Source organism: Rattus norvegicus, chromosome 17 (genome assembly GCF_021556685.1).
Source record: "Rattus norvegicus strain SHRSP/BbbUtx chromosome 17, alternate assembly SHRSP_T2T, whole genome shotgun sequence".
In the NCBI taxonomy this organism is placed as follows: domain Eukaryota; kingdom Metazoa; phylum Chordata; class Mammalia; order Rodentia; family Muridae; genus Rattus; species Rattus norvegicus.
Window position 1 is genome coordinate 77663683 of NC_141550.1, and position 144179 is coordinate 77807861.

Here is a 144179-nt window from a genome sequence, read left to right on the forward strand (position 1 = left end):
GCCACAGTGAGTATTTTCTGTCCACACTGTCAATGCTGGAGGAGCCCGGGCTTCGATACCACACTGAGCTTCACCTGGGGAAGGGTTTGCCACTCCAACAGGGCTGAGTCATTGGTCCTGGACATGGCTGTACCTGTCCATGTCAAACAATACACATTCACATTCATGCAGGACTTCACTCCCTCCCTACAGGGAGGGGACCTTATAACATGAATCTCTGATTGCTTCTCAGTAGATGGAAAACCTTTTGCTTCAATTGTGGCCTTAAAATAGGTCAGAGAAGGCCACTTGTGGGAGTATTGACTCAGCACCTGGAAGGCCAAGTCAAAAGAATAACAAGATTCAAATATGGGGGAGCACAGATATGCACATTACCAACATGGAAAGATAGCCATTATACTTTTAAGTAAAGACATTCAATTTGGGTTGATATATTACAGAGATATAATTTCGGGGAAAGTTTAGTCTTTGCTTTTTATACATTTGAACGTTTGCATCGTTTATGGTGTGCTTCCTTCTACACTGCAAAAGAAGATTAAATTGTCAACTGTCCACGGGTCAGGTTTCCATATGAAGGGTACTGCTGAACTCAGAGTGCCACAGCCATATACAAAGACTCCGTTTTCAGCCTCTCCTAAGGACCGGTTATCAGGAGGCCCAGGTTCTGATGTAGCTGTGTTGTTTGTGCCTCCTTCTGAGTGTCTTTAGAGGAGTACAGTGAGTTTCTCTGTTGGCTGTTTTCCTCTCCAGAACACAGATGTGATTGCTGGAGCGTAGATAGCTAAAAGGGAGAAGGAAATGCAAACCACACAATTACACTGACACTGGATTACCAAATAAATAAATAAAAATAAATAATAATAAATAAATAATAAATAAATAAATAATAAATAAATAAAAAATCATGCTCTGCAATGTCCTGGCAATTGAGTACTTCCTGAAACAAAAGGTGAGGGGTTGGGGGAGGTAGTGTGGGGGCTGGGTCATGGAGAGAAAAAGACAACAGGCAGAATGTAAACTGTGCAGTTATTTAAACCACGAGCAGAGCTGCAGGTATCCAGAAGTGCAGCACGTGGCTAAGCGACAGGAGTAGAGTGCAGGACCTGAACAGTAGCTAGGAAGGAAAGACAGGCAGGACACGGGAAACCGTGACTATCAGAGACTTTCCGAACCAGAATGAGCAGGGGTTCTCATGTGAACCCCAGTGAAGAGTTCAGCTTCTGAGACCTCAGCGTCAGAGCTGATTCGCGAAAACAATGGATTTATGATTTATGAGACAGTGACAACGAAAGATCCCAAAGGAGATTGAATTGAAGGTTGGGAGCAGATATGCAAATTATTACAGAGGCTCAAGCAGAGGAAAACACGGAAAGGAAGAACGGGGGGCGGGGGGGGGAGAAAGAAGAAGAGAGACAAAGTAGGAAGGAAAGTGGGAATTTTCCAGTTCTCTGTTTTGTAGAGGACCCTGTTGTAGCTATTTCATCTGTACCCATTCACTGAACTCTGTTGAGATTGGGTGGATGTTGATCTCAAAAGACATACCTATCATGTCCTGAACCCAGAACAAAATATCGTTACATTATTTCAAATATTATTTTAAAAATTTATTTAATAATAATAAATGATTAAACTGAAGTTATTTAAAGACATTTATTTAAAATTTAAAAATAAATCTAAGTATTCCAACTAAGGGTTTTGAGGAGTGATCGTCTGGAATTCTCTCCTTTTAGGGGTCAAACAGAAGCAATGGAAATGGTGCCAGACACTAGAGTGGGACAGCCACAAACTGAAGAGTATCATCAGGCACCAGAAGATGAAGACGTGGATGAGGATTGACCCAGTGGCTGGAGGAGGTACGTGCTTGTTTTCACTTAGACTTAGATGAACAGTGGAGACCGTTTTATTTTGTTGAGAGCTACAATATCAGGGTCACTGGCTTCAACAGGTACTGATATTGATACATCCACAAAGTGTGGAACAGCATCCATATTTTGCAAATAAAGAAATGAAGCCTTTAGGGAAGTTAGGAGACATACTGGCGTTCCCTAGCTGACAGGAGTCAAGAAGGGGATTCTAATCCAAGTAACATGGCTGCAAAAGCTCACAGTCTCTACCTGGCTGGCGTCATCAATGTTAGATCCTTATATGGCAAAGCTGAGGGCCACCCAGGAAACAATGAGCAGGGGCCCAGAAGAATAGGTCAACATGATCTTCAAGGCTCACAACGGTGACCCACTTGGCTAGTCAGGCCACATGTCCCCAAGATTCAACAGTATCCCTGAGCAGTAACACCTGCTGGGGCCCAAGTGCTCAACTCTAGGAACCCGTGAGGATACATTTAACCTGCAATAGCTACCCAAGTAACTTTCCCGTTTCTTGAGATGTGCACAGAAGAAGAACATTTACGGGTAAATACTCAACAACCTGGATCCCTACAGTAAAGACAACAGTAACAAAAATCATGTTTGTAGTGTATGCTGACATTCATAATATAAATACATTTATCACGAATGTCACGCTAATGAAAATGCCATTACTTGATCGAAAATAGGAACAGTGTACAAAAATAACACCAGCACACTATACTTCCAATACTCAAAGTGCATTAGGCAAAAACAACATCTAAAACATAAGGGTTAGTGAAGTGCAGTAACCAGGAGCAATTTCTGTATCTTTTCTGTTGTATTTAATGTAGTTTAATTAATTGTGCTGATGGTTTTTAATTTTTTAATAATGGTTAGCAAAAAATCCTGAAACTTAATAATGGACTCTTGAGGCCCTGTGAAGCCTCAATGCCCCAGATAGAAGAACATTTACGGGTAAATACTCAACAACCCTGAATACCAGGGTGGGGAGATGTATCATTATATAAAATAAGATACTTTTATAATTACATTTGTATTGATATTGTGTGGTTTGGGTTTTTTTCTTTGTTTTTATTTTTTGTTTGCTTGTTTGGTTTGGTTTGATTGTTTTGTTGACTTTTTTAGACATGGTTTCATGTAATACCATAGCTACATGGACTCAAACTCTCATATATAGCTGATGCTCTGCCTGAATTCCTAATCCTCCCATGTAACAGGAGACTGTGGTGTGAACCACCATGCACTCTTTGGAAACGTATGCTTATTATGATCAATCCATTAATAAAGTGGATCCCTTATAGATATATTAGATATTCAATCATCAAGACTCTGGAATATTTAGGAGTATTAACAAACAAGTGTTCTCCTCAGTAGGACTAGAATTAAATTTGTTTCTTTTTCAAAACAATAGCTCGTTATTGTTAACAAATCATATAAACATACCATTCTCAAATATGTGCTGTCTTTCAACATCTTAAGAAATAGAATTTTGAAGTAGGTGAAAAACAAAAAATAAAAATGGACTCCTGAGAATTGCTTGTGCTTTTCTATCACAGGACAGGGGAATAGGCCTGGGTTCTTCATCAGCCATCTCTGAATTCATATTTCCATTCAATGATTGTGAGATCTGGATGAACTCATCCTTCTGTGGCTGCTGCAGCCTGTATCCTATTATGATCACCACCATGAGATTTTGTACTCTAAACTGTGGCTGCCTCGGTGCTATGGAATAGATACTTGTAGGTGTTTGCGGATGGTGGGGCATTTTGTATTCAAATACCTTACACGACTAAAACCTAAAAATTAAACTACCTGTGATCTTTGAAAGCGAGCTGGCCATCCAGTGCCACCTGACCACTGGCGATGTCCACAGTCCTCCTCTCTGTTTCAAGGACCTATTCTTCCCTTTTTATAATCATCACTTATTTTCAAAGAAAAGCATTGATTTATAACAAAATATATTTGGTCACATCTGAATCATGACTCATAGCCCTCTATTTGACTGTTCTGGAATGCCATCACCGTTTTGCTTTGGTTTGTTTGTTAGTTTCAAGCACTAATAATTCTGGGTGGAAGAAGACCTTTGAGCCTAGTTGACAAATCAATATTATTGGTGATTGGCTCATCCCCAAATAAGGATAATGTCCCAGAGGAGAGTCCTCCAGTTACTGCCATAGGATCCATCTTAGACCTGATTTAAACTGTTTGAAACCCAGTCATATCTGGACATCTTGGGCCTGCTAAATTTTCCCTCCCATGTGGTGTTTCCCAGAGAATCCACTTGTTTCTCCTTTCCCTGAAACAAAGTACAACAATGTCCCACAGCTGCTGGCAATAAGAAACTTAACAGCAAACACCGAAAAGTGTGAACAAGTCTTCAACACAGGTACTTACTTTAAACCAGCCAATCAAGCGTCGTGGGAAAATGTAAGCAAGAGAGCCTGGATAGCTTCGTAAGGCCATGACCTTACCCTTCCTGTCTCTCTGGTGTCCTTACAGTCCTCTCAGCTACAGCTGCTTTGGAACAAAATCCAGGTGACTCCCCTACCCTCCTGGAGATCTGTAAGCAATGCTTCTGTCTCCTGACTTTTGGTTCTCCCAACTCTTTGCATCTAACCCAAGAAGTGTAAGACCTTAACCAGGATGCTCACAGAACAGAACCATGTTGGCCCATGTCTATTTTAGCAGAGTCCTCCAGGCCAAATTTGATATAAATCTTGATGATAATAGCCAAAAGATAAGAGAAGTCTCCTTATTATCTGACATGATAACAAGGTACTCCTTTAGAGCAGCAGTTTTCCTCCTGCGGGTCATGACCCCTTTGGGCATTGAATAACCCTTTCATGGGGGTCGCAAATCAGATATCCTGTGTATCAGATATTTATATTATGATTCATTTCAGTAGCAAAATTATTGTTATGAAGTAGCAATGAAGTAATTTTATGGTTGGAGTTCACCATAACATGAAGAACTGTAATAAAGGGTCGTAGCATTAGGGTAAGTGAGAACCATCGCTTAGGGACTCTGATAATCTCAAAAGAGTTAATCTTTGGTTAAAGAAATCAGAAATTGGATACAAGTTTGTGGTCATAGTGGGGTTTGCAGGGGGTCACTGAGAATTCTTATAAACATGAGGACCCACAAGTTCATGAGATGACCACAAAAAAATAGAGATTTGACTTTCGAGAAATTTTCAGATTTGCTCTGTGTTGCAAAAGAAACTTTCACCAAGCAAAGGAAGAACAAACCCTGGTAAATTAAGCAAGGAACTAAATGTGTAATCTCTGAGAACAGAAAGGGATATTGTCTTATCTGTTTGTTTAGCGTGTCTAGAACCCTGGTCTATGCTATTATTTTCAGATACCTAGTCCTGATTATGGCAGACTACTTTTGAAGTACTCCAAACTTTCATTCATAGAAACTGGTCAAATAACCTGTGGTGCCAAAATGTCCAACTGTGGGGTTACCCTTCAGAGTCAATGATGAGAGAACAGGCTACCCTTCATCCTGGGTTAGCATGTGCTATTTCAGCTCCTGCCTGCATCCCCCAGTCAATCACTGTGTCTATAGCACGAGGGACAGTCCTGGTTCTGTTCTCCAGGAGTAGACCTAGGCAACTCTGTACTGTATTAAAACAGCTCACCACTTCTATGTGAACTCGTGTTCTCGTTTTCCATATTGTAATTTCAGCTGTGTTCAGCTCCTGGCATTGAGATTGCACCATTTTTTATATATAAAAAATAAATTAGTCCTTAAAACACGTGCATGTACATTCATGTAATCTCAGAGAGTATTACAGAACATAAGCATATTACTTCACTCTCATGAAAAATAATCCTGTCTTATTGTATTACATGTTAGAAAAAAAACAGGCTAGATGAGACTTGGTATAATAAGCCATTAGCTTAAAATCCGTTTCAGGTAAAAATCCCATTGAACCAAGGTTGGTTGGAAACCAAATTGCTATAGTGTAATCAAACAACAAAATAAAAATCAATTTCTAAGGTATACACGGTAGGGGACTATTGTTTACCATGCCTTTTCTTATTTGTTTACGTAAGGCAGATGTTTAATGCATTCTCTTTGTACAAATATCATCTCTGACTCTTTGGAATTGTTATGCCAAGAGGGGCACATTATTGACTTTGAAACTAAGTCTAACAGTTAAACTTTAGCCACGCCTGTAGGAGTCTGATTTTTCCTCTGCAAGTGCTTAAATTTGTGATGACTGTTCTTTGTGCAATTTAATGTGATCTGAAATATACTCTTGGTAATAAATGCTTTTTAAAGATGCATCCATTACCTGAGTGCCTCCTTCAAAAGCACGTTCTTCTACACTTGTCTCGAGTTGGAAACTTTGCGATGGCAGGAATACATCTTATTTTAGTATATGTGCTGCCGAAGCGAGCACAGGAATACATCTTATTAATCTTCATGCCCTAGTGCCTCTAGACACTTAATAGACATTCATTAATATTTATGGATGGTTAGCTTTGGCAGGATGTTTGCACTGAGACCAAATGGCAGAGATATTTAGGAGCAAACCAAAACTAATTTGGGAGAGCTTCAAAGTCAATATACGTGGCAGAGTTTAAGGATTTGGGCAGAAGGGGAAAGAATGAATGGGGACAGGACTGGGCTTTGTTTAGAAGGACTTGAGAAAGGTGGGCTCCAAAAGGGAGATATAGTGGAACTATGCTAATGTACTGGATATGGTTTTGTGAGTAGAGAGAACAGTTAGGAATAAGCAATTGTTATCTTCTCTGTAGTTTCTCTAACACTTGACCCAACTAGCCCTAGTTAATTAATTGATTGATTAATTAATGTTGTATGAACTATGTATGCACGTACATGTAAGTGGGCAAACAGACCTACATCCAAGTGCAGGTGCCAAAGGAGAATGTCCAGCAAGTTCTCCTGTCTCTGCCCACTGCCCTAATTACTAGGGTTCTAAGTGTGCATTTGAAGATGGGCAGCCTCTTCTGTGCACTCTGGGCATTCGAACTGAAGTCCTGCAGCTTGGAAAGCAAGTGCTTTGCGCCAATAGAGCTGTCTTTCTTCACACTCCCAACTCCCTACCATAATTTTCTTTCTCCTACCCGGCCAATTACATTCTTCCACCCTCCAAGGATTTTGTTCTGAATCTGATAGGCATCGAGTCTCAGCTTCTCTCTTTACTTCCTCTTACACCTTTCTACCTCATGTTCTCCTCAGACCACAGCAATGTTGTATAGACTATTATTTAAGTGAAAAATAGAAGTATCTATGCAGATAACTGCCTGCGAAACTGATCTTTTTCAATAACAAGATCACTTTAAAATAGCAACCATTTTCTTTTTACTGGAAGACAGAATCTCAGGGAAAGCCTAAATTTAAGGATGTTATATCTTATGGAGGACAATATAAGCATAGATTTGTGTAAAGATATCTCACATGAATAAAGAGCTATAAAGCGGTTGTGTATGTAATGACCAGAAGCCTGTAAACACATTTCTTAAATAGCATTTTCATTCCATTTTATGGCGATCGTCATCATTAGGAACATTGGAACATCGGGTGCTGGTGCTTTTCCTCTTAGGTATGATGCGCAAGGTATAGATCACCAAAAATGAAATTGAATGAAGTGAAGGTTATACAACCAAGTATAAATGAATTATCAAATATTCTCAAATGTCTTGATGACTAAGGATAGGATTTTCAAATTCCTAAATGTATTGATGACCTTAACTATAAGCAAAGATGTTTGTATCTTTGCTTAGTTAGTGCTGCATTTTTTTTTTAGTTAATGCTGTAGTTATTGGCTATGGGGATTGTAGGGTAATTTCTTTTTAATTCCAAAGTTTAGACCATAGAATAGGTTAATCCCTGTGATTAATTTTCAGTGAGGTTCCTCACTCACCGGTATTATCTAATGTGGTCACGGTGCATACATGAAGCACTTAGCTGAGTGATGTACTCGGTGTAGTCTTAGAGACGAGGATACAGTTTCAGCATATCTGTAGCACAAAGATAGCATCGTGGGCAACAGGCAGACAAAAACATAGAGACTCCACCCAAAGCAGTTAGGGGCCATGTCATGGGGCAGGAGTTTTGGCAAACATGGGCAAAACGAGCATAAATGCAATCCAGAAGGACCTGCCTTGTTCACTTGTCATGGTACCATCATGTGACCTATTTTAAGAGAGAATTCCCTAGATCTTTTCCACTTACTCCTTCATAATGATGACTGTGATGTCATTATGGAGGGTATTTGTCTCCATTGTTTTCTTGGACCAAGATCTCATGTAGTTCACAGGCTAGCTCAGGCTAACCTTTGAACTCACGGGGGAGCTGCAAGTAGTCTTAAACCTCTGCTCTTCCAGCCTCTACCTCCTGCCTGGCAGGATTATAGGCAGGCGCTACCATTCCCAAATTTAGAGTATGGATCTGGTAGATTAACTTAGTACAGTTTGAAGGATCAGTTATGATAATGGTACAGTTATCTGAATTTATGGAGAGAACTTAGGGTTCGTAGAGCTGAGCAAAAGCCTTGAGGATGGCTCAATTCCTTAGCAGCAAGGACAGAAGGAAAGAAGATACATTGACAGCTATTGAAGTACTTATGTTGTGCTCAATTCAAGAAATAACTTGACATGCAACTCAAATATGAGATTATACTTATTCTATTCAAATATGAGATTATATTTATTCTATTCAAATAGCTCCAAGCCACTGACTAACCACAACAGTAACATGAAGATTTGGCCAACTCAGGACTCTCATGTGCCTGATCCTGAATCCTGAGTTCCTCTTGGGTTTTCCTCGACTTCCCTAGGTCTTCCTGCCCAATCCTCCATCCTCCCACAAATGTCAGATCTATAACACGATGTGAAAGGTCTTCCTAAGACTGTTTCCGGCCTGCTTTATCTGTCCCCTGTGTCACCTCTGGATAAATTGCTCACGTTCATGTCTCTATTTTCAGCTTTCACCTCCTTAGAAAGGGGTTTGCCTTAGGGTATTTGGGAAGCAATTAGAAAGCAGAAAGGCTGGCATGTTTATTGAAGGAGTATTTAATATTCACAAGGATAACTCGAAGACAATTCTAGATTCCTGAATGAATGGCAAGTCACTGAAATCCAGTCATGGGAAAAATAGATAGATCTGCATGTGCTGGCTTTGTAATGGGGAGGCATGTGGTAGATCAGTCCCATGCATAATTATGTACATAGGTTTAGGGTTCAAAAGAGAGCTTATAAGGCCACCTGTACATGATCAGGATCCATATCTTATATGCACAGAAATTTTCCTCTCTGCACTTGATTGAGAATAGTACAGTTGTCAAAGGCATCATTTGTACAATTCTACTAATGTAAGTAGCTTTGATAAATATGTTCACATACATAGACATGCAGAGAGAGAGAGAGAGAGAGAGAGAGAGAGAGAGAAGGAGGGAGGAAGGGAGGGAGGGACAGAGAGAGAGAGAGAGAGAGAGAGAGAGAGAGAGAGAGAGAGAGAGAATGATTAGCAAATAGATTCGAGGCTCCAATGAGAGGTCTTTTACTCATTGGTTGTGCAAACTGGGAGAACATATTTTTAACAGCCATGCAACTAGGTGGCAGTATTTTAATATCTCATTACTTCTTTGGTTGTATGGTAATTTTAAAATATTACTAACATCAAGAAGTTCTTATAATTTTTAATGTAAGCTGATGGGCCTTTCATGTAGTTCTATAACTGGTGGATTTCTGCAAACAATCATGCCTTTCTGTTCTCTAGGGTGTACCTATATAGCTCATGGTTTGATTTTTTGTTGTGTGTTGGTTTTTTGTTCTTGTTTTGTTGTTCTTGTTCTTGTTGATGATGATGATGTTTTGGCTGAGACAGTTAATGGGATATAATGTAAGTGAAAACAAAATTAAGATTTTGCCACACCTTTATCGTATTATATCCCAAGGAACAAACCTTATTTAAGAAGATCAAAGTCTTTATTTTAATTGATCATTTTATTTATTTACATTACAAATGTTGTCCCCTTTCCTTGTCTCCCCTCCACAAACCCCTATCCCATCCTCCCTCCTCTATGCCCCTAAGAGCATGCCATGCTCCCCCACCCACCCACTCCTGCCTCTCCCCTCTAGCATCCCCTACATGGAGCATCAAGCCTCCACAGGACAAAGGTCTTCCCCTCCCGTTGATGCCATACAAGGCAATCCTTTGCTATGTTCCTAGCAGCCTTATTTACAACAACCAAAAGCTGGAAACAGCCCAGATGCCCCTCAATAGAAGAATGGCATTAAAACAGCTATTAAAAACAATGACTTCATGAAATTTACAGGCAGATGGATGGAGCTAGAAAATATCATCTTGAGTGAAGTAACCCTGATCCAAAAGGATTAAAGTCATAAGCTTTAATTCTGGCGTTCTCTTCAGTCTCCATTGCTAATATCTAGAATTCATGGCAAGGACAGAGGTACCATATTAAACCCTCCCTGCGTCTGTCTGAGGATGTTTCTGTCACCATCAACCTGGTTAATTTTTCACCCTCCAGAAATTTTACAGGTGTCCACCTCAATATTCTCCGTGATCTCAGGTTGCAGGGAAAATAAAAAGTTGTACTTTGTCCCTTCATAGACCAGTGGCGACATTTGTTCATGAACAGTGAGTGAGTCACTGCCAGGTCAGCACAAAGGCATTTTCTGTTTTTTATTTCTATCACAATTAGCCACGTGAGCTGTACCTGACTCGGAGGCCTTAATTTTCTCTCTAGGGTCCTTTCTTGGGGATGTAATTTAAATGTGTGTGCCTCTTCCTTTCTTACCAAACCAATGCAATCACTAACGTGAGGATTCGATTTCTACCTGGATACTGCAGCACAGGCCTGCATTCCCAGTACCCAAGAGGCAAGAGCTGCAGGATCCTACGTTCCACACTGGTCTCAGCTACGTAATGAGTTCCTAGCAACCGCAAAAGATGCTACACCCTAAATCTTTTCTTAGAGTATACAACCTGATAATATTCGTTCCATTTAAACGTGCCTAGAAAAAATATCTGGAAAATACAGTATGTATATAGTATGTACTGATGCTTTCCAATAAAAGAAATAAAACCAGATATCTCAGAAACCCTGGAGGAAGCCATCTTCTTAAATACAGGATTTATCCCATAATGATGATCCTGCAACATGTGATCCACATTATGTGAATTAACAAAAAGCCAGAGGAGTGACTCAGAGATAATATTCACGTTCTCATAACCCGTGGACGGTATACAAAAGCACTGGTGGAAAATGAATGCCTTAATATTATCAGGATGGCATCGTCCCTTGAGGCCCACATTCGTATGCCAACCCCTATGCTCCTTACTTTTAGTTTCTGTATAATTTGCACACAACTTAATATTAACCTCTCCGTTGCTTTATTCCAGACATCAGGCATGTTAACCAGTTCAAATGCAAAATTATTAGATGCTCTGAGTGAAATATTGGGTCTGTGTAGAAATTCAATTTGCACGATATTACTATAGTTATATTTTATGTTAGCGTTTGCTTCCCTCTGGCATCCAATGGCGGCCAGTTCATTCCATATGTAATTTTGGGGTCAATGTGGGTTGTTTAATTAGCAGCTAGTTGAACTGCAGAACAATTTCACTGAGAGTTTTCTCAGCTGTAAATGCTTCCTAAAAGTTGTTGTGTAGAAAGAGCTGGTAGGATCAGGCTCAGCTTCGCTGCTACCCAAGGTCCATTCTCCTTCACCTTCTATAAAGAACCTCCCTGCTGGACCAGGGCTCACATTTTACAACTTCACAAGTCCAGATTGTAGACACCTTTTCCCTTCACTCAAATTTCAGTACATTTTGGGGAACTCATGGCAGAGGGAACGTGATGGATAGATATTTAAGTATTGTTTAGATTATATTCATATAAGTCTTTCTGCTTGTAGAAATTTTATATCAGGGAGAGGATAGGCTATGTCAATACAGGTTAGTTATGACCTCTTGTCACCTCCCAAGGATAAGACCATACTTTGCCTCTATATTAAAACCAATAGGCAAGCCCTCACTGCCTATTTCAAACACATAGGCTTCCATTTCAACATTTGCCTTCTAATTTTCTGCTTTTCTCTAAACATCCACCTGTGGGTTATATACTAGTTTATTGAGGAAAGCACGTGTGCACCCACACACACACGAAGAACAAAACACCTACATGACCTCATCCCAAGTCCTTGTCTGCAGTTTGGTGACATAACCTACTAATTTTACCATTAAAATTGACAATTCTTCACACTGCCAGCTCTCCTGATTTTGATCAGTCTAACTCTTGATTCTAGCGAGAGTCTCGAGGCCTTTCCAGGCAGCTCATACAAATGAGGTACTATCCATAGAAACAGACATATGGTGGCTTAACAGAAATATTCAGCAGGTTTGGGAGCAACAAAAGAGGACAGAAAAGAGAAGTCGGCTAACAAGCTTCCAGAGCCCTGGCTAAAGATAAATGACAGAAGGAAATGAGATCTTGTCCTTTATGTTCACTTAAATTTGTCCCCCTTGCTCTTAAATGAGCACACTTTGGGGTGGGATTATGTAGAAGAAAGAAGTGGCGTCTTTGGAAAGCGTGCACGTGGCGATTGCTAATTAAATGCCCTCGGTATTTCATAACCTGAAGTTCGGTTTCAGAAATAAAGATCAAGAACCAGCCGCAATCCAACACGTCCAGGTGAAGAATGGGTGGCCTTGGAGCGGGTGGGAGTCTTCAGACATCATTATCTAGCTGGAAGTACTTTGGGAAGGATTTCTGTGGCGAGATCTAAGGACCTCATAAAATTCAAAGCAAAGTGTTTGGAGCTCTATTCAGAAAAAAATTTTGACAAATGCTGCAGGGTCCAAAGGCAAAAATCACAAAGGTCCCTGTGTCTCTGCTCCAGCCGCTCGCCTGTAAAGCTCCTGTTGGGTTCAAAGACTGCCAGACTCTGTTCATCTTCTGGGGCTTGGAGTAGGGCAAGGAAAGGACCAAAGACAGGAAGAGAGAAGGGCTGAACAAGGGGAAAAGAAAAGTTCCATGGAGGAATTTTCTAACAAAAGAATTCCTTTTTTCTAACCATTCCATTGCTAAAGAGGCTGACAGAAGTCTCTTTATGGTCCATCATATACCTACCAATGCACAGGTTGTAAACTGCTTCATTTAGGATATAGATGCATGTGATCGTATCACATATATAATATCTAAAACACGATATGTTCTTTTTAATCGGATTTTTTCAAAGCGAGTAAGGTATACAGAAGAGGGAAGAGTCAGATACTAACATCACCCATGCTATTTCTGTATCTATTTAGGGCATGAGGCAGACCTACAGACCCAGAGCACTGAAGCTGAAAAACTTCCGGCTTCAGAAGACTCATGAGGAGACTTGGGAAAAAAATAAGCAAATCTCAATTTGTTTTTGGACTGACCAAAGTATTATGTTTAAGTGTAGGTCTTTGATATGTGTACAATTTAATCCTATGACTCACGTTTAGTATAGATACCACTTACCGTCTCAAATAACTTACTAAATAATCTTTTCTTTCCCAGAACTTCACAACAGCGATTCTCTCATGCTTGGTCCCTTTGCTCACTTTTGTCTGTTTCAGGATCTGTTATTTTTCTATCTTACTAATTATAAGGTAATATTAAATTACCGTGTCTGCTCCAGGTATAAAACAAATGCTAGTATATGGTAGACCATACTCTAATACACACAGACACACAGACACACAGACAAATACATACACACACACACACACACCACACACACACACACATGACATTTTACTCCAACGTTGGCCTTGTTTGTTTTGCTTGGCAAATTCAGTATCCAGATGGTCAAATTTAACCAAAACCATGTAGGGAGTTCACTTTCAATTATGTTTAAATTACAGAATAATTTGGGATATTTTTAATCTTGGTATTATTTAGTTTTCTCATCCATTACCATATAACCAGAAGAGAATTCCCGATGATTATCAATCTGCAAATGTCACTGTAGCCTGTCCATTCTGATGGCCTCAAGGCTGCTGTGTGTGTAACTGTTACACACCTAGCCGAAGCCACTCTGACATTGGTCCACACTCTTTTCCATCTCTTTCGCCTTGCTAAGCATGTCTCCTTAGCAGTCCTCAACTGCCCTTCAGTCTCCAGGTTCTTGTCTGCGTGAGAAGGGTACCCATCAGTCTTCAAATATGACACCTCAGCTCCCGGCCATTTATCCCTCCACTTCCCTGGGCCCTAGAATTTGTTCTCAGCATTGGTTTTTTTCTCAGTTCTTCCCGATCGCCTCTCTGGGTCCCAGCACCTGCCTTCCGACCACTCTTGTCAATACAGCAAGGCCTTTCACACTGAAACCCAACCATTTATTTTGGGAAGAAACAGGTACCAGTCTCTCTGATTTTCACATGTACTGGTACGTAATTATGCTTTTTCTTTTTTCCTGCTGCAATGCTTTCCATATTCGTATCTGTAGTTCCAGGCCTGTGTTCTTTATTCCAGGTTGTCCTTGTACACTAGAGGATTATATTTTTTGAACATCTCTTTTTATAATTGGTTATTTTATTTATTTACATTTCAAATGTTATCCCCCTTCCCAGCTTCCCCTCTGCAAACCCCCTATCCCCTCCCCCCCTACTTCCATGAAGGTGCTCCCCCACCCACCCACTCCTGCCTCAGCATTCTAGCATTCCCCTACACTGGGGCATCCAGCCTCCACAGGATCAGGGGTCTCCCCTCCCATTGATGCCCAACAAGGCCATCCTCTGCTACATATGCAGCTGGAGCCATGGGTTCCTCCATGTGTACTCTTTGCTTGGTCTTTTATTCCCTAGGAGATTTGGATGGGTGGTCTGCTTGGTTTATATGGTTGTTAGAGGAAGGACTGAAGGAGCTGAAGGGGTTTGCAACCCCATAGGAAGGACTAGAGGATTATTGATATGGGTTTTTCTCTTTTGTTGTTATTTTGTTTTCCCTCTTTTCTTCCTCCCACCCCCAGCGGTTACCGTCTTTCTGTGATCGTTCATCAGTTTCTACTTTTCCTGGTGATCTTTTTAATTTTGTTCCCTTGGTTTATTTTGCCATACCTTCTCTGTACTCATGAATTTGAGACTTACAAGAAACATTGTTAACCTACACCCTCAATTTTAAAGTATTGTCTTTAAAGTGTTAAAAGTTTTCCTATGCGTTCATCCATTACTATTACTTTCAAAATATCTTTGGATTTCCTGTAGGCTTAGTTTCTGGGAGTCATGACTTATTCTAACATAACACACACACACACACACACACACACACACACACACACACACACACACACAAAATTTTTCTCTACTTCCAGCACGAGGAGGTTTTTCTATTATCCTTTAGATCTCTACTTAACTGCAATAGAGGTCAGAAATATGTTCTTCCTTATTTAATTTCCTCGAAATTTGGTGAACTTGCTTCATAACCCAAGGCACAATCAAATTTAATGTGTCTTTTATATGTACTTGAAAGAAATGTGTATTCTGCAGCTCTGGGGGCACAAAACCCTGTATAATACAGCAGATCAATCTACTAGTAATATCCAAATCTTTTTCTCAGTTTTTCTATTAATTGTTGACAGACAGTCATACTGAAATGTCCGGTTATGACCATGAATTTCTGATTTTTCTTCTTGTAGTCTCTTCCAATTTTGTCTTATATACTTTGAGTCTACAGATTAGAATAAATACCTACATTTTGAAATTGCATTTATCTGATAAGTTGGATATTTTGTAGTTCAAACCAATCATTTCTTATCTAAGAAGGCTTTTGTCTACAGAGATTTCTTATGGAAATAGTTCATCTCCACCTCCTAATTCAGCTTTCCCATGTGTTCTTGGAGGTCTCTGACAAGAAGTCTGAAGGGAGACGTTAAGTTTTGTTCTTATTTCCAACCCGGCGTGAGTTCTAATAGCACTGAACCTCTTCAGGCTTAATGACATCTCTGTGCCTATTATCTTTTGCACCTGCTTAATTTTCTATCCTTTATTGCTTTTATTGATATAGATATTTCCTTCATTTTTCTTCATTTTTAGCCTCTTATATGGGAACGTTTATACATCATTTTAAAAGTATCTACTTTTTTCAATTGATTTCCTGTTGTAGACAGAGTTATAAGCATGCCAACCTCCATGACCTTTGCCCTCTACTTGTGACTGTGTAGACTCTGAAATATTAAAGGATTTCTGTCCTATGATTATCTCTTATATAGCAAAGAGAACTAATCATTGAACCCTCATGGGAGATAAGAACTAGAAACAAAGAAAAAGATCATGAGTTGAAAGTAAAAGATTAAAAGGCAGAATCCTAGCTGATTTCACAAAAGCATGGGAAATCAGATATTATTGGATACATAGCTTCCGTGTGCTGAAAATGTCCACATAAAACTTTGTGGTAGATGAAAGTTTCTTTCAGTCATAAGAAAATAATAAGGAAAAAAATCTTTCAGGCAAATAATGACTGAGTTTTTACCCACATGAAATCATTAAAAGAAATTGCTAAAGTATACTTACTGGTCAGGAAAGATCAGTTCTAGATGAGAAATATGAGATTAGAGAAGCAATAAAGAGCAAAATACATGGTAGATGTGTGGTTCAATCTAAATGGACACTGACAATATAAACCATGATGTCTATAATTGGTTATATAGCATTAAATACAATGGGAACTTTAGGCAGTGTGGCATGGAGGGAGGTGTTCATGTTTCATTATCTTGGTTAAAAATATGATTAATTTTAAAATATAATAAAACATTTGGTAAACTTTCTAATATAATTGCTAGATGTATTGGCATCTTGCCCCTGTATAAACTCAGTGGCTTAAAATAAATGAGTGTGAGGGCTTATGACTCTAATCCCACCATTCTAAATCTGAGGAACGACAACCTGGAAGGAAACACAGAAAGACCTCATCTCAAATAAATATACATACATGTCTATAAATATATGCATACATATCTTGACATGTATCGCATACTTGTAGGTGTATCCTACACATCTATATGTTCTATGTGTTGTTCATATTCACATAAATATATATATAGACCTACTACTATATGCATATATACATAGGCATGTATATAAACATATATGTGAAAATTTTTTTAGTTCTTTGTGAATTTCATACATGTATAAAATGCATTATGGCTACTATTTCCTAACCCTAGAAATCCCCTCTTCTCTCTGCCTATCTCTTCCCTGAACTCATAATTTTGGTTTTGATTCTTGATCTATTCGTTTAACTAGGGACATTAGTGTCATCATTAATTTGAAACTATCTTTTGGAGTCTTTAGTTGTCTTACTCCCTGGATCTATCAGCAACAAAATAATTCAACACTGAAAGGCCAGGCTCCCTGAGCCCTTCCTTCATTCTTGTAGGCTGCTAATAGGCCCATCATAATGTCTATGGGGAGGAATTTAGAGTAACATTATGAACCATGACTACCACATGCAATTAGAATCAACTGCATGTACTACATATATACACTTAATAAAGGACTTAATTTCAAAATACATGAAAATATACAAAGGCAGTAAGCAAAAATCAACAATTCTAATATAAGCAGAGGCGAAAGGCTTAGTAGGTGCTTCATGAAAATGAGACCCAATGGTTAATGAACATAAGGGATAGTAGACTCCTACATGTCTTAAGTCTACTTACTCTATCAAGCTCACTCATAAAACTGATACTCTACAAATGGGCCCAGAGAAAGTTATCTTTAAGTAATTTTTAGTTTTATATATGTTTTGTTGTACTTTCTTCACAGAAAAGCACAGAGATGATCACTGGTAAGGAAGGTCGTAGCTAGTATGAAGGATAAACATATGACTATAACGATACAAAGATAATCAAATACCTCTCAAAACTACTTTTTATTTACAAAGCCTAAATATGTTAAAGTAATGTTTGCTGAGCTTCATGCAGTAACTATATGGCGTTTTAATAGAGAATCGGTATTTTGGGGGCAAATAGTTGGGATGGAAAAATTAAGTTCATGTAAAAAAGATAGAAAGAAAGAAGAAAAGAAAAGAAAAGAAAAAATGTAAAACCATCCAATTCCACTCAGGTGACTTTTGTCTTGATCTCTTTGGATCTGAGATTTTATCTTTATTGCTAAGTCTTGGCTGAAGCATTTCCCTCTGTATGTGTTTACTACTCAGTTCTGGCCATCGCTCACTGCCCAGATGAAAACACCACTTCTCCATTGAAACACATTCTGGCCTCTCCTGTAGGCATGATATCTTCTGCTTGGAAGTTTACACCATGCTAGACAGACTCTTAGACATTTCCATTCCACTTTAATACATAGATACTTATGTGTGTGTACACTCTAGATTATAAATCCTGTAAGGAGAAAAGACAGTAGACACTACCTCTAGACCGTAAAACATGGGCTGTATGCAGCAAGCATTTAAAGAACACCGGCTATAGAATAAAATTGAATAATTATTTTGAGAGAATGAAAAAATATGAAGATAAAGAACAAGAAGTTCAAAAGCAAAAAAAAAAAGTAGAATTAATGAGTGTGGTAGGGCCTTACCAATACATATGAGGATGCTTATAGCTAAAAATCAGACTAAGCATGGAGACCCCAATAGAGGAGTCAAGGAAAGGACTGAAGGAGCTGTGGGAGTTTGCATTGGAAAGCTGAAGGAGTCTCATAGGAAGAACAACAATATTAACCAACCAGAACTCCCAGAGATCCCAGGGACTAAACCATGAGTACTCACCAACCAATGAGTACACATGGAGAGACCCATGGTTCCAGCCACATGCGTAGCAGAGGATGGCCTTATGGAACATCAGTGGGAAGAGAGGCCCTTGGTCCTGTGCAGGTCCCTTTCCCCAGTGTAGGAGAATGCCAGGGTGTTGAGGTGGGAGTGGGTAGGTGGCAATGGGAACATCTTCATAGAAGCAGGGGAAAGGGAGGTAGGAGAAGGGGAAAGGAATAACAATTGAAATGTAAATACATAAAATATCCAATAAAAATAAATAAATACACTTTTTTAAGAAGAGTGTGATAGAGAAGTCCTTTTAGAATCAACTTTAACCTGCAAATGCTGCTCTCTTCCATCCCCCCTTGAACTTTAGTTTTCCTTACTTGGCTTCTATCTGTCATGCGACCTTTGAATGCTGCCGTAGTTCATTGTAGATTACTGGGTCTGGATGCTATGGACAGCACTGAAGACTGATCCAGGGGACTGGAAACTTTAAAATCCAAGGCTTATTCCTTGGGAGTGGTTTCGGCTATCCCTCAATAAAGCAGAGGGCATCACATGGTGAGAGACAGAGGAGGCTAGCTTAGTTTTTAGCTTAGATTTTTGTTTCCTCTTTTTATATAAAAAGGGGAGCTACCTTTATTAACTCATCTAAACCTAATTGCCTCCCAAGTGTCCTTTCTCCAAATTCTATCAACTCACAGACTTGTAGTACAATTTCCAACACAAGACCATTTAGGGGCCTACCTTTGTTGTTTTTCTATTGTCGTAAGGCATCTTACAAATATAAACTATTTAAATTGGAGCTCACAGTTTTAGAGGGTTAGGGTCCATGTCTGTCACGGGAGAGACCAAGACAGGCACGGCACTTGTTTAGTTGCTGCGAGCTCACATCCTGAGATGCAGCTATGAAGCAAAGAGACACGCTGGGTACGGTGCAAGTCTTTGAAACGTCAGAGCCTCTAAAGATACGCCTGCTCCAACAAGGCCACACCTCTTAACCCTTCCCAAAAAGTTCCACCAAGATTTCAAATATTTGAGTTTGTGCAGGCCGTTACCATTCAAACTACCACATGGCCACATTCAAAGCTTATTAACCTGGGAGGTCTGCTCTCTCTATTTCTCGCCATCTGGTTGAGGACAGCACCAGATTATCTGCCAGACTATCATATTAGTTTATATTATATATAATATATTACTAATGTCAGATCATTCAATGTGACCCTGGCCACGATTGGACCTGCATCTTTCCCAGCTTTTCACCCTTACTATTCATCCATTAAGCTCAGAGCAAAACCAGCTCCCAATGCCCACACCAGTATGTTTAAATGATGAACTTTTCCCAGTTCCCTTTAAAGGGGCAATTTTTTTTACTCCGATGGCCAAATAGATGACAAACCGTCCTAGACATCATGTTACTGCTGAACAAAATATCTATGTAAAGTTCAGTTGTTGCCATCAAACAATCTCCCTCAGAAGCGAGTGAACATTCGGAACAAATAGAGCTGAGCCACGTTTCTTCTACTGTCGCAGACAACTAATACTTTTGTTTTCTGCTGCAAGTTTTACATTTGAACTGTGTAGGTCACTGGGGGAAAAGAGAAGCCTACTATGTTTTCTGGAAAAAAAAAGAAACTGTTTAGAAAACACCTTGGAAATTGTCTGGGGCAATAAGATTATTGACATTAATAATGATGTTCAAAGCTCTGTTTCTCCTCAGTCTGGAAACAGCTGTTTTCATCATGGCAACAGCTGGACTGTGGCACAGCACCCTGTGTGTAGTCTCAGATCACTTCCTGAGCGTCATGGCTACCAGGAAAGGCTAGATCGTATCACCTGCTGTTGCAAACAAAGGCCGCATCAAAGGAAATACCACATCAGAGAGGGTGAATCATTCCATGGGGCCTTCTAAATTATTTTAGACCCAAGGACACCACAATGTCATAGGCTGAGAAAATACATATCTGATAAAAGAGGCATCATGGTGAGCGCCATAATTACCGCTATCATCAAAGCACCATGATAACTGCAGAGGGTGGGGCTAGTGCCAGACTCTGGACAGGGAAGGGAACACACTGCAGTGTCCTCTCTCCCTTGTGTTCGAGATCTGCACTTCCACTTGCTGTGCAGTGGCCCTAGATATCTCATGATATCAAATGAAGAGCTTTCAAGACTAACAACAATGAACTTGTTTTTCTACCTGCTGCGGACAGTCTCTCTCCTCCCATCCTCTCCGTAATAGTCATACCAGTGTCTCAAAAGGTAGACCTAGGGATGATCCTGGGAGCTTTCCTGTGCCACCCTGAGATTTTAATACCATCTTCTTATTCTACACAACTCTACATTCTATCAAAGAAGAAGTGGTTATTTAATCCCTACTGCCTGAGCGTTGATCATTCTTTACCGAACTTATTGCAGTTATAGACGTTAACCCTGGTGTCTAGTCAGTTCCCAAAAAAATCTTCCAAGTATGAATACTGCCTGCAAGTAGCTGTGATAGGGTTCATTGTCACCGTGACCGAATCTGGAATCCCTTGGGCCACTGGGCATGTACATGGGGGTTTGTCTACCTTGTGATAATTGAGACGGGAAGGCTGGGGGTGGGACCGTGCCTTGGGCAGGGATGCTGAACTTTGCAAAACTGAAGGAGGGAGCCAAGCACGAACTTCAGGATCCTCTTATGATTTGAAATGTGGTCTGAACAGCAGCTTCAAGCCTCTGTACATCAGCATTCCCCCCAAGAGGGACTCTACTTTGAACTGTGAGCTAAAATAAAGATTTTCTTCTGTAAGTTGTTCTCATCAGGACATTTTAGCATAGCCCCCAGGAAAAGGAACTAAGGCAGTGACCTCATACAACTCAGGGCACAATTTCCCATTGACCTTATGTCTGATTCCAAGCCTTTTAATAAAATGCACATAACCCTTAATCACATGATTGATCTCCACTCTTTTAACCTTTGCGTTCTATTAGTGGTGCTGTAGGAGCAGATCCAAGTCAGGGATACACACTAAGATGTCTAGGTTCTTATGTCCCAGCTCACAGACTTGTACTAGGAATGGTAAGGTACTAGAAATAGGAACTGGTGGTTCCAGAAAAAAGGAGCGCTCCCAGGAACAAGTAAATAAGCTAAGAAAAAGCAGAGGTTCAAACCCGTCCTCATGCCATGTAGCACCTGCCTGGATCTGATTACCACTCACTTCTCTGTCTATGCTGTTAGCTACTTGTAGATCTCGCTACTCTCTCCTCTTCACCATGGTGCTGAAATGCTAACTTCCGTCCCTACCCTTTAAGAAGCATCCTTTCTGCTTGAGACAAAACTTCCCTTCCCTTTGATAGCTGTAACTCTGCCTAAGGAGACCTATATCCTTCCTCTGCTTGTTACAGCTGTTACCCCTCTAGGGAGTGTAACCTGACACTTGTTCCCAGCCCTCTCCTCCCCTGTCCTGCCATCTGGTACCCCAGAGCTCCTTCTATGGCCACACTGACTCTGTCCCACTTGTGTAATGTGTTTCTCATCTGGTTACAAAGATGTTTAGTAGTAACCAGGGACCTTGTCTTGTCTTCAGTTTATCACCAGCACCTCATACAGTCCCCGCCATGCAATAGCTACTGAATAAATATTTTAAGCTGAATGGAATGGAATTGAGCTGAATTACAATCGGGTTGCTGAGGGAGTGCATGCAAATAAAAAGATTTAAATGCAAAGTGCCAAATGAGAGCTGATCATTGCTCAAAAAAGAGAGCAATTACTCCAGGCTAGGGAGCAGTGCATGAGGCAGAACATTTTATAGAATCAGTGTTATATTTCATGGGCTTTTATGTTCATTTCAATCTTCCCAAAGTTACACTAATTGTAGAAGTGGCTGATTCAAAGTACCAGGGTAGTATCAACAGGCTCCTCTTCCAGTGCATAATGTGTATGTTCAAGCCCTTGGAAAGCCTAGTGGCAAATGTGGCCATGTGGTACTTGCATGCATGGGGAGCAAAGGGAATAATTCTATCTTCACAGTGGCATGAAATAAAAGTTGTCCCAACCACTGGACCAACCTTTACAGGAATTAATACAATAATAACCCAGCCCAACATATTTTCCTTGAGTTGACTTCGCCAGTATCCAAAATACTGTTGAGGAAGGGGAACATGAAGGCATCTTGCTCAGTTTGATCATGTTGGACCTAAGTAACTAATCTCAGACCCAAAAGTCAGTCATGAATCAGGTGGTAACTTCTACCATTAGAAAACTAAACCTTACCTTTCTGGCCCTTGAGGGGAAATATACTCTTCTTCATTTCAGATTTCAAGCTTTCAATAGTGCCAAGTTACAGATCCAGACTATTCTTCTAAAAGTGCTCTAGTAGAAAATATACATATATTTATCATATATACTATGTCTTGACCAATACATATTTTAAAGAGCAGTTGAATTGGGCTAATTACTGATATAAATCAGAGAGGGCAAGTCCACAGGCTGCTGACATGAACGGTCCTTTTAGAGATCTTTATACTGAAAGTATACCAAGGGCCTTGAAGGAAGAGACAGATTCTAGCTGAATGAGAATTTCTATGAGGAAGCTGTACCTACAAAGACTGGTTGACTTATTAGAACTGCAGTGATGCAGAGAGGTTGGAGTATTACAGATCCAGATGTTAATTACCTTACCCTGGGCTAGCTTTAGTCCCCAGAACCATCGTTGCTTGTCTATTTCTGTGTTGTAGCAAATATCCCATGGCTGGTACATAAAAACCTTTTAGAATTTACTAAGTTAACAGACCTTCAATTCCACCAACCAAAGATCCAGGACTGTCATTAGATCGCACCCAAGGCCTTATAGAAAACCTTCCTTGTTCTCCTGCAGACATTTCTCTGATGTACCCAGCAGTATGTGTTAAACTTGTCTTGATGTATGAATTTCTTTGTTCTATAAAATTGCTCCTTCACTTGGACATGAAATTTGGGATAGCCCAAATCTGTGGTCCCATACCGTGGCTCATGCAAATAAACTGTCTTTGATTCCCTTTATGATGAAATCTGTGTTTCATACATTGACACCCTCAGCTCTGAGGAAGAACTTGATTGGGAGAGATAGCCAACATTGATACTATATGTTCCTGATGGGATGGAATATATACAGTATGGTATTAATTATGCTTAGCTGTTACATATTAGATCACTTAAATTTATTTCTTTTAACTGAGGTGTATGTGAGGGAGTGAACTGATAAAATGCCTAAGTTGTTAAACAGGATTCTTATGAGAATACAGAAGACCTCGCTCAGTTGTGACTGGTCAGCACAGAAAGGAATATCTATTGAGATCGCCTGTCTCCCAAGATAGTCTTTCTTGCATTGGGCAAACAATTTTAGGATGGAGATACTGCAGAAACACAGGGCATTCCCTATGACTGCAGCAATCTCCTCATTCCCAAGCCCCTCACCCTGTCTCGATGAAGGCTCTCAGCCAGCTTGTTCCCCTGGCAAACCTCTCAATTCCCCTAAGAGAGAGAAACTGCCCCTCACTGTGGGCACTAATAACCACAGTCCTAGTTTCTTTCTGCCTTCCATCTCTTTTTTAAATTAATTATTTTATTTATTTACATCCCAAATGTTGCCCCCACTGGTGTCCTCCCAATGATGCCTTAGAAATACATCATGATTGAGAATTTCAGGAAAGAAACGAGGTATATAAATCTGATTGATGGATCATAACTTCAGTAATGCATATTGAGAAGGTGGAATATTGCTGGGCTAGGGACTCATTTTTTAAGTTGCCCTTAGCTCCTCAAATAGTCATTCCTTGCCTATCTCTGAGTCAAACCTAACATTTTCAGTTACTAAAGGATGAACACTTTTTGGAATGTATGAGCCTAACAAAAACCTAGCTTTTTATTGAACAAAATGGCTAAGAATGCTATCAGAGAATATCAAAGACACATAAAAATATCTCCCCATCTTGCTATAATCTGTCAACTTAACATAACTACCTATGGGTTTGAAAAGTGTCTTGATTTATGGCTTTGTTCTGTTGCTATAAACAGTTCATTAAATACATACCTCATTGGGACATAGAATGTAGAGAACCTGAAATCTATATTCTAAGCTACTATATCTTATTCTTGGCTCCAGAAATAACTGTCTCTTACCCCTTTTCAAGTGAGACCCATATTTTGCATCTGCAATAACCTTTGACCCACTTCTTCCCCATTTTTGCTCTCCTACTCACTCTGCAAGTGCTGCTCACCACTGGACTGCTTCTATGGGCTCTCCATCTTTAGAGTCCATGAATGAGCTTAAGAAGGACTTTTGAAGGTACATTTTGGACTTTGTATATCTGTTTGCGAGTGGGAACAGAGGCCGTGATCAGAGGGCACTTACAGAAATCAGTTCTCACCCTCCAATATGTGTATTGTTGGAATAGAACTCAGATTGTCGGGGTTGGTGGCAAACATCTTTACCCACTGAGCATCTCGTCAGCCCAGGAAGATTTAATTTTATTTTTTGAGACAAGGTCTTGTTAGGTAAGTATAGCCTGGCCTTAACTTCAAAATCCTTAGCCTGACCAGTGTAGGATTATAGGGCTTGTGCCACTGCATAAAGTGAAAGCTTATCTGGAGTGTTTGGTCCAGACCTGATTCACTTCTCTTAAGTCCTTATTTCAGGTTCACTCATGTTGTCATAAATGGCAAGATTTTTTTTTAAGGTTAAATGTCTCTACATTGTACGACTGCTCCACCTTTCCCTTGTGATGAGTCCTGATCTTAACTATTGTGTATACTATGGCATTAGGAGCACAAATGTATTTCCAATAAGCTCATTTCCTTTCCTTTGTGTATACGCACAGTGGTAGGATTGCTGATAGCTCTATTATTGACGTTCTGGAAAGTCTCCATACTGTTTTCCTTGATGCCTGCACTAATTTACATTGCCACCAGCATCATGTAAGAGTTCTCTTTGCCTTACGTGCTTGCTGGCATGAGTTAACATAATAGACATCCTAAAAAGTAAGGAGCACTTGTTATCCTGACTTTAATTGCATTTCTCCGATGATTAGTAATGGTGTGAATTTTTTTTCATGTATCTGCTCAGAATTTATTTATGTGCCATATTTGGAAAAAATCACTCTTGAAATTTTTGCTTACTTTTAAACCAAGATATTTGGTTTGTTGCTATGGAATACCTTACATATTTCTTCTACTAACCTGTTAGCAATTATGTGGCATATAAATACTCTCTCCTGGTCCTCAGGTCGCTTTCCAACTTGTCACTTGTCTTTGATGTCCAGAAGCTCTTATTTGGTGCAGTTCCTTTTGTCTATTATTGCTTTTATTCTCTGTACTTTTGGAGCCATCAACAGCAACATCATTGTCCAGTCCCATGAATGTTTCCCTTCTGTTTTCTGCTGCCTGTGCGTTTTTACTGTCTACCCACACACAAGGATGATTCACTCAGGGACTAACTTTATCGGATTTTTTTTAATTTACATTTCATATGTTATCCCCTTTCCTGGTTTCCTGTGCATAAACCCCCATCCCTTATCCCTCCCCCTTCTTCTATGAGGGTGTTCCTCCACCCACCCAGCCACCCCTTCCAGCCTCCTGCCCTGACACTCTCTTTAGCCCAGGTAACCATTCACCTAAATGAGAATATGGTTGATGTCAACCATGCCAGAAGGCCGCTCAGGTCCATTGTAAGAAGCTGGAGCTCTAAATACCATCCAATATTCCTCCCTCATCTGGCAGCTTCCCAGCTGTATCATGGTCCCAAGACCCTGTGATAACTGCAATGACTCTGCTTGGAAATCCTTTACTCACTGAGCATAGGCAGTGGTTTTGCTTGCCCCTCGGAGCCAGTACAAATGATAGAGGCAGGACACAACTACTAGTGTTTACCTAAATACATCCTCACTAAGTCTACCTCACTAAGTCATCCTCACTAAGTCTACCTCACTAAGTCATCCTCACTAAGTCATCCTCACTAAGTCATCCTCACTAAGTCATCCTCACTAAGTCGTCCTCATTAAGTCGTCCTCACTAAGTCTACCTCACTAAGTCATCCTCACTAAGTCATCCTCACTAAGTCATCCTCACTAAGTCATCCTCACTAAGTCTACCTCACTAAGTCATCCTCACTAAGTCTACCTCACTAAGCACAAAACAAATCCAGTGGGGGGACATGAAATTTTCAACTAAGTAGTTACCTAGGCTCTCAAGTCAAAAGAAGTTAAGAAAGATATCTAATCTTTCATAAGTAGCACAGACATTATTTTGGAGCATCTAAAAGGTACCACATGGGCTCAGTAGCCTAAGAAAAGACTCCATTCTTAGAATCACAGAATATTCTTACAGTCCCTCCCATTACTTTGCTTGCACCACTAAACTTCCTATTTGTACAGTTCAAATTTTCCTATTTCTTTTTGCCCATCTACTTCAGCTCCAAGTGAATATGGTGTTGATTGCTAGTGAATCCAAGGATCAAGTGTACCTGACCTGATCCAGGTCAGGATGTCTCCTCTGGTAGTCTAATTTCTAGCTTCAAGACAAGCATGACAGTGTTGTCTTAAGAAATGTTAATTCATTCCTGGACTTGCCTTTACTTTGAAAGTACCACTACATAGCTGTGAGTGACTTTTTTTTTCTTGCCATAAAATTGGTAGGTAGTATGTGATCTGTCAGGATAATTTCACTCCAAATATGTCCCACCTGTTTCTGTTCCATTCCCAACTAAAGATGAGAACATAACTTCAGAATCTTAACAAACTGCATTGTTTTTATAAGAAATATTTTCATGAATGAATGTATTTGGGATCACACACATGAGTCATCAAGCAGGGACTATTTTCTTCCATTAAAAGCCAGGTGGTACTGCTGGTTTCAGTGAAGACTCCCACTTTGTGTGGACTAGACGTTCCTTGTGGTCATAAGTATCTGTATACATCAACTTGGGAGAGCTCAGTAAGTCTCTGTAAGGCCAGAAGTATCCAGAGTATAAGTGACAGAGTCACCTTGATCTTAGGAGACCACAACCATTACCACCTTCTCATCAGGGCACTGAAAATACAGGTGACTGACTATGCTGGGGATCCAAGCATCATCTATTAGGAAGGAATATGTTGTGGGTGTTTCACTTGATGAACTAAGTTCTAGCTAGAATGATAAAGCAAACGGTGACTTTGAGAAGTGTCGCTCACTGCAAACACTTTCCAGTATTGAAAGTATCACTAGGATGAACAGAAAGCTTATTTTCTCCACACTTAAAAAATAGATTCCTAAAATGTATAGTTATTACATTTGAATAAAATGCAGGTAACAGGGTTATAAAAGTTGACTTTAGCATCATAAGCAGTAACATAATTTTATCCACAGATTCCAGACATGCACTAGTCTTTTAACCAATCACAATCCTAGCCTGGATAACGTAGTAGTTCCCCAGGCATCAACCCTATTTGAAGAACGATTGGAAGCTGATGATTCCTAAGGGAAGGAAACCACGTATGGCCACTGTGTGACCAAATGTGTGGCTCACAATCTATGTTTAAATCATGGCCAGCCAGCCAGCCTCAATAAGCTAATCAAAGAGCAGAATCGAAAGTAGAAACTGAAAAGGGATATTTATTCAAAATGGCCAATTAGGAAAAGGGAGAAAGATGTCCAGGCAAACCCGAATCCCTCTTTCAGAATCCTGGAGTGAAATTACTGCTTAAATAGAGAGTATATCTATGCACTCCATGTCATGGTATGTTCCTGACCATTGTTGACATGTCATCATCTGGCCTTCAGCCCGGTCCTTTAAGATGGTCCAACAGGTTGTTAGAACTGTGTGAAATCTCTTTCCTGAAATCACATTTTCCTCTGGTTAGAGTATTTTTCTTCTCCCAGCATGAGATTTCTTGGGAAATTCCCATTTATTTGGAGTTCACTGTTTCAAGTCTGTCAGTCAGAATGAGGAACACAAATGTCTCTTTACATCAGCTTCATTTTTGCCAGGCCTATTACAGCTGGTAGATTGCTTATGCCCCGGTGGCTGCTCCATACCCATGTGCATATAGGAAGCACTAACTGGACAAAAAGGGGTTACTGATAATATATATTTTTAAAGAAGACATAAAGATGGGAGCAAGATATAGGTGTCACTAGGGGAAGTTTGAAAGAGAAAGAGAAAGTGTGTGTTAGATGGAAGTAATATACATTTTATAAATACATTGTCAAAGAATGAAAAATACTTTGTAAAAACCTTGAGATACTCTGATGAAGTCCATGAAGTTCTACCCCTGATTTACTGTTACCTGGGTCACCTTTACATTGTATTCTAGTTACTTATTGGCAGGGTATCTTATAAGTTATAGTTAATAGTTATGAAATTGTGTTATCTTTATTAATATACAAGCCAATGATTAGATAACATGTTAAATGTGAGATTTTAAAACTGCTTCCTTCGTTCTTAATTTGTCCCCTGGTTTAATAGACATTTACAGAATATTTTCATATTTAAATCAGTGGGGTGGAGGTCGGAAGGGGAGACCAAGTATGTGAAGTAAGGAAGAAGGCACTTGCCCTTCTTTGGAAGATTTTGCAACATGGGAGAGAGTGTTCATGGGAACACTCAACACATTAACCAATAAGGCGTAAGAGAAAGTTATGCATAAGCTGGGGCATGAGGTTCAAAAAATGAGTCATTCATGTCAGATTGGTGAAAATAGAGAAGACAGCGAAAGATGTCATATTTGAGCTAGATAGCAAATGTCACTTGTCATATCTGAATTAGATGTCAAAATGTCAACACCTAGATTGGTGTGAAAAGGAGGCCAATGCCAGAAAAGGTAGGATGACCCGGTTGCCTGGCAGTGAAATGCATACTACCTGAGCTATTAGATTATGCATCCAATCATTCTGGGGAAAGGCTCCCTAGATGCCTTTAGAGTTTAAAAAGTTTTCCAAATTCTAACAATGACCAGGGATCCCGTGCCGTGAGTCATCTGGGAGTAATAAGGAGTCCCAGTTGTTAGTACAAAATAATCTCAATCCTTTCCCTTTGAAGTAGGAAATGAGAATCTTGGAAGAGATGGGTCTTGGGCTTGTTGTTGGAGGGGACAAGGTGAATTTTCAGAAAGTCTTCCTTGTCAATGAGCGAAGAGACAATTATTGGGTGGTTTAGAACAAGGCCCTTAAGATGCAAGATGCATCTGGCAGAACGGCGCTGGATTTGAAAAACAGAGGCTAGATTCAAGATCACTTAGAATGCACTGCAACAGCTCAAAGCAAAAATAGGTATGGTCAAAATCAAGACAGTGGTAGAGAATATGGAAAGGAAATGGGGGGCTTGAAAAGCTAAGTGAGGCTGCGTGCCGTAGAATTCAGAGTAGAATAGACAAGAGCATCGAAGAGAAAGTAATGTTAACACAGACTTAGAAACTGGGAGAGGGATCTAGAAATACAAAGACCATTCCTTGGATGAAGACGACACTCGGTTGGGATGTAGATAGTTTGATTAACAACATGGGAGCATGCACTCTTTATAAAACTTACAGCTCTAAAGTAAGATTTTAAGGGATCCAAGCCAGTGCCGCGCTCAGAGCTGGCATCTGGCCTAGAATCATACTTCCTGTGCAAACTTACTGTGAGCAAGAAAAGTTCTTTCTTGAGTCAGTCTGATGAAATTCAAAGAATAAAGGCGCATGTAGAAATCAGAAGAGTTTTAAGCTATCCATCAGTTTACAAGTTTTTATTACTATAATACATGAATCCACAGAGCTAGCTTAGAAATCATTTCATCGACTCCTCTTATAGATCCGTAAATGATACAGGTGCATTTGGAGAAGGCGGCAAATCCCTGCAAGGTCTAGTTGAGTGCTTTAAGTAACTGGCAGTTTAGCAGAGACATAACACAGTCCCTCCTTTCTCATTGCCACTGCATTGTTTATTGACACCTAATACACTAGAAACCTTGCAAAGACACACACCTCACTCACCATTCTCTTAAAAAGTAGTTTTACTTTTTTTAAGAATTTGGAGGCAGGCAAGATTCAGGGAAAAAGAAAGCTTAGTTGTAAAGTTTAAAGTGTCTGCCTTGTAAACACAGTAACCTATCTGTGAACCGGCAGTGGTGTTAAGAATAAAAAAAAAAAAAAATCCATGCATGACGTTTTCATCCCAATGTTGTAGCAAGGGAGACAAGCTGATCCCTGGGGCTTCCTGGCCAGCCAGCCTAGCCTAATTGTCTAGTTACATACCACTGACAGACCCTATCTTAAAAAAGGGGGTGGAGTGGATGCCACCTAAGAAACAGGGCAGATTTGTCCTTCAAACCCCAGACATACATATCCGCTACAGCACACAGGCATGTGCACCATAAACACAGGAGCAAAAATGTAAAAGAAATGCATGCAAAATCCTCCCTTTACTTTTTGAAATTGTTTCACATGAAATTAATGGAAACCTTTGGCTGTTAGACCACAAAGTAAATTTTGGCCTAAAGTCTATAAGTTTTAGGTTTGCACATGGATTCAGTGACATCTCTTCCAGAACCGGATTTTTCTTAGGCCTGTATCTAGGCAACCAAGTGAGAGTTAAGGAGCCCTACCACCCTTAAACTCTGTCCTTTTGGACCCATGTTGAAAGGCAAGCCTTATCAATGCTCGTGAATTTCTACTTCATCTTGCATTACTGTTCGCGTGAACTTTTTTACCTTCTGATCCTGTTGGCTATAAAAGTTCTACTTTACTTTCGGTGTTTTTTTAAGGTCAGAGTGAAGATAAGTGACTCAGAGTGAAATGGGTAAAAACACAATGTGTGCCAGGCGCTGTCGACACTCCTTTTCCTGGGTCTTTTGTTGTCCTTCAAGTTGCTGGTTTCTCTGAACAGGTCCCAGGCTTTGTCTGAGACCCTAGAGTGCTGGACCAGCCACCGGCATATATTATAATTACTTTACAGTGGGGGCCGTTCTGAAAGCTTGAAGAAATAATGAGATTTGCCTGAAAAAAATTATTATTAGCACATCTTAAAGATTTAGATCAGGCTTTGCATCTCCTTATTCTAAAGTGTTAAATATGCTAATGAGGTGGCCCAGGAAAAGAATAGAATACTCATACTGAAAGTGTGAATAGCACAGTCAGAGAAGGCTCAGGGGGAAGAAAATCAGAGCCATGAATATGTGGCATGACATTAGCATCACACAGGTGCTGGAAAGCAGGGGAGACCAACCACTCTTGATCACACAAGAGAGAACAGAAGTCAGGAGCCTAACTTGGCTTCCAATGGGTATGGGCATAAGTTTACTATGGGGTGAGAAGGCCCCACCTTATGATTCTTCTGCACTATAGCTCTGTATGGTTAAGGCAACAGAGGAAACGCAGAGAAATAAATGTAAAAGAGAACAGAGCTTGGGGTGAGGTGCTTTACATGCAAATCAACAACAATCCCTCACTCGCTATCATTTAATTCTGGTGTAGACTTCAGCATCACCTAACTCTTAAAACCAAGCTGTGCTCATCTACAGAATGGGAACAGCGCCTCTGGTTTTGAGAGGTCTGTGGTGATTCCAAGTGAAAATTCACTTTTTTTTTTGAGGCACAGGCTCACACTACTCTCAAACTTGCTGTGATGATGCACCTTAAGTTACTTAACAGAATGCTTGGCTCTCACAGAGCCATTGGTGATGTGGTAGACTGCATGAGTGCCCAAACACCTGATAGAGCAATTTAAGGAGAAAAATGTTTGCTTTGACTTCTTACTTTAGCTTTCTTCCATCATGGCGGAGAAAGTATGGTAAAGTTAGTGACAGGGGAAACAAGTTGCTGGAGCTTCTCATATTTTAGGGACCAGGAAGCAGACAGGAAAATTGAAGATAGGTTTAAATTCTCAGCAGCCTGTCCCCAGTAGTCTACATTGGCCAGATAGGCCCTATTCCCCAAAGCTCTCGCAGCCTTCCAAATCAGCATCGCAAGCTGGGAACCAAGTGCTCAAACACATGACTCTGTGAAGGATACTTCCGACTTAAAACACAGCATCGCTAAATTTCTTAAAGGCTTTTCAGCCATCTTTTGCTTGAAGTCCAATCTAATACTTCAGCTCAGCAAACCTTCTACATGATGGGTCTTAGAGTTTGTCTAGCCCATTGCACTTTGCACTTGACTACTCCAATTCTGCGGCCATTACTATAGCAAGGGCTGTGTAGCTCACTGGTTAGTTCATCCTCTACTTCAGAGAGTTGGTTTTATCTACTTCTTCCTCATCTTTGCCATCACTGCCTTCCCTAATATGTGTACATGTCTTCTCTTATGGTTAGGATTGATTCTATTCTGGTTGTGAAACTGAAACCAACTACGGGAAATGTAATTTATATATATATATATATATATATATATATATAATAAAGGAAATATTCAAGAAGGACAATACATTAGATTAGAGCATACTGAATTTTTAAGCATAGTGGCGTCATTTACTTTGTAAAATTACAGAAAGGAGAAAAAAGATTCTTACCTTTATAAAAGTATTTCATAAATGTTATTCATCATGCTCAAAATTGGGTCATAGAAATTACAATGTGTTCAACTGCTTAGATTATGGCTCCCGTCCTAAGGTTTGCTTGAAGGAGAAACCATACATATTTTATACATACATTTAATTCAGGGTAGTGAAGATCAGAGTATGTGATGAGTGTTGAAGCATTTGTATACGCCACTGTGGCTTCAGAAGCATTTGGAGACATGTTAGGAGTGTTATGTACATAAAATCAATGATATTACCCATAGTTCACAATCAAACGTTTATGAATGGGTGTATGCATATATTCATGTATGTGCAGATAAATATTGGGGAATGTGCATGTATGTGTTGTTCATGTGTGTGACAACCAGAGATCAAATTTAGATGTCATTCCTCAGGAGCCACTCACCTTGATTTTTTGAGACAGGTTCTTCACTGGAACTAGGGTATCTTCTGCTAATTTGCATGGATCCACATGCCTCTAGCACCCGTACTGGGAAGCCGTCACACCCAGCATTTTCACAAGGGTTCTGAGGATTAAACTCTTGGTCTGGCAGTCACTTTACTGACTATCCTATTTCTTTCATCATTAATCTCCCTTGTATCATGTGATACAATAATTATTTTATTTTCTAGTTTTACTCTAAGTATGCCTAAAAGAACTGGCTTCATAATGAATCAAAGGTTTTAGTTATTTTCTGTCTTAGTTGGGGATTTATTGCTATGGAGAGATACCATGACCAAAGCAACTCGTCAAAGCAAAGCAAAGACAAACATATACAGGCTTACAGTTTCAGTCCATTATCAACATTGTAGGAAAGATGGCATCATGCAGGCAGACTTGGTGCTGGTGGAGCTGAGAATTCTACATCTTGATCAGGAGGCAGCCAGCAGGAGAAAATCTTCTGCAGACAGCCAGTAGGAGGAAGCTCTCTTCCATACTGGTCAGTGTTTGAGCATTAGGAGACCTTAATGTGTGCCTACATAGTGACATGCTTCCTTCCAACAAGGTCACACCTATTCCAACAAGACCATGCCTCCTAATAATGCCACTTTCCATGAGCATGGGCCAAGCATATTCAAACCATTACACTTTCTTTGGTATATAAAAGAACCAGCAAGAACTTCCTTTGTGCTATTTAGTGTAAAAGTAGCCACAGATAATATGTCTACAGTGCACATTCTTATATTCAAAAGATCTTTATTCATAAAATCAGGCAGCCTGTGGTTGATGATTGTCATTTTGCCAACCAAATCCCTGTATATTCATTTTTTTCTATTGCTGTGATAAGATACCATAACCAAGACTACTTAAAAATGAACACAGTAAATTGTGCTGACAGTTTCAGGGGTTTAGAGTCCATGATGAGATAGAGAAGGCATAGCAGCAGGAACATCCGAGAGCTCACATCTTGAGCCATAATCAGGAGGCAGAGAGCACCCTGGGAATACAAAGCCTCAAAGCTCACCTCCCAGTTATACACCTCCTCCAATAAGGCCACATCTCTTATCTTTTCCAAAGAGTCGTACCAACTGGGGACCAAGTATTCAAATAAATGAACCTGTGGGAGCCATTCTCACTCAAACTAACAGACCTGGTATCATAGTGTGACCTTTTCTCCTCTCTGTATGACACTATCATTGCCTGGCTACCATCTTGGACTAGAGAGTACCTCTGCCAGATAACACAGCAACTAATAGAGCAGAACATTAAAGTGAGTCAGATCTGTGGTAATCATATGGAGCTATTCATACTCCCTGGAAAATGAAAGAAGACATTTTTGGTTCTTCTGAGTCCCCTCTATTATTCTTTGCCACTTCCACTCCCTAGTACAAATAGTCATGGGAGATTTCTGGAGTAGTTAAGAAGCATTAAGTTAAGAAAGGGTACTCTATGATGTACCTTCCATGAGATTGGGCAGATTCACAGTGGGGAAGAACTTTATGGTAATGTAAGAATTTGAGAATCATGCACTCTACTGTAAGTAACCCCCTCATTCATGCCCAATGTATTCATTAGTTTGCCAAGTTGACATTTGGCTCTATTGTCAGTGTCTTGTCTGATATGAATAGATACTTGTTCACATCTCTCCAGGAAAAATGGATTCAATAGCTGGTTTATAGTTTAAACCTAATCAATACAAATAAAGTGTTTTTTCTGTCTGATATTCATATGAATAGTACTCCATCACAGAGAATAAGCCCCGTCACCAGGATAAACATGCAGCATCACAAATAAAGGGTCTTAGATTTTACCCCATTTGCAAGAAAAGAAGTTAGTCTACAATGTTTCATGAATACTGACATAGGACATTAGACACCTCAGTCAGAGACAAAGGACAATCTGCTCCTCAGTAGAAGCAGAGGAAGATGATAAGAATTACTTATGCTAATACCCTATGCTCTGATTCCCACTTGGTTGCACAAAGACTTAGTTAATAACTTCTCACAGATCGCTGAATTACAGGAGGAAAACCCAAAACCTAGAGTCTGAAAGAAACTCTTTTAAAATGAGCCATGAGCCTGCCCAATTTTTGCCCCAGAAAGAACCATTACATTGGTTTCAGTACGCTGGTCCTTTACTCTAAAAGGAGTAACATCACTGGTTTCTAAAGCTGTTCTCCATGCAAACACCCTTGAATGATAGAGAGAGTACCTTCATCCAGAAGATGTGCCAAAATACCAGAGATGCAAAGACTAGCATCCCCACCCCAAGACCTAAAACTACAGGCATGCACCTATAGGTCTTGAAAATGTTGCTAGAAATACGGGGTGACCCAAATGCCAATTTACTAAAAACAGATGCAAAAAAGAGTCATAAATAATGGAAATTCCCTTTACAGTTTTTAGCTTATGATCCTAGGTAATTAATAATGATGGACAACACTCTGTTTGACTTCCAATCCATGCTTCCCATCACAGGGATCATATCCTTTTGCTCTTAGGTACATTAAACTCAAACTATTTCAATTCTGTATATATAAAGTAGTTATTTAAGTGGTATGTGGGTATTTTGACATATTTTCTACATATATATGGAAATTCGTCCTCATGTACTTAGAAGATGCTACAAAGGAAAGACAGGGGATAAAAGTGTTCCTGATCTGAGAAATCAGTTGAGATGTTTTCCCCTTGGAAGTCAGGAAGTCAACTTGGGAAAATCTCAGAAGCCTTTGAAAGATTTCTGTTTGGAACCTTCATTTTTAAATTTAGGGTTTGCAAGGAATCGGTTATTTACAATCAGTTGTAGGGTTTCCTGTCCGCAGCCATTATCCAATAAAGGCAGATATGCCTAAAAGGATTAGCAGGAGACCAATGGACAGAGTAACGACAAAAAAAAATCCTAATTTTTTGTAGTATTTTCTAATCAAGAGTTCTCAGACATATATTACTGAACTAACCTGTGGATGGAGAAGCCTAAAAACAAAGAAAAAGAAAAATGTCATTATCCTCCCAATAAAAGCTATACAGCTGGCCAGATAGCGACCTTTTCGATTTAATATGGTAAGGAACTTCAGTGTAGCATTAACGAGTAAGTCATCCTCCATGCAGTTCTTTACAGAGCCTTCTTCTTGGTCCTTCCCTGTGGCTCTTCTAGAGTTGTGTTCGATTCTCTTCGCAGGTTTTATTGGAGGCCACGGGGGAAGATGAAGTGTTTTTGCTCCTTGTAAAGGAGTCACTTGATCCTAAAAGTCTACTGAGAATACTTGGTGAGGATGAGGGCTAGCTTCACAAATCCCAATGTTAGGGAGAGAGAGATCGTGTCCTTTTTAATTGATAACTACAACTGTAGAGGTGGGATAGCCAAAACATTGAAATGCAAAGGGTCAACCTTCTTTTCTAGTCACATGTTTGACTTTCCTGAATCGCTTAGGACTGTATTCAATTTCTGTGGCATCACGATTGATCTTGTGAAGACGCTGTCCCCACATCATGACACACATACTCACCTATATAAAACGAATGTGCAAATGGGAGAGAAATCTGGCATAGACGCAGAATGATAACGGGTAAGAACAGATATGAAGGTAGTCAGTCCTATTTGGCTGCTAAGGACACTTTTATGCCTGATATCTTTAAGTTCCTAAAAATGATAAATGGGTTCTCACAAGGCAAATACATACCACAGTGTGTGTGGCGGGCAGGGGTTGGGGGTAAACCATAGTGTGTGCATGCATACATGTGTGTGTGTGTGTGGTGTGTGTGTGTGTGTGTGTGTGTGTGTGGTGTGTGTGTGTTTTCTTCCTTTATAAATACACAAACTTATTTATCACAAACCCATAAGAACTACATCACTCTGGCCTTTTCTACCTGGGGCATTTGTGATTAAAGATTGCCAATCCATTTGTCAGAGAGCTGATTTTGTCCATCCCAGAATATGAACATATTTCAGGGGTGACCCAGCTTATGCATGCTGACATGAAGATGTATGGAAGATATGACAGATGTGTCCCTCTCATGCCTCATGGAAATGCTAGTGATGTTGGCAGCGGGAACATAGATGGTGGCAGGCACCAGGTTTTGCATTTTCTTTTCGCCCCCACGCCTGTACTTTGTTCCTCTTTTAGAAGCAGCATGATGTCAGTCACATTTAAATCAGATGAAAACCTGAATTTTTCATATTAATTAAAGTTCAGTGGATTCCTTATAAAGAATACATGAAAAGATCAGCAGTGAGGGGCGTGGGGGACAGTCACATGGGCTGGATCATCTGCAGATTAACTGTGATGGGGTTTAACTGCCTCCTGGGTTTTCTGGACTGATTCCAAATTTAGAAAGCAATTGACAAACAATGTTACTTTATCCTGATGAATTTTTTTTCCTCTCCTTAAAGGAACATAAATGGATGGTGAGAATAACTGTTTCAAGTGCATGGAGATGTGGACAGATTCGTGTGTGTGTGTGTGTGTGTGTGTGTGTGTGTGTGTGTGTGTGTGTGTGTGTGTTTACTATGAAGCCAATGAAATAACACAGTTTTGTCCTGTGTGAATACACATATGCACAAAGAGGTACGAAAGAGACAACTCAATGGTTAAAACCGCTTGCTGCTCTAGAAGAGAACCTGGGTTCCATACTGTGCACCCACATTCTGCAGCTCACATTCTCCTGTACCATCTGATCCATGGTCATCTCCAAGGATCTGAACACACGAGATGTGCCTACATATATGAAAGAACTTACGCATACATATGAAGTAATAAAAAACCATGTCTTTAAAAATTACCTAGCAAAGCTGCTCTACCTCTGGCAGCATAAGACAGGAAACATGTTGAGGCTTGAGGTGAAGAAGCAAGTCAAGATGTGGCAGGTGCCTCTCACTGGCAGCTTCATTGGATCCAATCCTTCCTGCCCCTGTTCTTAGACATCACCAAGTGACCCATCATGGCCAAGTTGTCTCCCTGGGAGCAGGGATGGAATATAAGCAAAGCTGTCATTTTTCTGATAAGGTCAGAATGACAAACCAATGTTTATCCCAACAAAGTTCACCCTGAAGGACCAAGGACTTTATTAGGCTTACCTGCAGTTCTATGGAGGAGGGATACAGTCACAGTGAAACCTTCTCACTCAGCGTAGATAATGGCTTCTCAGCAGCTGCATAGGTGGACTCCCACTCAGTTAGCCTCCTGAGGTTCGTATAATTGAATCCCTATCTAAGACCTCCTAGGCCACATGAAAATAGGGAACAATTGCAAACATGTCTGGGAGGAGTGGTTGGGAACTTACGGGTGCAGTCATGCTCTCCCACCCTCCTGTCAACCAGACATTGCCAACAGTCCAGAGGCCATGTGATGATACTCTTGCAAGAATGTGCAGATGACCTCCTGAAAGTGGAGGAAGTCTGTTTCAGAGAGTAGTGTTGTATAACACCATTCAGTCCTTTCAAGTTCAGTGACTGAACCAAATCCAATTTAAACTTACCAGGAGACATTTTTTCCCCCAAGTATGATTTGGCAAACAAAGAAATGAAGTCAACTGGGGCTGGGGAGATGCTCAAGAGATAAAGGCACTGGCCACCATGTCTGAAGACTTGAGTTACTCCGCAGGACTCACAGGGAGGAAGAAGAGAACTAACTCCTTTGAGTTGAGCTCTGACCCTCCAGACATGTGCTGTGGTGTGTGTGCCCCACGTGCATGCACACATATAGACAGACATACTTCTGCACGATAAACAACTATATACATGTACTACTCTGGTTTCATTGTTGTTCTGATAAAAGACTGTGACCAAAATCAACTTAGGAGAGGGAATAGACTGTTGTGCACTAGAGGTCACAATCACCAATCAAGCACAGACAGGCCAGGGACTGAAGCTACACCATGGAGGGAGGCTGTTTACCGGCTTGCTATCAATCTTTTGTTCAGTTAACTATGAGAAAAAATTAAATTGATTTATTTGTATAAGTGTTTTGCCTCCATGCATGTATGTTCACCATGTGAAAGCCTGGTATTTTTGGAACTTAGAAGGAGGCATTGGATTGTATGGAAAAGATCAAGATAGTTGTGAACCATCGTATGGATACTGGGAACTAAACCCAGGACCTGTGAAAGAGTGAGTACTCTTAACTACTGAGCTATCTCTCTTGCCATGTTAGCTTTCTCTTCAGCCCTAGATCATCTGTCCAGAGTGGAGTAGGTCCTCCCACGTCATTTAGAGATCAAGATTTTCCCCGACAGATCTGCACAGAGGTAAATTCTTGACTGAGATCCCTGCTTCTTCCATGAATATAGGTTGTGTTGGGTTGAGAAAGACAAAACATTTTAAAAATAAATTTCAAGGACATGTCTATAATGTTAATAAAAGGTAAAAAAGGTATTCAAAGGGCAATCACATATGTAAATCTCAGATGACACTCTGGAGATCTGAGTATCTATCTCTTGGGGAAATATTACGTTCTTGATCTGTCTCTGTGAATTTACCTGCCCCATCTAACCAATTCCTTACTTGCCAGAAGGTTTCCTGCAAGATAGAGAATATAGGACACAACCAGAGTCTCTGTCTCTGAATGTGTCAGCTTCTAAGTGCTCAGGGCTTCCTGCTTTTACAGTATATGCTGCCTGCACTTGTCTTTCTGTGTCAATAGGCTTCCTTTATCTCTCTCTGCCTCTTTATGTTTGGATTGCTGGTTAGAAGACAATGATTTCTACTTAGGAGAATTCCCTACATTTTTCTTTAACCTTTCCCCTTTGCTTTTGACCTAGAATATTACTATGGAATGGAACCCACTCTCCATCCTCATATGGAGTGAATGATATATATATATCAATGCTTTATCTGTAGTCTGATCCCATTATGTTATGAGAATACAGTTTACATTTCTCAGTTGTTAAGCCCAATGTATCATGCAACATTAGAATGAATTGTGTCACAGCAGGAATTGCTAAGAGTGTACATATGTGAACCAGTTATGACAGAATATTGATATTAGCACTCTTGAGGCATGCACAGAAACAAAGTAAACAGTAGAGCAGTGTGAAAGCATGCCTCTTGAATAGGACTTAGTCATCATTTCTATGAACTTCCTGAGGCCATGGATATCTGCAAAAATCTTACACAACACTTAACAGCCATAGATACCAGCAAAAGACTTGCACAACACTGTGTATACATATATACACATACACATACACATACACATACACATACACATACACATACACATACACATACACATACACATACACATACACATACACATACATATACATGGTAGTGACGCTTTTCAAGCACCCCAAACTTCCATGAAATGGAGCATAGGGGAAAACAGCTAGAGGAATGATGTTTAAAAAGTTCTAACGGTAACGATGCTGCCTTTTCAGTATTTTCTTACTTCTATGGCTCCACATAGAATTATAATAAAAGCTATCAAGTCTGTGATAAATAAGAATAATTATATAACATAGGTAAGTTCTTCATAACATTGAAAACAAAGGTGTTTTAGGAAGGAAGCTTGAAGAAATACAGTAGGCTATAGAGATCTAGGAAGAAGAAATATGGGGTACTTAAGTCATTGATTATGCATATATATTTGTTGAAGTTATAGAATGTAGTTAATTCTTAAGGTGTATTATCTGTTATATCATAGCTTGTATGCATGTGACCCTTGGTTCAGCCCACAGCACTGCCAAACTAAAAAAAAAAAAATAAAAATAAGAACAAATTTTTAAAATTATTTTGTAAAATGTAAATATTAATGATGCTTTATCTTGGCACACATTAATCTATAAAAACTATGCAAAGTCATTTCTATTTTGCTCTCATAGTTACCCTGAACTTATAAACCAATGTCCTAGTTAGAAATTACTGAAACAGGTGAGTGAATAATTATATTTTTTACTGGTGATCAGTTCTTCAGGGATTGTGATTTCTAAGGTGAAAGGTAAAAATAGGGCTCTATGACATGCAAATAAATATAACCCAAGATCTGTGGACTCTTGACCATGTACCCATCACTATGTCACTTACAACATATACTCTCCATAAGCAAAATGAAGGTTGACTGCCAGGGAAGCAATACAGCTAACACACATACAGACTTAAAGCCATGCTAGCATGCTTGTTCAGATTTATATAAGAAGAAATAGGAAATTTTCATTCAGAATTATTTTTGAATGCTCAGTGATAAATTTGAATAAACCCAGCCATCAAGAATTTGCTAAATTCACTGTGAATTACAACAAGTGGGCCGCCAGGGCTCTCCTTTACTTTTCTAGTGAAAGACATGACTCAAATTGTTTATTTGATAATAATTAAAAACCTTGATATCAGGCAAATTTATTTTCTGTTTGGAGACTTTTTCATAGAACAAATGCAATATATTTTCAAACTCGACATTCCGAGGTGATTTTTCATTCACCAGTGTAGAATGTATTTTTCTCCTTAACATTGCTTCTCTTTTGGTAAGAAACAAAAAAAACAAAACAAAACAAAACAAAACAAATGAAAAGCAAGGACAGAAAAACCTTATTTTAGAACAGAAAGTCGCAATTTTGTATTTTAAGGGTTTTGTGATGACGTGAAAATGTGGTGTTTCCTGTGTCTTGTTCTTGAAGAGGAAAAGCTATTTCTATCTCCATTCCTCATTAAGATGTATGCAGCAACAGAAAGTCACGTGCACGAAAATCAAAGATTCCACCAGTCGGCAAGAAAAGTGGTTCATTAAAAGTGAACCAGATGTTTGGTCAATTTTTCAACTAGGAGAAAAGAGGGGCTCTTTTAGGGAAGTTGCCTGGAAAGTGAGATCTATAAGGCAAGTTCCCTTCCTTTACACCTCTTCTCTTATCACCAAAGGAGCAGTGCTCTGAGACACCAGGAACGCGCTAAGACAACGGATTGATGCAAACTTCTGTGGGAGACCACACTGAATCCTACACAATGCAGTTGTGACTGTTCCTGACCAATACAGTTACCATTCTGGCCTTTGCAACCACCTTGCAAGTCAAATTATATTTACTATACCACGAGAGAGGAGCAGAATAAGACTTATACCACTTAAATAATAAGGCTCAGGATAAACAATTAGGAATTTCTAAAGCACCAAAATTCTAAAGCAGAGCTCCGGACCAGGATGGCATTATTTTCTCACATTACAACCCTACTCAATAAACCTGGGTTAACTGACCAGGACAAGACCATGTTCCAGTAAAGCACTTGGTAGTATAAACTAAGGTCCACTTATTTCAATGAACTAAACAGAGTATGTAATATCAGGAGGTTTCCTAATGTACTACATATGAATTACTGATGGCACCATCGAGGAAGCAGGGGAGGGGGAAGGAGGGGATGGGAGAGGAGGGAAATGGGATAGCATTTGAAATGTAAATACATAAAATATCTAATAAATAAAAAAGTCTGTATGAAGTTTTAATCAGATAATATTAAATAATCTCTTCTGTATCTATTTTGACTGTAACTTTCCCTATACCTTAATATCAAGGTACTTGTGATACACCACAAAAGAAGTTTAACGTATATACATATGTACATATATATGATATGTATGACATATATATAGATGTAGAGGTATGTTATACATGTGATGCATGTGATATATATCTGTACATGTGCATACAAAGAAAGAGAGGGTATGAGTGAGAGAATCAAGAGAGATACTTTTAAAAGGCTCTGTCATGGATACAGTACATTTTGATGACAGAAATCATCAGGCTACCTACCTTTTTGGCTGTCATGCTTTTAGCACATTCTGAACAAAGTGCATAAAGACACTCGAGCTCACTAAGTTTTATTTTAAGCTTGTTTCTGAATGCGCCCTTTGTGCTTAGTGCTAAAGTGTATTGGATTTCCCGTTACATAAAGAGATACAGTAAGCCAGGAGAGAACTTGGAAGGAAGTTCAGTCATCGAGGTCCAGTCACTGTTTTCTCGTCAGTGTTCTCTAGGAGATGACAAAAGTCCAGTTGAGAGATGTAAATATCTTCTTGGATGAACTGTACAGATTGGAGAAATCCTGTCATATCGTGATATCATACCAACTATGAAAACTGCCATCATTTGTACAATTGACCTGACACTGAGGACAATTGGAAACAATTCCAGTTTGATTTTTTTTTCATTAGCTTCTTTTAGTAATCATAGGAGTCAAGCCTCATGTTGCTTAGAAGGATATTATATTTGTTTTTCCCCTGTGTATATAAATTAATATTAATTTGCAGCTGTATAACTTATAGAAAGAAGAAGGGAATGCTTTTAAAATAATTTGGAATCATTTAAAATTTAAGAAATATGTTTGGGCCAAAAACAAATAGAAACAAATACACAAGTGACATTAGAATTTTATCTTCCCTTCAATATTCTGCATGTGTCCCCTCCCTTTCCCTCCCTCCCTCCCTCTTCTTTCTCTCTCAATAATACTTTCTAGTTCCCCCATTTCCTACTCTATATGCCTCAAATCAGGGTAACCTCTAACTCTCACTGTTTCTCTTATAGCTTCAGTGACTTCGGAACTGTTAGCATCTTTAATTCAGTCTTACCCTACAAGATCTGTGCTTCAACCATTCTGAGTTACATGTCTTCTCCTGAACCAATCATCTGTTCGTAGACCTGCACTGAGTCTCATGTAGGTAACGATTATTTAGGCGGAAACTATGGTTTCCCAAAGAGACAAACCTCTTATGGGGAGGATCCCATATACTTCACTATTATGAGTTGAGATAAGCAGTTTCCCTAGGTAGTCTGTTGGGACTCAATGGTAAATTACCTTCGTTTAAACTACCTGACTCTTCCTCTTAACATGAGCAGGCAGTGATGCCTGGAGTACCACCAATCAGCAAGCAGTTTACAGGGATCCGTGTTTGGTTTCGTTGTTTTTCAGAGTGCAGACTTATGAAGCATTCCAACTGTACTTGGCACAGGCTGTTGAGTATACTTAGGGAGGCTGCCAAAATGTTCAGTGTCTTTGGCAAAAGAAAAAAGAAATAAAAAATAAAAAAAAAAACCAGATGGTCCCATCGAACAGATCACATGCATGGGTGTTAAATTAGATTTGAAAAGAAGACTGATGCCTACCTGGTGGGTATGCTGTAACAATTAAATAATTTTACTACCACACACTAGTACTTAAAAACCTTAAGGAACTGATCATGTTCGGACTATATTGGACATATTCGATATATGGAAAGATTGGCAGGAGATATTCTAGCAAGAGATAGATGATCAGAAAATCTATAACAGAGATCCAGAGAGCAAGAAAGTAATAACAAATTAACATATCCACATATATGAGAGTCCACTTGGGCAGAGTTGATGTGGATATAAACATCAATGTATGAACTGGCTACTTTTCTGTTGCTGTGATAAAAATACCTTATCAAATCAACTCGTAAGGGAAAGGCCTATTGTATCACAGAGTTGGAGGGGACAGTCTGTCACTGTGGAGAGGTCACAGTATCAAGAGCTTGAAGCAACTAGTCACAATGCATCAGCTAGAAGCATCGACTAGAAACTAATAAAAGTTGTACTAAGATCATTTTATCCTTTCTATACAATTGAGGTTCCAGCCTAAGGAATGTTGCCACTCATAGTAGACAAGTCTTCCTGATTCAGGTAATCTAGTCACCATATTAAATTAAACTTACCGCTGTGTTTTCACTATCACTGAGAGTGTGATCACAAAACAAAAAAAGTAGAATTCAAGGGTATCAAGTTAAAGAAGCAATAACTTACATTTCTATACAGCTCAGATTTTTACAGGATAAAGTTCGTTCAGTCTAAACTCGTCATTTTGCAGACACAGAAACTGAAGTTCAAAATTCTAAATATCTTGTATCAGAGTTCCAAATGTTCGTCTCCGCACCATTAAACAGGAACTCTGAGTTAATAATCAAAACTAGAAGCAGCCTGCTGGGAAAAGAGACCTTCATATCAATCCATCCAAGACTGCTTAGTTTAATCTTTTTTTTTCAGCATTCCTCTATTTCAGTAATAAATTCAATGATTGCCATTCACAAGCCAAAACTGGAGAAAATTTTATTGTCAGTCTTCACACAGGACTCAGCAAAGAATTGAATTTCTTCTTTAATAAACTTGGTGAAAACCCATGTGTAAGAATCTAATTTACAACAGTGACCTCAACATGAAATAGCATTTCTAGCACATAGTTCCTAACACCTGAAGCATTACATCAACAGTTGTCCAGACAGAAAGGTATGTATGTTTCATGTATGTATGTATGTATGTATGTATGTATGTATGTCAATTGATAGAAGATAGATGATAGATAGATAGATAGATAGATGATAGATACATACATAGATACATAGATACATAGGTAGATGAATAGATAGATGATAGATAGATGACACAGATAGATGATAAATAGCTCATAGATGATAAAGAGGTAGATAGATAGATAGATAGATAGATAGATAGATAGATAGATAGATGGTAGATAGATAGATAAACAGACAGACAGATGATAGATGATAATGCTTTATTGAATTTTGCTTACCAAAGTAATTGAATTATGAGATGTTTGGAATATTAACAAATCTCAATGTGTTTCTCTGACAGAGCTTCCAGAGAAAATTTGGTCATGGGTCTCTGAGATTGTGTCCTTTGATTGGTTATTGGCAATGGGTTATTTGATCACGTTATTGGGAATTGAAAGTAAGAAGTGAAACCCTTAGCTCACAGGGAGAGAGAAAGTAACATCCTTTGGGCTTCATCTTGCCTTGGTCCTTTTTCTGTAATCTCTTTTCCTTTTCTTTCTTTTCTTTTTTCTTACATCTCTGTGAGACACATAGCTCTTCCACCACACACTCTTGCCTCCACTGCATCCTGTCCAAGTCGCATGGGACCACACAATGAAAGACCTAACTCTCTAAAAGGATGAGCCAAAATAAATCTTTCCATCTTTCTAGTAGCTTTCTTGGGCATTCTTTCAGACTGACAAAACTAGTTCATACAGACAACTGCACAGGATAGAGGAAAGATGGCTTTTGGAATCAATGCCTTCCTTTTCCATGATAAAATTCATCTTACGAAGGGCTTGTCTGACAGCCAAAGATTGGATTTCTCACCTAACCCTACACAGTGATCCCAGCAACAGCCCCCTGATGATAACGTTGCCTGCAGCTCAAATGGATTAACAGTGTGCTGTCTCCTGCTTTCTACTGCTTCCCCACCTCTTTCTATTGTCTTAGAAAAGAACAGTCTATGGCCCTGAGGTAAACTCAGATACTGACCCTAGACAAGAGTGTAAGCCCCTGGATCACAGTTTGGAACAAAATTTAATTTTATAATTTTGTTTTAGATTCATTGAGAATTTTCTATATGATTATTATGGTGGTTTCAATATGCTTGGCCCAGGGAGTGGCACTATTGGCGTGGACTTGTTGGAGTAGATTGGCCTTGTTGGAAGAAGTGTATCACTGTCAGGTTTGGCAGTGAGACTCCCCCCTCCTAACATGGGAGTCAATTTTCTCCAAATTGCCTTTGGAACAAGTTGTAGAACTCTCAGCTCCCCCAGTGCCCACCATCTTGATAATAATGGACTGTATCTCTAACCATGTAAGTCAGCCCCAGTTAAATGTTGTCCTTTATAAGAGTTGCAGTGGTCATGGTGTCTTTCCACAGCAATGGAACCCTAACTAAGATGAGTACTATATTTTCATCATTTCTACCCACCCTCTCTTCCTCCGATTCCTCCTGTATCCCAATTCACTCTCAAAGTCATGACTTCTTTAAGTACTATTGTTACATACTTATGCATATATAAATACAACCTACTGAGTACAGTTATAGATGTTTTAATATGTATTCATATGATCAGTATTTGAGCAAGAAATAAACCTTAGTAAGATTAAAGTATAGAATGTTTTGGATTCTTCATTAAAACAGATAATATTAGCCCCAATTTAATGCAGTAGAACATTCTCTTGTATAGATGCCATTTTAGATATGTCTCAAATATATGATAATAGGCCATATTCCTACAGGGATGTATTAGAGTAAAGTAGGTCTATTAGAAATTCATAATGCACAGAAATTAAAGGCTTGTGCATCTTCTTACTCACACCAGTGTGTCTTCAGAGCTTCGGAGTTGATGATCTGCCTTTTTGCATATCAGAAGATACAGTTTTACACTAGAATAATGACTTATTCTTTGATTCAAGCCATGGGATCAAATTATGTTATTAGAGTGAGATCTCCAACGAACTAATGGGAATTACATGAGCTGCTATTTCTAACAGGCTTCTCCAAGGCAGCTCCTTGAGGGCCAGTGGAGTCTAATTTGTTTGTGCCAACAAGAAAATATCAAAGATGACCAAACTTCTGAAATACATCGTCAAGTGGAGCACAGTCTCAAAGGGGTGATAATTTAACAAAAATGGCAGAGAACATGTGCTCAGAGGTGGGCCCCTAATAGTAATGGAATCATGGTCTTTTATTTTGCATGAAGAAAACTGTCTCTCTTTTTTTGTGTTACCTGTGACTTAAAACTTCTAAAACTCTTGCCCCTGAATCCTGGAGTAGTTTTCTCTGACATTCCACACCCATTTTAGTCCCTGATAACCATGCATCCTTTAAAGTGTGTCTGTTTTATAGTTTATTGTATTAGCATGTTAGCATAGTGAAATAGCATTCAGACATAGAAAAAAGAATTGTCACAAAGTTAGGTGTGAGTCTAGAAGACGTTACTCTAGTGAAAGAGAGAGGAATGGTGGTTGTGAGGAAGAGGAAGAATAAAGAACTGGGGAAATTCATCTCATACCAAGAGAGTAAATGTAGACACCTAAGTGGCAGCAAGAGATCTTGGACTAATATTGGATTGTGTACCTTAAAATTATAGAAAATATATATGTATAACCAAAACTATTATTGTGAGAGATGCTGCTTGATTATACTAATCACTACACTGTGGAAATATATATCAAAATATTGTGCAAATGTTAAATATGTACAATAAGATAACTTGAGAATAATGATCTTAAGGTAAGGCACCAAGATAAAAGAACAATTTAAACATGCTAAACATGATATACACAGACCCAGCTTGGGCTATCTGAAACCCTGTATCCTAAAAAATTAAGTCATCAAATGAATGAATAAATGAATACAAATTTAAACCCTATCTTAACATAAATCAAAACTATCCTAACGTCTCAGAGAAATTGATAATTTTATATATTCTGACAATAAAATTTTAGGACATTTTATCTGACATTAAAGGGTTGTTTAAAACAGCATCATTTTCTCTTTTAAATGGAAAATGATACAATAGTAACTTGAAAAATATATCCACATTTTTATTTTTAAGTATTAATAAGAAAACAGTTGTTTTATTATGCTCTATTTAATATTATTTATTATATAACATATTTATGTGCTATTACTCATTATATAATAAATTCTTAATTGTTATAAGTAAAAAATTATTTAGTTAGTATTAAAAATAATAAAAAATAAAAACTACTAGTTATCCCCAACTACTGTGGAAAGAAAATGCAACATGTCTTTGTATTTCTTCGACTTTAGTGGAACAACCCGGAGTGACTAGCATAAATTTTTATTAAAGCTTTCCTGCCTCAGACAAGTTAAAGAGATTTTATATCTCAAGATAATACCAAAAATATAATTTATTTGTATACCTGCATTGAAAAGGGGTCTCAAAATAATGCTGACAGTCTAATCTCCTTGTATGGCTACACTGAGAACAGGCCTAGAACATTCGCAAATGGTGTCAGGACAAACTCTAGCTGTTCATGCAAAAGATGTTGTGTTGGGGAAGGTCACAACTTAATCTCTGAGGATGTAACATGTAGATAGCGCAAATTTCAGGTGCTGGGCCCTTGAAATAAAGTAAGTCGGTTTAAATGGGAAAGTCTTGCAGTGTTCCTGACTAAAGAACCCTGAGTTGTTCGTTTTTGCACAGTGACAATAAACTACACAGCCATCATTCTCCCCATTCTTAACAACTCCTTGATGCCCTATCCCACCCCACCCCACCTCTGATCATCTTACTCTACAGGGCTTCACATTTTACATTATATTGACTTCTGGTGATCCAGGTATCCTGGTAAGGTACTTAACATGCCAGATGGGACACCTGTGCCTATAGAATTCACCTGACACTTTCATAATGTTTCTAAGATTCTGTTAATCCAGATCATACTGTAATATCTCATCAAACCGAAACAAGGCCAGTTGCTAAATGGTACACTCTTTATTACCAAGGGGGAAATACCATTGCAGACTTTATGGACTTCTTTGTATTTTTGAGGCAGCATATGCTGTATCTATGGATAGCGTTCTGATCCCCTCACTGAGGGACTAGGAAGGCTGCCAATTTTTGTATATATAGAACAACAGAGAATTTTCTGACGGGTCCTGATTTTATGACTTGTCAGATCCAATGATGTTGGCAGTGCCTATAATAGGTAAAGTGCTGTGCAAAGCCCCCAGTAATCTCCAGTAGATAAGTCACTACACAGAACACTAGATTAATAAACAAGGCACTGCCTTGTGCTTAGAAGGCTCCTGTTAGCATGCTGCCTCTGCCAGCAGCCAGGGAGTCCCTGGACATGGCACATATGTAATGGGCTTGGTAAAGGGACATTTAGCACTTACAGCCACACTCAATCATACAATGACAATTATACTTCAAGAATTTGTCTTGAGTGGGTCCTAATGACTCCTGAAATTATAAAAAGAAATATTTGAGATTTCCATATCGCCAACATCCAGTGCTTTTATGAACACCCTCCAACACTAAACTAAGGTCTCCTGATACAATAAGGAAAAGAAGAAAGGAAGAAAAGACTAAGTCTTAGTTACAAATAGCTTAGCTCTGCTAGGGCAGAGCAATAAGTCAGGACAGTGGTGAGTGCTAAGTAGATGGTGACCCTTTGACCGTACCACTCTTACATGGCGGCAGTAGCTATAATGATGAAAAGAGAGCCTATACATGAATTCAATGACCCTGGCTTTCTAGAACCAATGTGCTGCTTCTGAGTTTCTCATACGGTCAACAATAAGAGACCAAACTGAGGTCTTAATATGATCGTGTAATGCAACGAGATGGGCCAGCCACTTGGTGGAAACCCTGTTACAGCAAACCTGTTCAAATCCACAGGTGCCTCCGGAACATACCGGTGAAATCAATGACCCATTTCATGGAAAACATGATGAGACAATGGATTCCAGATTTCACGTGTGGATGAATCTGTTTTTGAGCTCTCTACTTTGGTTCACCAATCAATTTCTTTACCCCTTAGACCTATTGCTTAATAAGACTTGGTCTGTGAATTACCCAAACACGATGTACTTCACACCTATTACAAAAAAAAATGTTGATAGATTTTTGTCTTTGGGTGTGCTGCATATATTTAGGAACAATAAATATCCTCATTGTGTTCTTAATAGAATTTTGAAACAAGTATCACTTAACCTGTGGATCAACTTGAAGAATTAAATCTTTATACTAATGAGCCTATGGGTTCAAGAACATGATTTATCTCTTTATAAATTTGCATCTTTCTATAAACAAATCTAAATGATTTTCTCTATTCTGGTCTTACAATAGTTGCAGTAGACTCTTCTTGTAAGATTGACAGTTCTGTTGTCTTGCGTCACGTATGGAAATGACAATTTTATACGAATGCTGTTTCACCTTGACCTCCAGGCATCTTTATTTTTCCTTGCACATGTTTAACAGGCAAGCACAGCTTCTAAAAATAGGACTGAAGCCCAATTCTCCTAGTCTTTCCTTTCACACACGTTTGAAATGGTTTACTCATAGAGTTATGTTAAGCATTTGTTAAGAATTCTTTTATAGTTTCATCATTAAAAGTCTTTACAAGCTACCTTTAATTAGATAGCAGTGACATGTTTTCTTTTCTTAAAATATAAACAGATGCTGGATTGAATTTAATTTATATTAAGATAATCATATACAATTATTTTCAAATTAATGTGGTGACTGCATTCCTCATATAGATGTGACCTAATCACTTTTTTCAATATTGGATTTAAATATTTTGGACCTCAGGTAATGATTGATATAGGTGGCAGGGTATATTAAAGAGTATTTTTAAAATTTAATTTTCTGAGAAAAAATAAAATTGGAATCACTTTCTCCTTCCAAGTTTTGTGGAATTCACTGGCAAATAGATTTGGGGGGACATAAATTTTGAGTGAAAGTGTCTTTAATATTTTTATTTCCATGGTCATTATAAAACTATTTTGTCTTGGCATTTCATCATTAGCATGTTGAACCATTCATGTGCCTTTAAAAATTTGCAGATTTAGTTCAGGTTTTCTAATCAATTAGCATCAAATTGTTCATAGATTCTCTTGGTGTTTTTAAAATCTCATTCTAATTATACTCTTTATTGCTTTTATTGTTCCTGTATGAGAAAATTATATTTTTATTATTCATCTTTAAATATGTATGTTTTATTTTCTTTCTACTTGAATGGTTTCTAATTTTTTATTTATCGTCTTTTCTACTTTTATTTTTTCTTGCTAATATTCTGGCATAAATGCTGCAAATACTATAAAATTTCTACTCAATTTGTAATACTATGTTCAACATGTTTTGATTTATTTTATTTACTCAAAATCAATTTTATTTCAATTACTTCTAATTATTCTTATTTTTATTATGATTTCTACATAGTTTTAGACACATTTTATTGAGAAATAAATTTAATTGAAAAGTATAGAAGTTATGTGAAAATCATTGCATGATTTCACAATGGTAAAAGATTTTCCCAACATTATGAAGAGAAAAAAAAAAACAAGCAGAGCACCTTAAAGTTTAAAATTCTATAACAAGAAGAAACTTTTCTGTAGTAATTAGCAATTAGAAAATTCTTACAACCCTCAAACAAACCAGGCTGTTGCCAAAACTGTGGATTGCTCTCCACAAACTGTCTCCACAAACTGACAGCGAGGCCCCATTGATGAAGTCAACACCTATACAACTCACTGAACATGGAGAATTTGAACCTAATAGAGACCCTTTACCCCTATGTTCTAGCATGTTCGATATAGAAAGGTGTTTTTCATACAACAAAACAAGAAACATAAACACCAACCAAGCCACAAAACCTTTAATCTACAATGGTGTCCTGTTTACAAGCTATGTTAGTACAATGGTAGCTCCAAGCTTGTGGGAGTAACAGGCCCATATCTGATTTGACTTCATACCCACTCCAGAACATGGAACCTGGCACTATTTCAGTGACTAAGAACCTGAGACTAAGTAGCCCATGGATCTAGGGTAGAAACAAATACTACTGGTCTTTTTTTTTTTAAGACAATAAAATGAATAAAATGACTACTGATGACATTCTGTAATACCTACAGATCAGTGCCTTCCTCAGCCATCATCAGAGAAGCTCCCTCCTGCAGCCTTGGGAACAAATACAAAGACCCCCAACCAGACATTGTGCAGGGAGTAAGAGACCTTGGTACACTCAGCCCTAAATGAGATGTTTCCATAAAATCCTTCCCAGAGTGCACAGGGAAACCTGTATAAAGAGTATAAGAGCCAGAGGGGGATAGAGTACACCAAGAAAACAAGCTTCTATGTCAATATGTCCTCTCCTAGAGACAGAGGCAACATGTACATGGCCTACACATATCGCATCAGTTAGAGGGCTAAAGCTGAAAGAATGAACACATGCCCATCACTAACCCAGAAACATCTCCAAATGATAACCACTTTCAGATAAAAATTTTGTTTTCTCCAATGGAGTCTTGATGGGGTAACAAACTACTCTTAAGGGTAGGTTGCTTATCCAGCACTAGATAGGAAACAGAAAGCTAACCCAGTGGCTTCTTTGGAGTTCCCCATCTCATTCCATAGAAGCCTGTCTGTTTTCTTATCAGAGACAGAAAGGCAATGAACCCAGGTGAGAGAGTAGTAGAGAAAAACTGGGAAGAGTAGACAGAGGGGAAACTGTAATAAGAATTTATTATGTGAGGGGGAAAAATCTACTTTCAATAAAAGGGGAAAAGGAAACTCCGCATATTATTTATAAAATGCAAGTCCATTTTTACCAACATAATGAAAGTTTTGGCAATCCAGGAACCCAAACAATTATTCTAAAAGAAAACTGAACAGAATGATGAAGCAATTTCCTAAAGAGATAGATAAATGGCTCAAATTAAAGATGAAATATTTTTAGCAACTTACAATTCAAAATTTTGGGAGTTGATTTACCCCCAGCTAGCAATATTCTAAAATGAAAATATGGAAGTGAAAGTAATCTCACATGTCATCTCTTGCTATTACAAATATCAGGGCAGTTTGTAAAAACGAATGTCATTATCTTATTAGGCACCACAAATATTTTTATATACGAGCTTTTCATCACAGAAAGATACATTGCTTCAAGTCTACTTACCTTAATAGTCTCTGGCTCATGATCATTTATATCTGTGGTTAAGAGGCCGAACCAAGAGGATCATGAATGCAAGGGCAACCTTGTCACTGCACGCATAAACCACACACATGCCAATGCACAGTTTGATGGTTTTTTATTTCTCCTGTTAGTCTTTTAAAACTGAGTTTTTCAAGAAACTCGCCAATTTTTCTTGCCTCGTTGTATCCTTTGAATTGTAGATCAGGTTTTACTCTGGTAAGATCTGAAAGAAAGGCATCGTTTTTCTTATTAGTCTTCAAATGTATTAATAGTTGATTGTTATGCTCCAGGATATGATATATCTGTGACCATTTCATAAGCACCTCAGAAGAAAGATTACTACTTTAATATTTAGAAGTCAGATCCTTATGCCTACGTTCATTTCTTCTGTTTATTCAGTCTATTCCAGAAAGAACTTTCAAGATTGGCAACTCTTAACTGAATTTTTCTATTTCTTTATCTCTGCCAGTTTTAGACATATTTTCAAGGTGCTTTCGTTAGACAAACACACATGTAGGGTTGTTATGTTGTTTTATTGAGTTTACCCTTTTGGGAATACAAAATCTTGCCTTTTTATTTTTATTGATGTACTATACCCTCAAATTTACATAGTTGATTACAATACATTCTCCATCATTTGTAGGTGTCTTATGTCATTCTTGAAGTGGGACGTTCTCAGTATATCTTTCAGTGACTCTCCTGTTGATTTCTTTTTCTCATATTTTACTTTTTCATATAGTCTGACAATATCTGCATTTCAGTTGGCATGCCTGTGCGATAGCTAATCTTGGCTGTCAATTTGAAATGCTTAGGACGAGGAAACCTCAATTGAGGAATTGCCTTCATCAGATTGGCCTGTGAGCATGCCTGTTGGCTATATTTTTATTAATAATTGATGTAGAATGGCCTAGCCCTCTGTGGGTAGTAATCTAAGACTATGTAAGAATGCTGAGCGTGAACCTGGGAACCAGTCATTAAGGAGAATTTCCAAGTAGCCTTTGCTTCAGTTCCTTACTCCAGGATTTTGTCTTGAGTTCTTAGCCTGTTTTCCCTTGATAATGGACTATGGCCTATAAGTTGAAATAAATCCTGTCTTTCATGAGTCACTTTTGGTCATGGTGTTTTATCACAATCAAGCCAACTGGGACAACTTGGTTGTAGTCACTGGCATATTTGGATATTTCTTCTTGATTTCTCTTTGCCCTGTCTTTTGTTGTCCTTTGATTTCTCTATTGTTACCTTTATTCTGATTTGATAAATTTGCATTTTCTTGCCTATCCCCATGTGTAAAGTAGAATCAGGAATGCTGGTTGGTGTGAATGATCTGTTATAATAGCAGAACCTGGATCAGCGAGTTTTATTTTGTTCAGTTTTGTTTCCATGGGATGAAATTTCTTAGCATGCCTACCAGATTTAGGTCAAACATAGTTTGGGGTATTTGCAAGAGATGACTAATAAATATTTCAGATGCAGTTTTTACTCCTAACAGTTTGCTGATTTATCAGCCCAGAGCCTGGTATATTAACTAGGGTCCTCCATACTGGTTAGAATGGAATATCGGTATTTCCCAGCTCAGTGAGCTTTTAATTTCTACTCTTAAGCCAGTGCCAACTACAGGGGACTAATGAGTGCAGAACTGCCCTCTCCGACCACCCTACCCACCCCACCCCCACCCCCACCCCCACCCCCACCACCGCCCCTGCTTCAGACAAGAACATCTTGTCTTCTCATCTCAACATCTCAAAGGACCCCTCCCTGTGGCTTCCTTCTTTCTAGTAAACCTCACCCACAAATTTGGCCTTTGGGTAAACTGGAACTCTCTGTCTCTTCATGTCCTGGGGACTGTGATGCTCTCCTTGAGCTACTTTACTTCCTCATGCTGAATATGAGGCTCTTTTTTTTTTGAGGCTCTTTCCTTGAAGCTGAAATACTTGGAAGATGAGCCTTCTCGATTCCCTGCTTTTGAGATTGACAGTTCTTAGCTCTGTACTTCTATTTGGGTGTCTTGTGTAATTTGCCTCACGTTATGGTCCACAACTAGAAAGGAAATGCTGCACTTGGTTTCTGAATCATGTTGAGATAGTGGAGTGTCTGCCCCAGCTTCTCTTTTGGTCTTCATTACATCTTGTTATAGTAGCTATTCATTTTGTCCATTTTCTTTGGAACATGCTATGCTTCCTGAAGCCGTAATTTTATATTATTAGGGAATAGCTGGAATTTTTTCACGTATTTTCTCAAATATATTCTATATTAATGAGACACAGAGTACACCTCAAGCAACAAAATATGGATTTTGAGTTTCTGAGTTCTAAGATAACAAATTTTGATTAAAATTGCTTTTATTAAATATAAGAATATAAAAATATAAAATTACAGTTACAAAATAATTTAAATTGACTCTATAACACTGCATAACATTTTATCCTATGTTAATATATTTAATAACATTTGTACATCATTCTAATATCTCATATATCCGTTAAAAGTGTAACTCAAGACATCAAAGCATATCCATTCAGTTTCACAGTTACTACAGAGTTACAACTCTTATATTTCTTTTGTGTGAGTTAACTTGGATTCCTATCTGTCAAGGATGTTCATAGGTAGAGTCTCTTAACTGTTATACATAGATGAATATATTATCTGCGAAGAGAAAGGACAAGTTGTAGAGATTCTCTTCCCATAGAAACTACAGATTGTCTGTTAATTTTTACCTCTTCCACAGGACAATCAAAGCCCCCCTTGGTTTACTTCTGACCTAGTAGGGATGCTTGAGATTCTACATTTAATATGATGCCTATCATAAACTTCTGATAAATGCCCTTCACTGTGTTAAAGTGAGTTTCAATCCATCAATATTTATGAAGAAATTATTTTTGCCTAGGGATTTCTTTAAAATGTGCTTCGATTGCCCTCTTCTAGGCGTGACAGATAGTAATGATGAGGCAGAGGAACAAACTTGTCCACGTTGCCCCTCAGGTGTGATGATGGCTCCTTTTGGGGCCCCCATCTTCACTTAAGCAGCTTTGTCCCTGTCCTTAAGATGTCACTTCCATCAGGTAGCTATCTTGGTTCCTCATGCAACAGCTGAGAAGGTTATTCATAGATCAGGCTCCACTTTCTGTCTGTGATCTTCTCTTTGTTCCGCCACTGGGCAAGAAACAGTGTCTTCTTTCTATGAGAGAACAGCATTGAAGAAATTAATTAGTTAATATTATTTAACTGGTAACTAATCACTTTCTATACTTGGTATTTACTTCTAAGGCTTAAATGAAGGATTCAATGATTTTTGTTTTCAGGCTAAAATTATAATTCTACTTCAAGCCTGATTTAAGAAATTGAATATATTTATGACACATCAGGCCTGCCTGCTACCGATAAATATATAAATGTTTGTGTTGGAAAAGTCACTAAATACACCGTTTCTCCTCTCTGTGAGGGCCTGAGCAATTACTCTCCAATTTCTCATTCTAGAGGGCTGTGCCCCTCATCCACAAAGAATGTGGTTTCTTCTTATAAAGAGTATGACACGTGTAGGTGGCCATATCCTCTTCTTTGTGGCCGTGTGGGAAGCTATAATCCGTTGCCTTGACTTTTATCAGGTGTGTATGCAATGGTACAGAATCGTTGTGAATGTTAATTTGATTCCATGCTTTTTGTTTTTTTGGTTTTTACCTTTTTTGTCCTTATGTTTGCCTCTTCTCTAAAATATGAAGCTTTACTTTCTACTTTCAGATTAGGGCTCCTTGTAAAGTACCCTAAGGGGTTTTGAATAGAACATTTTTCCAGGTTGATGCATTATTAAAATAAGTCTAGCCAATTCAACTTCTTTGGTTGGGCATATTTTTCTCCCAATAACATATAAGTAATTATGCTATACATCTGGTTCACCTACGTCACCAGCTCTTCCTTGCATCTATGGTAAACAAACCATCAAACCAGTAGCCAAAACTCCCACCAACTTCTTATAAAGTTAGTTGTGACTTCTTCCCTCAGGTTTTTAGTGACGTGTTCATTTAAGCCCAAGCATGCCTACATTTTGACTGAATTACTTATTAAAATAGAAAGATTTTTCTGTAACAGTGTGTTGGTCTATTTTCACAGCAGTAACTAAAGAATGGTTTCTGGGTTTTTGTTGTTGTTGTTGTTTGGGTTTTTTGTTTGTTTTTTGGTTTTTTTTTCCCAGAGAGGTGTAGTGAATTCTGTTGGGAAGGAATGGGAATTCTAAAATCTTGTATCCTGTTGTAGTTAGCAGAGTAGAAGAGTTATTGATAATGAGCTTTTGTTTAAATAGTCAAATCTCTAGGCTTCTCTGTCTTCTGAACAAACCACTATGGAAGCTCCAACTAGATGACAAAGATAACTGAGCGCTGATGTCCCCATTTGTTGAGGTGGCTTTAAATTAAACTTAAATTTCTTCATCAAAAAAAAAGGAAATTTTCAAGACTCAAACATAATTTATTCACCCGTTGTTCTCTCTGATTTTCTTTATTGGTTTGAAATTTAAATATAATAGTCCTCTTTAGCCACAGAATAGAGAGAATGTTAAGGTCTTTAGTAGATACTGAAAGCAGAGAAGATGTTGAGTCTTATAGGATTATGGATTTTCCTATATACACATCCCTAGCATACAATTAGTTTGTACATGAGGCAGAGGAAGAACTTAATCATACCTAGTAGTAAGATAGAACAATTATAATAAATAACTATAATAAAAGCTATTTTAACCGTTTGAATTCTTTTTTTTAATTGTAACAAAAACAAGCTCACATTTATTTTTACCCCAATGATAATGTACAAGTGAAACAGGATGAGTAAATGTAGTCACCAGCAAGCCCCTGAACCCCCTTCTCAACTCCTCCCATGCTTGACCATTGCTAGTTGGAAACACTTTGGAGCAGAGTAATATTATCTCCTTTTAGCATGATCTGACCCAGTTGTTTTCTTGACTTTTAGAATGAATTTCTTCTGCATCATCTAATACAAGGTTCATGTACTCATCAAAGCCAATAATACATCCTTCTATCCGCATATTCACTTGTTCATACAGTCACACCTGAATTCGAGATCTATTTTGCAAGTATCTGAAGATAAGGTTGATGGGCTACACCATCACCTTCTGCACCTTCTGGCCCTGGCCCCGGTACGCCATGGTGGAAGTCACAAAGACCACACCAACCGTTTGAATTCTTAATTTCTGGAATTTTTTTGATTTAATATCTTTGGGTCACTGTTGACTGTGACTTACTGAAATTCCCCCAAAGCCAACTATACATGAGAGAGAGTAGGGTATGTCATTTCTCGTAAGTGTAGAAAATCATGGCTTAGGAGAAATCACTTTGCCCTAAAAAGCAATTTCTTACCAGCAGCTTGAAAAGAAATTCTGAGTTTTGGAATGAAGTGCTATATTCCTTCACTAAAGTTCCAAAATAGCACATCTTTATATGCAGCCTTACTAACAATATCTGGAAGCAGAAGCTGAGGCGAGCAGAAGCAAGCTGCTGAGCACTGCTGGGCCGGAGGGCTAACCTTCCTCTTCAATCAGCGGATTAAGAGTCTAAGGAAAGTCATAACCTACAGCTAAGAGTCAAGTCCTGAAACCAGGACCAAATACGGATGGTTCAGACCAGTATTGGTGACCGCCTAGCACACTATCTGAAACATTGTCTTAAAAGAATGTTGGGGGTGCACCCCATTCCAGATTACTTAGGTACCCAAGAAACAATTCCTCAGCCATGCAAGAGGCAATCAAATTTCTCCTTTAGAATGATACACACATCCCCTGCCACACTGGACACCATACATTGTTCAAAGATACTTACCTATTCTTTTATACACACTTAGAATCTTCTCTTTCAAGCGAATTTGCTTTTGTCCAGTATTCTGAGTGGAATTCCAGCAGCCAATTTTACCAGATACTGAACATTTCTATTATATATTTTGTTCTTTGTTTCTGACTCTGTTTTCAGTCCTACCGCTTACAGTGTTCTCTCCTTATGTCTGGTGTATCTAGATATTAATAAAATCTATGACATGCCATGCACCACATATAGCCAATACCAGGGACACAAAGCTTACCCATTCTGGCCACACAATCATGGGGTACCTTTGACTTTACAAAGAATTTAATCTGAAGGCAGTTTGCTTTCAACCTGCTTCCCCCTCCGTGTGAATATGGCTGCAGGAGGAAATGACCTATGGAAGTTTATCAGGCTAGGTTTCTCTGTTCTATTCTAGGCCAAATATTAGTTTTCCTTTTGATTTCTTTACAGCCTAAATCACTTAAAACGAAATTGTCCACAATTCTCTGTCGACCTATTCTAAAAAAAAAAAATCTCCCTGTAAAAAAAATCACCTTAGAATCAGGAGTTTGGTGTTTACATGTGTCTACTTGTGTTCAAATATCCATATATTTTAATAAATTAATAAAACTGGTCTATAACCATGAAGATGTGGTTTTTAAAACCCTCTGAGTCCAAATAATAGACAATTTTGACATCAAGACTGAGATGAATCTCTCCATGCTGTATGGTTTCTAGGGCTTAATTATGATAGCTTAGTGGTACATGAAAGTGGGAATTTCTCTGAGTTCTATTGAAGGGAAAATGTATTAGTGACTGTTATCATTAGACATAACACCGTGCATTAGGCAGTGCTCCAGGGCCCAAAAGGCCAAACAATAAAACTGCTGTTCTCACTTCCCTCGTTGATGTGGAGTCCCTTTGGGAATGAACATTTAAATAATGTTTGACTTCGAAACTGGTTCTCACAGGGTAGCCCTGCTTACCTTCAATTCATTCCGTCATTCAGGTGTGTTTTAAACTCATGGTCTTCCTTTTTGGATGATAGGAACCCACCACCATGCCCAGCTTGAAAAAAAAGTCTTTAAAAATACATCCAGGCCAGATGTGTTTGCACAAACCTGTAGTACCAGCACTTGGGAGAAGTAGGATGATCCGTAGTCAAAGCCATCCTCAGCTACATGGCCAGTTCAAGACCAGCCTAGGCCATATTAGACCTCCATATCTAAAACACAAGCAAACAAATGAATAAAATTTGTTAGAAAGATAGATACCCCTTCAATCCAAACACTTGAGAGGCTGAAGTTTGATCATCAGCGGTTAGAGGCAGCCTAGGCTACACTGTCACCCTTTCTCAAGGACCAAGAATGATGTGAAAGTCTAATACACTTCCGACAAGCTTCTTCAGTGCTGAAGACATGTTTCTATGATCTGTTAGCCACATTGATGTCTTTCACCACCCACAATCCCCTAATTCAGTAGGAATTTATTTTTGAAATGGATAGGTTTTCAGTAGGGCTACAAGAAATGCAGTATATTTTTAAATCCCACCCCTAGTGGGACTTCAGAAGTGACGGGATAAATACCTACTAGAATTATATCTTATGATTTTTCTAAGACCAAGGGAACCTTATCTCGACAAAAATGTTCCTTCTCTAAATTTCAGTGTCAGGACTTTTTAAGATTAATATACAAATAATTAATACACAAATAAATGAACTTGGTAATATTATTTACTAGAATCATTTCTTTTGTCTTTAAAAGAAAAATATTCAGGATATATGACAACATGTGCTAGCATATGTATGGTATATACATACACATACTATATAAAATGTTCTACATATATGATTTTTTGCATTTATATAAAGTAATTAATATTAGTACGGTGGCCATTAATACTTAAATACTTAAAAGACACTGATTTTTAAAATTCATGCTCATTTTTTCACCTCCTTCTCTTTCTCTCCTCAGTCTTTTCCATTTTTAATTGCCTTGCTTTTAGGTTGGACCTTGAATAGCGGGATACATATATGACACTCAGCTAACATTTTACCAATTTGGGAAGTTAAATCATGTTATTTAATTTACACCATTAATAACTTCTCCTTTAAAAGGTGAACTGTACGTTTGGCCTTACAAAATTCTGGAACTACTGCAATTCACTTAAATGGATAAGAAAATAAGGTAGGCATAAGAAGAAAAAAAAACAATTACGAAAAATTATCAAGAAAATTAAACACTATTCTGCCATCAGGAGTCATTTTCTTATATGTTTTCAGCACTGGCACAAAAGTATGTATTATTACATCTGTGTGTGTTTGCACACATGTATACACATTCATGTGTGTAGGTGCACAATCGAGGGTATGTACGTGCATATGGAAGCCAGAGAACAGCCTTGAATGCCATTCCTAAGACACAGTCTACTTATTCCTTTTACAATCTCTTGCTGCCCTACCTAGAACTTGTCAAGTGGACTGATTTGGACAGTCAGTGAGCCCTAGGGATCCTGCCCCCTTCACCACTCCCCCCCGCCCCCAGTGTTAGGATTACAAGCATGAACCCCCATGCCCAGCTTAGGGCTTATTTTATATACATGATAAAGGTCAAACTCTGGTTGTCTTCAAGCAAAAGAAACATTTTGCTGACTGGGCTATCTCCTGAGCTCTCAGAGCATCCTTTATTCCCTAACAGCTATGTAGCTTTGTGGCCTGACAGATCCTCATGGTTCACTTACCAAGCAGTAGACAGCTTGAAACTTTGAAACTTCAACACCTGTAGAAGACCCAGAACACATTCAGGCTATGGTAGCATCAATCACAAAGTAGTGTTTGACAGAGAGGTAACAACAGGAGGGCCGTTGCACAGTCCATGTAGGTGATATAATTACTCATGGAAAGAAAGGTGTCTTTTCTTATACTTTTACTGGGCTGCAAACTAGAAACACGCTGTCTTGAGCATCAGGTTTTGCTGCTGTTGACCAGGTTCAAAAGGTTTCCATATCTAGGTTTAAATTTTCAGAACGCACCGAGGATAGCTCTGTTATCATAGGTTAATTCACCCACTTCATTAAATGAAGATAAGCATTTTGAATTTGATAATGGAGAATTGCTTCCACATTTCATCCTTCTTAGAAGTTTCTGGTGCTTTTAGAAACTTGGTCCTAGGCATGCTTTCACACAAAATATCTCAACGCCGCAGGCTCCAGAAAGAAAGGGAGTCCAAAAGTCCAAGCAGAAACGAGGGCTCTTAAAATTTTGACATGTCTTCTGCTGTGTTCATAAATGTGTTCATGTTGGTGATGTAAAGGAAAAGACAGGAGACGGTGTGTTTTGGAGCAAGGGGGAGTGAGGAAATTCAAAAGATGGCACAAGGTAAATAATATTAGTAAAAATATAAGTGCAATAAATAATGTTATTAAAGGTGGAATAATCAAACAAATCAAACTGTTAGCAAACCCCCAAGTACGTGTGATCAGCTCCCATGGTAAGGGATGACATGGGAGTGCCCGGAAAGGAGCTGCAGTACACCTCCCCGGTGGTGATGCTCACTTGAGAGGACAAGTGAGACCCAAACAGCAGACAGAATGGTCCCAGCATGCTCGCTGCCTTTTTGTGTTTGAACAGTGGCTGTCAGTCCCAGCCTTGCAGGTAATGGAACCCAGCGGGAAGAAGGGGCGGTACCCAGCGGTGCAGCCTGAACTGAGAGCAAATTTAAATTACTGAGTTTTTTTTTCTTTTTTCTTTTTTTTTTTAATTTTTCTACTCTCTGCGACAAACTGAAAAGATTCCAGCACGCTAATTTAACCACCCTGCTTCTTCTTCTCTATCTCCCCCCTCCCTTGTCTCCCTGCTTCCAGGATAATTAAAAGAGAAACCTGTAAAAGCAACATTCCCCGTGAGCGAGTTGGTGCTGCAACGTGCTGGTAAGAAAATGAATTTAATTTTTTAATCTTTTTTTTTTCTTTTTTTGGCTTTTCCTTTAAAAAAAAAAAAGCTGAAGGCTTTGTCTCTCTAATGCTGTCATAAGCGTGGCTTCCCTGCTGTGAGGGGTTAGCCTGTAATAAAAAGGTATAATTGCCTGATATGTGACCTCCGCGCCATACTTATAATAAGGACTAAAACCGCATCCCTGTGCACCCTGATGATGCTTCTCTCTGCAAACTGACTAGTCGATGCCCAACCGCAGCAAGACTCAGATTGCGGCGCTGTGTCAAGGAGCTGTTCGGTTGTTTGGGGTTGGAGTTTCAGTGTCCTGTCAGAAGTCTTGACTTCCTCCAAGTTGCTGCCTGACAGGTGTTATTATGCATTCTAATAGGACAGGTCCCTATCATAACGTTTCGATGTTTACTTCTTAAACAGGAAATACAAGGATTAAACTTCTTTTGTTTTATGAAACAGCGTCATTATCACCGACTTCCGTAGTCCAGATAATGAAAGACCAGAGCAAGTGCTCTGTGGAGTGGCTTTAATCCCATTTTATCTGTAACTAGTTAGGGGTTCATTAGACAGCCGTGGAGGAGAGCCCTATATCGTGTGGAGATCTTGGACTTGGGATGCCAACTTGATTCCTTGAAAAGACAGTTTTTAATTCAATCCAATTAAACTCAACAAGTATTTCTCCACACTCTAACTGGAATTGCTTGGGGAATGCCAGTTCCTGTTACTCAGTGACTGGGGAGAAATCGAAACATGCTGTAAATGGCGAGAGGCAAACTTTTTTCCCTGCCTTTAGAACTGGCCTCTTAGGTACGATGTTCCTATATGCATGATCGTTTGCTATAGATGAGGGTTCAAGGTTAGCTCTCCATAGACCATGGGACAAGCCCTTCTTTGGGTGCATGTATATTTTTGCTTCTGTTAATTAGTACCTGTTGCCTGTCCATTTTAGATTGTAGTTTAATACTATAGAGAGAAAAAAAAGATGGAAATATTACTGCCGATGTCATTATTATCAAACACTGTGCATATCATTTAAAAGTACATCTCACTGTAGTAAGTTTTGATTTTCTGCAGATTTCGTGTCAGAAATGTCAGAAATAGGAAGACACATGGAAAGGTTTAGACTTGCTGAGTCCGGCTTAGCTCTGGGTCAAGAAACTTAGATATGAGGACTTTAAAAATTTGCTCTTAAAATGCATAAAAACATCAACGAATATAATTTGCTACCCCTCCACGGTGCTTTATAAGGTGTGATAGATTTTGCTTAGTTTTAAAAAGAAACATGGATTAGCAGAAATAGAAGAAGAAGTTTTCAGAAGCAGTAGTTCACGACTGTCTACCAAAGCCGTTGCTAAAGAATGTGTCTGCTGTGGATGTTTGAAGGTTGTGTACCTTTGCATCTGATAGAGAGTGGAGCACAGGATGCACTGGTCTCTGAAGCTATTCTGTCTAATTGTGTCATCCCTACATTTAACAGCTCTGAACCCTGACGCCCTTGGGTCTTCACCAATGCCCCCAGAACCACTTGAAATGTCTAAAAAGACCTGAGAACATTAGGAAATGTCAACTGCTAAAATAATTTCTGCCTTTTTACAATGAGAGAAAATGCTGTGGGTTTAATAGTTCATTTTTTTAAAAAAAAAATCTGCTTCCTACCAGTAACTGTGTGTTAGCCACGTTTCAGTGGGAATTGGGACAAACTGCTGCCCAGTAACAAGTAACTAACTCTTTAGTGACTTTCTTTGCATAGAATCGGGGATCTGAAAGGGCTACTCGGAGCTGCATACGAGTCAAACAACCGTGTTTGTGTCCCTTAATTATGAAAAAGGGAAATTCATTCATTATTTTACCATCCTCCTTAAATTTTCAAATGTCCAAAGTCATGTTCTTCTTTTAAACAAATTTCTATTTGAATGAACAAGGAAAAATAAAGATCAGTAGACGTCTCCAAAATTTTATTTCTGGCACAAAATAAGAATAGGGTTGGATAAGCTCAGCCTCCCCAACTTCTCCTGTTAACAAGATTTGGAACAACCCAAGGTGTTCTGTGTGAGAGCTGCCTTCCTCTCTTCCTGAACATCATGTGAAATCAGGGCTTTCGCTGTGGAACTTTGCCACTGAACTGGTAATCAACTCATGATTCTGTAGATCTCTGCAACTGAAGCGATGCCTCCCTCGTTAACAAAACATTGAACAACACTGAAGTCACATTTACCCTCCCCACTGTCCCAGCAGATAGAGAACCAGCACTAGCCCCAAGTTCTGATCCCTAAACACAGATGTTAGCATGTCTTTTCTTCTTTCGCTGCTGAAGGGCTGTGGCATAACAGCTTCCAAGTTGAAACTCTTATACAGTAACTCTGCATTTATTGCTAGCTCTTGCGGCACGTGGGAATAGTTTACACCTTTTAATTGCACAGGTGTTGAGGTAGAAAATATTGGATGGAGAGAGTACACATTGTGATTTTTCACACCAGCATGCAGGCAAAATTATCGAGATGCTAGAGTGAAAAATATAAAGCCAGAACGAAAGCCTAAGAATTACATCTTGCAGATAGGATGAGATGTTTACAGGATTTATTGTTAAGGGTGGACACATAGCATCAACCAAACAAGCAATGTGTTCAAATCTGGGGGTGGGGAGAGTGTAAAAAAAATAAAAATCCTGCCCCTTGATTGTCAAAATGATCCTGATGTATTGCAAGTTTATCTGGGAAACTAGTAAAGATAATTCGATTAATTAGCCTTGACGAACTTAGCATCGTGTCAAGTTATAAGAAAATTAGTGTTCTCACCACCCTTTCCATATTTTTTAACCATGTATTCTCTCTCTCTCTCTCTCTCTCTCTCTCTCTCTCTCTCTGTGTGTGTGTGTGTGTGTGTGTGTGTGTGTGTGTGTCACGGGAGTGTGTATCTGTATAGGTATTTAAATTGCTGATACGAATTGTCTTCAAAGCCGTGTTTACTGGTTATAAATGAAAACCAAGAGATAGGGATCGGAATGTAAAGCTACATGAAGCCTCATCTCTACTCTACCCATTGGTTTTATTGTTTAATTTCCTGGGGCTCTGTCTCCTCATCTTTAAAAAAAAGAGAATGAATTATTGCATTCAAGTAATGTCATTGGTTTATTTTATCCATGGCGCAAATGTGTAACTCCAGGGACTAGAAAGAGGCAGGTCCGGATCCTGACAGCCATGTCTGCACGGAGTCGATGCGGACTGGTGCCCATCTACATCAACGTCTATACCATTGCTGACACTGGAATATCCCACAGGACCAGGAAAATATGCAACAAAAGACAAATGGTCCTGAACTCTGCTGGGATGGCTCTTGGTATAGCATGGGATAGGGGACTGGGGTGCATATACTTAAATTTTTAATATGCTTTTCAAACATACTTGAAAATTTTGATAAATAGTAGAACCACCACCATCAAGAGGTAGAAAATATACATCCAAGAAAGGCTGGCCTCAAACTCAATCGAGATCTGCCTGCCTCTGCCTCCCCAGCATTGGGGCTAAAGGCATACACCACCATACCTGGCCATCCCTATACAGCCATTTCTTTTTCTCCATGTCTACCTTGGCTTCCTTTCTCTAGAAAAATTTGCATACTGCACAATATTAGAAGACTGAAACAGAATTTTTAATAGATACATTTATTTATTTATTTATTTATTTATTTATTTATTTATTTATTTATATGAGTATACTCTAGCTGTCTTTAGACATACCAGAAAGAGGGCATTGGATCCTGTTACAGATGGTTTTGAGTCCTCAATTTATTGCTGGGAATTGAACTCATAACCTCTGGAAGAACAGTCAGTGCTCTTAACCACTGAGCCATCTCTCCAGCCCCTTTTTTGTGCTTCATTATGCCCTCCTTTTTTTACCTTTGAGAGTCATATATGGTTGTCCCCTTTAGTGCAAAATAGCATTTTGCTGTAAACCACGTTTCTTCACCTATTAGCTTGTCAGTGTTCCACAGTGCCAACATCTGCATTTAAGACAATGTCTCATGTAGCCCAGGATAGACCTAATCTCCTTGTGTAGCTGAGGATGACTTGGAGATCTGGTCTTTCTTTATGTTATGAATATTGGGATTACAGTTGTGCTCAACATAATATTATGATTTTTCTGGGTTTTTCTTCCACTTAAATGCAACAGAGTTTTCTCCTAATTTGTGGTTTGTTTGTTTGGTTTTTGTTCGTTTTGAGATGGGGTCTCTCTGCATCATTCTAGATGCCCTGGAACTCTCTAAGTAGACCAGGCTGGCCTCAAACTCAATAGAGATCTGCCTGCCTCTGCCTCCCCAGCATTGGGGCTGAAGGCATATACCACCATACCTGGCCATTCTCCTAAGATTTTTTTTCCGGAGCTGGGACCGAACTCAGGGCCTTGCGCTTGCTAGGCAAGCGCTCTACCACTGAGCTAAATTCCCAACCCCCTTCTCCTAAGATTTTTATCTGTAAATTTTACCATTTCATCTCTACCTGTAGATCTACCATGTGTTGTGAGTTACTTTATTGAGATTCATATTTTCCCCATATGAATGGCTAACACAGTCCGTAGAAAGACCACTTTCTCCTTGTTAGTTACATCAATTGTTAAAACTCAGCTAATACTGTGTTGTGTGTGTGTGTGTTTGTCTGAAGAAACGTCTCTATCCTGTAGCATACACTTGGGTGCCTGCCCTGTATCTTGTTGTATTAACTGCCCTACATTTATGGTAGAAATTTAAAAACAGATAATGCAAATTATCCCTATTCGCTCTACTTTGTAAACATTGTTTTTGGCTTTTACAAGTTGTTCTCATTTCTCCTATGACTTTCAGAATTACCTAGTAAATTCCTACTGCAATAAAAATGTTGTTGAAATTCTTACAGAATCACATGGACTGTGTAGTTGAGTTGTAGAGTCAATGGCTGCACTGACTTGTCTCCATCCACAGTTACTTCGCAGCTGGCCATGCATTCATTGTTTTATTTTTTTCCTTTCCATCAATGGACTATGATTTTGGGTATAAGAATTTCTCCAATTTTGTTAGATTTATCCCTAAATATAAAGGCGGGCATAGGCATTGTTTAAATATAACTGTATTTTATTTTATTTTCTGAATATTTGTGTCTATTGCATCAAACAATTGACTTTTTGGATAATAACCTGTTAGGCTCTAGCATTGTTGAATCCAATTTATCTTAACTGATTGATGTATCTAGAATTTGCAGGAAAATATTAACTAGGAATTATGAAAGTTAGCAACTTAGTTTTATTACCAGTCTTAGATAAAAGACTGAGTCTCTTATAACAGAGTGGATGGAGCTTTTAGCCATAACTTTCATCAGAAAAAGGCAGCCCTCCCTCGGGAGGCTCATGTGTAAACGAATTTTTCCAGTGAAGAATGCCGCCCCTTTGCATGCTGAGAATCTGAGTTGCTAATACCCTGTAAGGGTTTCTTGTGTCTATGTTCAGGAGAAAAGCAAGCTGGCATCTGTCTTCTGGTATGTTTGGTGTAGTGATAGTCTAAAAATAGTCTCAGAGCGGAGTTGGAAGTATTCCTTTCTCTTCTGTTTCACAAACCATTTTGTGTCACACTAGAATTCTGTTCTTTCTCTAAACGTTTGTTGGAGTTTGCCAGTAAGCTCTCTGGTCCTATGGTTTTCTTTGGGGGAAAACGTGATTACAAACCCAGTTTCATGTCCAGTTCCCTATGGTGATTTACGGTCTTTAGAGAATTTGTATGTGTTACTTCAGTTATCCAACATGGTCATGAAGTGAATGTACATCATATTCTTGTTCTTTGTGTATTACAAGATGTAGAGTCACACCAATTCTTTCATTAGCAGTGCATATTCTAGTTAAATCTCTTTTCGAAAAGTCAGTCCATTCAAGTTGTTTCTGCCATAACAAATTTGTATGAACATAGGACCTTAAATCATACAGCCTTATTGTTTTATAAGGTTTGTTTGTATGTGTTTGTATTTGTGGTGTATGTATGTACACTTGTGTGGGTGAGGGTATGAGTGTGCTCATAAGTGTGAAATTCGGAGCTCAATGTCACATATCTTCCACAACCATTCTCAACCTCTGTGTGTGTGTGTGTGTGTGTGTGTGTGTGTGTGTGTGGTGTTTTCATATGTCTGTAAGTATGTGTGCACTGTGCATGTGGAAGCCAGAGGTCAAAGTAGCATGTGGGATCTTTATTAGTCACTCTTTGACTTAGTTTTTGAGACAGGGTTATTCACTGAACTCAATTCAGCTAGCCTGGATGATCAGTGAGCACGAGAGCGTCTTCTTATCTCTGTTTCCCCAGGAACAGGATCACAGGTGCACACCACCATGCCCAGATTTTCTGTGGGTGCTGGAGACTAAACTCAGTCTCTCAGAACCATCTCCTCGGCCTGGTTTTATAGTTCCATAGGTCAGAAGTATGACACAAATCTCACCAAGTCAAGGTATCCATAGTTCTCCTTCCCTTCAAAGGACTCTAAAGATGTTCTTGCATTTCTAAGCTCATCCCTGCCCGTTCCTCGGCTTAAAGATTTCACACACTCTTTGTCTGTAGATTCCAAGCCATCCCCAATCTTCAATGTCAGACGTGCTGAGTCATTTTTTCTCACATATCAGATCTCCCTGCAGTCTTCCTCTTTCTAATATCTTAAGCGAGAAAACCCTCTAGCTTTGAGGACCCATGTGATTATGAGTACACAATAGGATGTCCCATGATAATCTCCATCTCAAAGGATCAAAACTGTAATTTACATTAGTGAGTTGGGGTTTTTGTTTGTTTGTTTTTTGCCCTCTGAAATCATATTTTAAAGTTTTAGAGGATTACAGGACAGGCAGGCATCTCTGAAAACCCATTTTTCCTCTTTTACAGTTGTAGTTTACATAATCAGTTTTAGCTCTTCCATAGTATGTACCATTAAGGCTATGAATTTTCCCCAAAACTCCCCCTTATCTGAATATCACAAGTTTAAACTTATTTCATTAAAATAATTTCTAAAACATTTTGACTACTTCTTTTCTCTCATTGCATTTAGAGCAGTCCATTATTGACTCTTCAGGTACCTGATTCTCTAGATCTCTTTCTGTTACTGATAATCTAATTCCACTCTAGACAAAGAGCATATTCAACATGTGTTTATATATAACATTCATACATTATAAAGCTCATCAGTAAATTATTATTTACTTTCAATTCTGGTATTCTTTTAAAGAATTTAAAAGACATACACATTTTATGTAACCCAAACTCATTTTACTTTCCATATTTGGAATATAAATCTACCATTGACAAATTTACTCATCGTTTACCTGAGAATCTTTCAGTTTCATCTTGGGTTTGAAAATACAGCTTCGGTGAATGTAGATTTCATCATTAACTACCCTCTTCTCGTGCTGTTTTTCCATTCCAGTGTCAACTGAATTCAGCAGTTTCTTAGGAGTCCAAAATCAGTCCAAGCACCTCCCAGCAACTTCCTGTGTGTGGCTTCTCTAAGATGTTGTTTAAGTTAGCATTTCAGCAGTTAAAACTGCAGGATGTTTACGAATGACTTTGTTTCAACCCCACGTGAAGCTCATTAACTTCTTTGGACCTGAATTTAATGGCTGTGGAAACCAATCTGTGGAGAAATTGTGCCACTTTGTAAAATGCTGTCATGGTTTTTATCTTTCCTTTTCCTCCTAAGCAAACGATATAGTCTCCCATAGGTTCCTACAATTCCCTATTATCTAAATCCACCCTCTTTCCTGTGTCTCCCGAATTGGGTAATCCATGTTGATAGATCTTTAAGGTTATTCATCCTTATCATTTCCTATTTGCTCTTTAGCCCTGATGAAGTTTTGGTTTATTAAGGGTTTCAATTAGGTAGTTTTCCCTTATTTATTTGTTTGTTTTTATATTCCCTAAGTTTTTATTTAGGGCACCATTCAGCCCTAAATTATCTCTACATATATATTGTAGCTGTGATAAACATTTTGTCAGCTAACTCTAGCCTCTGGGATGACTGGAAGTCAGATTCTATGTCCTGTCTCTACTCCTCTCTGTTTGTCACTCTTTTATGTTTGTATGAGTTCTGGTTCATTTTGTTTAAATGTGATATTACAGACTGTATATTTCTGACAACTTATTTCAAGAGTCCTTGCGTTATTACTTCATTCTTCATTCTTCCTGGACATGACTGACCCATTTTTCTTCCATGGGATACACAGTCACTGATGTTTCTCCCCAATCACTGAACTTTTCAACATGGCTCTTGTGATTAGTCAGCTCCTGGAGGTTTCCATGTGAAGGTGTAAAACATGCTTGTGTTTGAGTGTTCCCCTTTCTTTAGCTTCGAGTTTTCTTGGCTTCTTGTACTATTTTGCTAACTTCAGATGCTTTGGTTATATCCCTTAGTTCCTGCTTTGGGCATTTCCAACCCGCATGGCTAGTTTCCTGCTGCCTATACTACACAATTAGTTCGTTTTCAGCTGAACGAACATAAAAATTATATATTTTGTTTCCGGCGTCCTTCTGGAATACATTCACCTCTGATCTCTTCCTGCTTTGCCGCTGAACTCTAAAATCTCTACTTCACCTCCATCCTCCAAATATTGTGGGCTTGGGTTGCATTTCTCTGTAATCATCTTGGTCTTTCAATTTCCATCTTCTCTCTTGGTAGCCTCGTCCTGAGTCCTGCCAACGTTTATTGACTGGAACTGGTTTTCCCACTGCCACATCATAGGTATTGAGAAATAGCCTTAGTCTAGGAACTAAAGACAAATTTTCCTCTCCATAATTATTCTTCTTAATGATCTTTAGAATATTTTGTCTACACTTAGATTTACTTTAAACTATTAGGAGCATTTTGTATATTATCCAGTCTTTATAGCAGAAGGTTTGTATAGTTTGTGACTCCACTGACCTAACTGTAAATTACTTTTGTAGATATGTCGATATACAACTGATATCAATGTATCACATAAATGGTTTAAAAGTATGTTACTTCAAGTCAAATTTTTATACATTTTTTTCCAAATACATCAATCTCAAACTTGCCCTCTGGTTATTAAACTTCATTTTTACATGAATGATATATTCCCATCACTTAGATGCATTTTTAAGATCTAAAAGTGTTGAAATGTTTTGATGATATCCATCACTTTGTACAATTAATATATACTAATAAAAATAACTGGGAGCATTGAATTTTACAAAAGTAATTTTGGATAAGCTGCCTTTCTTGAGTGTGCTAGTTAATTGGAATTGCCTGTTAGATTTAGAATCACATTGGAGAAGTTCCTTTGGGCATGTCTCGGAGTACGTTTCCAGGGAGGACTGAGGGGAAAGATCCGCCATGACTATAGGCAGCACTGCTTTATTGGCTTGAGTCCTGGACTGAAGAAGAAGTAAGAAGGTAACGAGCACCATATTCAGTACTCTCTACTTCCCAACTGCAGCTGGAATGTGTCCTTTGTCTCCATCATTATGCTTGCCCTACCAAGTTTTGGAATTGTGTCCCCTCAAATTGATAGTCTCAAAACAGTCAGGTTTTTCTTAATAGTGGCGAGTAAAATAAGTAAAACAATGAACTTTGTCCTGCTGTGGAGCCATCTGATGAGATTCTAGCTTAGTCATCTAAAGACTCCAAAGACTCCATCCATAACTGACTGCGGCTACCGTTGGTGGTCCTAAGTATACTGACATCCTATAAAATATAGGGACTTAGGTCATCGATTGCTCGTTTCTACTCTTCAGCTTAGAATTCAAATGGGGGCATATTGAAAAATACAAATGTCACTAAAAGAAGTTTTTTCAGTCATCAAATAAATACTACTTACAATGGAAACTAAGAAATATGTGTGTAAGAATCTTTGTTGGCATAGCTAAGAAAAACATTCTGAGTTCATGAAAAAAATGTATTGTAGAGAAGAAATCCCTCTCCCTAGTGCTTTGAACACTGTGGTGGATTAAAGTGTGAACTCAATGCCCAGGAGAAAAAAAATGTTGATTGATAATCTCAACTATCTCGCAATGTGTACCTATTTGGAAAAGAGCCCATTGCAGATATAATTAGTTCAAATTACAATGAGGTAAAGTTGTCCCTTAATCTAATCTGATATTTTTAAGATATCCACATAAAGACAGAGAGGGATTTGTTTTAGGTGCCCTAACACATTGAGGCAGAGGCCCAGAGATATACCTCAGCACACTAAGAAAAGCCTAGTAAATCACCAGGAACAAAAGAGGAATCCCCTATAGGCTTCAGAAGGAGAATTACAATTTTATTATGCACTTCTAACCTCCAAAATAGTGATACATTGGATATTGTTATTTAAGTCATTTAGTTGATAATTTTTATAACAGCTCATATATTGGTATCATTGCCAGATAGACACATATCAAGGTTCAGAGGGGAAAAGCCTAATAATTTACTTCTATGGCTTATGAAGGGAAAAACTGAAATCTTGGTGAGCAATGTTATGTTCCACAGTATGAGGATGTTTGACGAGTCTTCAGTTTTGTACCATTGTTGTACTTCTAGTCAGTCATATTGTGAAACAAACTAGGAGGGATAACCTCCCATAGAGGAGACACAAATGACCAAAGGGCAACAGCTGGGTTAGTCATGGAGAATGTATGTGTGAGCATGCTAAGCTATCAGTTCTCTGGATGTAAAAAGAAGAGTCAGCCTTAGGATATCCCTGAAAAGTTGACCTAGGGCCATTTTCTAGGGAATTGGGAATGGTATGGCAAACATTAAGATCAAGAGGTTGACCATCCATCTATGAACGAAGTAGAAAGGCAAGAATCCAAGTGCAGATGCTCAAATTCCATGAAGTAACTGAAGGTCTTTCTTAATAGAAAGAGAGCTTATATAGTTTAAATTATTCCTTACCATATTTCTCTCATGAAACATCTTTTGTGGGTATATGCAAAGACTTCCTTCCATTTCTCTATGGCTCTGGTTTTCTCTGTAATCCTGGTGTCCACAGGGTAGGTAAGAGCTATGTACTCTAAAAGTAAAGCGGTTAGGCATGTGGAGATCACAGAAGTTTCTCAGGAGGTTTCCAGATATTGCTAAAAGTCAAGTCCTATATATCTGTCCTCAGCAACTTTGACACTTTGTATAAAACTAGTCTGTCCTGAGCTCACACCTCTAAGTGTGGCTATGCAAAACAGGCAACTGTGCTGGTAATGTTTCCATTGGAGGGCTTGGTCAGGTAGTTATGCTTGCCCCGGACAAGAAAGCAGCCGGTAATATAACTGTGTCTTTGTGCTTCCAGATCCATTTCTCTGGGTAGCATCCTTGTCTACGGAGAAAGAAAAATGTAATTATATAATTCGAGGACCCCCTTCTGGGCAGCAGGTGTTGAACAAATCTAGATATTGGTGGAAGGACAGAGAACACATTGTGAAGTAATTAAAACATTTCGGTCCTAAACTCATATGCTCAATGTATGTTATATTCTCAGGTAATTTGAGGCTAACAAAAAGCACCCCTGGTTGCTTCACACTTTGTTCAGACCTTCTCTGTAATTTCTATGCAGAGAAGGATTAACTTTTAAATAATGAACTCTTAAACTCCCAATTTTAGGCAATTAAGATGATGGAATGTATTTTTCTTCCAGCAGTCAGACATTTTCTTCCTTTGATTCTTTTGTAGACTCCACTTTTAAGCTGTTTAGCTCTTTCTTTTGTAATGGTTGTTGACGATTGCTTTTTATTTTATGTACCATCATTCTGAGTCACTGCGGCACCTGGCTCTGCTAACGTTAACTGGATTGCTGCTTGCTACTACCGAGAATGCGAGACTGCTGGGGTTTCATTCTCTTAAAAATGCATTCCAAGGAAGGGCCTGGCTTAACACAGATTAGTAAAGAATGACTGACCGCCTGGGGGTTTCTAAAAGAGTAAGACTTTGGGGAAAATCGCAGATTCCCAATCCCTTGTAGTCTTGCCCTCATGTGTATAAGGGAAGGTTACTGGATATCCTAGGCCTCCACCTTCTCATTTACCTTTGATAAAACAGCTGGTTTTCATCCCAAAGGCAAGCAGTCCCTAATATGAATGATTTAACTTTACATTTACCACCAAAAAACAATTTTAAGTAAGATTGATGCAGAATCATAAAGGGCTAGTTGAATGTAAAGGTAGTTTTACTATTAAGCTGAGAATTCAGTATTATGAGGATACATGGTCAATATTTTTTTTAAGGTTTATGTTTGCTATTTTAAATTGTGGGGTAGGGTGAAAGCAATCAGATTCTCCTAGAAATGAAGGTTAGCCGCATATGTCTGCGGATTAAACATGCCTGAAGATACTCAACCTCATTTTTCCAGATACGATATAGATTTGTGTTCAATTTTAAAAGCTTCTGAGGATAATGTTAATGCACCGCTGTGTGTTGCATGGTTAATTTTTATTGTCAACTCAAACAGGTTTAGGATTCCTGAGAGAACACACCATTGGGTTTTCTGTGGAAATATTTCTAAGGGAAATTTATTGAGGGGGTTGAACCTCTTCATCCTAAGGACTTGAATCTTAGATAAAGAAGAGAGAAAAATAAGAACACCAGCTGAATATACTAAGAGTTCCCTTTGTCTGTTTCCTGGATAGACAGACAGATAGATAGATAGATAGATAGATAGATAGATAGATAGATAGATAGATAGATAGATAGATAGATAGATAGATATGAGAGAGGGGGAGGGAGAGAGACAGAGAGAGAGAGGGAGGGAGGGAGAGAGAGAGAGAGAGAGAGAGAGAGAGAGAGAGAGAGAAAGAGAGAGAGAGAGAGGAGTAATGAGCTTTCAGATCATAAATCTACTGTTGTGTCTTCTCCACTATGCGATCCGGATTGTCTCAAACAACAAGCCAACATTAATCTTTCCTTAAGTTGCTTCTTGTCTGTTATTTGGTGACAGCACCCAGAAATGTGACTAACATAGATGCTAGGAAGGAGGTCATTGAAGTATTCTGTATACCAGGGGCTCTAACATCATGTCAGAGAATAATTTGCGAAGGGAGTTCTCTCCTACCTTGTAGGATCTGGCCATTGACCTCAGGACATCAAGCTTGGCCTCAAGTGCCTTTACTCAATGAGCCAACTTGCTGGTCTGTTTTATGTTACACCTTGTACATTAGGCGTCAAGTGTCAAGTCTAAGCACAGTGACCATTCAGTGTTTTTAAGCTGTCCCTCAATGGAAAGTTAAAGCTCCCCACACAATGGGAAAAAATGCATACCTTGACAGTATTAGGAGAGAAGCCTGTTTGAAGTAATAGGGAATTGAAGGTATAATTTTTCCCACGTTCATCCTGGCTCTCCCATTGGCTTATAACCTCAGAACGCGTCTGCTGAACCATGAGTGAGCTCAGAAGCACTGCAAGCTCTCTGGTTCAGCCATGTCATAATCACAGCTGAGTTGGTAGAGAAAATAGATCACCCATCAGGTGAGCAATCTGACATCTGTGACCTGTAAGCTCATCATCTTCATTCTACACCCCCTTCAGTTCCAGATCTGGACTCCATGTTTTCTAGGCGGAACACTTTATGGATCTCCTACTTCTACATAGTAGGACTAAGAGACTCATGGCCTACTTTTTATATGACCCTTAAGCTAAGCATGTGTTCACCTTTTTAGCAGAAAAGGGAGGGAGAAGAGAACAAGGTAAGGAGGGAGATGAAAGATTAAATGCATATATATATATATATATATATATATATATTTCATAAAGCCCAATCCAGCTATGAGTAGCTCTTCATAGAAAGTCCAATCAACCTCTGAATGTTGGTATTATTCTAATAAAAATAATAGTAACAACTTCACAAAGAGATCACTCAAGTAATAATATGGGAGAGTATGAGTGACTTCAGTCCATCTGGGATATAATTTAGTTCTACAGATATGAGATTGACAAGGAGGTGCGTATAGTTCCCCACCATTATCCCTTGCTGAGTCGTCACCCAACATCAACTAAAAACTGCCGTCATGTTTCCAGTTCCTTATAGCAAGTTTTGTATGTACCTTTCTTTTCTCTTGTTCCTTCTTTCTCTTTCTTTAGTTCAGTCTCTTTTTTGTCATATTTTTTATTATTTAAGACAGTTTTTAAATTTCATTATATTTTGATCTTTTTCCTCTCCTCCTCCATGATTTCCCTAATCCTCTCTCCCTCCCTACCCACTCAAATTTAAGGTGTGTTTGAAAAAAAAAAAGAAACAAACAAAAAAATCAATATAACAATAAACACTTCCCAAACTTAGAAAGTAGAGTAAAGCCACAGGTAAAACAGAATAGATAAATAAAAATAAATAAATAAAATGATTTTTCTCCCATTTCTGCGATTTAAGCATTTGCCAGAAAGTAAACACCAACAAACTATAATTACAAAGACTGTGAAGTCCTCTACATGTTAGTCAACCACTCCTGACCATGAAGCTTGCCCTGGAGTGGTTGATATACCTACTGTCAATTCCATTTTAAAAAACCGATGTTTCTTTCCTCTCCCAGTAGGTATAAATGAGAGATTCTTTGTTAAGCGTTACCATAGTGATAGGCATCCATTCATTTATTTTTAAAAAAATAATAAATACAATCTAATAAGATAAAGCAAAAAACAAAGTGGGACAAGACCAATCAACAGATAGAAAGGAACTTAAGAGAACACACAAGAACCAGAGACCCACTCATTCACACATTCAGAAATCCCATAAAAACACTTAACTAGAAGTCATAACACAACCACAGAGGACCTGATTAGACTTGCCTAGGACTATTGCATGCTGCTTCAGTCTGTGAGTTCATATGAACTTTTCGTGATGATTTCGAGGGTCTTGTTTTCTTTGTTTACTTTATCCCTTTTGGCTTTTACCCACTCTTCCTGCCTCCTCTTTTACGGTGTCCCCTGAACCCTGAGGGAGAAGGGGTTTGATGGACACCTCCCATCAAGCACCAGTGTTCCAAAGTCTCTTTCAGCCTATATCTGGCTGTGGGTCTCTATGTTTGTTCCCATTCATCGTAGGAAGAAGCTTCTTGGATGGTGCCTGGACAAGGCACTGGTTTCTGAGTATAGGACAATATTATTAGGAGTTATTTTATCACTATATTTTTTCTCCTTTTTAAAATCAATATTTGTTTTTACCCAAAGTCCCTGGACTATCTAACCTCAGGTTCTTGGTCACCCAAGCACTGTTAGGTACAGGTTCCATGTCATGAAGTAGACCTTAAGTTGAATCAGTCATCAGTTGGTTATTCCTATCAACTGTGTTACCATTGACCTCACATATATTTTAAGTTAGTACGCCTTTATAAATACAGGGTTTGTGGCTGGCTTAGTGTTTATGCCACTCTTTTTATACCATGCAGACGGCCTTCCTGCACCAAAGATACTAGAAGATCAGAGTGAAGGCAGCATGTGGGCATCAGGTCAACCTCTCCACAGTCAATGAGCTGTGTAGATGTTGTTTTCAATTTCAAGAAGAAATGACAGCTGTTGGCTTGTCTGTGTTTTGTCTGATAATAGCTTATAGTTACATGACTTGCTCCTATCAGCATGTAGGCCAGGACATGGGTGAGGAAAACTCTAGGTACCAATGCTGTGGAATTTTTTTTATTATTTTACAAGTTTCTACCAACTGCAAGGTGTTCTGTGGCCAATGATACATTGCTGTTCTTCGCTGATGTTTACAGTCCCGTTGTACTTTGCAAAATTGTATTTATTCATTTAATTTATATATGATTATTTTGTCTGCACATATATTTACATGTATGTGTATGTATGTATGCTTGTATGTATGTATGTATGTATGTATGTATGTGTATATTCCATATATGTCTGGTGACAAAGGTTGTCAGAAATAACGTTGGATTCCCTGAAGCCGGAATTACAGATAGTTTTAAAATCACACCACATGGGTTCCTCTAGAAGGGGAACAAGCCCTCTTAAATGCTCTGCCTTGTAATTTTAATCATAAAGTATGTCATTCTTTCTCCCATTTGATTTATGCTTACTAAGATTTAAGCATCGCACAGAAAATTTGATATCATAAAGAAGGGATATAATACCCACACATCCCTTTCTAGGGGTAAATGCTTCTAGACCTAACTTTGAATTGAACAACAAAAACAAAAATCAGTTATAAATTTGACAAAATGTAGAAGGATAGCCTTGTCCTTATCATAGATGTGTATATTTTTTGAACTTATCATGAATACAATACATAAAAAGTAAAAAATTAAATCAGAAGTACAAGGGTAAACCCTATTCAGAGACAGTAGCTATGTGATGTCAATAATTCCTGGACACGGTTGAAGAGAATTCTCTTTGACCCTAGACATTTCTGGAAGCCAATATATAACAGTAGTTCTGGCTGGGTAGTTTCACTTTTGAAAGCATTCCCAGTAAACTATTAATAAGGTGGTAAGTATTTATCTGGCTAGGGAGCACAAGAATTGTAGACGCACATGAAGGCTTTGGTTCTGTTTGGTGATGCTTGGTTAGATTAGAAAGGTTTCTTAGTCAATTTTTAATTGTTTAATTGAACTATGTGTGTGTGCACATGTGTGTGTGTGCATAATTGATTTTAATAATTTAGGCAATTGAATGGTGTGGTCAGACAACCCTAGGAAGAGTTATCTGTCCTGTCCTTACCTGTAGAAGACAGTGCAGGTTATCAGACTTATGTGTAAGGACCTCTACCTGATGAGCCATCTTGGTATCCCTGGGTTTTGTTGCCTTTTGTAATTTTTGTAATCTGTTCACATTTCATCCTCACCCTTGATCATCATAGGTGCCAGAAAGCATTCCAGTCTCAGATACACCAAACTTTTCCCAGGACCTTATCATGTTCGTGACATGATTCTCCTGGAAATGTGTAACTGGGTCAGCAACACTTGGGAAGAGAAGAGGAACAATAGAATTTCTTTGTTTTGAAATCTCAAACTCTTACGTGATAACTCTCCTCCTTTTGGCTGTAAATAGTTGAGTCAGTTCTGTATTATGAGTGAAATCTCAGAAGCATTAGTGTTCCTTCTCCCTCTGTAACTTCAATGATTATTCACTGACAGAGACATAGGCTCAGTACAAGAAATGATCCAGAGTCAGGTCTCATTGTTTTTGTAGAAGATTATATTTAGGCAAGTTATTTCTAGCAATGCATAGCTCTTAATCCCTTATGGCATGTTTGAGATGTTAGGAAACGTTTGCTTGTCTCTTTATGCACATACAGGAGCAGGGCACTATAAAAACTGCTCTAAGTAGGTGAATGGTTTCCTTTGAATATGAGCTGGATGCCTGTGAGGAAGAACTACAAAAGGTTTGCATAGCGAGTACCTACACAGAGGATTCCACTTGGAAATGGTCGGCTCTATATTAACACCTTTGATTTCAACAGGAAACATCCTGTTAGGAGAGATGCCCCTCAATATACAGCGCAGGTCTTTTCCTTGTTTGCATCATCGGGAATTATCCCTTATGCACCAAGTCTGTGAAACATATACTTCATTTCTAATGGCAGATTCGTTTTTTAACTTGCTCAACTTAAAATACAGAAAAAGTTGATTAAGGAATACCATTCAGTAAATTAGGTTCATAACGTGAATGTTCTATTGCTGTTAATAGATATTGACTGCAAATCGTAAATATAAATATATAAGGTCTGTCGATTAAACAGTGTTTTAAAAGTTTGGTAGGGTATGGTGATCCCAGCACTCAGGAAGCAGAGTAAATTTCTGTAAATTCAAGGTCTGCCTGGTTTACATTGTCAGTTTTATACTAGTCCTGGCTATATGGACCCTGTCTGAAAAAAAACCAACAGCAAGAAAAGGTATCTTTTATTATAACACTGCAGGCAACTTTATGTGTGCTAAAGGGTACTGTGATGTTCAAGCCAAATATAACTTTTGCTATATTTACCCAAGTCATAACAAGATAATTTCAAAACAAACTGCATTAATCAAGCTTTTAATTTACTATCTTTCTGATGTTTTGATACTAGAAAGTTTCTGTTGATCCTGGATACTGCCCTTCCCAAAGCTAATTTCTAAGAATGTGATAAAAGGTGTCTCTGACATGGTACATGCATAACACAACTCATGCAATGGATGATAGTCTGTGTAACTACATATGCATTTAAATATGTAATTAGAGTGAAGCGTATCCCAAGACTTGGAAATAGTTTATACTAGTCAGTTATCTTCAAGATATAAAGATGTCATATTTCTTTGACTCTTAATAGATGTACCTACATTGAGGTAGCTATCTGTTTCTTTGTCTTTTTCCAACCTAAATTTAATAATGAAATAAAAATGGAGGTTAGATCTCTTTACGAATCAACTTTACTCTTTACACTTCTACTTACTGGGCTTGTCCCCTGATTTGTGTTTGACAGTGAGAAACTTAAAGAGTTCTCTAGAAATACAGCACATCAAAATAATTAAATACATTCTATAAATAAAATAATTTCCCCCCTGACTCCTACTGGATTCATCATTAATAGTTTCTAAACAATGTTCTGTGACCCTTGAGGGGTTGAAAACATAGGGAAAAAAAACACTTCTCAAGTCTACATACAGACGTCAATGCTTAGCCATGTTGATACCAAAAATCCTTAGACATAAAGAATCTTTAAAAAACATTGAACATAACAAGGAAAAGTCTTAAGTCACACAATCCCACTCTGAAATAGCATCATCTATAATTAGGCAGGCAGTATTTATGACTTCCTCAGCATGGGCTTTATTTCTTCTTACATTCCTACACAGTCCTGAGGAAGAAGGTAATTTCAGATGCAAGCATTGCATTTGTTGAAATCCTCTTTTCAGATAGCTTCTCCATGGTGTTTTATGTGAAGCTACCAGCCATTGCCCTCTGGGGACATACTGACATTTCACTGGGGCAATATATTTTCCACGGAGTGCCAGGAAGAGTGCCCTTTCATAAGAGTCAACTCTATATTCAGTCATTGGTAACCGATTAAATTACCCAGGCTGCCATTATTAGTAACTCTTATTGTTAAGATGCTATCCATATTGTCATACTATCATCTTTACTCACACAGTTGAAGCAATAGTGAGACACACCAAGGCTCTGTGTGCAAAGGTTCAGCTATCCAGAAGTGGCATGTTGTGCTTTTCTTGTTCAGTAGATGAAAATGTGCTTATTTTCCACCTACTTAGTTCAGATGTACACATTTACCTTTTCCGATTGAGTTTACAATGGGAGTACCTGCCCGCGTAAACATTTTGACACTTGGGGTATTGCTTTTCATCCAAATTAGTCTTTAGGTCGCATGCGTACATGATCTAACAAATACATACATGCTGGTATTCAGAGAGCAATCTGGTAGGTAAGTCCTCTTAAGAAAGATGAGGAGAAGATGGTATAATTTTTTCATGCACTGAGAGAAAATCAGCTGTGTTCTGTTTGTGGTGGCCGCAGGTTTCTACTAGCAGTGTTCACAGCACACCCACCTCATAAGACATTAGGAAGATGAACGCAACCATTTTCGCAGAATTCTTCATGTTTCTGTAGCATCTCTTCCCAGAAGACTTTCTAGAGTGTTGTGGTGGTTTTCACTGGAGCTAACTGCCTCCCTACTATTCATTTCTAAAATGGGCCTAAGAGCATAAGCCCTACAGCCTCATCATGACCAAAATGAACAGGAGGCTTACTTGGATCCAGAAATATAAAGCCCGGTGATTCCAGGATGGAGAAATAGAGGCACACAAGTGAAATCAACCCTCTCCTTGACATTCATGACCAGAAACGTTCCAGTTCTGTACTTTGCATAGATAAGACAAAAGGCGCCATCCTAAGATGATCTCATTGTTTATATTGGAGAGCAGGGTGAGACTTGAATCACAGAGACACAGAGTAATTGCACTTGACATTGAAGTATTTTTTATAGCCTTTCCTGTATTAAGATCTCGACTCTACTAGAAAGGCCAGAGATACACATATAGAATCAAAATCAGGGAACTGGGGGTTCTATGAGTCTTGCCACTAAATTTGCCCTAGGAAAAACATTAAGAACAGTAACAATGATCAGATAACAAAAACACAGAGATGAAGAACTCAGAATTTTTCCTCGTGTTAGTTTTTTAACCACAAAGAACACACACAGAGGGAGAAAGGGGGAGGCTAACATACTTCTCCTTATAATCATTGTTAAATTCCATGATTTAATTATATGTGATCTAGATCTATCAATTATTAAATACCAGACCAACGAAGAGCCCCAACCCAAGAAACTATATACTGTTTCTTCAAGTCAAGAGTTATCCACACAGTTCCCACTGTTACATACTGTTTATGTACTGCTCATTGTTTTAGGCTACTGAGATTTTAAAATGCACTATAAATAAACAAGCCTGGTCTTGGTGCCCTGGAGTTTGTATCTTCATGTAGGAATCTGTTGACAGGAGGTTAAAAGCAGAAGGACTCAACAAATGAGGGGAAGAGGCTGTCATCTAAAGGTCAGGGGATGGAAAAGAACTGTCAGGAAGAATAGAAGCTCATGGCAACAAGTTGGAATGTGTTGACTGTAGTGTCCTGCCCCATCCTGTCCTCATTCTGCTAATATGAAATTAAACCTCATTTGGCATGCTACCTGTCTATGGAAGTAGGGAATGTAGTATTGGAGTAGGGAGTATAGAGGCAATTTAAAAATTAAAGCCATGAGAGCAAGCAGCTAGAGAGACTGCGTAGCCGTTAGGAGCACTTGTAGCTCTTCCATAGGATCCAAGTTCAATGCCTAGCAACCATACAGTAGGTCTCACCTTTCTGTAACTTCAGTTCTGGGGAACCTAACACCCAAACACAAGTGTGTGTTCAGGTAGAACCCCAATGCAGTGAAATAGAAATAATACATACATATATACACACATGCACACATACACACACATACACACATGCACACATACACATATAAGCAAGCAAGCCATCAGGGCAAGGAGGACATACAGAACTTGAGGATGTCTTACTAAATGTGACAACTAGAGTGGGTCACAGAGACCCTGAAGTTGGGATGCCGTGAGGGAGGGGCTTCTGGTACTTTGTGTTTGATTTCTTTTTGTTACTTGGCATGAGTCATCACTGTTTCACTTATTCTCGGTGTGAATTTTACACAGTAGGATGGTCAAGTGGCCTGTCACAAGGCCGAACAGGATGGGCAATGGGTGGTTATTTACCAGGGAAACTTGCTCTGTCTTGGTGTCTCTTGTCCAGTTAAAGGGCTCTTTTGTGTTAGTTTTACATGGTTTAGACTGGTTCTGCTTTCACAATGACCTCTAAAAGTTTCTAATCAAATACACTTCTGTGCATTTGTTCTTGCTATTAATTGCCAGCTTCAGAGTGACTTTCCATGATTCTAGATCTGCTCCCTGTCCACATGTCATGTTGCCCTATCTCCCTATAAGAACAATTTAATAATAATAATAACAATAATAATAATAATAATAAAAGGCTTGTTTTAAAATACTTAATTTCAGATGTTTCCTAAATAAAAAATCCGTTATTTTTCAGTGCATACTTTAAGAGATGTTAAAATCATAGACTATTTAACTTAAAAATATGATAGAATCATTAAATATATTTTATTCATATTTATACCAGATTAATACATCATGATAAAGGTCTTATAATGAATAACAAATAAAATAATAATGCTTTAAACTATACAGGAATGCACTTGTATCAAATAGTTCAACATGAAAGTGAGAAACTTTAATTAATAAGGATATATTTACAATATAAAGATAGCAGAATTCTGATCGTTTGGAGATACTGTTTTAATAACTTTCCATCAATAGTTTATGTAACAGTAAAAGCCAGTGTACTATTAATTAAATAATGAAATCCCCCAACTAAATATATATATATATATGATGTGTACTGTTTGAATAATAAAACGTAATCAACTTAAGTTGTTTCTTTTCATAAGAATTTACTGAATACATACTTAGTATACTGACCATCAGTGCCACATAATAGAGGTAGGAATCATACGAAGCAGACAACACACACATGATTTAATGAGAGAAATGGTTGAGTGCAAGCTTTGAGTCAGTTTCAAATTCTAGGAGAGTTATTCATTCTTTCTCTGAACCAGTCATATTTTTAAATTCCAAGTTGATTAGTTTCTTCCTTTGCGAATGGAACCTAAAACCATTTGTTTCATAGCCTCTGTCTTCCCAAGCAAATGAGACGGTTGAGAATACTTAGTATGGCATCTAGAGACACTGATTCTTTGTGTCCCTGCCAGTTACAGTCAACTACACACACTTCAGATGCATCTGACCACCCAATGTAGTCACCGATATCACCCCAGATGGTTCTCCACCTTCCTAGAGCTGCAGTTCCCTAACGCAGCCTCTCACGCTGTGGTGCCCCCAATCATGAAATTACTTTCATTGCGACTTCATAGCCGTAATATCGCCACTGTTATGAATTGTAATGTAAATAACTGTGTTTTCTGATAGCCTTAGATGACTCCTGTATAAGAGTCATTTGACCCCTAAAAGGGTCACAACCCACGGGTTGAGGACTGCTGCTCTAGGTGACAAACTGAATACCAAATTATTGGTAAATGGCTTCCAGGCAGTATTTTTATTGTTTTTGTACTTTAGCACTTGACTTTTCCACCACCTGTCAACAGTGATACTTATTTCCAGCAAAATACAATATAAAAAACTCAGTGGCTACATTATTAGAAATATATAATTGTGGGCTGAATATAGAGTGCATGATACTCAGGATTCTATCACTAGTGCTACCAAAGGGAATGGGGTGGACGGGGGAGGGGAGAGAGAGAGAGAGAGAGAGAGAGAGAGAGAGAGAGAGAGAGAGAGAGAGAGAGATTATTTTTGAGGTACCAAATTAATATTAAGCTAAGGATTATTTTCACTATCAAATATTTCTACTCATTTGTAAAAAGAAAGCGATACAAAGACAAAAGGCTCAGGATCACAATTTTGATTTTAAAATCCTCAACTGAGAGACCCACAGCCCACAGGTAAACCCTCTGCTCTACAAAAAAAAAAAAAAAAAGACAATGGCGGAGAGCAAATGGTGGTGGGTAATCTCCCATGGAGTCTTAACCTAGTCATCAGAGAACAGAGCAGTGACAGGCATCCCACATGCCCAACCTTGCAAGGCCCCATCAGTGGAGCTTCAAATCATTCCTGATGGACACCAGAGTCACTTTTGCGCAGCTCAGCCGGTGCTTGCCCCTGGGTCTGATGACTTGAATTTAAAACCCTTGGGGCTCACATGACAGGAGAAACTCCTGCAAGTTGTCCTCTGACCTCTAACCTACTGTGGACTGCAAAGTAAACACACACACACACACACACACACACACACAGAGACAGACACACACACACACACACACACACACACAGAGAGAGAGAGAGAGAGAGAGAGAGAGAGAGAGAGAGAGATTCTCTTTACCTAGAACTCAATTACTGAAGGATGCTTGACTCAACCTAATTAGAATGACACCTCAGTTCTTTAAAAAACAAAAAACAAAACTTTTATCTTTTACTAAGGTTTATTTTATTTCTGTTTGCATGTGTCTATGTCTGCCTATATCTGTCCCTTCTATGTGTGTCTGTGTGTCTGTCTTTGTCATGTGCGTGTGCATGTGTATGTATGTTTGTCGGTGTGTTTGTGTCATCTCTCTGTGTATATGTGTGTGTATGTCTGTCTGCTGGTCTGTGTCATTAGTGTGTGTCTGTTTCTGTGTGTGTATGTTGTGTCTGTGTGTCTCTGTCATCTGTGTGAGTGTGTATGTGTGTATGTATATCTGCATATGTACCTATGTTAGAGCATGTGCACATCAGGACAGGTATCTGCAGAGGCCAAAAGATGGAGCTGGAGGTACAGTTTGTTGGGAGATGTAGGTCCAGGATGGAGGTTCTCGGAACCATGCAGTGGTCTTGTACAAGAGCATCAGGCACTCATAGCTGATGAGCTATCTTTCCAATCCCAAAGATCTTGTCTTCCAAAGCCCAAATGTCATCTTCTTCACTCGAGTGACAAGTAGCCCGAGGGATTCTGGATTTTATTTAGAACCATGTAGGTCACTGTGTAGCTGTACACAATCTACGTCATTTAAAAGTTAGAAGTTTTGAATGCAAGTTTAATCCAGTCTTTACTGCTTGGAGTGCATCCAATCACATTGCACGTTCGGGTTTCTCTACTCATTTGTGAATTTCAGCTCCTTCATCCCTTCAGGCAGCGCCCTTATCCATCCGTGCAATTCATGAGCATACAGTACAAGTCGCACGCACTCCGCATTTGTTAAGTTTTGATTGTCATGTGTCAGTAAAAGAAAAGTAACTGTAACTAATGAGTAAAACCTGCACAGGAGAGAACTTTTTTTCAAGATTTAGCAATACTTGGGATTTTCACTGTTCTGAGGAACTTTCATCACCAGGTAGCCCATGAATTATTGGAGAGCGACTTGTGCTGAAGAATCCCCTGCAACTTGTCTTAGAAAACAAAGTGTGAGAAGAGTCAGCAGAACAGGGAGATGCCGAGCAAAGCTGACAGCTCCAATTAACCGCACAAAAAGTCGAGAATTTCAGAAAAAAAATGACTTTTCGTCCATTTGTTCTTCTAAATTAACAAACAAACACACAAGCCAACAAACAAAAACCACCCTACTTTCCAAGGACATCAAACACTGCTATGGAAAGTGTGGCCACACTTATTTATATTGAATATTTTCTATTATTTACAAGGAGCACTTGATTTTATAACTATTTCATTCAGGAATCTGGGTGTCGAGGAGAAGGGCAGAGAGTGCTTTTGTGGGAGAATTAACATCTCATAAATCTTTAATACTTACCTGAAAAATCACGTTTGATTTTTCTTCCAATAATATTCTCCAATTAGGAGGAGAAGGATGTAGCTCAGTCAGTAAAGTGCTTAGAGGCGAGCAGAAAGTATAAGTTCAATCCACAGAACCCATTTGCAGAAGCCAGGCATGATGTACATCCCTATAACACAGGCGATGGAAGGAAGACGGAGTCCAAGATACTCACTGGCCTGCCTTTGTAGCTGAATATGTAGGCTCCAGGTTCAATGAAAGACCTTTAAAAAGAATAATTGTTATTAATAATGGTAAATAATAATGTGGAAAATGATTGAGGAAGACATTCAACTTTGACCTTGGACCATGCATGCACACACACACATACACACACAAACACACACACACATACATACTCACACACACACAAACAAACACAAACACACACACACACACACACACACACACACACACACGCCTAAGCATGCTCATAGACACAGAGTTCTTGAAGTCCTCAGGGAAGGGAATCATTCCTACAATATGGTGAAACATCCAAAGTTATTAAGATTATCAATTGCCTGACTTATTTCTTATCCATCTACTGGTATGTAAATATGGCCAGCAGGTATTTTTAGGTTTGCCTAAACACCATATGGTAGAGTAGATCTCCATTGCCTATATCGAAACAACATAACATTAGAAGATATGGAGAATGCAAGGTACCCAAAGTTTTTATTAGAAGATGTAGTTGTTGTGAGCAGAAATCACTCTTGCTGTCACATTCTGTCTGCCACTCAACATCTCTGATATGATTTTGTTGTTGTTGTTGTTGTTGTTGTTGTTGTTGAAAAATATCCTTATGACAGGAAATCTAACATGGCTACTTTTCTGAATTTCATTCATCCAACTCAACAACTGGTAATCAGAGAAGGTCGGGTACATGAGGTATATTATGGGAGCTAAGGCTATAACTGGTGTTCAGTGTGGAGTCAAACCTATCTGTGATGATTTGGGAGAAGTAAGGAAACTTTTAAACATATGAATATATACATTTTTTAATACATGAAACTATCTTCTGCCATGTCAGAAGTTATAATTTATCTTGTCATAGAGGAAGCATATCTATAATTTCTTTCCCAGATTTCCATCTTCATTACAAAATATCAGAGGCAAACTATGAAGAAGAAAGATCTATTTGGGCTCACAGTTTCAGAGGTTTGCATCCAGTATTTTAGGACCTAAGTCAAGATAGGAGCTTGGTGGAGTAAATTACTCACCTCAGAGTAGCCAAGAAGCAAGATTAAAGAGAGAAGAGATGAGGTCTAATCATTCCGTTCAAGGGCTTAGCCACAGCGATATTGCTTCCTTCTGTGAAGCCTCGCCTGCTAAAGCTTCAGTGGGCCATAAACTGGTAACCAAACCTTTAGAGGATGACCTTGTGGGGACAGTCAATGTCAAATTCATAACATGTCACGACTTGGAAATTATTCAATACTCACAAACACACACGCACGTACAGGCCTGTGTATGTGTGCACACATGCATGTACACACACACACACACACACACACACACACACACACACACACACACCAAAGAATTAAGAGGAGAAAAATCAGAGAATTCTAGCCCCTGTATGGGTATCTTACAAATGAGTGCAAGAACAGTCCTTTCCACTCCTACCTGTACCCTAAGACTTGCAGAATTGTCACCAGGTAAATATGAAGGTATAAACAGTTGACCTAACTCCCAAGGAATTAACAAAGACAGGCTACTTGAGATTGAAAATAAATTTTGGTACAAACAGAAGTGTTTTAGGAGAAGAGATGCCTCAGCTTGAAAAAAAAATGACCTTATGAACTTAAAAACTGAAGAACCTATAAAAACATAGCAGGGGGGAGACAGATGATATGAAACTTTGAAAATTCAGCCATTGTTTGTCCTCCGTGGACTCCTGCAAGCAAGGCAATATTATTTAAATGTCTGTAGGGGACCGGCTGGAGAAAACTGAAACTTGATCACAGCTCAGAAAGCCACTGATTGCTCCTTCCCAGACTCAGTTCGGAGTCCTCCAAGGTCAAGGTGACAGGAACTGGGTGAGCAATGGGAGTTCTCCAACTGAGCAGACAAATGAGTCAGAGACTTTAGTGCGTTTTCACTAGCATTAAGAACTATTCAATATATCATATTCAGTGTGTTCCAAAAACCCCATCCAGACACACTCAATAGACGAAGAATTGTCTCATACAGAAATTATACTTGTTTGCATAGTATATCCATTCTAAAATATGACTAAATGAGGTTTCCCGCAGTGTCTGCCCTAGAAATAGTTTTCAGCAGTTTGTGCTCGTTTATATCATCGAGAAGAAAATCTTCATCCTGTTTTTAAGCGGCATAATCCAATGTCCTTGTGTTTCCCTGAATATGGGTGGCTGCTGGTTCATTTCTAACCTCAGGGGTTTGCCAGGTAAGCTGTAAGAAGCCCATTGCCCCAAACTGCTTATGTTGGTGTTCTTACTTTCATGCTAATGGATTCATGAGTCATTTGGGAGTCTGGATTCCTATGCCTGAAACCAAATTTTACCTTCTGTTCACCCACGGAGCCAGCGGGATCTTTTTGTTCCTTGGAGTAGACCACTGTGATTGGAGTAGTGGAAGTGGCTGGGTCCGTACCAGTAACCTTCTAATTGTTGCTTGTGGAATTTTGGCATCTCCGTTGTCACTGCTGTTTCACACTCTGTCCCAAAGATGTATTAGGATAATTTTCAAATTCGTTGTATGCAAGTTGCCATGTTCATCTCTTCATGAGCTTGTGCACAGAGCAGCTCTCACCACGTTTCTTCCTCACCTTGTGGTCCCTCTTCTCCCCGACTTCCGTTCATGTTTCTGCATTTATTCCATTCTACATGCCCTCCCTCAACTCAGTTAATGACCTGAGAGTTATCCTTCCCCTAATCTTTCTTGGCAGCATCTGGCTGCTGGGATGCCGTTGTCCACAACAACGTTAAGCACTTCTCTCAAGATTTCTGCAAGCACGCTTTTGCTGTTCTCGACAAGGCACAGCCTTCTTCGCTGTGACCACCTTCAACTCCAACCTGCTTGCGCAACTTCCTAACTTCAGCTGTGCTCTCTGCACTTGTTACTCTTCTACTTACTGCGACGAAACTCTCTGACGGAAGCAGCGTCAAGCAGGACAGGTTATTTTGCCTCATGATTTCAGCCAATCATAGCGGAGACTGAGCTATAGCGCAAGCATCAGCCAGAGGTGCCTTTGCATGGAAGCAGGAAACCGAGAGAAAGACGGTGTAGTGTGAGCCTTTTATTTATTTATTTATTTTATTTTTTATTTTTTTGAGCTGGGGACTGAACTCAGGGCCTTGTGCTTGCTAGGCAAGCGCTCTACCACTGAGCTACATCCCCAACGCCGAGCTTTTATTTTTAATGTTGAACAATACCCGATGGTATGCCTAAACCATACTCTGTTTTCTCACCTTAAATGGACATGTGGAGTCCTTCTGTCTTTTTGCTCCTATGAATGAAGTCTCTATGAAGCTAGTAGAACAATCCTCTCTTCTGGTCCAGGTTACCATTTTTCATCTGCATACACGGCCAAGATCAAAATTGCAGGATAGATTTTTTTAAACTCTAGTCATACCCATTTTTTATCCCCAGAGGAGGTTATGGGGGGATGTTAAATGGTGAGAAATGGATACTTGGGTTACCAAACTCACTTTTGGTCTTTGGAGAGCAGATGAGAGCAGGTACAGCTACGTTCTGGCTTGTATCTGGATGGTCTGAACTCTTGTTCCTAAGGCTACGGTCGTTGGCATTGTGGCCCCAATGACAGAAGTAAGTCATTAGGGGTGGAATTTCCAGTGTTAATACCCCATTACACACGCCATTTGTGGTTGACATTGTCAATTTAATGTAGTGTTTACTTCATCATCTAAAACGAACAAAACTATAATACCATGAGCATGAAGTCCAGATTCTTTAACAAACTGTAGGCTTGTCGACACTCCCATTTCTCCATGCCCTGATCGTGACATACTCTACTGAGAAGGTGTCATTTGGCCAACCCATTCGGAACCTTTTCCTGAGGATCTGTATCAGGCAGGAAGTACGACTGGCGCTGAGAGGACCGGCTGGCTCTTTGTTCTCATGAGTTGCAGTCTGCCGGTAAAATCTTTGTGAAATTTATACTACTATCTTTTCCAGGCAGAGCAGCCCTCTTCTGACACCAAGTTGATGCCTCATAAACATTGAATTAATTGAGACCTTTAGCAGGCACTATTATGTAGATAATGCTTCAAGAGCCATTATCTCTTCTTTTTACTCCTTTTTTCTATCAGAGAAAAGAGATAAAAGTAAATAATAAAACCTCAAACTAATGATTTTCAAATATTGCTATTCAAAAATTTTCCACAAAAGGCTAAATTCAACATCAGAGGGACATTTGCTTTGGTAAATTTTGTTTTTGAATGATAGAGTAGCAGATAAGAAACCTAATGCCTTTGCCCAGCTAGGCAAAGACATGGGGTTCTAAATGCCATAGCTGATATTCTCTGAATATTACACTTTGTCCTTTCTAATAAATTTCATCTTTTAAATGGAAATAACACAGTAAAATTCTGGTGGGTTTAATAAAACTTATCTTACATGGAAAGACTGGGAGATGACCTAATAGAGCTTCATTTTATGTCAAATGTGTCAAACTTGCTCAACATGCTATTGTAGAGTGAATCTCTCCTCCTAACAATGTAACTTGCCTCTTATGTGTTGAAAACTTGAGTTCCAAGCAACTTATCATACAAATGTCCAAACATTGTCCCAGATGTAATGGTTGGTTTTGTCAACTTGCCAAAATCTACAGTCACCTGGGAGAGAATCTCAATGAGAGATTGCCTATACCATGTTTACCTGTTGGGTTGCCACAGGGGTTGTCTTGATTGACTTAATTGAGGTGAGAAGACTCAGCCTTTGTCTCACTCCCTAGATTTGGGCCCTAGAAAGGAAGGATGCAGCACAGATAAACAGATGTGCATTCATTCTCTTTCTATTCTGGACTGAGGATCTGGCCAGCAGCCTCAAGTACCTATCTTGACTTTTCTGAAATGGTGGACTGTAACCTCAGGTTGTGAATAAAGTGGAAACTCTCTCCCATTGTTAACAGGGCATTTTAGCACCACGACAGAAATGAAGCCAGGACACCAGCCACACATGAATGTGAATCTACATTCTAAACATACATAATGAAAGGTACAAATTTAGCTGAAAATCCAAAGTAGAATGGATCACAGTACTACTCTAGCATTGTTTCAATATTGCTCTATGGATACTCAAGGACCCGAGTCCCAGTCAATCTTTTCCTATTAAAATAATTATTTTTCTATGGGTAAGAAATTCAAAGTTTGCATTGAATATGACACAGGAGACAGTCATGAACCCTGCCCTTAATTTGTTCTATGTTGAAATGATAGCACATTTCCATGTTAGGTCTTAATGGAGCCCCTTTTCTGAAAGATAGCATAGTACTTGTGGTTACTCAAGAAGATACTCCTCGGAAAAAGCTTCAAAGGCACCTTAAAAGCACCCACATTTTAAACCAAGTTCCCCATATGAGTAGACAGCAAGATCCACAGACACCCAACATTGATCCCCTGAATGCACACGCTTTCTTTCCAGAAAAACTAAGAAATTTTGGCAGGGGAAATTGTTACCTGCTACTATCTGACAGCACAATAATTAGAATGACTCTAAGTGACCTTTCTACCCGATGTTTAATGCAGCATGGACCATTTCTGAGTGAGAGAGATGCACAGGCAAAGAGTTGTGCATTTCTATTTCCTGGGTTCTGTAATGAGTCCTGCTATTCCGAGAGACTAACCTAACTGGCTGTCACACTGAACCTCTTCTCTGTAGGCATTTTCTCCCTATATCTGTATGTACCAGAAGCAGTACGCGTAATGTAGCTGAAGTGGAAATTTCCACTTGTCTCTGTACATTTGATTGATATGCCAACTTGTTTGATGTAGCCTTTTATTACTCCTTAGACTGTAGCATTTAACTTTGCTTTTAATGTAAGTAGGATTTTTTTTTATTGAGCACTTAGTATGTGCCTGATTGTGTATACTCCATTTGATATGGACTATCTCATTCAGTCCTTGAGAAGGTTCCTATGAAATGGTTTTCCAATAATCCCATTTTTAACTAAGAATATAAGGGCTGAAAAAAAACTAAATAAATTGGCTCACCTTTCCAGCTGAAGAGTCTGGAAGAATCTATTACAACCTCAAACCTTGAATTTTTAATAAGTCATTTCTTCCTCAAGTTAAAAAAAATCCAGTTGTGTTATGTATTTACACATTAAATGCTACTTAATGAATATTATTATTTGTGAGTCTTCTATTAAGTATCTGGATTATTTATCTTTGTGTGCATGCATATGTTTATGGGGCTGAGAATTGAACCCAGAGCCTTGTAAATGAGAGGCAATCACTGAGCAACATCCAGTCTCCCTGTGGGAATCAATATAACCAATCAAATAATCGATATAACCAATCAAATAACCCTGTTTTTTAGAAGCTTCCCTCATAACTTTCCATTCTACCTGAGAAGTCTCCTAATTGGTCTTTTAGAAGCTGCATCAATATTTATAACTGGAATTCTTGAAGTTTGTCTGGTTGCTTTAATACCATTCTGCTTCTACACTGCCTTCATATATGCAGAGACCATGTGTGGAACCTCGTACATAATGATGGCAAAAGTTAATGTCATTTACCAACCTTCAGAATCTAGACTCACCTGTATGGGCTTACAAGTATGTCTGTAGGGAGTTATCTTCATTGTGTTCATATATATAAAAGACCCACCCCATGTGGTGGGCACTAGTCCTTTGATTGGCTTCTGGACTGTGTAGTGGAGAAAGGGAGCTGACAAGTATTTGTTATTTCATGCTTCCTCATTGTGGATATGTGTAGCCAGCTGTTTCAAGCTTCTACTGCATTCGCTTCCCCACCATAATGTACTATGTCCTTGTTCTGTGAGTCAGAATAAACCCTTTCTCCCTTAAGTTGCTTCTCACTGGGTATTTTATCATGTCATGGGAAAAGAAACTAAGACAAATACCTCTGATAAAATCATATGGGAATGGATCAACAAAAGGAAGAATGGGCACAAGCCCAAATCACCATATAGGATTCTGGTTCCTTAAAAGTTATTAAACAAAAGGAATAAAGATGTAGAGATATATTTGTATAATATGTAGCAAAAGTTAAAAGTCTTCATGAAGAACAATAATAAAATTCCACTGAGCAGATGTCATCTACTCTCTTGTCCTACATGACACCCTAATTATCATCAAAGTTTATGAATAAAGGCAAGAGTGAAAGTTGACAGTCACCAGAGGCAGAGACTATGACAAAGGGAAGAGGATTGTAATAGCAAAGGAATAAGAGAAGGAATGGACTTAAGAAGAAGATGGCAGCACTTAAGGAAACTTCAGAAAGACACCCATATTTATAGAGCAAAGAAAGGTGAAAGGAAGGAAATAGAGGGCATGAGAGAAACGGAGAGCCATGAGAGCCCAGAAAGGAATCGTGAATTCTGTTCATAGAAATACACCTGTTGTGCATCCATTACATAATAAGCACTGGTCCAGGTACTAAAAACACAGCACCAGTGATGTTTTGAATTAGAAACCTTCCCTATAGTCTTGGCCATTTGAATAGTTAGTCTTCAACTGATGGTACTGTCTGGGAGCTTAAAGAGACATGGTCTTATGGCATGAAGTATTTAACAGAAGACAGACTTGGAGAGTTTAAAGACACATGCAACCCCCTGTTCATTCTCTCTGCTTTGTGTATGGTTCAAGGTATGAGCCTTCAGCTCCCTGATCTTGCTACATGGATTTTCCTCCACCAGCATTGATTCTATCCTGTGAAACTGCAGGTCCAAATAAATCCCTTCTGTCGTAAGTTGCTTTGGTCATGGCAAAGACCAAAGACCATCCTCTCTTGTTATGTTGTTACTTTTCAATTGCTGCAATGAAAAAAGAGATAAGAAACCAGAGATGAAGGTTTTCAATGTAAAGTCAGGAGAGGATGGAGGGTGTTAGGACGCCAGCTGTGGCACTGCAAAGGGGCCTTTCAGACTGAAGGAACAAAGGGCAGGCACAGTCTGAAGCAGGAGTTGCTTTCGCATGGCCAACAAGAGCATAGCAATGAATGTGGCTAGATCAGACAGAGGGACAGCAGGAAGAGGAATGGGAGTTAAAGGTAGGTGCCATTGCGAAGGTAGGAATGTGCCAAAGGTAAGTTGAGAAACCCCTGGAGGGTTTAAAGCAGGTTAGTGACATCATCTCACGTTTGAACCTCATCATTCTGTCTTGGCCTTTGAAAAGGACTAGATGAGGTTTACATTAGTGATTCTTGAGTCACGTATGAAAAAGGTGAACTGAAACAGTGTACAGAACAAAGTTTATCTTCACACGTGGTCTCACGGGGGGACAATCAGAACAGAGAAGGCATAACAGAGCCATCCATCAGAGCAGGAGGCCGCTCATGTCACAGTAGAATGGAGGGAGGCAGAGAACAAGGGCAGAATGAAGGGTGAATATAATTTTTAAAGGTTTGCCCGCAGGAACCTACTTCTTCCTGTCTGACACCATCCTTTAAAGGTTTCATAGCCTCCACTGCTTCAGAACAAGCACTAAAAACATGAGTCTGCCAAGGATAGTTCAGGTTTGACCTATAATGAATAAGAACTAACGCCAGACGACCAGAAGGAAGAGAGTCTTGTAGTGATCCAAACCAGAGATAGAGGTGTCAAACATGAGGGCATTGGGATAGAAGTGACTGGAAGTATTCAAATCCTAGAGATAATGTACAGAGAAAGCTGTCAGGATGGCTTGTGGGTCAAACGAGAAGAAGAGAGAGGAGCCAAACAGTGTACCAAGTAAAGCCTGAGGAAGCAGGAGGTGGAGTCCCCACCCTTTGAAGAAATCCTAAGAAAGACGTGCATCATCAGGGAGCATGGCCACACTTTAGTTAGGAGAAACAGAAATGAGAGTTACTCATCCAGAGTCTGGCCATGGGTTGGATGAAGATCCTGTGGAATGTGGCATCCAAACTGTAGAGATATTGGGATCTGGGCAAATGTGCTAAGATTGCTTGCTGCTCTCCAGAGAAGCAGAGTTCAATCCCTAGCACCCAACTACTAGCAATACCAACTCTAGAAGATCCAACGCCTCATTATGGCCCCTGTGTGCACTAGCATACATAGGGCAAACACACATACACATAAATAAAAATAGAAACAAAACTTTCTAAATCTATTATAGTGATAAGGGAGTTTCATAAATAATGATGAAGTGATCAGGTGACGGAAGTAATGGTTAATGTTGGCAAGGGTCTTGGGTCTCATTGAGAAAGAACAAAATTGGGCTTTATAATCATGGATAGAAACTTGGCTGGCCATGGAAAAGACTGTAAGAGATGACCAAAGTGCATAGGGATGGGGGTGGGGGCCAAGAAAGCTACAGTTCAATGTTAGATAGTTATTAGACATCCTACCATGTGAGACTGATAGAAAGTGCCTTTACGGTGATATTTTTTGCAGGTTAGAGTTAAACTTAACCTTCCTTACACTCTTTGCCATCATGGAGCTAAATAAGGGTTGCTGAAACGCCAAGTAACAAAAGCCAAGCAAATGAGTCCATTAAAGCCATGAAAAATTAGGAGGTAGAAATTTTCAGCTAAAATTTGATTAATTCACTCCATTACAAAGGGACATTTACATACCAAATAATTTCGTACAATTAATGGTCTCATTAAAACCTTTACTCACAAATTAGATAAGGGCTACAGGGAGGTTGGGGAGAGCTGGAGACAAGAGTGAGGAGAGACCATTTTTCAAACCATATTTTCTTCTCCTTTCCTGAAGTACAGATGGCAGATGGCAGTGAGAAAATATATGTCCTCCTCATTGACCCCTGTTACACCATCGCTTCTGTGTGAACAGCCTAGGTATTTCCCAAACATCTCATCCATGGGAGACTGGCTTTGAAGGACTTGATTTTTTTTGGTTGGTCGGTTGGTTGGTCGGTTGGTTAGTTGGTTGGTTTGTTGGTTTTTTGGTTGGTTTGCTGGTTGCTTGTTTGTTTGTTTTTTGCACACTTTGCAAGAATGTAAAAGTAATGTGTGCTTAGCATAAATCTCACTGAAAATTAGAATTTATATCTTTTCTCAAACAAGTGGCATTGGATAAAATACTCTTGTATGATGCTGCTGGCCAGTGAACTGAGCTTTCAGCCAGTCAGTTGACCTTGGGGCAAACAGGACAGTTAGGGTTCTCAATTCTTAACCTCATACCATTGATTACCTCAGGTGTTTTCACAGCATTGCTATATAGAATTTTTTTAACTATTAAGTAGGGCTAAAAGCCTATCCCAAGTTCAGGGAAAATTATGGTGACAATTTAATTATGTTAATACAAGACATCCAGGAGGCTAGAAAAGTGGCTTAATGGGGAAATACTTCACAAATGGTCCCTAGCACCCCAATGCTAAATGGAAATGGCATTCCTCCTCAGGTGGAGACATGAGTTTCTCCAGAGTAAGGGGAAAAAGCCTATTCTGAAAAAAACTCCAAATTCAAGTGAGACTCTGAAATGGTGAAAGGTGAAGAGAAATTTAGGAAGATTCTTGATATCAACTTCAGGCAAACACACACACACGCACACACACACACACACACACACACACACACACACACACACAATTGCTTGGTACATCCCTAGGTATTCTTCTTCAAGGTTATGGTAATAGCCTCAATGTATTTCTTTTTATTGCTGAGTACTATGCCATGGTATGGATATACCACAGGTTGTTTAGCCATCTATTCTCTGATGCCCATCTGAGTTGTGCCTAGTTTGGTATGAGTATGAAGACTGTACCAATATTCTGGTTTGTGTTTCTATATTATTATAGTCTTTATTTTTTGGAATAAACATCAAGCCATACAATTTCTTAATAGGGTCTTTGAAAAGCATAATATTTTCAAAACTAGCTTTATCATTTCGTATCCACAGCAATATATAAGCAACTTACTTTCTTTGCCTCCTTGCCAGTATTTGATTTCTCAGTTATTTTCTTTGAGTCATTCTGATAAATGTATAGTTATGCTTGGATTTCTCTATGGGTTAGTGATATAAAACAAACATTCATGTGCTTATGAAATATCTGTATGCCTTCTTGTCTTTTGCCCACTGCATACGCATAATTGAATTTATTATCATTATTATTATCATTACTATTATTTTATTATTATTATTATTTTTATTATTATTATTATTATTATCTTTGTGCTTTTGGTTTGTTTGGGGAGACTGGTTGGTTTGTTTTGATTTTACTGTAGAGTTTTGAAAGTTCTAGATGTAAGTTTTACATGGCTAATAGTTTATAAAGACAATCTTCCAATCCACAGTTTATCTACTCACTCCTCCTGATCAGGTCTTTTACAGAACAGAAATCTTCATTTTTTAGAAAGTACAGTTTATTGAGTCTTCCTTCCAAGCACTGTGGTTTTGATACCATGTTTGAGACTCCCTTGCCTTGGCCTTCTCTGGGTGTTTCCCCCTATGGTTTACTCTAAAGTCACTGGCATTTTATATGTAACACTTAAGCCATCAATCCATTGTGAATTGTTTTGCATGAGGTATGTTACTTAGGTTGCCTAGACAACCCTCTGTCCTGTAGTCCTTCCTTTCTTCCTTTTCATTTCCTGCTTTCCTATAAATCTGCAATTGTTCTCATATGATTTTTGAAAAAGACAACCTCCATTGAATATTTTTCATTTACCATTATAATAATCATTTTAGTGTCTTTTGAATTTTTATTTCACATATTTATTTGTTTTTTTATGGGATGTGAGTTATATGTGTGTGGGTGCAGGCATACATGTGAGAGAGAGAGAGAGAGAGAGAGAGAGAGAGAGAGAGAGAAGGAAGAAGAAGAAGAAGAAGAAGAAGAAGAAGAAGAAGATTGTGTGTGTGTGTGTGTATATGTGTGTGTGTGATGAGTGTGTGTGTGTGTGTGTGTGTGTGTTTGTGTGTGTGCATGTGCACATGCTTGCAGTCACAGCATATATGTGGAGGTGAAAGGACCACTTAGGAGCTTAGGGAAGTCAGTTGTCTATTTTCACCATGTGGGTTCTGCAGAGGATTGAACTCCAGTCCTTAAGCTTGGAAGCATGAGCCTTAACTGGCTATGCCATTATGTCCATCTTGTAAATCCCATTATTTGAATTTCTTGAGATGGGGTCTCTGCAGACCAGAAGATGAAGATATGGAATGTTTTGTTGACATTTCAGAGGACCGAACAGAAACTAATCATTTCTTTATGTTGCCTATTCTTCCTTTAAATTCTAAACTCTTTGATATATCACTGAAACAAGCCCTTCTCTTTTGTTTTTCAACAGCTTAGCCTTTGTTACCTCCTGCTTCTATAGAACTAAAGTTAAAAGGATAAAGGAGGCACCTAAGTAGATCTCGCTTAAGCATCCAGAAGTCCTTCAGGGAAAACAAGCTACCTACCAGATTGTCTATGATAGCCCATCAGTTTCACAGAATTATCTTCCCCCTTTCAAACACTGCTCTCAGAAAAACAACCTCTTCCTCTACCATCCACTCCTCTCCCACCCAGCCCTGTTAAGATGGCATAAACAGGGACCATTTGACAAAACGCACTGGCTAGACCTCATGTGTTTGCTAGATCTACTTTCTCACTGCCAAGATGAAAGAGAATAGGCAGTCATTTCATCTTCGTGGATCAATCCCTGTCTCTGTCCTGACACTGTTTTAGAATATATCATAAGAAACCCAGTGGCCCCGGCTCATCGTCTTTGAAGAAATTTATACCCATGAGTATAAAAGACATAAGGTGAATGAAAGAATCCAAGGAAAAACCAATGAGCTTGGGCTCAGACTCATTCACACCTCCTGGAAAAAATCCTCTCAGAATCTCAAGAGGCCAAGGTCATGGGTGCAGAAAATAGACAAAACACCAGAATTTTTAAAGCTTTCATCCCAGATGGCATGGTGCGTCTTGGCATATTCTCACACTACTTCACAGATAGGGAGAAAGGAGCTAGGGAATTATGAAACACGTACAATCCAAAATGGCACTGGAAACTGAGAACTGACAAGTTATTAGGGTGGGAACTGAAGCATTGGAAAGGAAGGGGTGACATACGCATATAGAAGGCTTCTGAATGTCTTTGAATCCAAACTTCCTCTGTCCAAATGAAGGCTGGCGTTATAAAAATAGGTATGGGGGAGAAAAATGGAAGGGAGAATCATACACTAATTAGCACATCCTAAGAGTGTTTGATATTGAGAATTCCCCAATTTAACAGAAGTTTGAAAGGGTCAAGCCCTGTTCCAGAGATTGTATCTAATTAACTCTATAGACTCTGAATCCACACTAGACAGACGATGCTGAAAAGCGGATGAGCCCTCTTTCCACAACATTTACTTTTGGTTTTGTGCATCGCACAAAAAGAGCGGAGAAAGAACATTTGCAAAACTAAAAATGAATTCCCAGAACAACCCTGGGAATAATATCTAAGTCTTGAACTGGTCCAAACTGGAACTCCTGGGAGGTGTCTGAGCTGTCTCACACAGTCAAATCAAAAATGCATGCGCTTTGCAATAAGCAGCCAAATCGTGCATCCTGCCTCCAGCAGATAAGCCTTCGAGGTTGTACCATGCTGTCTAACAGGTAAAAGGAAAACCACTGACCCTGCCGAGCAACCTGCAATTCGGCTTGAGCACGAAAATACCAGATGGATTGAAAGTGACAGACCTAATAAACAACTTCCAGAATCTGCATGAACCTAATTGCACAAAATCCTTAGTGCAGCTGCTTCTATTTGCTTTCTCCAATCCTTAAGCCAAACAACCTAGATCACAGAGTCTCAGCATGTTCTTGAGTCACCAAAGCCATCTTAAATGTACTGTCAGGTTTATCTGAACCAAGACTCCAATTAGGAATTATTAAGGAAACCTTCCAATATTCTGCAGCAGAGAGTAATGTCGATTCAGACTATTGGAGGCATCTGTGACTCGTGGTTTGCATTCTCAATAATTTTCTCAGTCAGATTTCTTAAATACACACACACATACACTATATGTATATATATATATATACTGATATATATATACTGATATATATACTGATATATATACTGATATATATACTAATATATATACACTGATATATATACTGATATATACTGATATATATTAATATATATACTGATACATATATATGTATCAGTTAATGAAATAATAATGATCAAATGTCTTGGGTCCCAAGGTGGCTATATGGATGGGAAAGATAAACCTTACTTTTACTGTGAAACATGTATTTGTTCACAATAAGCCACACACAAGCGCTTGAGGATTCGTTTAATTTGATATTCCACTGTTTTTCTGTATGCTTGATTTCCCTTTCACAAATAATGTCACGTACTGGAAGAATCAGGAGGTGGCTGTAATGAGACGGAAGGCACTGGATAGTGTTCTTTCTTCTTGAGTAAACTGTCCTCATTCTGTCATGCCTCCTTGTGACATTTGCGGTGGAATGTGTGTCCCCCAAGCAGATGTGGAAATCCTAAATCCCAATCTCTAGAGTAATCCTTTTTTTTTAGGAGGGGGAGTTTTGGGGAGATGGTTAGCTCAAGAGAGTAAAATCCTGATAAGTGGAATTTTTGCTCTTAGAAAGAAATCCTGGACAGTTCATCTATCCCTCTATGGAGAGAGGAGATAGTGAGAAAACAGCCATCTAAAACTGGGAATCAGAGCCTTCCCCAGACAAGAGTCTGCCAGCATGAGTCCAGGGCAGCTAGACTTCAGAGCCCGGGGTTAAGTGTCCCTTGTGTGAAAAGCTTCCAGCCTACTGTAATTTGGGTGTGACAGTCCATGTGGACCCTAATAATATTATATTGCAGATAACTCATAGGCTGCTCTAGAAAGAACTTTCTCATTAGAGAAGAGCCAAAGATTAGATTGCCATTTTTTGTCATGGGGACCTTTGCTGTTAGTCACATCCTACAAATCTGGGAGTGAAGATTTGTTACCCTCTTGGATCCCTAGTCCTATTACAGATTAAAACAAATTAATGAAAAGCAAAACAGCTTCCGCGTAGTTTTGGAATTCCTCAGTCAGCCAAAGAGTTAGGGAATTGGGTGCTATTTAGAATTTCCTTCTCGCCATCAGTAAGCTCAGCAAGGAGTAACACATAGAGGACATACTGGAAAGCCAGCATCACTGCTGACAATGAATTTGGCTTGGGCAAACAAGGTCTGATATCTATAATAGTCTTGCTGTGTGATGGTGAGGAATCTGCTTCTGAATCTGTTTTTGCCTGTGCATTGTAGTACCTACCTATAGAACCCACATTAACTGGAAAGAAATTATACTCATCAGCTCTGACTTTGTTTAGGAGTATACAGGGCAGCTGAACTGGCTTCTATTCCCAGCGACAGTGCACAAGGACCCCTTCTTTCCCACCTCCTCGCCAGCTATTGTCTGCTCATAGCTGTGGGTACTGTGGAGAGGTAACATCTCAAAATAATAAGAACTTGCATTTGTGTGATGGCTGAGGGCTTTGAACACTTTTTGAAATAGTTCTTGCTCTTTATTTCTTTTCTTGAAAGCTGTATGTTCAATCAATTAGTCCACATATTTAGAAAAATAATGTTTTTCATAAAGTATATTCTGATAAGTTGCCCCTTCGCCTAATGCTATTCAGATCCTCCCCTCCCTGCTCCCCACCTATCTAACTCCATTTCCTCTCTCTTCTACTCCCTCTCTCTCTCCCTCTCTCCCTCCCTCCCTCTCTCTCCCTCCCCCCCCACACACACACAGAGAAAGAGAGAGAGAGAATAAACAAACACAAAGCAGATTTTTTTTAAAAAAATTAAGATGCATACATATACACAAAAATAAAACTCATAAGAACATAAACTCTGAAACTATGATATATCGGTGAAAGAGACCACTAAGACAAAAAACTACCCTAACAAAGCAATATGAGTCCAAAGAAGTTTACAAAAATACCACTGAGTTCATTTTGTATTGTCATTTACCATGAGCGAATGTCCTGCCCTTTGTTGTGGTTAGTATACCCAGTGAGACTCCATTGGTGAAAATTAATATTTCTTTTATTAGCAGATGTCAGTCAGAGATAGATTCTTACAGACGGGAGCTTGTGTTTACTTGGCCCTCTCAGCATTAGGACCCCCTGTGACATAAACCTGTACAGGCCCTGTGTGTGCTACCACGGTCCCTGTGATTTCACATGTGCATCAGTCCTGTGTGTCTAGACGACACTATTTCTGTGGTATCATTTACCTCCGTTGGCTCCTGTGTGCCTGTTGCCTACTCTTCCTTGTGACTCTCTGAGCCCTGAGCAGAAGGGTTTAACAATGACAACCATTTAGGACTGAGTTTTCCAAATGTCTCACTATGTACATTGTCCTGTTGTGAGTCTGTGTTAGTTCCCATCAACTGCCAAGGAAAGTTTCTGTGATGGCCGAGCAAGACACTAATCTATGGGGATAGCAGAATGTCTTTAGGAAGCTTCTTATTGCTGTGTTCCCTTAGCAAAACAGCAGCATCTGATAACCCTCTGAGCCCATGGCCTATCTGGTCTCTCTGGATCTTGGCACTCTGAGCAGTGTCAGGCATGGGTTCTGTCACAGAGCACATTAGCTCACCTATCAATACGTAATGGCTTTATCCATATGAAAACCTGGCATTTGCAGAAAAACGACTGGAATTGAAGATTATTATGTTAAGCAACATAAAGCAGACTGAGAAAGATAAATATCACATTACTCTCACGTGTGAAATGGACCGTGTCTCTCTTATTATCTGTCTCTGTCTCTCTCTGTCTCTGTCCGTTTATCTGTCTCTGTCTCTCTGTCTCTCTGTCTCTGTCTCTGTCTCTGTCTCTCTCTCTCTTTCTGTGTGTGTGTGTGTGTGTGTGTGTGTGTGTGTGTGTGTGTGTGTGTGTGTATCTGCATGAGTGTGGTGTGAAATGAGAGTTCAGGAGCTGGAGGGATAAATCACCATATTTTCCACTGACTTTTTTTTTTTTAACCTCGCTAAGGAGTTCATCTCTTTCTAGGTGATATTTCATTAAATGTGTTCCTGTATTCATTCACTCATCTATCAAATGTGTAATGACACTGACTGTGTCAGGATGTGTTCTTGTCGCTGGGGTTATAAGTAGTACACAAAATGGGCTGAAACCCCCAGTCTCATGAGGTAGTCATGTGAGCAGCGGTAATAACAAGCTTGGCCATGGTGATGAATGGTCTGATGATGTATATGTACATATATACATGCATGCAGATATATTCTTCTGCATATTTCATGTAGATAGATATAGATATTGGGGGAGAGGACGGATTCCTCTGTGGTTTCTAGAATAAACCACAAGGAAGACAAGGTCCAAAAGAGAAAAGAACAAGCTATGAGGACAAATTCAACATTTAAAGGAGGAGTCTTCCGCAGAGGGGCGGAATGTCTAATTAATATGAACACTACGTCTGCAGCTGCCTCCTGTATCCTTTTCCTGCCCCCACTGAGCCTAAATGCAGGTTCTGCCATGCAGCCTCACATAGGCTACGTCCCTTTGTCTGTGTCTCGGTTTCCCTGTGAAACATGGATGATGCTATTAGACTCTCACAGCTTGTAGGAAACATGAGAAAATATAAGTCAACCATTCTGGCCAGTTGGCAGCACACAGTAGGACTCATGGAAAGATGTGTCACTCTCATTGCTGGTTCTACAGAGGGCCATGATTTGCACTCACAGACCCTCGTTTGCTAGCGTGTGAAGATGCTGTAATGAGCAGAGCTGTGTCTTCCTCTTGAAGTATCAGTAGGAGACTGTGAACCTCAGCCTTCAGTAGGTATGTGTTGAAATGAGTCACTGTCTAATGTCACAGTTGGAATATTCATGAAGGACCTTGGAAAACACAATAAGGTACTCTTGTTTTCCTTTTAAGAAATAAGTAGGTCTGGAGAGATGGCTCAGTGGTTAAGCTCATTGGCTGCTCTTTCAGAGGTTCTAAGTTCAATTCCTAGCACTCCCGTGGTGCTTCACAACCACTACAAGATCTGATGTCCCATGGAATCTGATGTCCTCTAGTGTGCAAATATAACACCCATATACACATAAAATATATAAACAAATAAAATGTTATTGAAATAAATAAAAAGATTAGGAACTGACCAGTGCCTTAATCCAGGGTATAAATAGAACAAGGTAATTAAGAATTCCCTGTGATCAAAAGCTTGTTCTGCCTCACACTCTGTCTAAAGAGGAACTCTGTAAATATTTGTGCTGCTGATGACATCTAGGGTAACAAATTGGAATGTGTAACATCAAATATCAGCAGTTCTGTATCTTAACAATAGAAAAATGTGATGCCCATGCTAACCGAGACCGCACAACCAGCACAAAACTTTATTCATTCAAAGATACCCAGTCTGGATACTTCAGCAACTCCTAATATTATCCATTAGTCTTTTTTGTCTGTCTGTCTGTCTCTTCCATCGGGGTGCTGCTCTTCTCCTGTTCAACACAGTTATCTCTTCATTTCCTTTTTGAAATCCCTTTGGCATTAAAAAACAGGAAGTTCATCTCTTAGTCTTAGCTGGTGGTCATATCAACACTCTGGCGAGCATCCCAGGTTTAGAAAGAAATAACCTTGAGCTGGTTATAGCCTGCTCTCTCATAAAAGCTACAGGTTACCTGACTTTATATCTCTCATTTCAGTGATTCCTCTAACATCATTAAGAACTGTATGACGGGACTGGTTATTTTAGATATGGTTGAATTCCTTTGTTGTTCCTGCACTGTTCTGAGTTGCAGTCAATAGTAGGAGCCAGTGTCTTAGAGACTTCAAGCTAAGCATTCCTCCTGGATTCAATTCTTGTAACATTGAATAGGTCCTTGTGTTGTTTGGTTTGGTCTGGTCTAGTTTGTTTCCTCTTAAATTTGTTCACAAGCTAGAACCCATGTAATACTTAATATAATACTTATAGACCAAGGAATGTTATAGATCAGCCTTCCAACAGACCCCACAGGTCTGATTTGATGAGAAAAAAAAACAGTTTGCCCTTGATATGGCAGTCTTACTGGATCAAAAGGCTTCCTTTCCTTTTTCTTCTCTTTTTTCTTTCTTTTTTATTTTTTACTTTATTTTTTTTTGTGTACACACATGTGTACATGTCCGTGTCTGTGCTCTGTACATGCATACTTGTATGTGTATGTGCATGTGGGGCCAAAGGTCAATTTTTAGAGTCTTCTTCAACTAATCCCCATGTTATTGTTTGAAACAGGGTCTCTCACTCAACCTAAAGACTGATAATCCTGCCAGACCAGCTAGTCAGCAAGTTCAGGGATTCTCCTATTTCTACTTCCCCAGCACTGGTAGTTCACAAGCACAGCTCTTTCAGATGGATGCTAGGGGCCAAAATCAGATCATTTTTACAAACCTATCTTTTCATTGCTAGACTACCTCTCCATCCTTCCTTCTTTTGCATTCTATTTCAAAACTTTTAAAAGTTTCTATCAATTCATAAAAGCAACTACTTTGGTCATTTTTTAAAGACATTCCTTATTTGCCCAGTTTAAATTATGAGGGAAAAAAAGAAGAAGAAAGGCAATATGGGAATGTTGCTGTATCACAAAGCTTCAAGGTGCCTTTAGGAAAGCAGTGTATATACAATAGAAGTACAAATTACAGAAAGGGACACCTCTGACACTAAGTTGTCTATACACCCATCATCAGGGGTTGACTTGGTATAAAGCCTTATTACTTTAAATTGTGAGCTACACGGCCCACCACTTTCTATATTGACTCCAAAAAAGGAACAAAAGTAATGTATGAGAGCAAAGTCTAAATTCCTTCTCTTGCCAGAGGCTCTTCTATCAGTCCTTGCCTGAGCAAATACCCCAAAGCTATCCATCCACTCCTGATGGATTGCTGATGGATTCATTCACATTCTTTGTCAAGCACCCAGAATCCTTGAGGGCTTTGGAAGATGTTATCCCGAGATCCTCAGGGACCATGTGCAAAAAATAAAGTTTTACATTTTGTATGTTCTAGAATGAGATAGGTAACTCAGCTTGGAGTGGTGGAAATGGGGAAGTTTCCAAAAAGAACTGGCCCTGGAGTGTAGCTAGTTATCATCCATGATCTATTCATAGAACTTATCCTCAAAATGGGCAGGCCTACAGCTGACCTCTTGATGGCTGGTAACAGACTGGGCCAAGTATCTTTTCTTGTGTACGTTGATTGGTTGATCATGTCTGTGGGTTGGATGTGGGTGTTTGTGCGCGCGCGAGACTGCGTGTGCTCAAGTCACATTGGTACCTGATCACATGTGAGGCCAGATATAAAAACTGAGGTTTCATCCACATTTTGTTTTGTTTTTGATGCAGGATCTCTCACTGGGATTTGGAACTCACTAACCAGCTCCAGATGGGGCTGTCTTGATACCAAGGGCAGGGTTACAAGTATTTGCATCCACACCAGGCTTCTATTTTGTTTGGGTTTGCGGGTGGGGGATGGATGACGAGGAGGGTAGGAGGTTCTGGGAATCTAAATAACTTCCTCAGGCTTGCAAAGCAAGCACTTCACTGACCTAAGTATCCCTTTCTGTGTAAACAGTAGCTACTGAAGAGCTTCTCCAGTTCTGCATAACTAAAAAGAACCAGAAGAAACAGAAACAAAGCAAACTGACCCTTGTCACAAGAAGTGCAGGAAATAGGCAGCTCAAGTAGAACTGAGGTCGAGGTTTTTTTTTTTTTTTCTTTAAAGTTCTTGTTCCAGAAAGCCTAGGTAAAGCAAAGACCTTGGCTGTGCCTTGGCCTCAAGGTTGAGAGGGGATCAGTCAGGCACATTTCCGAAACCCACTGGCCAGACCGGTCTAGGAGAATTGATGAGCTTTATGTTTGCTGAGAAAAACTCAGAAACTAAACATAGAATGTTGACGGCATCTAAGAAAGACATCTACTGGCTTCCACGTGATGTGCATGAACATGAATACCTGCCCACACATGTGCACAGACACCCTCACTAACACATACTACACACAATAGCAGCACACACTGAGAGGCTAAGGTGAGATTCAGTGAGGAGGCTCTGGATCTCCACCCTGGGAGATTCTTACATGGTCAGAAATAGTTAGAAATAGTAGAAAAGAAGGGCATTGGTAACGCATTTCCCAGTTTCTTCTTCAAAGGAACCAATTAGAGCTAGCTAAATCTGTCAATTAAGCCCCAAACCGTGGAACACAGAGCTTTGGTGCCAAGTCCTGAAATGCTGTGAGGTCACCGTGTGTTGTGATTCAAATTGTTGCTCCCAATCAATCTTCCCCTCAATTTCCTCATCAGCAAAATCGGGATAACCTCGGTGTGACTTGCAAAGCACAGCTAATTAACATTTATGACAAATGAGGAATTACATAACAGGTTATGTAAATGCATAATAGCAGCCAGAACCAAACTGCTTTGCCTGTAGCATTTGACTTGAAAAGAGATCTGAAGAGACAAAGGAAATAAAAGGAACCCAATATGGTGCAAAGCTAAATAAAAAAAATTAATCAATCAATAAGCAAAGAATGCAAATGCTATTAAGGACAGGGGTCCTGGGCAAGTGAACTCCCCTCCCCCACCAGGGCTATATATAGGTGGGACAAACTCTACAATGGCGTGTAATTATATTTTATAAGCGTCATGCCAAACTCTCATAGTTGAGTCTGGATATGCAATGTATCCACTACCTGAGAGGACTCATGAAATCAGGCAGTTATGCCAAGCATGAAAACCTGCTGTTATCCTCCTCTGACTTCTTGCCTTTTTTGTCTACATTGCTGTGCCTAAAGGTCATCGTTTAAACCCTGAATATCTCCCACCAGATTTTTCAAAGGGTCATGCATGATAATTGAGTACTTTTATTTAAGAATTAGGAAAAGCAAATGTGATTCAATCTGGTAAAAAAAAAATCGAATGACCTTGAGGAAGTAAAAAGGGTGACTTGAATTCAAGGAATTCTTTTGAGCTTCCCGTCCTACTGTGCCTTGCTAATACTCTGTTATTATCACTGTTCACTTCACTCTAAGAAGGAGGGGAGATGTTGCTAAGAGAGGATCCAGGACTCCTCAAGGTCACAGTGGTAGACAAGCTAAGTTGGAAAGATTTGCAGTGAGATGCAGGAGACTCATGCTGTATTTTGATATCTCTCTCTCTCTCTCTCTTCCTCTCTCTCTCTCTCTCTCTCTCTCTCTCGTGCGTGTGTGTGTGTGTGTGTGTGTGTGTGTGTGTGTGTGTGTGTGTGTGCAGACGCAGACTTGCTTGCTGGTACAGACTTGCAGGTGTGTGAGATCTCTGGAGGTCAGAGGTCAACATCAGGTACCATTCATCAAGATGCTGTCCATCTTGTTTCCTTGTTTTTCTGAGACTGTATGCTTCTTTTCCTTGGCCTGAAACTTGCTGATTGTGTTGGGACGGCCAGTAGGTCAATAATCTATTCAGCACTGGGGTTATAAGGCTGAAGCACCATGCTTTTGGGCAGTTTCTGGAAATTGAACTCCGGTCCTCGTATTTGCACGGCAAGCACTTTACCAAGCTATGCACCACCCCCCACCTACTCTTTGAGCTTTGATCCGTCACATTACTGGTTTCATCCTAGGACTTGTGGGTGTTGATATTTACACTGTGTTGTTCTTTTCTTTCCTGTTGTGGAATGCTTTAATGAATCTGTGTGTCAAATTGTGCAGGGGCCATGCTAATCTCTGTATTGTTCCAGTTTCAGTATATGTATGCTGAAACAAACATCACTGTATCATTCTTATTCTCTTTGAGCATCTCTAAAATGGAGAGCCATTCTAAGACGATGATGTCATGTATTCCTGCTTGGCCATCAATGAAATAATGGTATGTCTGAACAGCCACAGGTCTTGGAGTATGTAGACAGAGATGATAACAGCTCCAGCAAGATTAGATGTCTATAGTAAAGATATGAAAACAGTGTGGAGAAGCTGGAGAAGTCACATCCTACAAGGAGTCTGTACTGGCTAGTTTTGTGTGTCAACTTGACACAAGCTGGAGTTATCACAGAAAAATGAGCCTCAGTTGTGAAAATACCTTCATGAGACCCAGCTGTAAGGCATTTTTTTCAATTAGCGATCAAGGGGGTGAGGACCCAGCCCATTGTGGGTGGCGCTGTCCCTGAGCTGGTAGTCTTGGGTGCTATAAGAAAGCAAGCTGAGCAAGCCAGGGGAAGCAGACCAGTAAGGAACATCCCTCCATGGCCTCTGCATCAGCACCTGCTTCCTGACCTGCTTGAGTTCCAGTCCTGACTTCCTTTGGTGATGAAGAGCATGGTAGTAAGTTCAATAAACCCTTTCCTCTCCAACTTGCTTCTTGGTCATGATGTTTGTGCAGGAATTGGAATCCTGACTAAGACAGAGTCTCATCAGGAAACTAAATTGTCCTAGGTGGTAAAAACAAAAGCTACCCACGCATGATGGTTTTTGTGAATTACATGAGAAATGACTCCTCTACTTCATGTATTTGAACACTTGGTTCCCAGTTGTCAGTACTATTTTGGGAGATTATGCAATGTTTAGTTCATTGAGTATTGGGGGAGAGAGTGAGTCACTAGAGTGGATATTGAAAATCTCTAGCCTCATCCCCTTTTCCAGTTCACTCTCTCTTATTCTGTAAGGTTCAAAGTGAGTTTTAACTACCAGGAGACCCCACAAGTGAGGCAGAGAACAGAGTTTGATGCAAACTCAAGAGGTCTATTTTTTTGGGACATCAGGGTTGACCCTCAATCAGCTCCTTGTGGCAAGTGACTGGAAAGTGACCCTGAATGGCTATAACAAGCAGTTTTTATACTTTTTAGGGGTACAGGTTACATCAGCAAGGTTACAGTTTAAACTTATTGGCTAAGTATATTGACCTTTGAATCTATTGGCTAACAAGCATATAACATGCATTCGAACTCTATATGGGATCAGAGGGTCAGGTGACTATCAGTCAGTACATTTTTTGGTTTTTCAAGAATGTCCCTGTTTCTCCAGAGATATATGGGTGGAGAATGGAACTTGACCTAGCCTTGGCTGGAGGTGGGAAGCTGGTACTTGGTCTAATCTTGACCTGAGGTGTAAGGCTGTGGAAAGTCCCTAGGGTCCCTCAATTCCTGTGGGTGCTTGAGATATGGTCTCTCAGCTTCTTACCTCTGTCTTCTCCACTTTTATGGACTTCTAACCCTCTGGAAGCATAAGTCAAAATAAACTCTTATAGATGTTACATTGAATCATGGTATTTTATTACAGCTACAGATGTGACTGACAGAGTGTGCACACTTGTTAGTGTTCTGGAGGCTGAGGCAGGAAGATGGCCAATTCAAACCTAGACTGGGATAGGTAGCAGTAACATGCCACACAAAAATGAAAAAGAAAGGAAATTAGGGAAGGAGAAATGAGAGTTACTGAGTGGGGGAATGGAGTAGTGAGGAAGGCGGAGGGGGAAGCAGAAGTAAAATGTTAAAAATAATCATATTTTGGCATAGTTTTAACTATTAGAATGCATAGTTATTAAACATAACAGCCTTAAAATTCTGAAGCAGGAGTGGGAAATCTGCAGTGCTGGGTCAGGGCAAACCAAACCATCAGAAGTTCCATGGACTATATCTCGGGAGTCTATTATTTAAATCTGAATTCCATGCTCGCATGGCATCTTGAGATTTCTGACAAGTGCACGTAAGGATTTTTGACAGTAAGGAAGTTTCCAATATATTTTTACTATATAAGAAATAAATGTAAAATACATAACTGTGTTTCTAAATTGCTACTGTTTATTTTAAGAAATAAAACATTCATCATCTTAAATCCCTGCACTTCTGAGCGCTGATTGCTATGTGCTGGGAGTGAGGGTAGCAGCAAATTATAGTCGACTCTGCAGCGGAGAGAGAGAATGCAGCTGTTTTTAGTTCTGCTTCTGCAACATCCATGGTGGAATTCAGAATTTACGGAGAGCTGGCTTTTCTCATTTTACTGGCAAAGGAATTGTGAGCTTAATTACCCTCAGGGGTCTTCTGTAAATTATTTCCATAGATTTGGAGAAAGACGATGGCAGAAAATAAACATTCAGCATCTTTTTTTTGTAATGCAGAAAAAATGTTTTACCTCCACAGAACTCTGTTCTCCACCTCCACCCCGACCCCTTCAGGGGATATGAAGAGTGAAGAGGCCTTTCCAGATCTCTGAACACAATGCTCCTCTATCAGAATCCAGAACATACTTTCCTCTGTCTCCTTTCTCCCACTCTCTTCTGGGTATTTTCATTTACCCTGACCGAGCAGGCCTGACCCTTATAGTTCTTTCCCTCTCCATCACCTCCACACCACTGGCACCTGCATGCCTGGAGAGAGACCCCATAACCTTCCACCTTGCCTTCATTCAGTGATGAACATCTGAGCCATGGGAATAACCATGGCGACAACGGTTAGTGAATGAATTCTTATCCCACCCCCGCCCCCCGTGAAACAAGACCCAGGAGCATAATCACATGTGACATTTATTGACTGTTTGCTCTGCCATTAACATTTCATTCAGACCCCTTACACATACCGTGAGCAGGCATTATTATACGTATCCCTAATGCAGACCTGGCATGATAGTCCAGAAGTGACAGCAGCTCCCAGCCAAACTAAGGCTATCTGAGCTCAGAGCTCACATTTTTATCCAGTTTAGCCTGTTTACCTTCCATAAGAATTTTGCGTCTTGCGGGGAGAATAAGTAGTATAATTTAAACATGAAAAGGAGGGAGGGAAAATGGATCAGGAAGGGTGTCAGCTATCCACCACCTTGCCTTTGGTCAGCTCAACCACTGAAATAAGGAAATCTAATGTTTTGACATGTGACTCTTTCCTGGAGTTCAGGCTGACACCCAAACACATATTTCACATCTGAAGTCTTGCTGCCTCAGTCAAGTGCACTGAAGGCATCAGCCAGAGTCGATGTCAAATTGTCTTATGAAATTTGCTCAGTTTGAGGAAGCCGTCTAGACTGACAAGTGTTCAAAAGGTAGACAAAGACAGTAGGGGCGAGAGGGAGGGATCTTACCTAGTTTTGAGAAGCCACCACGATGTTCCTTCAACAAGAGCTCTGAATGTTTTTCCAAAAGCCACCCCACTGTGGCCGGCCATTGTGTGGGAGACGTTTGCATTTTGCTGAGACCCAGTGGTCCTGCTGAGGAATTATATGGTTGATGTGCTAGAAAAGTCTTCATAAAATGGCATTTTCTTTTCCAGGTTTCCAGCCTCCCACACCTGGGCTTGCCAGGTTCTGGTGTGAACACAATGGCCTCCCCGGCACCATCAGATTTCACTGCCAATGAAAAAGCAACAAACCATGTCATAACCACCTCCAGTCTCTTTGAAACCCACCCAGCTGTTTGGGCATTCTAACCAAGCATAGCATTTTCTTTATGTCACTAGGAGAGCAGGTGGCTGCAAAGCAATGAGTGGCACCCAGCCCATTCCCTAACACCACCCTCCTGTGCTGCTTCCTTCCCATGTGCCGGCTTATTCTGCCTCTCTCTCTACTCTCATTGAGACTACTGTGATACGGAAGTAGATATTTTGCTTCCTACAGACCCAGTGTTAGACCTAAAATGACCCTAAGATAAATCTCGAGCATTCCTCAACCCTTGTAGCTGACTGAATAGGAAACAGTGGTATACAGAATTATGTAAACACTAGATAGCTCAAGGCTATATGTTGTCCTACTGGATTGCCACTGTGTTATAGACAAGCTGTTTATCTTGTCTATAAGGGCTCTGGACAAGTCATGGTTCTGCCCATGGGTTTCTTTAGTTTATAGGTTTAGTGGTTTAGTTCTTTGAACTCCAACACTACAGGAGCAAAATTTCTCTCTTATTATCTTGGGCTGCAAAACACTAATGGAGATTCAGTAAAATCTTTAATTAAGCACTAAGTGCTGATGCATAGAATCTGAAAGAAGCTAATGTTTGCACTTAATATTCGCATTTATTTTCTTCTAATGAACATCAAAGTAGGTACACTGCGGCACAAAATGGTATGAGATAAATGGCTTCCTATTAGGAAAACAGGAGGCCACTTCCAAGGACCAACAAATGGGTGACAGAGGCTGCAAAGAAAGAAAAACAGATGAACTGCAAGACAATGTAAAACGTCAGTTCTAAGGTTAGGGAGATGACTTCGTAGGAAAGCCCTTACAAGTTGGAGGGCTTAAACTCCCATCCCTAGTATGCACCTAAAGGCCAGGTGCACAGTGGGAATATTTGTCAACATGGTCTGACAGCGAGCTGGGCAGAAATAAACAGAGAATCCCCAGAAGCTTGATAAGCATGAGACGGACATGAGACCATATCTAAAATAAGGTCCTCACAAAGGATGAACATCCAAGGTTGTCTCTGATCTCGATATGTGCACTACGGAATGCTTGTACCCACACAAACCAAACACACACACACACACACACACACACACACACACTATATATATATATATATATGTTATATATATCATATATATGGTGTATACACACACTCACATACCATATATCTATACATATATATATGCATGTGTGTATATATATACATATATATATACATACCGTATATATATATATATATAATGTATATACACACATAGGGGGTGGAGGGGGAGAGAGAGATGTGTTATCTGTTCCTAAGATCTGGGTACAGGAAGCAAATAGCACAAAAAATTAAATAGACAAATATTTTTCAGGAGTTCAGACTAAAAACGTAAGGAAAAGATGAATTAGGGACATCATAATACAGCATAAGAACATAATATAGCATTAAGAACAGAGTGTGAACTGAAGCTTGACATCAATGCAGGAACAATCTGACATGGATTTGGGGGCTTTGACTAAACAGTGAGGTAAAACCAGAAAGATATATACATACATACATACATACATACATACATACATACATTATTTCATATATATGAAAGAAAAAAATTGCTAAAACCTTAGAGTCATCATTGGTATTTTCTGTGGTTATATGGGGCTTAATCTTCGTGTACATAAAAGAAATTCTGGTCTGAAATCTGGCAGTAACTGCTTTTTGAAGGTTTTAACTCAGAAGCCTGATTACAATACAGAGATACATGAATGCTTGAGGGGAAATCTTTTATGTAAATTACTGTCACCTAATATTAGGCTAAACCAGTAAGATAAATTCACGAAGTGAACGCATCTGAATTTTCAGAACAGAAATGACCCATGACATTCTTTCTGACAGTATTTCTTATAGCATGTAAGATGTGTCTATATTATTACCATTTAGGTTAGCATTCCAGGAGCTTTGGAACTTCACAAGTCAACAGCTAATTTGACTTCCTAGTGGTAGAGAAAGAAAAGGGAAAACAGTCTTGACAGATGTACCCCATGAAAGCAAAGTGCTGAGAATTAAAGAATGCCTCCAATGTTCCTGTCAGTTCCCATTTTCCTCACAAAAGCCTTCTCATAGATGAACAATTTCAGGGTGTTCTGCTTATAAATAGGCCACCTCCCAGATGCTGAGCTGAGGCAGACCACAAGGCTCGCCCCAGGTTTAAAGACTAATAAGAATGGTAAGTCAGACCTGGTTAAAACTGCTCTCACTTACTTACTTACTTATATTGCTGAACCAGAATATACCATTCGAGAGACCCACACAGGACAAGGATTCAAGAAAGAGGCTCTGCCTTCCTTATTACCCACAGAGCACCAGGGACAGTCCCACAGTCTGGGGAAAGTAAATTGTTGCATTTGCAGCAGTTCAGATCCTCTGGCTGCCCCATCAGACTAGGAGTATGGCTGCCCTCATACCTCTATATATTACAAGCCAATGAAATCTACATCACAATTTCTGATGCCATAGGCTCTTGGATCGGCATGCTCAGTTCCCAGCTGGGAGTAATCCTGAGACCCAGCTGAACAAAACAGATCACTAGGGGTGGAGCTCAAAGTTTCTTGGGCTGGCCCAGTTTCCTGTCCTCTTGCTATAGTCAAAAATTTAACCAAACCACTTCATGCTACTGATTCCAAGCCTTCCCTACCGTGACAGATCGTATACCTTAGAACTGTAACCCAAAGCAGAAACAAAGTAAATGTATTAGTCAGGGTTCTCTAGAGTCACAGAACTTCTAGAATATCCCTATATTAAGGGAATTTAGTGTAATGACTTACAGTCTGTAGTTCAACTAACACAAGGATGGGCAACTGTAACAGGAAGTCCAAAAGTTTAGTAGTTGCCCAGCCATAAGGCTAATTGTTTTACCTGGTCTTCTGTATAAGCTGGAATCCTGAAGAGTTAAGTTCCAACAGATGTGCTGGCAAGTAAGTTACGAGAAGAGTGAGCCTTCCTTCTCTAATGCCCTTATGTAGGCCTCCAGTAGAATTTATGGCTCAGATTAAAGGTATATCACCACACCTGAATGTGGAATTTGCTTTGTCCCGGGCTAACTTTGAACTCACAAATTTGCTTGCCTCAGTTGCCTGGGATTTAAGGCATGTACTACCTTGCCTGGGCCTAAACTTGTTATGGCCACTATGCCTCAAGACGCCATGTCAAGATCTGGGTCAGAAGCCTGTGTCTTCCAGCTTCAAGATCTGGATCACAGGTGTGCCCTCCAATTCTGGATTGTAGTACTCTCCAGATGTGGTCAAGTTGAAAACCAGGAATGGCCATCAGAGTAAATTAACAAAATAACCCTTCCCTCCTTCAAATTGCTTTCTGTCATATATTTGGCCACAGAAATGAGAAAGGTGACAAACATTCTGAGAGTGCTCAATTCTTTTCTTAAAAGCTGAAGCTACTAAATCTTTCACTTCGTCATCTTACCCAGCAGTGACTGAAACAGATGAGTTGAGCTCAATCTCATTTTTGATCTGTGTCAGGACACATGATGAACAGCAGTGTACTTCAGTCATTTGTTGAAAGACCTATGGAGAAATGTAAAGTTTCTATCAGTTTCCACGGGAACAAGAAAGGACAAGTAGAGCTGCACAAGCAAGCCTTTCATAGCTGACATCTTGCCCACTGTCTACAGAAATCAACAAAAGATGTCACTGCCTGCCTGAGATTATCCAGACTGTGTGTGATCTGGCACCATGACAAGCTTCCCAGGGTATTGGGTAGGTGTCAATAGATCTTTAGCCAGAAAATACTAGAATATTCCGTGCAAGCATGAGAGGAGCCAAGCTATTCCTATTCCCTCAATGCTTAGGAACATGTCCTCGAGCCTTCTCTTTGCTAGTCATTCTATGGAGTGCAAAGCCCACACTGCACTTTAAGCTGCCAGGATGAAATGGCATGCAAAGGGAAAATGGGGCCACTGTGCTGAAGGCAAGGGTAAGAGAAGAGGGCATGTGTAATATGGGAACAGCAGCCGGAAAGCCAGAGTACAATATGAGATGCAACCAGCGAGAGAAACAAAGGGCAGCCCGACAATATTTCACAAATACATTAGGAACAAGACAAAAGAGAATGTGGACCCACTAATTAGTAGGGAGGGAAAACAAATAGCAGATGCATCAGAAGGCTTGAGCTTTTAATACCTATTATGCTCTAGGCTTCACAAAAATGGTTAGCTCTCATCAGAAGCTGAATATAAACCACAGTAATGAGCACGTGGGGAAAGGGAAGGGGGAGCATTTAAATGAAAACCAAACAGATTAGTAACTACTTAGTCAAGCTGGATGGTTTCAAATCGGGACCTGACAGAAGTCATGGTACCAAGTCATAAAAAAGTAGCTCGTGGAATTCGAGTTCCTATTAAACACATTCTTTAAAAAGAGGTAAGATTTCAAATGACTGAATAGGAAGAAGTGACAGCCCCAATCTGGACGGATCAAGAGATGGCTGGAAACAAGAGTTTGGACCCTGAGGGGGGAAACCAAGGTCCCCTGTACTATGGAACAGGCCTAGTGAGTTAGAGACAGGAAGTCTAGACCCAAAGCAGAGATAAGGAAGACTCCCCTTTTATCTTTAAAATAAGATATATTCTTCAGAAGTATATTTGTCAAGGTTCTCTATAGTAACCTAAGTTACAGAATGAATCCATAAAAGGGTACAGGGAGGTTGGAGTATTAGGATGACTTACAGGATGTGGTTCAGCTAATCCAACAATGGCTTTCTATGAACAGAAGGTTCAAGAATCCAGTAGTAGCTCAGTCCACGAGACTGGATGTCTCGGCTAGTCTTCAGTATACATGAGAATCCTGAAGAAGTAGACTCCAATGCTAGTGAAGAAATGGACATCCATATATAGGCTTCAAGCAGTAGGCATGGCCCAGATGACAGGTATGTCTTCTCACGTCAAAAGATCTAGATTATAAATGTGCCTTCCCACCTCAAAGATAAGAAGGGAAGTAGATCTTTCTACTTCAAATGAAGCCGAAGTTCTTCATAGTCATGCCCCTCCATTTTTGGTTTTAGTTCATTCCATATATAGTCAGGTTGATAACCAAGAAGAACCGTCCTAAGAGGGATCACAGATTTTGAGGTCGGCTTGAGTTACTTAGAGTTCAGCATGGAGGGTTGCATGAAGACCCTTCCTAGCATATGAATGTGTGCACTTTTTCCTGTGTATGTTCACCCTTGAATCCAAAAGAAAATTCAGAGATCTTGGGTTATGGTTAAGCCTAGTTCACATGAAAATATTACCTGGACTCTTGAATAAACATGTGAACCATCAGTATTAAAGTAGAATTGAGATTTTGGGCCTCATACTATTCATATATTATTACCAAAGGAAATAGTCACATGCACTGGAAATATTCCTTAAGCTTTATCTTAAGTTGTTTCCAAAGAGATTTACTTTCTGTTAGATCTCTCAGGCTGTCCAAATATCCAAAAATAAACTGAAGCTGATCTATAGGAGGGTTTCTGCCAGCTAAAGAAAGTCCAGCATTCCTCAGGAATTTGTGAAACCAGTTCCCAGCTGCCAAAAGGAGTTGTTTCCCTTACCTCTGGCAGAAAGAACATAGGTCTCTACTGACATATATCTGTGAATGAATATTAAAACCCATTCTGACCTCCAGGCTCCCTCAGTCCATACTCACAAGTACTTGTTATACATCTCAAAGCTTTCCATGTAAGCATGCTGGTGTTTTACTACTGTACCCACCCCCATTTATTATATTTATAATGGCAAGGTTTTATTCCCTGCTCTACATTCTGGCGCTCTCTCTCTCTCTCTCTCCCTCCCTCTCTCTCTCTCTCTCTCTCTCTCTCTCTCTCTCTCTCTCTCTTTCTCTCTCTCTCTTTGTGTGTGTGTGTGTATGTGTGTGTGTGTGTGTGTGTTTATCCCTCCCTCCTTCTCTGCCCTCTCTCATATACAGACACATATATGTTTATATGTGTAATTTTACTTCCTCTCATCTCTCTATCTCTGTGTGTCTGTACACACACGCTATTCTTTATCTCTTTTTAAAAGTTATTTTTATTAATTATTTGGAAATCTCATACCATAAGCCCTGATGGTACTCACCTCTAAGTCTTCCCATGTCCTCCCCACTTCTCATATGACTGCCTCCCATGGAAAAGAAAAAGAAAAAGAAAAAACAAGTCCATTTTGTGTGATCCATACATTCACTTGAACATGGTCAAATGTTTAATGGTCAACACCCCCCCCCCAAGAGAGGACGGGTGTTTCTGGGCCTGTATCAGCTGCAAAAAGTCATTTGGGGCAGTGAAGAAGGGGGCAGCTCTCCTACCAGGGGTAGTGACAACTTTCCTGTGCCCACAGACATTAAAATGGCTTCAGCTGGCAACCTCATAGGCTTTGGTGGTGGCATATGCCACAGGGTCATGGACATCAACTAATGTTGACTCTTGGCTATGTCAGGGCCATTGATCAACTAATAGGCCTCAGTGAGAGTGTGGGCCACAGGCCTCATCATGGCCTCATGGCTACACATGCTTCTCACATTTGGGATGGTCCCTGAGGCAACTAAACCTGAGGACATCACTGAGACATCAGGCAGCAGCCCAGACTGCGTATATCAGGCGTCAGTGTGGACAGGGGCGACCACATGGACCACCAACCCAACATGTCCTCTGGTGGTTATGCCAGACTCTGACTTTTCTTCAAGGAAGTCAAATTCAGAAAGTGAGCCTCTCTTCATCTCAGCAGGCTTCCCACAATTCCCAAAGCCAAGGGAATCAATCCTGTACCCAGTGGGTCTCAGGTTCCCCAGCTGAGTCTGCATCTCCCTGAGCTCTAAGCTGTTGTACTGGTCAATGACAACATGTCCAGAAGCCTTCTCTGTCCCATCACCATCACCATTTCTCCAGTTCTACCTCCTTCCCTTGCACAGAAATCCACTCCATTTTTCTATCTTTCCCATCTCTCTATCACATTTGTTCATTACAGAGGCACCTGCCTGTCTTCGCATCTCCTCTGTTTCTTGATGTCTCGCCATCTCTACTATTCTCTCCTGCTTCCCTGGCCCTAGCTATACCCTGTCCGTTATCCATGTTCATTCTACTTCTCCATCTCTCTGCAGGATTCTTCTAGATGCCTCTGGTTGTTCTCTGTCTCATAACTACATAAAACCCTTAACTATACCATGGAGAGGTCATGTTGGCATTTTCTTTTTCTGGGCCTCTTTAAATACTTCCAGAAGAAAGTTAAGGATATTCTTTAGAAATAATTTTCTTTCACTAATACTTCAAGAATGGGTAGGCATGTTTAGTTTTATTTGGGGAATTTTGAACATAGTAGTTGGCCTTCTATCAAAGAAGCATCCTAATAAACACAAAGGCACATCTCTCAGTATCACTATGTTAGGAGACTTTGTTTTTGCACGTGAACTGTGAATTTCTTGAAGAAGGGCAATACAGATCATCTGTTTAGAAGCAAGAGTCTCATAGGGTGTCTGAATGGTAACATGGTATGGGCTTGTATCTGAAAACCAAGTGTTCTAGTCCTGATAGAGAAAGTTCTCTGGAGATGGTGTACTTCCTTCTCTATTTTTAATTTATATATTTATAGAGAACATCATTGTATCTCAATGCACATTTATATACATATGCAAATTAAAACCTCACCTATCATCTTTTCAAATGCTATTACATATTCAGAAAGAATGTGTAAAATATATTTTGACACTTTCCAATTCTACTGTAAGGTACTCATTGCTCCCATCCTGCTCTGCCAGAATGGCCTCCTGTTATCTAAAGGCAACTTTGTAGCTGCGGCCATCTCCTCAGTGACCATCTCCAAGATCCAGTCACTTTCATCTTGCTCTTTGATGAGTCTAATATTTTAACATTACACAAGTGCCTAAGATAATAAGGACTTTTTTCTGACCCTTGTTTATTCCATTTACCATAATGCCCTTCTGGTTTGAAGCAAATGACAGGACTCCTTTCTTTTCTGTGGCCAAACAAGATCCCACTGTACGTACCTAGTCTCCATTCTTTTTTTTTCTTTTTTCTTTTTTCGGAGCTGGGGACAGAACCCAGGGCCTTGTGCTTGCTAGGTAAGCACTCTACCACTGAGCTAAATCCCCAACCCTCCTAGTCTCCATTCTTTTGCATGTCGAGGGACACGAGGCTGTTCAGTTCCATATCATGTCTGGTATGTACAATGTTACCATGAACACAGCATGTGAACGCTCCTTCAGCATCCTCATATCCTTTGGATATATATCCAGGGATATGATTTTGTTCATTTTTTAAAAGAAATCTAATTATTATTTCCATCACGGCTGTACTAGTTTATATTCCTACCAACAATACCCTAGGGTTCCATTTTCTCCACATCCTTTTTCTTCTGACACAGTCACTAGTGGATCCACAAACAAGGAGAAGCTTATAAGCAGGGATCCATGGAAACTATCCTCAGTAGCTAAGGAAGACTTCTTTGACTTATCCACCTTCTTCATCCAGGTGCTTCTACCATGGAAAAGCCAACACATGGGCTTGTTGCTATTGATTAGACAGATATTTGTCTTGAAAGGGATGTCTGGAGGTGTCGTGTCCTCTATTCTTCAGACAAACAACATACCAAGGCCATATGGCAAGGTGGTAAGTAGATGTTTTCTACTTACTGAGTAATCTTAGACACCTTCAGATGGCTAGCTCACTACAAAGTGTGTTTTACCAAGCTAAATAAATGGTTATCTATTATTTCAATTCACAGATAACTAAATTTTTGCAACTATCCTTTTTTATTTATTTATTTATTTAATGGTCATAAAGTTAATGTGTCAACACAGAACAGGTGACTTTTTTAAGCTTTCTGGAAGAAGAGGATAAAAACACAGAAGATGTAAAGACTAAAAGGCACAGGTTACCTGGAGAACATAAAGAGGCCAACACAATGGCTTAGAAAGGTGGCCATGGGCAACAGACACTGCTGTGATGCTTCACAATCCTCTATGAGCTAGTTGACACTGACAATAAGAACTATTGCAGATGGCACACTCGGGCAACACACGCTGCCTACATAACAAGAACTCAGTCTCAAGCTTGGGGAACTGATTTTTTAAACGAAGATATGAATCTGTTAATCTGTCCTCTCCCAATCAGCAGGAGGCTAAGAGTGAGAAATTCCACAGCATGCCTGTCTGCAGCCCACATTTGTGTCCCATCCTTCTCCATTCTGAGGACTGAGATGGTAATGAAAGCACTCAGCTCACAGCCATGTCTGCTCATTAGCATGTATTAGGAAATAAGTGAGTCAAGAAAGTGAATCATTCATCTGCGAGTCCCTTCTTTGAGAGAGACCTACAGAAAGTGCTATTTATCTTTTAACTTTAAAAAATGAATTTTCATTCATACAATGTTTTCGTTATTATTGTAAATGTTATTTTGACACGACCAGCTCCCCAGGAGTAGTTAGCGTAGTATAGTGGAGGGTGCTAATTGAGGGAAACTTGATTTTTGTTTCATCTAACAAAAAGTAGCTCTTATTGTTATTAATTTTTTTTACAAATTATCCATAATTACAATTGTCTGGAGAATGTCTTATCAGCCTGAGAGGGACAGAAATAAGCTAGACATACAATAGCACTTCCTAGCCTCTGATTTAGATGTGTATGCTCATTAATGGAAATGTAAATTAGCACTCTAGCAGTTTTAGTCCATGTCATTTTGGGCAGACTAACTGCTGATGACTAATATGTAGGAAACTTGGCCCACATTCAGCCAGCAGTGTCTAAACAGTGGACCTAGTATATTATTTTGAATGACTGGAGATTCTCCCCGTTTCACTATCTCAATGCTTGTTTATAAACCAGTAAGTAGCTGTTGTGTTTTTGTTCTGTATTGTTTCATTTTTTTTTCCTTCAATAATCTTGAAGAGTGAGAAGGGAGTGGTGATTTGTGCTTTGAAGACCTCTCATTTTATCAGTTACACCTTCTAGCAACTTTCATATTTGATCACTTGAAATGCTGAAACAGCTTCGTCTCAAGGAAAACACTAAGACATCCAGCATTAGGATGAAAAGGTAGCAGAAAAGTGTGCTGACTTCCCACAAAGGCCATGGCTGAATCTCCTCTAACAAAAGACTGACAAACTATGACAACTTTATTTCATTTAGGTATTAGATAACTCAGAAGCCTTCACAAAAAAGACTCATAGACCCAGAGGAAAGTGGCCATATGTAGATTTGATGAAGCACAAGGGGCAGCCATGGCAAAATCCAAAAAGCCCAAAAGTATATGTGAGAACAGCCACAGACTTGAAGGAGAACAGCTCAGTGAGGCCTGTCTGTTCAGTTTATTTTTGTCTTATCTGTGTATACTCCTTCCTGCTAAGTATCCTGCAGAACCCCTTCTGGAATAAAGGTCTTCTGATCTACTCCCAGACAAAGGAGGTCACAGAAGTTCTCTAAGGCCAGTGCAACACAGAAGCAGTAGTATTTTTAGGCCTTATATCTTTCTTTGGGTAAAATGGGTTTTGCTTTCTATGACTTACCTTGGGAAAAGGGTCATTCTGCTTTCTGTCCTCACTTCAGAGAGGAATAAAAGCTGAGAAAAGGAGGGCAGAGGAAACCAGAAAGCCCTTGGTTCTTGGGCTGTTTCTGACACCTTCCAATGTGCTTTAATTCAAAGTACTTGGCATGCCAAAGCGTCTTCCTTTGTAGTATCGTTTTCTTAGTCTCAATAATGGCGGACTCTCTGCCCCAATGTCTGAGTCCCTGAGTTTACACGGGATATAGAAAATGCCAGTTTCTCCAAACTGTGGCTTAACTAGTAATTTACAAGTACTCTCCATTCTCCAGAGAGTACAGTCTTTTAGAAGCCAGTCAGTTTGGATGCCCAGGTAGGATATAGGCGGAATTGTTCAAATTTCCAGTTAATAGCAGAGGTTCGATCTCTCTGTCTGTCTCTCTCTTTCCCCCTCCGCCCCTCCCCTTCTCTCTTTGTCTCATTATCTCTCTTGTTCTCTCATTCTCTCTCTCTCTCTCTCTCTCTCTCTCTCTCTCTCTCTCTCACATACACACACACAAATCAAAGACAACTATTTTTGGTTTTTCATTCTACAACTTTAAATTTCTTTCAGGGTGGTACAGGCCATATGTGCATATGATAGCCCGACAACATGTAGGATTCAGTTCTTTCCTGCTACCATATAGCTCCTAAGATATCAAATTCAGGTCGTCAGCCTTAATAGCCAGTACCTTTGCCCACTGAGCCATCTTGCTAGCTCTAGGATGACTATTTCAGTATCTTGATGCCATCACTCTATGGACTTAAAGTTATAGAGGTGATGGTTGAGAAATGGGACCATTCTCAGTTGCTATGCATCGATCACATGCTGATACGTGGCTGCTTACAATGTGTTTGGCCATAGCAGACACTGAGATGGGCAGGCAGAATGAAAGGGCGCAGGTTTCCAAAGCAGCCAATGCACCATGCTACTCGTTAATTCTATCACAAACTACTTTCAGTGTGCACTTCGCACTGTCCTTCTATTCCAGATGTAAACTGGAATGGGCTTTCTCAATGTCATGTCTTCCAATTACGTAGGGGTAAACCAGAGGGTGGACCTACACCTGCAGCTGACGACTGTTCACAGTATTTGTAATGCAAACTAGCTAATTAAGAGGATGGTCAAGTGGGAGTTTTCTGCTGACACTAGTATAGAAAATGAGGGCCGTGTCTCTGTATGCATTTAGACTTACAGCATCAGCAAGTGAGCAACAAATACACAATCCAACACCAATCTATAGAGAAGAAGCTAGCCACGTCTCTAACCAAAAGCCTTTGGATTGGCATCCACTGACAGTCATTCATCATCTTAGTCTGGCCCTGATGGAAGAAAGTGCTTGTCGCCAGGTTCAGTCATGAGTGTGGTCAACAAGACTAGTCAGAAGGCCCTCGGCATGTTGCGGTACTCCGTCCCCCCCTGTGGGATCACATTTGTATTAGCCTTAGTATTGCATGAATATGATGAGAGGGAAGATAAGCCTAGGACTGACTGGACCCTGGAAAGCCTGAAGTGAAGGTGTTGGGTGAGAACATACCCATTTTCAATTGTATTCTGAAGTGGCTTCATGGCCAACGCTGTGTATGATACTCCTATTCTTCATGACGGGCGACTTCTGGCCCATCCTATACCATTATTTCAGTTGTGCTCAACTGGGCAGAGTCTGTTCAGTGGCATCTAGTTGGTACTACTCTAAAATTCCTTCACCACAGATTTCAAAAGTCTTTAGGAATCATTTGTTCCAATGATTTAATTAAAATTTAAGCCACACATCTGTTTGGAAACATATCAACAGAGACAAAGATGCTTGTTCATGGGCTGGTGATTGACAAGGGGAACAGATTGACTTGGCGTTTATGTGGAACTCATTAATCTTTTTCAAGTACATCCTGGGGAAACATGGAGTTCTCCCAACAAGCTGTTATGAAAATAGCACTTTCATCTTGTATAGTTGGAATCCTAGTTACAAAGGAAGTCAGAGTTAAGGAGAGCGGACCCACTGCTGGAACAATGTTGTGAGAATATGCTGTATAATATTGACAATGACAAGACTCTTGTATATGAGATCACCAACCTTGCTCTAGTTAGTAGTTTATTCGCTTACTTATTCTTGACCAGCCTGTCCTGGAACTAACAATCCTCTTTTCTCAGATTCTTGAGTATTAGGGTGACAGCCACATTGCTGGGCTACTGTAGTCATGAGAGCTAGCTAGAATATGACCAAGTCCCAGCGCAGTCTTAGCCTTGCACATGTTAAATGTTGATCCCTGACTGTAATTTTATTTCTTATTTAAGCAGCATCACTTTGTGCTTCAAAAGAAAACTCACTAGATGATGACTTGGAGATGTCTAAGTCATTATGGTATGTCCTTGAGAAATTCCATACCTAAATGATATAGGAGGTAAAAGATTAAAGATAGATAGCGATCATTCCAAATAAAGTGTAAATATGGGGGCATCCATCCTGATGAAGAAAGACACCCTCTAAGTCTCAGCAGGAGAGAGAGAGAGAGGGCTGATGGGAATTTCCATGAATTTAGCATTTCTGGCTTTGTTCTGGCTTTGAATGCTGTCTCTGCACATTTAAATTCATCTTATTTCAGAATGCTGGATTCGTAACAGAGAAAAAAATGGTGCAGATGGCTAAATTATCCTCACTTGTTTGAAACCATGACAACTTACCATAATATAGCTTTAAACACCTGAAATTAATTAGAGGGAGAACATTTAAACATGGAGAGCAGGATTTACAGTATGGGATTAAATACAGAGACGTGTTTTGATTTTAGGCTGTCATTTATTATTTTACCTATAAATGTTGATCAAACAGTTTATTTTGTCTTAATAAAGGATATTTCAAGGAACATGGGGGAAAACCCCTGCCTAAGATTCTAAACATAGGCATTTTTAGAAACCTAGGGGTGAATTTTTCTTTTAATCATGATATAGACATTCAGTGAGTGTCTTAGATTTCTATTGCTGTGTTAAAACATCATAGCCAAAGCAACTTGGAGAAGAACGAATTTGTTTTATATCACAGTTTATCCAGGGAAGTTGGGGCAGAAACTCAAGGCAGAAACTTGAAGTCAAGAACCGAAGCAGAGGCCATAGAGGGGTTGGATTATTAGATTGTTCCTCGTGGCTTTCTGAGCCTGCTTTCTTAAGGTCTAGGACCGCCTACTGAGGGGCAACACCAGCCACACAAGAACAGGCCACATTAATCATTAATCAAACCCTGTGCTGACTTAGAGGCCAATTATATGGAATCACCCTCTCAGATGATTTTAGCTTGTAGCCAATTGACATAAAACTAACCAACACAGTAATTTTTGTAGGGAAACAGGAAAATGCATTAACAATTTTAAGGACCTATCATCCATAAATCACTAATTTTACATAATATTATCTCCTAACATTACTTCAGGCTCTTCAGGCATGTAAGGTAAGACTTGTCACAGTAAACCAAGGGAAATAAATCTCAGGATAATGGAGTCAGATAAGTACTGATTTGAACCTTGACTCCATAGATGACTAGCTACATGGTCTTGAACCAATAGCTTAACCACTGAGGTGCACAGAAAAGAGTCATAATAAGAGAGAAAGAAGACAAGACATGATGGTACATGCCTTTGCAGACACAGAAGATTTTCAGTGTGACTCAATCTGTGTTCAATTTCAGATGCTGCTGACTATCCTGGAAAAGAGTTGGGGTCCAGAAAAGAGCTGAGGCACACAGATAGATATTTAGACTCTAATGGTAGATATCACTTATATCTAAAATGAAATAACATTACCAAGGATATCAGCAACAATAAAAAAGAATAGCACCGAACATAACATGTAAAGATTAATCAGTCAACAATGAAAGAAACTGAGCAAGTCAAGACTGAGATAGAGTACCAAGATGCCGCCATGGTTCAAAGTATTTGGAATACTTAAAGGCTGTATAATGGCCAAAAAAGATCAAGACAAAAAAATTGCTTTGGACTTATAAGGAACACATAGAGGAAGAGTAGAGATGGAGGCCAATTGTGGAAAGGTTAGGAACAAATAGAGGAAGAAAAAAAATCAAGCAGTAACTGTTGAAACACTTCCAAGAAGTTTAAAGTGAAAGATCACAACGATTTGAGACAATCCAAAACAGCTTTTAAAGATATAAAATATAAGTACTGTCAGGTTCCAAGGGTACCCCATGCCCTCCCACAAAAGGTAGGCCCACTGACTATGTCCAGATTTGACCAACTACTATGCTAGTGCTAGGCTCAGCTCGGGATGGATTTGAAAGATTTCTGGTGCTTCAATAAAAGCCAGTTGTTCCTTGGAAATTTGTGAAACAGAATCCTGCCTGCCAAAAGAAGCCATTTCCCTTGCCTCTGACAAAAGGTACTTGTGTCCCTCTGTTGGAGTATACTTTGGTGTCTAATGGCGTATCAAAGTCCACGTAGGAACCTCCAGGCTCCTATAGTACGCACTCACAGGTACCTACCACACATTTCACAGTTCATACTAGCATCCTTGCCTTTCTTGTCTCCCCAACTCTTCCACAGCTCCTCCCCCACTATTCTAACTACTTTGCTAGGTCCCAGACAGTTATAGTACACAGGCTTCCTTCCTCCCAGATACCCAGTCCTTCTGTATATAAAGGCAAGGCTTTCCCCTGGTCCCACCCATTATCTTTTTCTCTCCTATTCTCCTTCCCTTCCCTTCCCTTCCCTTCCCTTCCCTTCCCTTCCCTTCCCTTCCCTTCCCTTCCCTTCCCTTCCCTTCCCTTCTCTCTCTCTCTCTCTCTCTCTCTCTCTCTCTCTCTCTCTCTCTCTCTCTCCCCTCTTCCACCTTCCCTCCATTCCCCCCCATCTCTCTTTCTCTCTAGTGCAGTCTGCTTCTTTCTCTCTCTGCTCTGGACTCTTCCAAGTGGCTCTGTTGGTTCTCTTTCTTTCTTACCCACAATAAAAACGTTTCCCCTAATCATGGAGTGACCATCTCAGTGGTTTCTTTACACATCCTCACAAGTTTATTTTGCTGATGGGGCTAAACCATGGAGAGAAGAAGAAACTGATCATATTTCCAATCAGTCTGGGAGGAAATAAAGCCAGGAACACAGCTGTAGGTTAATCTTGGAAAGCAAAACTTTTCAAGCCAGGGAGCTGGAGATAAATTGTATAATGGCTGGATAGATTGAAAACATGGGTTCCACACTGTATCACAATTTTTCTTTCCTCATTTATCTATAGTCCTGTGTTCATCTCTTTTATTTTCCAGAAAGCAACTTAAAATCTTGTCAGAGCAGAAGAAAATGGACTCATTTTTAGGAAATGGTTAACTTCAGGCCATTGAATTCTTTTTCAGGAACAATCATCACTACAATCCCAGTACATCACTATGGTCCCAAAGAAGTATATTCCCCCACGAGAGAGAGAGAGAGAGAGAGAGAGAGAGAGAGAGAGAGAGAGAGAGAGAGAGAGAAGACTTATTTCATCCCCAGTCACACTAAATATAATGTAAGGTTTTAATACTTGAGTGGGCCTTTAGAGATCTTCTTTATAAACAGGATATTTTTTTTTTGGTTCTTTTTTTTCGGAGCTGGGGACCGAACCCAGGGCCTTGCGCTTCCTAGGCAAGCGCTCTACCACTGAGGTAAATCCCCAACCCCTAAACAGGATATTTTTAAAGTAAATGTGTGCTAATACCATGGATTAGGTAGTAATGCCACAGAACTCATGAAAAAGATAATTTTTAAAAAAAAGAGAGAAAAAAATAAAAAAGAGACTAGTATCTTGTTGGAGAGATCTTGTTTTGCCTAGTACTTTAATTATCACTTTTCAACCAGTTATAGAGGGACCTACCCATGAGTCATGCAGCATTCAACACAGGATGGATAAATAAAATAAGTCATGAAAATTCATAGCATACAGGAAGATGTAAAATATTCAGGACCACACAGCTTGTGCACTTTGGGGCATTGTTTATAGGTATAAGGTTTGGGGGCATAGGTCTGTTCCATCAAAAACAATGAGATGCAGGGCTGGCATGGGATGGTTCAGTCAGGAAAGTGTTCACGCATAGACATGAGGATTGGAATCTGAATCCTCAGAACCTTATCAAAATCAGATGTGGGAGTACACATCTGCAACCCCATTGCTCCAACAGCAAGATGAGAGGTGATGCCTTAGTCAGGGTTCTATTGCTCTGAAGAAACACCATGACCATAACAACTCTTATAAGAGAAAGCATTTAAATGGGGCTTGCTTACAGGTTCAATGGTTTTATCCATTAACATCATGGTGGAGAACATGGTAACACTCAGGTAGACATGGATTTTGGAGAAGTAGCTGAGAGTTCTACATCTGGACCTTCAGGCAACAACAGGAAGAGAGGGGACATTGGGCCTGGTTTGGGGTTTTGAAACCCCAAAGCCCACCCCCAGTGACATACTTCCCTCACCAAGCCCACACCTATTCTGTCAAGGCCGTGCCTAATCTTTTTTAAATAATGTACTCCTTGATGACTGAATATTCAATATATGTGCTTACAGAGGTCAGTCTTATTCAAACCACCACAAGTAGGGATGTGAGGATTTTCAGGAGCTCTCAGACCACTTAGTCTGGAAGATGCAGCAAGAAACAAGAAAAAGGAGAACCTGAAAAACATGGAGAAAGGCAAAGAGAAGCACCAAAGGTTGTCTTCTGACCTACACACACACTATGACCTGCATGCACTTGTACCTGCATGTGTTTTCACACTGAATAGGCACATATTGTACACACACACACACACACACACACACACACACACAATGGATGAGTTACCTTATAGCTTCTCTGGGATGGTTAGGTAGCATTGTTTGAATGGTCTAGTGGAAAATTTAAAGTCAATTTTTGAGAATGAGCAGGAACTGGTCTCATTGATAAGGAGAGCTGCTTTCTTAAAGGACCTTACCCACAGAAACAGGATGAGAAGCAGAAGGGCCCAATGGTTGAGCCACCTGAGCCCTCCAACATGCATGCACATGCGCGCACGCACACACACACACACACACACACACACACACACATACACACACACATACACACCTTAATTTTTAGCCAATGTCATGGCATCCCGTTATATTAAGCCTTAACTCCAGAGAGAGAGAGAGAGAGAGAGAGAGAGAGAGAGAGAGAGAGAGAGAGAGTCCCTCACTGGACCTGGACCTCCCTGACAGGCTAGGCAGGCTGGCTATTGAACCCCATATATCTGTTGCCTCAGTGGTGAGGTTATAAACATATGTCACTGTGCCTCCCTTTTCTATGCATGCTGGAGATGAGCTCTGGTCCTCACAATTATTAGGCAGGTACAGATGAGCTTTCTTGCCAGCCCCAACAAAAAATGTAGTATGAAGAAGTATTTCCTGGGTAACTAAATAGTAAAAAGAGAGTACTAAATAAAAAGCACAGAAGGTAGACCAGATGTACGAAGCAAAGTGAGCTAGAAGAAACTATGGGCAACAATTGAATTATTAAACATCCAAGATGAGAGAAGGTACCGTGAGGGAAGGAGTCAGGAGGGAACTTCATAACTGGTACTAATGGTTTTCAAAAGGACATGCTAAGACTAGGTCTTTGGGCTTTGAAAAGCAAACAGAACAACCTAAGTGGATTCTGTTGTTGCTCCTGCAACTGACAGGGAGAATAAGTAAGGCTGTGGTCACAGAGGAAGTGGATGAAGGGAGAAAATCCCTTCTCTCTCCAGACCTGCAGTCAGACTCTCCTATCATGAAGGGCCAGAATGATATGACTGCAGAAATATGAAGCAGCACTGCTGTCCTGGAGAAACAGATGGGAGGGGGATCCAGGGACTCAGAATAAATGGCTCTGTAGTCAGCAAGGAGAACTATTTAAGGGAGACTGTCACAATGTTGTGAAGAGCCCCAGAACTGTGGGAAAATCTTCAGGCCTGTCGACACTGACTGTGTCAGTGACTTGGACTCAGGGTGCAAGTAAAAAAAAAACAAACTGTACATTGATCAAAGCATAAAATAAAATATATTCTGCCTACTTACCTTAACAAATATCATTTCATAGTGACCCTGGGTGGCTTTGAATTTAATACTGGGACCCCTTTGGATTTCTAGATATCTGTGGTATTAGCAATGCCAGCATTTCTTGTCTCCCTGCCATCAGCCCAGCTTTGTGCTTCCTGATGAGTTGCTCTGATCTATGTGAGCCCAGACAAGCCAACCTGCACATGCTCCTTTAATTAGCACCTCCAGAAGCAACCTACCGTCACCATCCCTTACACCTATGGCTATCAACACTATGAATGAAATATTGGCCCAATGAAAAGGCTTGGAAAATTCTGCACATAGGCTTAGGGCCTCTTAAACAGAAGACTCTGCAGTCTACAGCACTAAAGGACAGATTTTGGAAGGGGTCCAAGTATATGGGACCATTAAAGGCCAAGAACCTTCGAGTAGGAAGGGAGGATTTCCAAGAGGGAACAACAAGCAACTAGTCACATAAAAGCCTTAGTAGGCAGAAAGAAAGTGAAGTTACCCTCAGTGATACAGAGGCTAAGAGGAAGGCTGAAGCACAAGAGAATGCAGAGGAAGAACAAGTCAGATTACTTCCCAGAGAGCCTTGTCCCACAGAGAAACCTACAGCCTCATCATTGTGAAGGTTGAATAAAATATATTTCCGTATTGACCTTAGAGAAAAATCTCAATGGTTTCTAAAAAATCAGGACTCTCCTTGTGTACTACTTTCAGACTCATTCCACCATTCAGATTTCAACTCATCACAATGATAGCAGAGGGAGTTGGGGCAAATATTTCACCACCTCAACAAAGGCAGCAGAGGAAATGCTTCCAAATGCTAGTTGGTAGGGCAACACAGAAAATTCCAGGACTCTAACTCTTAAATGTTGTTGTTGTTGTTGTTATTGTTGTTGTTGTTATCATTTTGTTCTAAGTGGTATGGTCATTGCTTTTTCCTTTTTTTTTTTTTACTCTTCTCATATTGAGAATGCCTCGTGGTTAGAAATTGCACCACTAGGCAGTAGAGCTACGTGTACAGTCCATCACAGAAAAAGGCTGAGACATAATAGAACACACTGGAAATAGCTCAGCAAATACTCATGTGCAGTTACAGTTTCCAGAGCAAATGACTTTGCTACTTGAAGCAGAATATAAGAAAGTAAAGCCTGACTAAATAACGGAATCACTTCTAGGTTTTTATTTCTTTTCCTTTAGGTGTTCAGGAAAGCCTGTCAGGTCTCAGTTTATTCTAGCAAATTTGGGTGCACAGATTAATTACTTCAATAGAGATAAAATGATACTGGTCATCTCTGGATATCTATCATCTATCTATCTACCTATCTATTCATCTATCTATCTATTCATCTGTCTATTCATCTATCACCTCTCTCTCTCTCTCTCTCTCTCACACACACACACACACACACACACACACACACACACACACTTCTTTCTAAAAGCAAGTAAGGCAGTTAGTAATTCCTCTTACTATTGCCTTGACTTTGAGCAAGTATTAAAAATGTTGCGGCTCCTTTTGCTGGAGGCAGTGGCACTTGGTTGAGTAGAGAGGGACTTCAAGGTGAAGTTTTAATTCTGTGTCACTGTCCAAGTTGTTTCATCACAAAGTCTGGAAGAATGTGTGTCAGCACACAAACCATAATATATTTCCCCTCAAACCAAAAAAGAACCAAGGACCCAGTGCAATTTAATGTGAGACAACGGACAGCCTGCTGCTGGCATTTAGCACTCAAATTACCCTTATCTCCTGCGTACAGTCCAGGGCTGCAGGCTCCAAGAAGAAGATCCTGAGATCCTCAGGAACTTTTTGCCATGGGGGCTGTTTATAGTAATCACAATCACAGTGGGCTTATTTTGTAGCAAAATACCTAAACTGCACTTTCCTTTCTTGAGAGGGCAAAGGGGCTTTTAAAATTCCTAAGTGCTAGAAGATTTTGCTACCTACACAATGACTTCTGGCTAGGAAGAAGGTAACAGATTAGGGAAGGACAGTTAGATCCTCTTCATTCAAATTAGGGGATGATACAAGTGGTTGAGTTCACCACATAACTTGGTGAACATCAAACATAGAAAAACAGTGTGGAAGTTCTTCATCTCCAGGGAAAGACATCTTTCTACAGCCACCACTAATTAAAACATAGGAGGCTCCAGGACTATGTCTATGGGGATTCCTGAGGTAGGTGGATTTGTTTTGTTGTCCACAAAGTGCACACATGTGAAGGAACTGGTGGCCTTTATAACCGTGACAGTTCCTTTAGTCTTTATTCTGGATCTGATTTTTTTCCCTGCTGCCTTTTGATATTCTGATTCACCCTGTCATTCAGGTAAGACATTCACCTAGAGGTTCTAAAACCTTGTAGTGTTGAATATTTGCTGAACCCAGATGAAGAAATCTTGCATATGTTAATGTTGGTTTGTCAGTAAGTATCAATAATTTTAAGTACCACTTTCTCACATAATCTTTGGGTAATTGACCCTGGCTGTAAGTCAAAGGAAAGGTAAAGGGATAAAGAAGTGTGCTGTACCAAACTAAGAGCAATGACTGCCACCAACATGTGCTGAGTCATCGATTTCTCTCATCTACTTTAAGTGGTAAAACAGCATCATCCCCATTTCACAGATGAGGAAACTGAGATTCAGATGGTCACCCTGAGCTACCTAAGAGTTGACGCGTATTCAAACACAATTCATTGTGCTTCTCCAGTCCTCATACTTAACCCCTAGACTACATTATAAGGGGGAAATTATTGGGGTATATGAAAAGAAAGCACATTCTCTTCGCTACTTTCCAATTGCTCTGATTAATGACCCTAATAAAACAATTTGAAGGAGAAAGGGTTTATTCTGGCGCACAGTTCAAAGACAGAGTCTACCATAGTGGGGAAGTCAAGGAGGCAGGAGTTTGAGCAGCTGGTAGCATCACAACCAGACTCAAGAGCAGAGAGTGATAAATGTCTGTCACTGCTCTGCTCCACTTCCCCACTTACATAGCCCAGTTAGTGAGTGAGTTTTCCCACCTCAGCCAATGAAGAGAATCTCCCATAGATACATATCCTCAGAGTCTAACCTTTCTCAAATATAATCCCTTACAAATCTGCTCAGACGTCTGTCTCCTGGGTGATTCGAAATTCTATCCAGGTGATTACGCCAACCATCATCCAAACCACGTCTACGTTTGTATGGGAACCCAAAGGTAGGCACATGATTAACTTTCTTATAGGAAAAAGAGGATTCCGATTTGTATAAGTAGGGGCTGCTGTATCAAGTAAAGAATTTACAAGCAAATCAATCAGAGCATCTGTATTCTGTGTGGTCAGGTAGAAGGGTAGATTTGGCTGTCTTTCTTACTCCTAAACTTGGGAACAAGGATGAAAATTCAGGATCTTATGATTTGTTGGCCAAATCCTGATCATTTTAGGTGGTGTCTCCCTGTTAATGTTCAGAGCCCTGGATTGCTACAAGAGATAGCAATGTGTTTTCTTACAAGTCTGGCTAATGAATAGCTGAGTGCTGGAGCTCAGGAGTGAATGCTGGGATAGCTACAGTTTGAGGGTCAGAGTTCTATTGCTTTACATGGCTGATTTGTATTTTCACTCTCTACTGTAGACAGTGCTTCTGGAATCCCATAGATTCCCCTGAATCAGTGGGAAACCTTATTAATGCTGTGACCCTTTAATACAGTTTCACGTTCTGGTGATACTCTAAACATAAAGTTATTTTTTCCATAACTTCATAACTGTAATTTTGCTACACAATATACATAACTGTTTTTCTTATGGCCTTGGACAACCCCCATGAAAGGGTCTGTCAACTCCCAAAGCGTTGCGACCCACAGATTGAGAACTACTGCCTTAAATGTTAGTGGAAAGCCTCCCAGATGACAATAGATAAAAATTTGTTGATAAGGTTGAAGAATTAGTTTAGGTTGCATTCCCTGGCGTTGATTAGATCTGCTGCTTGCTTTTTGATGGCACAGAGTAAAGATGCAGAATCCCATCCCTGATTTTGGCACCGAGTAAACTGCAGCAGCTAGGCAAGGTTATCGTTGGTAACAAAGGAGGGAAAGAATGTCCTCTGTGCATTTCTTGTCTCAACTAAGCACACTCACCCACCAACATTGCCCTTTGTGTGTGTTAGAGTTCACAAACAGGCCACCTGCATGTGCCTGTAGACAGAGGTTCTCTGCAGCAGCTGGAACTTACAGGAATGCTAGCAAATGGCTTTGCCTCACAAGCTAGCGAGCACATTTTTCCTGAGCACCAGCTTTGTGCTACAAGAACATAATAGATACAACCCTCCTGCCTCCAGAGGGCCCCATAGTCTTTTGTGAGTATGTTGTGATTTTTTTTTTATTGGCACAGAATCATAAACAAACGCAACCCTAAGCATCCAGTGAGGTGTGCCTTGAGAAGCATGAGTCCCTAATGAGATATGGCTCATTCTATGATTTCATTGCCTCTTTCCTAACATGCAGCTAATATGAGAATGCTTGCTTTGAGGGACTTGAATCAATTATGAGCCACAACAACTATAGGAAGATGTTCTAAAGACATTAAAGGCATAGAACACCACATTATGGATATGCTGGCACCCTGCCAATTAGCCTACTGAGGCAACAAATGTGAAGGACTAGTGAGAAAATCGGGGTCTGGTAGATAATAATGTAGAGGTGGGTTCTGTTGGTGACGCAGACAAATGACAATCGTCAGGACAAGTGGACTGCTTGTCCAAAGTCACTGTCTTATCCCTGCTGACTGAGAATAACAAGGGACCAGAAGACAGGACATAGGAGAACAGACAGACAAGAGGCGCATCCTGTTCTTTACTGCATTGCAAAGAAATCGCGTAGCTCAGTAAATCTGGGATCTAACCTAATCATTTACCACCTAAAACAGGGGTTCTCAACCTGTGGGTCAGCACCCCTTTGTGGGTGTCTAACAACCCATTCACAGAGATCCTCTAAGATCCTTGGAAAACATCAGATATTTAGATTGTTGTTCGTAACAGTAGCAAAATTACCATAATGGCATAGCAATGAAATCAGTTTATGGTTGGGTGTGACCACAGCGTGAGGAACTATATTAAAGTGTCATAGCATTTAGAAAGTTGACAACTACTGACCCAGTGGTATGGCTCTTGAGTAAATGGCTTTCGTCTCTAGGCTTCAGAAGAAATAAAATTTGATAGAGACACATTGGGAGAATAAATGTTTCCAGTTTTTTTTTTTTAGATGGATTTGAGTATAGGTAAGTGATTTATAATAGAATAAAAATATTTCATGTATAAAGAAAGCTATTGCTTAGCCCTATTTGGGGTTACAAATGCCACCACCATGAGCTTTTTGCCAGATTTAGAGTGCCAGACCTAAATACATGTTATTGTCTCTTGCTTAATGGACATCAGATCCTATCAGAAAATGGCTGGTTCTTTTGATAACTGACTTACGAGTATTGCACCAAAGGGCTTACCTTGCCTGGTCAGCTGGGATTGTTGCACACAAGCTCTAGAGCGAAAAGACTATTGGTGACAACTCTCCATCAGCTGCGTGCATATAACCTTTCAGCATTAGAAAGGCCTTGTCAGCAGGGAGAAAAGCTTTCAGCCCAGTTCCAGTTTGCTTTTCCTGTGTCCTGTGATTAAACGTGTGATGTCTTCATCCATAATGTTTTTCTATCCAGTTTTTGTGTACAACCAACAACAGCATCAATTGTCTCTATTGTTTTTGAGGTATTAGGCACTTTACCTGACCAACAACCCATAAGGAAGAAACACACCTCTAATACTACTGTGTACAGGCATACTCATTAGACTTCTATTCTTAACAAGAATTCTAAAATGTGTACGTCATCTTTATGAAATCTGACAAGCTTCTCCCCATAAAGTATCTTGGTAACAATGCCAGAGAGGAGCATCTTCCCACTGGAAGTTAAAAACATAGCAGAAAGGTTAAGTAAGGGAGTGCTCACCCACACAAAATAAAGCCAGCCCTGGTGCCATTTCCAACAGCGCAAAGACAAGAATTCCCCAGTTGAATATTCTATTGGGGAGAAATGTGGGGAATAGCATCAAGTAGGCTTTTTGGATGCTTTGTAAGTTTCTATATCTAAGAGAAAATATTTTTCCAATGTCATCTATTTTTAAGATTCTTAAGCCTGGAGTACCTGGATTCATCATCTTTGCAGTGCACACATATCAGTGGGCTTCAATTTTTCTTTTGATACACAAACAGAGCTAAGTAATTAATCAGCTCTTCTTGAACACTTGATAAATAGGAGAGATCACATGCGTGATCATGGGTGATGAGAGATCACACACACACACACACACGTAAAATCATTCATTCTACTTTTAACACAAAAATGCCTGTTTCTTACTAAAACTATTCTTTCATGGTTTCAATGTCAGACATGATCTATTGAAATGAAAGATAGAGTTGTGCCTGTATTTAGAGAACACAGTTACACATATCACTTAGGTTATAGCAAGTATGAATAGAACAGACCCAAATAAGTCCCACTTTAAAAGAAATGACACCAAGTCTATCTCTTAAGCAAAGGAAAACAGTGTGTTCATTAATGAAAATGGATTCCATAGCATATTAGCGAGGAGGTGATTATTCACCTCATTATTCTAGAAAATATCCAAGCACAAAACCACATATACAATGAATGTCATTCATTTCTTGATTTCTAATATTTTATTATGAGGATGTTATTGACTTACCCTCACTCTTAGGAGGAAAAAATATGCCTACAGTACATAATGCTATGCATTACATAACTTACATCTTTATGTTAAGTGTTAACCTTCTAGTGACTTTAAAAAAACAATTTCAATACTTTTATTATAAATGAATTAGCAAAGCCATGCCAAGAGGAGTCTGGCAAGATCTAGGGGATGACAGTAATGATGCCTAAGTTCTGGCAGAAGTAGGATTTCCACAAAGAACACAACTACATCCATCCTTAGAAGCACTAAGACATGAGGGAATCCCCTGGAGAAGAGGGCATGCGATTTTAGCTACTTTCCTGGAGAAAGGTCACTACACAGAGCAAGGTTGAATGAATTACCTGTACTATAGGACCCAGAACAGTGCTGACACCAAACATGGGAAGGATTCCGACAAGCACAAGGAAACTATTCCTATCCCAGGCACCAGTAATCCATTCAAAACTTCTTTAGAAGTACTGGGGTTATCTCTCCATAGTTCCTGTAATAATGGTCACTAATTGAATTCATACACATCACCAAAATGCTGGGCTATCCTCACTCAAATTGAAGACTAATGCAGCAGCCATTACAAGATACTCTCTATACTGTTGATTAAATTCACACAATGTTAGAGTGCCTGTGTATAGCTTGGCACATGCTTTTGTTTAGAGTTCAGGCTAGTATGATTTTTAAGAGTTCACTTTGATTTGAATTAATATGTATAACTGTCAATGAAGCAGGGAAGGAGTCTGTAGCCATTGGTGGGTTTGAGTCTAGAAGAATGATGTAGATCATCCCTGTGTCATTAATGATAAGCAGATCGCATTAGAAGTAAACCAGCCATAACTGCTTTGGGGAGTCAACACTGTTGTCATTGGTTGTCACAGATAACTTTAGCGGTCTACATGGCACACCAGGGAACAGGGAGCATCTGCTTAGGATTTACTTTCCTCTTATTAGCCAGGACATTGTTTATGGGTCATTTTCTTGATTTCTAATTGATATGGGAGGGCCCAGCCCACCGGTGGGTGATATCCCCTCTAGGCAAGGGAGCCTTAATTGTAAGAGGACAGCTGACAGAAGCCTGGGAGTGAACCAGTAAACACCACTCCTCTGTGGTTTCTACTTCCAATCCTGCCTCTACATCTGTGCCTCGAGTTCTCTAGATGGTGAAGTATAACCTGTTAACTGAAATAACTTCTATTATGCCCCAGATTGACTTTGATCAGTCGTTTATCATGGCATCATTATCATCATCATCATCATTATCACCATCACCATCAACATCATCACCATCATCATGATCATCATCTAAAAGAGATGCACATTTAGATGCATGGGTCGTCATTATTCTGACTAAGAACACAATAACTTAAAATTGAGTCATATGTTATGGATAAATTGTGTGAAACAATATCCTCTAAAAATGAAAGGACAGACTGGAGATATGGTTCAGTTGGTAAAGTACACAAACAAGAGAGAGGACCTGAGTTTGCCTAACCAGAATCCATACGAAAAAACCCAACACTATGGCATGCACACATAATCCCAGGACTGTGGAGGGAGGGAAAGATCCACAGGACACATGGATAGCCAGCTAAGTGGAACCAGTGAGTTCCAGGCTAATGAGAGACCATGTCTCTATAGTCAAGGAAAATGACATCGAAATAAAAATAGCCAACATTGCCCTTTGCTCTCCTGCACATACATAAACATGTGCACCCCAAAAACATTCACACACATGTATGTTGTTCTTTAATTGTTTCTTGAAACTTAATTTTCAAGGAATTATGTTTCCTTAAAAGTGATTTTCTGGGTCAAGAAGTCTTGAGGAGAAGTTGATTTGTATCCCAGCAAATTGTATTTTTTTAAATGCCCATTATGTGTTCCTCGTTGTCTTGTACAGACTAAAGCCCCACCTGTAGGATGTCTGGCCAGCTAAGCTGTGTATGGGGTGAATACCCTACAAGGCAATTAATGTAATTGCTTCTACAACTGTTGGAAATATGTTTTGGGCTATAGGAGGGCTTTGATTTCCACTGAATTTTCCAACCAAAGAGTGAACAAAAGATGAATAATGGATTGCCTTACAAATAGATAGCAAAGGGAATCCCAAAGCCAAAAACAGTAACACACAACTTCCTGAGCCTTGAACTCCTGCAAATCTTTTTAATATGCAATGTACCATTCTCCTCTGGAGCACTTAGTGGCTTCATCAACCATGTCTGGTTCAAACCCACTACCATGAAGTATCAATACGAAAGAATCCAAGAAGCCTGGGAGAGCAAGAAGTTTTTTGTTAACATCAGCAATGAATTTGTTAATGTCTGTTTTTAGTCAGGGAGTTGCTTATGGAACCCCACTCTTTCTTTGGGAGTGATTAGCAGTTAACGGGTGTCTAGAAAGAGAAAATAATTTTCCTCAGTGATGCAGTCACTCATAAGTGGTCCAAACTCCAATGAATAGTCCTCATGCATTTTCATGCAAGCAATTCTAAACACAGTGGGACACACACACACACACAGACACACAGACACACAGACACACACACACACACACACACACACACACACTACAGGAAGGCAGAAAGGGAGCAAGTCATAAAGAAAGATGGTTCAATAACAAAGAGAGGGAACAAGAGGGGGTACTGGGAGTGTGGGTCAGATCAAAATACTTTGCATATATGAATGAAAAAAGAAAACTATTATACATGATTTATAACATCAAATTAATTAATCAATTTAAAAATTAAAATTAACAATTAAAAATATGAACTTTAAATTAACAAGAAGGTAAAGCTACTGGGCTTGTTGAGATTCTCTAACTGTTAAATGCTTCCCGCAAAATAGTTATCTCCCTCTCCTTGTGACCTAAATAATTTATTATGCCACAGAACAGAAGCATAGTACACAGATTAGTAGCATTCGTTCCACACAGTGATACAGACCATTCAGGAAAGCTCTGACTCTTTAGAAAATTGTTTTCATGTGCAGTTTGGTTACCATGTTACTTTACAAATGAAATATGGAGAAGCTGAGGCAGCCTGTCGTTAAAGCTGACATGAGCAGCCAGTCATTGTTTCCTGCCCACCATGGATGGCATACCTATGGTTATTATTTCTGGACTCTGGTTTCATCACCTATTAAATGAATGGGGTAGAATAGACCTGGTAAGGTCCCTCCCCATTTCAACGTGTGCTCCCCAATCATCCATTGTCAACCCCCTACTTATAATGACTACTGCACACATGTATTTTGGCCTTGGTTTGTTTCCTGCTGGAAGGTGTTTGTCCCAGTATCAGCTTGACATTTCAAACTCAACACACACATTCTTGCACACATTCATACACATATATGATCATACATGCACACATACACATAGTCTTCTCATCACACACTTTTACACTTAAAATAATCTAAATACAATAAATAATTTATAAATGATATAAAACACTCATTTATAAAACTACAATAGCTTAAAACTGAGCTCAAAACAAATGTAAAGAAAACCTTGGTATATTTTCTAAAATAATCTTAAAATATGACTTAATCTTAGCCAGGGGAAAAGTATTGATTCAACCATGAAAGATAAAACTATTTTTAAATTTACAAAATATTGTGACTCCCATAGCTATAAAATAATAATCACATCTGTTTGGTTCTTCAAATTTTAAAACTGTCAAAGGGTTTCTCTCCTGTTAGGATATTTGTTAGGGCCTGCTCAGAGCTAAAGCAGAAATAAACCCTTTTAGCATGGCGCAAGGAGTCTACTCCTTGGCACCCATTACTCTCCATACCAAACAGTTGCTCTTATGTTTAAGTG

The 144179-nt window shown here is 39.5% G+C and overlaps 1 protein-coding gene, 1 long non-coding RNA gene and 2 pseudogenes across 2 annotated transcripts; all 4 read right to left on the reverse strand.

The window, feature by feature from the left end:
• Positions 1-25849: 25849 nt before the first annotated feature.
• On the reverse strand, positions 25850-38913 carry LOC148000282 (LINE-1 retrotransposable element ORF2 protein-like). Its single transcript, XM_087591935.1, has 5 exons — positions 38816-38913; positions 38154-38231; positions 36493-36777; positions 33501-33621; positions 25850-26028 (listed from the first exon to the last, which is right to left on the reverse strand). Exons 1-5 carry the CDS (start codon positions 38825-38827, stop codon positions 25850-25852), a joined length of 675 nt encoding a protein of 224 aa, XP_087448061.1. The 5' UTR covers positions 38828-38913.
• Positions 38914-58856: 19943 nt separating this feature from the next.
• Snrpe-ps2 (small nuclear ribonucleoprotein polypeptide E, pseudogene 2) lies at positions 58857-59156 on the reverse strand (annotated as a pseudogene).
• Positions 59157-65116: 5960 nt separating this feature from the next.
• Positions 65117-77078, reverse strand: LOC148000283 (uncharacterized). Its single transcript, XR_015641865.1, has 3 exons — positions 76959-77078; positions 71044-71166; positions 65117-65268 (listed from the first exon to the last, which is right to left on the reverse strand). It is a non-coding gene; the product is annotated as an uncharacterized LOC148000283 (long non-coding RNA).
• Positions 77079-111341: 34263 nt separating this feature from the next.
• On the reverse strand, positions 111342-111442 carry LOC120098055 (U6 spliceosomal RNA; annotated as a pseudogene).
• Positions 111443-144179: the final 32737 nt, after the last annotated feature.

Excerpts from the sequence above, each read along its gene's own strand:
- LOC148000282 (XM_087591935.1), bottom strand. Across the intron at positions 36,778-38,153 it reads GTGCACAGTATGGAACCCAG|GATCAAGTGACTCCTTTACA; the intron begins GTTCTCTTCTAG and ends GTAGACTTTTAG. Across the intron at positions 33,622-36,492 it reads TTAGGCTTCTCCATCCACAG|AACCCTTGTGAAAATGCTGG; the intron begins GTTAGTTCAGTA and ends TTTAATCCTCAG.